This window comes from Lepidothrix coronata, unplaced genomic scaffold (assembly GCF_001604755.1).
Source record: "Lepidothrix coronata isolate B3197 unplaced genomic scaffold, Lepidothrix_coronata-1.0 Scaffold143, whole genome shotgun sequence".
Classification (NCBI taxonomy): domain Eukaryota; kingdom Metazoa; phylum Chordata; class Aves; order Passeriformes; family Pipridae; genus Lepidothrix; species Lepidothrix coronata.
The window spans coordinates 2,311,843-2,434,586 of NW_016690323.1; the positions used below are offsets into that span (position 1 = coordinate 2,311,843).

General features: G+C 38.9%; 1 protein-coding gene and 2 long non-coding RNA genes across 11 annotated transcripts; 2 read left to right on the forward strand and 1 right to left on the reverse strand.

Annotated features, from left to right (window-relative positions):
• The first annotated feature begins 8,028 nt into the window (after nt 1-8,028).
• Nucleotides 8,029-17,472, forward strand: LOC108503661. Its single transcript, XR_001876890.1, has 2 exons — nt 8,029-8,248; nt 17,164-17,472. It is a non-coding gene; the product is annotated as an uncharacterized LOC108503661 (long non-coding RNA).
• LOC108503662 lies at nt 9,210-17,893 on the reverse strand. Of its 2 annotated transcripts, XR_001876892.1 has the most exons (3): nt 17,579-17,888; nt 12,713-13,902; nt 9,210-9,336 (listed from the first exon to the last, which is right to left on the reverse strand). It is a non-coding gene; the product is annotated as an uncharacterized LOC108503662 (long non-coding RNA). The 2 variants fall into 2 exon arrangements; XR_001876891.1 differs by lacking the exon at nt 9,210-9,336 and having other exon boundaries at nt 10,829-13,902; nt 17,579-17,893.
• A 508-nt stretch (nt 17,894-18,401) lies between these two features.
• Nucleotides 18,402-121,397, forward strand: AKAP11 (A-kinase anchoring protein 11). 8 transcript variants are annotated; one of them, XM_017827830.1, is made up of 14 exons: nt 18,854-18,979; nt 25,864-25,943; nt 26,979-27,086; nt 32,640-32,756; nt 36,127-36,174; nt 37,623-37,757; nt 38,651-38,915; nt 39,358-44,017; nt 46,067-46,222; nt 49,373-49,486; nt 50,238-50,284; nt 52,732-52,892; nt 115,609-115,717; nt 121,269-121,397. In XM_017827830.1, exons 3-13 carry the CDS (start codon nt 27,027-27,029, stop codon nt 115,678-115,680), a joined length of 5,835 nt encoding a protein of 1,944 aa, XP_017683319.1. In that variant the 5' UTR covers nt 18,854-18,979; nt 25,864-25,943; nt 26,979-27,026; the 3' UTR covers nt 115,681-115,717; nt 121,269-121,397. The 8 variants fall into 8 exon arrangements, with proteins under 8 accessions (XP_017683314.1, XP_017683319.1, XP_017683313.1 ...); XM_017827825.1 differs by lacking the exons at nt 18,854-18,979; nt 115,609-115,717; nt 121,269-121,397 and adding exons at nt 18,402-18,428; nt 57,524-61,669; XM_017827824.1 differs by lacking the exons at nt 115,609-115,717; nt 121,269-121,397 and adding an exon at nt 57,524-61,669.
• Nucleotides 121,398-122,744: the final 1,347 nt, after the last annotated feature.

Consider the following 122,744-nt stretch of genomic DNA (forward strand, 5'->3'; position numbering starts at 1 on the left):
CTCAGAGAATGTACAGAATTTTTCACTGATCTGGTCCTTGAGTATGTCTAAGAAAACACCTTCTAAAATAACTTTTGTAAGATTTAATACAGATCTAAGAGATGACCTTTCATACCTCTCTCCACAAAGAGGGAATGCAATGTGGCAGGTGAATATGAAGTATTAATTGATGAATAAAAAGTAGTCCTGTCTGATTTGCATAGCTACTGATTTTGTGCAGTTCACCTGGCTCTGCGGAACTGGAATGAGGCACTTGAGGTACCTTATCCGAAAGTACCTTACTGGGAAAAAAATTGTTAAATAGTAAGCATGTGGCTTTAAACGTCTTATCAAGATATGGAGGTATCTTCAGAGCCAGTCTTTTGAATGACTTTTAATATTTCACGGATGAATTAAAATGATGAAAATATAAAGTGGTAAGACAAATCAGACAACTGCTTGACATTAGAGAAATCACTTGTCTAGACACAGAAGGATCAGTTCTTTAATAGCACAAGGGAGGAAAAACACCATAATGCAGTGCTTCCTAAATCCCTTTCCAGGGTATCTTTTAATTGTGTGTGCTCTAAGTATATTCTTCCTGTAAAAAGACATAAGGCTGTGAAACAGCTAAATAGATGCATCCTAATTTCTTCATCTAAGGCTAAAAATATAATTTTCAAACAAGAGCTGTCATGCACTTTGAAATATATGGGTTGGGAACAGGTAAGTTTATATTCATTATAGTCATCCCAGGGATAGTCAGGAGTTGTAAAATGAGGTGGTTATGCCAAGGTTATCGAAAGCTGAAGAAATAGCAAGGCAAACATACTTCTTCATGAGGCTCTTTCTGAAGCATCTGTGCAAATGCTCACCACTTACAGAAATCTTTTCCTATAATTTTGTTTAAGAAAGGATCATATTCAGATTCCCATTCTTCCCCTTTCTACTAAGGAAGGAAGTATGCACCTTGGTTGAACTTCCCAGGAGTTTGTTGGCTTTAGGAACAGACCTCAAAAGAATAAATAGTCAAGGCAAACAGTAGGCTTGTGGAGGATATGCAGGGCTCTGCCTGGGCTCACCAGTCTGCTAATGTGGATCTGATTACAAATTTGTGGGGAAGAAACTTCTATTATGCTCCTACTCCAGTTGGTGGCTAGTGGGAGCAGATGGGCACCGAAGAGAGTAGACACCTTTCCTTCTGCATGTTGGTTATCTTTCTGCAATTCAGGGCTAGAGTTCAGGACACATGTATTTGTCTGAAGGGCCATGTGATACGTGAGGAAATGAGGAAGAAGTGGCTGGAGATCTGGATTCTGCCTTTATTTCCTGCCATGGAGCTGGTGCAAGACTGGGGGCGACTCAGTTAACCTTTGTGTGCCTCACTTTCTCCACTCGTGGGAATAAGGATGCTCTTCACCTCTGTACAGCCCCCTCAAGACCTATAGGAGAGCAGTGTTATATAAGCAGCTAAGTTTTACCGACACTATTATATGTAGTATAAATAAATTACTTTTGTCCGTAACACTCCAAGAATTGCTTTTCCTAGTTCCAGTTCTCTTTGATGACCTACTATGTCCTGGGTAGTCAGTTTTGAAGCTTAGCAATTGCTCTAATACTTAAAACTACACACATAGCAGGCTCTATTTGCTGCAGAAAAGAGTAAAACTTTAAACTCCCTGACAAAACTTGCCAATGAAGTATATCTAACAGAGCAGGGGTGTAACTTATGGCTTTATTTACTTGTAATAATGGTAAGGAACAGTGAATTTTGTTTGTTTACATACTGTTTACAATGGCACAGTTTTATTTTTAATATATAAAAACAACTGAGGTATTTATTGCATATACTATTTTAAAGATGTTTTATGTGTTTTCACCTTTGGAATATATTGTTACATTTCCTTGTACAGATAATTTGGGTGGCTTTGTTAATATAGCTAGTAATTTTTATGACTACTAAGTGACCAGTTTTCCGTGCCTTTTTATTGTTGGATGCATGATTATGTATTTATTACTGTATGGAAGTCACTGAGATGTGTATTTTTGTATTCTGATGGAAGCAATGGTTGATTTTATTGTACATGATAAGAGATGCCTTCCATAATGGGCACTCATATGAGATCTTCCTTCTCAAATAAACAGAATGCATTCAATGTATATAAGTCCTTGAATTTTTTTTCTTTGTGTCTAGAAATCAGTGGAAATCCTTGAACATCATGACACTGAATTTTAGACGTTATCCAGTCAAAATATGGGCTGCTACCAATGCCATCAAATTCAAACCAAAATTACCCAAGAAATCAATACAATGGCAAGTCCTTGGCATGGTGTAAGCCTTTGTAATTTAAAAGAAAACTCTGTATGTTAAAACTAAATAAAATTTGGACGAATGACTATCAAGCAGCATTTCTATTCAGTCTGTCAGAGACTGCCTGAAAATTGTTTTAAATTACAGGCTTTGAATACAGCTTTTATACATACTTTATATGGGTATGTGCAAACCCACATGTAAGTAGGTCACTGTGCATGTGTTTACATTTGCAGAGATCTTCCACTAGATCTTGCTGGCATACAGTGTATTAAGCATAAAAACAGATTTGCATTTGCATCCATAGTAACAACAGTCGTTAAAACAGAATATACAGTAGCTCCATTTTTCCAGGGTAAGTGTCAGTAAAGCAAACACATTTTTCCTAAGTAGTGTAGACTGTACCTCTCTTAACACCAACCCAGATAAACACTCATTTGAGTTGATTCCAGAGGGCAGTTCTGCAGGCAATCATCAGCTACCGTGTAGGTCAGTGAAGTACTAGGCTGGTACTTAGCCATGATGTGAGAGTAACTACAGTCAATGGCACATACAGAAGGGAAAAAAAAATGTGTAGGAACCTAAGTCAGTTCATGAAGGCAATAATCTTGTGATTGATGAAGGCAGTCATCTTGTGGTTGGGATTCTATTGTCCTGAAGTGATCATAAGTTGGAGAGGCATTTTTATGGATAACCCAGAATGCTTAAAGGTCAGTGATGGGGGCTTTAATGCACCATGAATTCCAGGTGCTTACAGTTCTCTTAGGATTGAAGTCTGTAGTTCAGTTTTGAATGTGTTTCGGGAGCATTCCATTTCATGAACTAGGCTGAAATGGTTGGTTGCAATAGTAAAAACTGTGGCATAAATGAGAGACTGTAGTAGGAGAAGTAGCTAATGGGGTAAAGTAGGGGACACCACTGGGGATGGCACTCTGCAGTACATGGGGAGACTGTTGTGTGATGGTTTTTGGACACCATGAACTCTGCAGGATTGCTTCTAGAAGCTAAACTGAACAATAAGGTAGGCTTCCCATAATTTGTCTTGCCCATAAATTAGATTTCTATGAATAAGAAGTCAAAGAATATGAAAAAAGTGGTTGGATTTTAAGTCTCAAATTGGGAGATGCACTGACAGAAATTTTTAATAATTTTAAGAAAAGTTTGGTAAATGGGTGAGCTCATACCATATTTTAGTACTTGTGCCATATAATCAATCTGCTTGTGTCAGTGGCATCAAATAGCTGCTGCTGAATTCTGAAATTGTGCTAACTTTTAACTTCTACAACTAAATTAATAAAAATTTGGAAAAAAAAATAGTGGTAGACAAGAAAGAGTTGAAAAGTCCTGAAGGAAATCTAACAGAGTGATTGCCCAGACGGTTTATCAAAAAGGGCTGCATGGATGTCTTGTCTACACAAAATCTAGTAGCAAATTATTTAAAGAGGTTTAGTTTGATGGTGTGACAAACTACAAGGGCAAAAATGAAACTGATGCAGTATGAGCAGCTCCTTCATTTCATGTCAATATTAGAATATTAGAATATTGGTCAGTAGAGTATGGTAAAAAGTGGGGAATGAAAATTATTTTTAAATTATGCCATTCAGGCCACTAAAAGTTTAGAAAAGTGTTCAGATTAAAATCTGCCCGTTCTGGAAGCAGATGTAGGAGTATGGCATTAGCCTGAGTTGGTTGTGTATTAAACTAGTTGTTTGCCCCATTTCCTTTGGAGTGATTGCAGACTGTTTCCTAATTACATAAATGTGGTTCTGATCATATTTAAAAGCATACTTTGTGAAAATAAAATATATCAATGGACCCATGGCCTTGATCAGCCCCAGCCATCTAATGTCAGGAAGATGTCATGGACTGAATCTGTCTTGTAAGCATGACAAAACACAAGGCAGGTGCAATAACTTCTGTCCTGGCCAAATGCACAATAGATGAGTGAGCAGCAGCTGGCCCGTGTCCTCCTTCAGATGAGAACTAGGGGGATCTACACGGAAGTGCATCTTTCTTTTTATAGAGGGAAAGATGATAGATGTCATGGTGATGAAATGGGACATCCTGGGATATCCTGAGACATGGCAGACTCCTCGTTGAGGCAGCAGGATTTCTGCTCTTAACTTTAGTTTCCATTTCCTTTCCCTGACGGCAGCGCACAGCTGTGCCTGCATTTGCCCCTTTGAATTCATTCCTCCCCTCTGCCCTTTCACTGTTATTTGCCTCTCCCATAGCTCAAAGCTTTCAGCCCTTCTCACCTACCGTCATTTCCCAGTAACACTTTGCCAAGTGCAATTTCCTGTCTTCAATTTCAATCAAAAAAAATCCGTCTGCTGCCTAGCAACATCAGTGGGACAGCAGATACATGTTCTCCTGGCAGTCACGCTATCCTCTAAGTAGATCAATTCATTAATTAAGAATCAGACATGTATCTTTGAATCCCTAACACACTGTCCCTGGTAATAATTGTTAATGGTATAATGATTCAAAGGACGGTGTGTTTTCCCTTGTTCTGAGGGAGCGCCACTTTGCTGAGGCTTCCTGGGCACAGCATCTCTGACCCACTGTTGAAGCCATCAGTACTCTCAACGTCAAGTCAGCAACTGTTCACACAGGAGCCTGCAAGTGGTGTAGGAGTATGTACTTCTGATTTTACCTTGATTACTTATTTTCCAACTAGCTTTGCTTAAAAGCATTAATTCAGTCAATCAGAAATATTAAGGGGCTATTTTCAGATGAATAAAAAGAAAAAAGAGTTCAAGAGGTTGGAGATGCCATGGAACTGCTCCAAAAACATGGTTTGTTTGAAGTGAGGGGAAGCTCCTTTTTTAAGGATTGTAGGTTCACAGGTTACTTCAGAATACCTGCACAAAAAACTTGGTAGGTAATGGTTTCAGGCTATCCTTTCTGCTTCACCAGCTTCTATAAACACTGGGAGGAACAGATGAGTTCTGGGGTAAACTCCTCATCTGAGACACAGTGAAAATTCAGAGGAGAGTGCCTTTATCTGGAATTGTGTGGGCAACCCTCCTCTAAAATTAAAACCAATGCACTTGAATAAAACAGTATGATGTAAAGTGAGTTTTTCTTTTATAAGCGCTACTTTCTAGCAAGGTGAGCTTTATGTGATTCTGCTCTGGCATTCTATTTCTCGCTTCTCTCTTCTGGACCTTCACCTTCCATGCCACTGTGTTTTGAGCATGTTCTCTCAGGTAATCCACAGACTGTAAACCCAAGGAAGTGTTGGTACAGGAGGGACACTCCAGATCAAAAGAAGGGAGAGCATCAGACAGCATTGATTGCCTTATAAAATCCAATTGAATTCTGAAATTATTTTTCCAGGTGCCAGTTAAAGTCACATCTGTAATTTGTTATTTTACTTATCAGAAGAAAACAATTGAATGAGTTTATATATAAATAAAAATCAAATATGTTTCTAAAGAGTTTATAAAGGGTGTAGACAGCTACACAGGGAAAGATGGAGGAGAAAATACCTCCGCCAGCTCTGCTCCACCACAGCATCAAGAAATGAACTGCATAAATTTTACAGACTCAGTGTAAAACCTTCCAAAATTGTCTTAGAAAGGTATATACTGCTTTACAAATCAAATCTCCTCAGAATTAAAATTTTCAATATAATTTTGTCTCCCTGTGACCACTCAGCCATGAAGATTATTACTCTGTAGTTTCCAGAATCTTAAGTCTATTTAAAATATTGATAGAAATATTAATTTAATCTTCTGACAATTGCGAAAAGAGTAGCCTAAGTTATTGAAAAAAAAACCAAACCAATTAATTATGTCAGGACAATCAATCCCCTTGTATTTTTCAGTCAATAAGAATCATAGCTAATGGCTGACTAAGCTCAATTAAGGTTCGATGAAGTACTAGTTTTTAAACAGAAGTTAAATTATTAACCCATATTGTTTGCTAGCAGGATCAACAACACATCATGGCTTATTTTCTCAACATAAATCCCCTCTCAAAATGTATATATTTTGAAAACAAGATTCAATGTCCTGTCTTTTCTTAGATGGCTGCTCAATCTGGATTTTCATTAAAGACTTTTTCCCTTGCTGGATTAAATGGAGAAAAGCTTGGAACATAAACCCCTGTGGTACTTTTACATCTGTTAAGCTAATAACCAGATTGAATCCCTGGGGAAATGGAAAGAAATAATATTTTCCCTTAATTTAGAGAGGACTCCTATCCTCTGCAAACCTCCTTCCTTTGTGACCTGTGGGAGCCTGACCATCAGGTTGCCTTTGGGTTGGTAGAAGGGGTTTGCCTGTTAGGAATCATGGTTCTGGAAAGATGTTACATGACATTTTACCAACCCATTAATGTTCCCGTTCTGGCTGCCAGACTCACTTGTTGCTGCCATCAGTTTCCCTCCTTCCACATTAAACAGAGAAAAATGAGAATTTTAGGGTGCATACCATGTTAAAATTCTGTTGCACCTTAGTTTTGGGCACTGAGTGACTCTGGTGTGTAAGGCATCAGTGCCTATAAGATGTGTATAATTATGCTGTTGCAATTTCTTGTTAGACTCACCAAAGCTTTGTTTTTATTCAATATTAAATGACTGTCTAAATTTATTTAGTGGTTCAAGACCTTTTTGCATTGACTCTTTTTACTGGCCCAGAATAGAAGTCATTCTCTTTCAGAGATACACAAATTATAACTGTTAGGAGAACTTTCCCTGAAGACATTCAATACCTCAGCTAAAATGCAGTTTCTCTTTCTGAATCCCTTCATTTCCTCTTGTCCTCCCCTTTTGATAGTCAAAAATAAAACTGGAGCAAAAAGCTTGTTGATAACACCACATTTTGCAGGGCAGCTGTATCCCTTACCTTCCATTCTCCTTTGGCCCTCAGTGTCTTTCAGGGCATCCAACACCAACACTGGTGGTGTCTCTTGCTTCAGACACATGATTAGCATTTTACAGAGGTGATGAAATTTTAGCATGAATAGCATGACATATAAAATAGATGCATTACTTGTGCAAATTGTACATTTAATCCTCTTTAGCACACAGAAACAGATGTGATTTCCCATTTCCTTTAAAAGCAGGCCACCTAGTGCTTGCAGAGCTTCAGCACAGCAAGAAACCCACTGCCAACACCTTGGTTTACTCCCTCCCTCATTTGCACTCCCTTTAAAACATGGTACTGCTCACCTGCTTTTCAAAACATACTACATCATAGTGCAACTTAAAAGAACAGAAGCTTTGGGCTGTGATTTTACATGCCTGTTCCCTTTCTTGCTCTCTGCTACTTACTTAGCCCCAGCACTGTTTTTTGTCAGATATCTCTGTCAACCAGCACAAACTCCCTAATATGGCCAAGAAGAGCCAACGAGCTTGACCATGTCATAAGGATCTGCTGAATTAATGAACTAAACCAAGTTATGGAAGGATCTAGTACCAGGACTGGCCCAATGAGGGGGCAGTACTGGGAGAAAAGAAGAATTACAAAAGGGAAAGAGAGGACAATATTGCCCTTTCACCACTACCAGCAAGCTCACAGAAACCACATCCTCAGGTTCACCAGAGAAAAAGAGAATGAAGGTAGACACACTGACAACTGACACCAACGCACTGTCAGAGAAAAAAAAAAGCCCCAGTCCTTTACAAGTGCTATTAAAAACTCATGAGGTAAGTAGTATCCATACTGGAATGTGACATCTCCAAAGAAAGCTTAAAAGCACAGCTTGGAATGATGTTACTAATTCTGTAGCTGAATGACTAGACATGTAACCAGTGTGCTGGGAAGATACTTTATCCCAGCATTATGTGGAGATTCCTTTCCTCCTACCAGTGAGACAGAAGGAGAAGACCTAACCAAATGCTGTTACTAATGGTCCTGTGGCACTTTTCATAGTGTGTCTAAATTCTGGTGGAGGTCAATCCTGTAAGAATTTTGCTTTGGATAAATTGGATAAATCTCTTGGTGAGAGGTGAGTTTGGGGTGTTTTGTGCGTATGTTATAACTGTAAGTACTGAGCTATTCAGCCTTGTATAAGATATAGCATAGCTAAATGCAGCCCTGCATGACTGTCAATGTATTTGAGAATATTCTCCTTTTATTGTATGGGGTTAGCTTCTCAGTTAAAGTAAAAAATCAGTGATTTTTCATTCTAGTCTGATTTTAAAGAAGTGCAGAGCTCTTACTTTCATTAAAAAAAGAAAAAAAAAGGGAAATTTAACAGTAGCTGTATCACTAAGAAGTACATTTCTAGAAACCCTGTGTCATAGACTGTAAAACTTGAGAAAATTACTAAATGACAGAAGTTATAAATAAATGTTTTCTATATTTGGTCTGCGCTGGATAATGGGCACCTTCATGTAACAGATCTTTTGTTAACTACTGTCAGAGATGGAATATGGGCCAGACTGTTAGATCTGAATTAGAAATGCTGACACTTCTACGGTACTAGGAACTTTAGTAGAAGAAGTAGTCTAAACAAGCTTCTTTCAAATCGAAAAAACCCTGTAATCGTGTTTCTCAGTGCTTTGTCCTGTTGGCAGAACTTTATGTTTCACTTAGGATTATCTCACATTAGTTCTGTATCACCCTTGGTAAAAGGATGTTGAATGAAAAGAGAGGTGCATATGATCTCTCCAGATGGATGTCAGAGAGGTTTTGGGGTTGTTGGTTTTTTTGTTTATGTATAATGAATGAAGTCCAAGAACCAGCAGCCCTTTATGTACACACAGTACATTAGTACTTTTTAATTGGGTTTTTCTTTTTGACAAAAGAAGACATACTTTACAAAGAGCTTTACAACACCACATCAGGATTGCTCTGGAGATTGCTGTTGGAGGACAATGTATGAAGTGCTTTGAAACAGAAAGGGAAGAGGGTGTAGGGCACAGTAGCTTTAAATTCACTTTCTGTCTTCTTCCAGACGCTTCTGGAACCTGAGGGACCATAATGGTCTTTCTATATGGTACTCTCTTCCTCAGTCCATAATGTGAGCAGCACTCCTAGCTCTGACAAGTCTCCTTCACCTGCAGTGTGCATCATTATCTTTCCTGAAAAGAACTGGAAAACATCCACACTAAAATTTAGAGGCCTCAGCAGAACACTTTATTTTAAAGAATATAATGTATTTTCTGTAGCAGTGTGTGTTTTTCACTCACATATACATATATACACTCCCCTCAAATATACTATATAGCTAAGTTGCAATTTATTATTTATATTAATTATAAATATTAATTTCAATTTTTAAAATAGTATTTTAAAACTCATCACCCATAAAACTGAAATAAAGTTTACTTGGAAACTCAGCCTTAACATCATCCATATATATCAGGTTTCTGCAGTGTCTTCAAGTGCATTTATAGAGAAGATTATCCTCCCCTGCCACACTTAAGCCAGAAGGGGACCAAAAAACCTCTCAAACCCATAAATTAAAACAAGCAAAAAACGAGGAAGCTATAATCTATACAGTGGATTCCTGGCTCATTTCTCAGGTTTAGGCTCTTGCCCCATCACATACTAGCTATCAGGAGTGGCCTTGTGTGTTCTAACACTGTCGCTCATATAAAAAAAATTTGTATTTTTTCAAAAGAGAAAAATCAGCTTTTCAAAGCTGCAAAGCCCAAAGGATTCTCCCAGCCTGGATAATGAAGGAGGCAGGAGGAGAAAGGGTGCTTTCAGGCAAACCTGCCTTGCCACAGCCTGAGGGAACCAGGATGGGAAAACAGAACATCAGACTATTTCCTGAAGGTGCCACATGTGAAGTCCTCAGTGATTGTTCTGAAACCCTGCATTTCTTCCCCACACAAATAATTCATATCAATCAGCTTCCAACCACAAAAAAATCCGTTCGATGCCTTGAAAAATCAACACCATTTTGCCAATTAATAAGCTAAATCAGATCAATTTAACTTTGTTTTCTGGTATAAAATTAGTAGGAGAATGGAAATCTATTTTTATCCTTTGGTATGATGTGTTTTAAAGGGTATATTACTAAAGAATCCATTATCGGTATGTTATTGTAACTTACCCTTCAGTGACATTATTATATTATTAAAGTCACCTCATTAAGAACTAGATGGTTTAACACTTATGACTATCATAGACCTTTTAGCATATAGTAAAGAAATATGGGTATTATCGACACTTCACCCACTAATTTCTTTCCTGTACCCCATCTTCACTACCCCTAAAGAACAGAAAATCATGGTTGGTCAATTCTTACTGAACTTCTTAGTAGCAGGAAAATACCTAAGAAACCTTTTGACTGCAATTTCTTAAGATAACCAACTTGCAGGGACAGGCTTCAACACTTCCATCTATTTAAAGCTGATGAAATTAAAAGCTACTGGTATTTCTGGAAAATTTTTGATAGATAAAGAAAGAAATAAAGTAACACACAGCTTTCAGGATCAAACTCTGATTTATCAATAGCACATCTGTTTTACTATGCAGCATATGACCTGGGCAGTTATCTGAAAGCAAATATTAATTCTTATTTTCCATTTATGTCTTATCAGTTGTAAATGATGACACATTGTTGAAGTTCAAATAATTTGGTTTTAAAACACTTTTATTACTTTTTCAAATATTCCTAATGCAGTTTCTTGCAACTAAGCAAGCAGACAATGGATTATTTCCTTTTTGACTAATAAAAAATGTTTTGATTTTATATATTTATAAATATACAAATATATGTATATTTCCACAGCTTTAAAGCATAAGTGGCCACCTTTCAACAAAGTTAAAAATTAATTTTTCTTCATTAATTAATTTCATGAATAACTAATACCTCTATGGTATGTGGCCTAAAGTATCCAGTAAAACATGGTATTACCAAGATGTATAATTTTAAGCTACATTTCAAGTCTTGAAAAACTCAATTTACTCTCACAATCAAGTGAGCTGTAACAAATGATAACACCATGTCACATTTTTGCAACAAAGAAAGATGAAGGTTTGTTTTTAGAAGTTTAGATCTGTTGTCTTACTGGTCAAAACAAAGTCATGGAGTTGCTTCTGGTGCCAGGCTGTTTTGTTGTTTTTTTTTTCAAGCTGCCCCTTGACTTAATAATAGAACATTATAGACATTATTGTGATCATTATCCACATATCTCTAGATGCCGACTTCTAAAAAAATCATTCCTATTTAGACTCAGACATAGTTTATCATTACCCTGCCCATCCCATTACTGACCCAACAGACTCCATACATCAGGAGTTCATGGGCTAATCATCACTCACAACACTTCAGCTAAACTGGATGCGTTCTGGAAATACATTTTAGATATTGTTCACATTCCACGTTTTTGCTCCGATTGGCTTAAGTTGTTTAGCTTTTAGTTTAAAATTAAATTTGTCTGGTTCTCAGTTGGGCCTGTAGCATTTCTGAGCTGAGAATTTTCCCAGAAAAATTTCACTGGGAAAATGAAATAGCCTTCCATGAAGGTAGCTACTCAGAAATCATATGGTGGTAGGGAAGAACTCACAGGATTTCTTTTCGGTATTTCTGTTCTTTATTTCATTTTGGCCAAGATTTTATGTCTTTGAACAGTGAGTTGAAAAGAAGTCCTTGGGAAGGAGTGTACAGATGATTGTTTCCTTGTCTCCTTGTCACTCATAGTTTTTTGGTTGGTTTTTTTTTTTTTTGAGAGAAAACTGAAAAGGAAGTTTGGGAGAAGCTATTAATACTCAAATTTTGTTGAAAAGTTATCACCAAGATGTATAAGGATTTAGTAGTTTCCAGTAAATATTTTGATGGAAAAAGAAAATAACACTGTAATTAAAGTGTTCTCATGTTTAAGGAGCATTTATGTTATAGACTGAATCAGAGGGAAACTGAAATAATCACTGAGTATGTGGCAATACTGAGAAAATCAAGAATCAGAAAGACTTAAATGACACACGGCAGCAGTTATTTGTGTGTGGAATATAAAACCAGGCAAGCCAAATGATCATATTGAGACTGACTTAAACCTTAAACATATGCTCAAGTTACTACATTTGGGATGAAGAGCACATTTCAAGATATGTTGCAGCAGCGCACAGAAAACTGTGTAGCAAGTCCAGCAGAAATGAAGAAGAAAATGCACCATAAACATTACAATAAATTATTGTCATTGTGGGAAAATACTTACTGTGCAAACGATTTCCAGTTCAAGAATAAACTCTGTAAAAACAGCAATAAACTGTGCCATGCTTAGAGAATATAAAGGTCAATGAAAAGCAAACAAGTGACATAAATTCACTTGGAATCCAGATGCTGTAGCATCTCTGCAGCAGTTGAATTTGAGAGAGAAAATAAGTCAGATTTATTTATATGTGGAAGGAACAAGATCTGAAATGCATCTCAGTAAAGCATCTGTTTTTCCTCTGATTTCACAGCAGGAATATTAGAGACTACTTAAATAGATGAAGTTGTAGAAAATTTAATTACCACTAAACATTTACAAGGAAATTCATTGTTCCCTGGAGTTACCACAGTTGTAGTGATGATGGTGTATGACATCTCTGGGCTTTAAGAAGGAATCACATGCAGCAACTAGTCGGAAACAAACGAGAGAAGTGTATAGGGTGTACAGCATCTGCAGATTTAAGAAATTATAAGATTTATCCTACAATAGAAATTATCTAAACATTTGAAAAAAGCAGCTGATACCTTTTATGATGATACCATAACTGTAAGCTGTGGGAAGACAAAGATGTAATTTTTTTTACAAACTTGTCTGATATCTTTCCAAAAATACACCAAAAGGAAAAAGTAACTGGAGCATTGCCAGAATTCTGCAATAATGTTTAAGGTTACATTCAGCAAACAGCACTTGAGCATAGTTAGTTCTGACAAAAAAGGGAGCTCTCCGTATCGGTGTTGACCTTAACATTACCAACTACCCAGTAAAGATCAGTACTTTTTCCCTAGTTCAGAAGAGGTATTTGCCTCATTATTGCATTTTTGGCAAGTTCATCTTAACCTAAATTCATTCACAAATATGGACTGAAGACAATGAGATAGTGTGTTATTTGATAGCAGACAGAAGTGTTTATTTCAGTCTCTCAGTGTAGCCTGCAGTAACTGTACCTTCTGGTTAGTAGGCAGACATACACAAGCAGATACTATGACGTACTGCTGGCACGCAGTGTTATTTGAATGATCATTACAAAACTAGCACTGAAAACTCCCTCATAGGCTTGGGTGTCATCATTAATCCTTAAGGAAAATTCATTGATTTAATAGTAGCAATAAATGTGTGCATAACTCACAAGGCAAAAGCTGAAGAAATCCATAAGGAACACAAAGTGCAGTACAGTTACATCCTTTCCCAACAGTAGTCAGTTATTAAGAGGGTTTGTTTAACCATCTTCTAATTGAGCAGACTGGCACTGAACATTCTGAATTGTCCTGGTTCTGTCAAAACTTTCTACAGAAGTTTTAGCTGTGATCTGGCTGTGGTTGCTGGCCAAGCTGGCTTCTCACTGTAGCTCAGCTGACTGGCTATCTAGCTCCCTGGCATCAGGCCGACTGCTCAGTTGGTTTCTTGGCTTCCCAGGCTTGTCAGCTGGCAAAGAAATAGATTGTTCCATTTTTTGCCAGAAAGGCTGCAGAGCCAACGTGTTTTGTTCCAGCACCTGATGAAACAAAATATTGACAAGTTGGAATTTCCTGTAGAATAAAAATTTCACTTCCCAGCCAGCTCCAGTTATTATTGTATGCTCTTGTGTAACACAGTGACAACGTTTATTGCATCCTCTAAGCAAACACAATGCACAGAAAGGATGTGAATTCAGAGAACTTTCCAAGGCTTTGGATAATAATCTCATATCATCTGAAACCGCCTCTATGGAGCACAATGCATCTTTTGATAGGGTTAGTTTGTGACGCTTTCCATTTTGCGTTAAAAGGCCTATTTAGTTGGCTCTGAGAACTCATTTGTCAGCAGGACATAAAACTGGCCAGCTGAAGGATGAATTCAGTATATAGTCCGTGGATTACACCCCTTGTGCATATTGTTTTGAAAGATCACTTAACACAGGTCACAGATCAAACTCCAGAGAAAGAGAAGCCAGAAATAGCTGCAATATATACCTTGTATAAAAGTTACTAGGTTTCACTGTTGAAAAAAGGAATTAAGATATCCATAAACACGCAAATAAAAATGACTTCTCAGACATGTCAAAAATGGATTCACAAAACATTCAGTGAAGAGAAACCAAAAAATGCCATCACATTATACTATAATGCCATAAACCCAACATTTGTCAGACACAAACGCCATGGTCCAGCCCAGGCCAAAGATTCATGACAAGATGACTAATAGAATCACCCACTGAGACAAAGAGTTCCATTTTAGGAGGTGGTAAGGGTGTCAAGAGTGTTTTCAAGGAGACACTCATTAGGGCCTAAATGGCAAAGCAAGCCAACACATGGGTATGCCCTCAGGAGCAGAACAAGACAATTTAAGCTGTTCCCGTTCTTGGTTGTTTCTGTGCTATCCCCAGTGCCATGCTGACACATTTATTACGCTGGTGAACTGGATCAGCAAAACGGAAGGAAAGCAGGCTGTTCTCTATTCTTCTCAGTTCAGTCTCATTTATTGCTTGATTTCACAAATGTTTGTGCTGGCACAGTCCAGAAGCAGTGCAGATGCAGGAGCAGGGAGCTGGGCTGGGGAGCTGAAGGGTAGGTTATAAACAGAGAAGCCACTAGAAGTCATTAATAAAACTATTACATTATGACCTTTAGATTTTTAAATTTTTTTTGGTCTTTTTGTTTTTGAAGGGGTCAGGGGAAGAAGGGTGGACTATTATCAAGCACATGGCAGATCCTTCCCAGCTTGCTGCAAGGGGATCAATGGAAAAGGCTTAAACAGGTTTTAAAACAGGAAGAGTATGCTATGCCTCCTGTTGAAGGTAGGAATACATATAAATTACACATCTGCCTTTGAGAAGGCAATCCTTATTATTCTAAGTGTAGCTTATACAATATAATTTCAAGTCTTGCCCAAACTTAATAAAGCTTTAGTTATAGAGACACATTTTTCAGAAGCAGTATCATAAAAAACCCTGACAAAACAACATTGACACAATCATGCAACTGTGTAGTTTTCCTGTACAGAGGAAAAAATGTAAGTAAGGGACTAGGAAGAAAACAGACAGAATACTGCCAGAAAGTCACAGACTAGTTCTTCAACACCTTTCACAGAACTGGCACTCAATACCCGAGAGAGATGACATATTGGTCAGTCTGAGATAATATTTGAATAAGTTGCTCCAAGCCAGTGATCCTAAGATATCAAGCTTAAAAGCCAGATACTGACAGCGAGTCAGGATAGGAACAGTAGTTTTGACAAAAAGATTCTAAAGATGCCTATTTTTCATACCAAATGAGCAAGTAGAAAACACTACAGATGCATGACCAGCTCTGCCTGATGCTGATCCCCTTCATGGGGCCTGATCCTAATCCCCACAAGTGGACTGATGTCACAGCCTGGCTTTTACCTGTCCCCATCCCGACGCCCCAGGCTGGGGCTGTCCCCAGCTTCCCTGCTTCCTGGCTGGGGTCAGCAGAATGGGTTCTGAGTGGCCAGACCCTGCCCTGAAAAATATAAAATTAGCAGGACACAAAATACCAGAGCTCAGAAACCAACACTCTATTTCTTCATAATTAATATAAATTTTAAGAAGTGTTGGCTGGCCAGACAAGTTTCCTGTGCTTTTACATAGAGAGTATTTAAATCAACTGTAAAAAACAACAAAAAAAATTTAAATCACTATTTCAAAACTATCTCCATTTTGATTGCTGTGTAAAAAATAACATTTTCTCTGACAAACAATGGCATGCTGTGGGTCACGTTTCATAGTTTCCTGATGAGGATAAATCTTGATTTTTCTCAAGGTTTTGGCAGAGAGCCATAGGAACTCATTATTCTGAATAGTCTCAGCGGAATTATAAAACAAAGGGAATAAAAGGCTTGAATTTATTTTTAAAGCATGCTTTCTCATGTTTACATTGCTTCCAGAGCTACTTTGTTTTGGAATTTTTTTACTTATTGTTGATACATGAAAAACAACGATACATTAAAAACAACAAAACCCTCTTACAGAATTTTTAGCTTTCATGAAAACTGAAAAGTGTTTTTAGTGATGGAGTTGGTCAAAAGGAGGTATTTTGTTGGTTAGCTAGAGATGTGCAAACTGTTAAAATGTCTTTACTCAAATGATAGTGTATTTCCAAGTGAGGCTGGTCTCAAGGGGCACTGAAATGATGACTAACTTGATTTAAATTTGATGCTTTTATTCATTTACTGTCTCTCCATCTCATAGGGACCTGCAGTTCCTAGGAATATGAGAACCATTTTATTTGTCCCACTTAAGCCACACAGTGTGACATATTTTAGAACCAGTCCTTTGTTTCTTTTATCTATGTAGTGTTTGCATGGTTTGTTGGCTTTGTCCATAGCTTACTAGTTTTTACAGTAAATTAAAATGTAGCTCACCTACCTGTTGGCAAAAATCAGTAAGTGATTATGCACACCCTGACTTCTGAAGTGTCTAAAATGATTGCACAAACGAGAAACAGCCCATGATCAAAGACTAAATAGAAATAAAAGCCACAGCTCAAGTGAAAACAGAAGGTAGGCACAAGTAGGAATTATCTAGAGAAGTAATGGAGATCCAGTAGCAAAAATTCTCACACAGTAGTCTCCCTCTGTTTGTCTTTGTCTCTGTAAAGTGGAGCAGGTTGGACATTGAAACGGTCCAGTATTGAAAAAGCTACAAGGCTAGCATCTTAGGATTCTTTTTCTCTTTCCTAACCCCTTCCCTAGTATATGAAGTTTGGGATTTTTTGCTGAATTTAGCTTTGGGGGCTCTTTCTTTTCTGTCTTTCAGAAGCTGTTGCAAGCACATGCTGCCCCGTCTCCACCTGTAGCCACAGTGGAACTCCAGTTCTGTTGTTCCTCCTCCTGAGCTTCACTCTGACATGCCAAGTCTCAGAAAGACCTGTCCTGATTCCAGGAGTCTCTCTTTCTGGGAGAGACACAGTTGTTAGCGCACATTGCTAAGACGATCCATTGTGCATTGTCCAACGCACTTCCTCATTTGTGTCCTTGTTGTCAGGTTAGTCTCTGAAGGAGCTGCTGCTGCTGCTGAAACCAAGTTATTTTGGGAAGCTACATGAAATTACTGTTTCCATGCAAACAAAATGAAATCCCAGGCCCCAACAGCACCTACACTTAAACATATATCATCCTAACTCATGAGGATGTGGAAATTAATTGCGTATTTGCTGGGCCAAACTATTCACCTAGTGTCCAGGGGAATCTGGTAGCACCGAGTTTAAAAATGGCATGTGGAAAGGAGGAAGGGCGCAAGATTTCCAGGCAGGGTTTGACAGTCTTGTCTGTGCCTCGTCTGACTAAAACCATGCTGTAGCCTCCAACCCGAGGCAGCCAGACGCCTGGGATGCCAGCCTGCCGGGAGAGGCCATCCCGAGCAGCAGGATCGGCCCAGCTCACCTGGCAGGCACACACAGCCCGGGGCTCTGCAAGAGCGGTGCCCGCGCCTGGGCACACCCCGCGGGACAGGACAGGGGCAGGGGCTGGACAGGAGCACGGACGGGGACTCGGACAGGGACGGAGGCTGGGAGAGACGGGTAGGGGGAGAAGGGCAAGGGCAGGGACAGGGAGAGTGACAGGGACATGGACTGGGACAGGAGCAGGGACTGGGGCACGGAGAGTGGCTGGGGCATTGACGGGGGCAGGGACTGGGACCTGGACTGGCACAGGGCGAGCAGAGACCCTCCCCGGGCCCCGGCCGGCGCGGCGGCGCGCGCTCACCCCCACGCGGGAGCGCGCGCGCGCGCACGCACCGGGAAGAGCGGTGCGCGCCCCCGCCCCCGCGCCCTGTCGCGGCTCCTTCCGGGGCGGGCCCGGGTTCCCCGCCAATGGGAGCGCGTAGCGGCAGGCCCGGGGGCGGGGCCGGGCGGGAAGCGTCGCGAGAGCGGCGGCGCGCGCTGGGAGCGGAGCGGGGCGGGGCCGGAGGGGGCGTTGGGTCGGGCCGCGCGCTCCGGTGCCGCTCCGGCGCGGGGACGGGGGCGCGCGGGGCGCGCGCTGAGGAGGCGGCGGCGGCGGCGGCGGCGGCGGCGGCCACCACAGGTACGGAGCGCCCGCTCTGCTTCCCACCCTCGCCGCCGCCCGGGGGCTGGGGGATCGGGGCCCGCCGCCGCCGCCGTCCCCGCACAGGGCGGGGCGCAGCCCGCCAGCCTGTCTGTCAGGCTGGGCTCGCTGCCACAGGTGGCCCCGGAGCTCCCGGGGAGGTGCGGGGCAGAGCATCTTCCGCCGCCCTTCCTTTCCCTTCTCTGAGGAAGGATCCGCTGGGGCAGCTCGGCTCCCGCGGGCACGGCCGGTCACTGGAGGAGGGGCCGGGGGAGGGCCCCGGAGCGCCCCTGAGCCGCAGCGCGGGGGTGACACGGAGCGGGGGTAACGCAGCGCCTCGGCCCCGGCACCCGCGGGGCCGCGGGGGCGCGTTCGCAGCTCCCCCCGCTCCGCCCCGCTGTTCCTCGTGGGCCGGGTCTGTCTGTCTGTCCGCAGCCTCGGCAGGGGACGGACTGGTTCCTGCCTGTGGTGGTGTGGTCGGTGCGCGGAGGCTCCGTGAGTTCGCGTTCTCTCCTGCGTGGACTGGGTTGTGGTCGGTGCGCGCGGGTTAAGTAAGTTCACCCTGTTCTCAATATTTCGCTTTTTAAAAGTGTCTCCTCCCCCTTCTTCCCCACGTCCTCCTCTCAGTTCCTTTCCTCCCTCAAGGGAGGAGAACAGCGAGCGTTCCTCGTTTGCTTTCTTGGCTCTTTAAAGGGGCTTTCCTTAGCTTTCTTTTTTTTTTTTTTTTTTACAACTGAAGTACCTTTCTCTGGTTTTGCCTCCAAAAATCCAATATGCAAAAGGAAAAAAAAAAGCGTGAACTGCGGATCCCAACTGTATATAGATTATAGCCTTCTAATTGAAGCTGTGATGTATTGCCAGAGTGACATAGGGAGAAAAATCCAAACCCTTAGGTTGTATCTGGAAAAGATCAGTGATAATGAAATAAATGGTAGCACAATGCTCTAAGTTTAGCCATGTTACACTTGGGAAGAGTCTTACATTGCTTTGTATTTGTAAGATTATTTCAGAATTGTACGGTTAGACTTCAGTGATAGATACTACCAATATTTAACTAATCCTTGAGAAACTGAGTGTTTTTAAATAATGTTGGTCTCATTTGTCCTGTGGTATTTCTTGGTCTGTAGGCAAAGTGATTTTTTAGGGAGCATAGTAATTGAATGATACCATCTTGGTTGATGCCTCGTAATTCCATATCCTTCAGGGATTCTTTAAAATATGTTGGCTGTTGAAGTGGTGAAAAGACTTATTCAGTGTGAAAAAATAATAAAATAGATTAGATCATTTCTGTTTTCTGTTAATCATTTAGTATGATATAATCTTAAAAAACCCAAACCATACAATATACACCCCAAAAGTACCTCCTAAACAAGGTGTTCTTTGGTGACGTTTTCTTTAAGGGGAAGTAAAATGGCTTGAGAAAAATGCTGTAGCTTAAAAAATAATGCCCTCGACTTACTTGGTATAGTTCTGTTATGTACAAAATACACAACAGAATAAAGTACAGAAATTTAAAATTAATCACACACAAAATCTAGGCTAATGGATCTGTCTGGTACACCAAATAACATTTTTTCCCAGAATGTATTTGAGAATCCATACCCAGAACTGGAGGGAAGCTGTAGGTGATGACTTTAAATGATGATTTAGTCAGAGAATGATGGATTCTTTTGAAATTGTTGAGGCTTTGTCTTCATGTCATGCTTCTATATGTGACAAAAATTGAACATAGAAGAATTAGAACCAAACAAGAGAAAGGGGACCCAACCTGTCATTAATGCTCACTATCAATGATGTATTTTGCTCACCCCTTCTTAGTGTGGGTGTGGCTATGGTCAAGACAACTTGAATTTTATAAATGGAGTTTTTCAAGACTGCCAACCTGATTAGTGAAACATATAAGCCATTAGAAATGAAAAATAGAGAAGGATCCTTGTCAGTGTAGACTTGTTTAATTTGGTTTTCAGTAGCAGTTGTTTTGGTAAGGTTGTATATGGACATGCAGGACAGCCAGGGTATAAGGCCCAGCCAATGTGGATTTACCAAAAGAAGGTCCTGCTTGACCAATCCGATCTCCTATGACAAGGTGACCCGCTTAGAAGATGAGGGCAAGGCTGTGAATGTAGTCTGTTTTGACTTGTGTAAAGTGTTTGACACTGTCTCCCACAGCATCCTCCTGGAAAAACTGGCTGCTTGCAGCTTGGTTGGAGGGACTCCTCAGTGGGTAAAAAACTGGCTGAATGGCCGGGCCCAGAGAGTTGTGGTGAATGGAGCTAAATCCAGTTGCAGGCAGTCACTGGCGGTGTTCCCCGGGGCTCAGTTTTATGGCCAGTCCTGTTTAACATCTTTATTGATGATCTGGATGAGGGCATCAAGTGCACCCTCAGTAAATTTGCAGACGTCACCAAGTGGGGCAGGAGTGTTGATCTGCTGGAGGGCAGGAAGGCTCTGCAGAGAGACTGGGCAGACTTGATCAAGGGGCTGAGGCCAATGGTATGAGGTTTCAATAAGGCAAAGTGCTGGGTCCTGCACTTGGATCACAGCAACACCATGCAGTGCTACAGACTGGGGGAGGAGTAAGTGGCTTGAGAGCTGTTTGGTGCTGGACAACAGCCGTCTGAACATGAGCCTGGGCAGTGTGCCCAGGTGGCCAAGAAGGCCAATGGCATCCTGACCCGAATCAAGAATAGTGTGGCCAGCAGGACTAGGGAAGTGATTGTCCCTCTGTACTCGGCACTGGTGAGGCCAGAGCCTGAATCCTGTGTTCAGTTTTGGGCCCCTCACTTCAAAAAGGACATTGAGGTGCTGGAGCATGTCCAGCAAAGGGCAACAAGGCTCGTGGAAGGACTAGAGAAGATATTCTGTGAGGTACAGCTGAGGGAGCTGGGTTTGTTTAGTTTCGAGAAGAGGAGGCTCAGGAGTGACCTCATTGCTCTCTACAACTCCCTGACAGGAGATTGTAGTGAGGTGGGTTTGATCTCCTCAACTGTGCCTATAGTGAGAGAACCAGAGGAAATGGTTGCTCTGGGAAGTGGTGAAGTCACCATCCCTGGAGGTGTTTAAGAGGTGTCTGGATCTGGCGCTGGGTGACGTGGTTTAGTGTTTACAGTGGTAGTGCTGGATGTACAGTTGGACTGGATCATCTTGCAGGCCTCTTCTGACCTTGATGATTTAGAGTATTGTTTTTAAGGTATTTTTAAATTTCACATTTAGAATGAATCTTTCAAAGTTCAGTCTTAGATTAAGCCTGACTTCTGTAAATCATCAGTAGAGTTCTCTAGGCTGCTTCAGGTCATTTGTGTTGAAGACCAAAAAAAAGTACTTTTCTTTAAAAGAAAAATATCTATTTTTGCTGTAGTACTACTAAAGAAACCCTTTTTTAAAACGTAATTTTAGATATAATATTGTCATTGTCTAGAATGTTTTATTTGAAATTTTATTTAAATGAGAACATATTACATGTATTTCAAATTTATTGCCTGTACAGTTCAAATTTATTTGTTTAACAGAGGTGTGCACATGTCCAAATATGCCCCTATAGCTATTAAAGAGATTTACTCAGCACATTTACACTTTACAAAAAAAAAGATAAATTTTCTTCCTTTCTGCCAGCTAATGATTGTCAGTACATACTGACTTATAATAAATTTAGCCAGGGGTTAAACTTATATAAAGGGTTTAAATCCGGGGCAAATTTCCGTTGGATTCCCTTAAGCTGATTATTTAATTTTGATCCTTACATATATTCTAACAAGGATATATGTATATGGAAAAGCTAGCTAAATGCTTGTTACATGGTCTGATGAAAATGGTATTCTCAGCATATCACTGGAAAAATGGATTTATAAATTCATAAAATGGTTTGGGTTAGAAGGGACCTCTAAAGGCCATCTAGTCCAACCACCATATGATGAGCAGGGACATCTTCAACTAGATCAGGTTGCTCAGAGCCCTGTCCAGCCTGACCTTGAATGTTTCCGGGGATGGGGCATCTGCAGCCTCTGGACAGTCTGTGCCAATGCCTTACCACCCTCATGGTAAAACATTTCTTATATCTAATCTGAATCTATCCTCTTTCAGTTTAAAACCATTTGTCTTTGTCCTACTACAGCAGGCCCTGCTAAGAAGTTTGTCCCTGTTATTTTTATAAGCCCCTTTAAGTGTTGAAAGGCTGCTGTAAGGTCTCCTGAGAGCCTTCTCCAGGCTGAACAACTCCCACTCCCTCAGCCTGTCTTCATAGGAGAGTGCTCCATCTCTCTGATCATTTTTGTGACCTTCCTCTGAACCCAATCCAACAGGTCCACGTCTTTCCTGTGCTGAGGACCTCAGAGCTGGATGCAGTATTCCAGGTGGGGTCTCACCAGAGCAGAGTAGAGGGGCAGAATCCCCTCCCTCGACCTGCTGGCCATGCTGCTTTTGATGCAGCCAAGGATATAGTTGGCTTTCTGGGCTGTGAGCACACATAGCCAGTTCATGTCCACTGTAGTGTCCACCAACACCCCCAACTCCTTCTCAGGGCTGCTCTTAATCTTTTCATCCCGCAGCTTGTATGAATACTTGAAGCTTGCCTAGCCTAGGCATAGGACCTTGCATGTGGCCTTGTTGAACCTCATGAGGTTCACATGGGTCTGCTGCTTGAGCTTATCCAGATCCCTCTGGGTTGCATCCCATCCCTCAGGGACATCAACCACACCACTCAGCTTGGTGTCATCTGCAAGTTTGCGGAGGGTGCACTGTCTATGTCATTGATGAAAATATTACATAACACTGATCCCACTATGAAACCCTGAGGGACACCACTTGTCGCCTGTGTTCATCTGGACATTAAACTGTTGACTGCTCTCCTCTGGATTGGCCCATCCAATCAACCCTAAACATTCCACCCATCAAATCCATGTCTCTCCAATTTGGAGAGAAGGATATTGGAGGGGACTGTGTCAAAGGCTTTACAGAAGTCCAGATAGATGACATCTGTAGCTCTTCCCTTGTCTCCATTATAGAAGACCACTAAGTTGGTCAGGCAGGACCTTGGTGAAGCTATACTGGCTTCATTAAATCACCTCCCTGTCCTCCATGTGCTTTAGCAACGTTTCTAGAAGGATTTGTGCCCTGGCACAGAGGTGGGGCTGACAGGTCAGTAGTCTCAAGGATCCTCCTTTCTAACCTTTTTTAAGATGGGTACAATGTTTCCCATTTTCCAGTCACCTAACTGCCATGACTTTTCAGATATGATGGAGAGTGACTTAATAACTGCATCAACCAATTCTCTCAGGACTCTGGAAAGCATCTTGACAGATCCCATAGACTTACATACATTCAGGTTCCTCAGGTGGTCACGAACCTGATCTTCTCATGCAGTGGGAGGGACTTTGCTCTTCCTGTCCATCCACTGGAGAGGTGTAGGAAGAGAAATTGCCAGTGAAGACTAAAGCAAAGAAAGTATTGAGTACGTCCTCCTGTTGTTACCGGTTTGCCACTTGTGTTCATCAGTGGGGACACGCTTCCTTTGACCTTTCTTTTCTGGCTTCATACCTGTAGAAGCCCTTCTTATTCTTTGCATCCCTTGCCAAGTTCAGCTCTAGCTTTGCCTTGACCTTCTGACCCCCATCCCTGCAAAACTGTGCAGCATCTTTGTACTCTTCCCAGAATACCTGTCCCGGCTTCCACTGCCTGTGCATTTCCTTCTTGCTCTTTAGGTTGACCTCAGCTGGTGTTACCTTGCTCTCAACTCAGCAATGCCAGTCTCATGCCTTCCTTTCCTGATTTCTTACACTCAGGGATTGGTAGCTCTTGTGCTCTGTGGAAAGTCTCCTTCCGCCATGTGTCTGAGGACAGTTTCCATGGGGCCCTATTGACTAACTCCTTGAGCAGCTGGAATTATGCTTTTCCAAAATTTACAGTCCTGAACTTAGTCTTTGCTTGTCCCATATCAGGGCAGCAACTCCACCAGTGCATGTTTGCTGTGGCCCAGGGCATCTCCAATCTTAGATTCATCTCTAATCACTGATTAGCTCACTTAGGTTGGACCAACAGGTCTGGTGTTGTGTCCCCTCTGGTAGGGCTGTCTGTTACCTACCTTAAGAAGTTATCCTCCATGCATTCCAGTAGTCTCCCCCTGGAATAGCTTGCTGTGCTGCTTTTGGAGTAGATGTTGGGATGAAGTCCCCCCTCAGGACAATAGCCTGTGAGCATGATGCCTCCTGTAGCTGGAGCAGGAAGGCTTTGTCAGCAGGCTCCCCTGGATCAGGCAGCCTGTAGTAGACCTCAACCACAAGGTTGCCTTGTTACCTCAGTTTCTTAATTCTTGCCCATAAGTTTTCAGCCTGCTCATGACTGTTCTTCAGAGACAGATCTTCATGTTCTATCCATTTCTTGTTGTAGAGGACAACAATTCAGCCCTTCCTTCCTAGCCTGTCCCTTCTTAACAGCCTGTAGCCATCCATAGCCACACTCCAGCCATGGGATTTGTCCCTCCAGGTTTCAGTACTGGCAACTAAGTTTAAGCCTTCTAGCGGCACAGTGGGTTCCAGCTCCTCCTGTGTGTTGCACATGCTGCGTGCACTTCCGGAGATCCAACTTGCTAAAAAGGTAGAGATGGTTAAACTTTATGTGGATATTCATCAGTTATTTGTGTGATCAATTTTTTCCTGTCCGGTATCTTTCTGAGTCTGTGATTTACAAGTCTGTTGGTTTCATGAGTAGGTGACACTGCAGGTTCTGTTGATTCTTGGGTCTCTAGAGTTTAGTAGCAGATGACATAGAATACTTAACGTACTGCCTGAAGGCAGTGTAACTGTAAACTACTGTACCTGAGTAAATGCTGCACCCAACATGGTTATAAAGTCATCTCCATGGTGTACTATGCTGGGCTTTGTTAAAATAGCTGCAAGGAGTGATCAGTCCAAAATTGTAGAACACAGGTACTTGATCCTATGTGGAAAACCAGCTTTTCCCATAGGTGACTTTTTTTAGGACAAGGAGTGTCTAAGAGTATTACCCCAATATGGTTAGATTTATAGCGGATTAGCCATTTAAGATAGAGTAGTAGGGACAATTGGATTTCTTTTTCTTGCTTGATACTGTTCTGTGGCTTTTTTTCTTTTAAACACATTGAGTTTCAGCAGAAGAATTGTTGTGTTTTTTAATCTTTCATCCTTAGTTTACTGTGAAATGAGTTTCTTACTTGTATTTATTATATTTATATATAGTATATAATCTACTGTGTGCCTAGTTGCTTCATGTCATTGGCTTAATTTTCCAAACCAGACATCCAGTTAAGAGAGATGCTGTGCTCCAGAGATTAAAATATTGCAGTTAATTTGCATAAATGTAACTTTTTTCCTAAGATTCTGTCAAGTTCATTTTTGTGAAGGAAAGCAGAAATCAAGGTGAAATGTCAATAGATGTGCCTAATAATAATCTCTTGCTATTGTAGAGAATAGCCTCTTGAGGAAGTTTTACTGAAGAGGTGCTGCGGTGGAGGAAGGCGAAGAATACAGTTACTTGATGACACTGGTAATCTTATTTAAGTTACTTATACCAAAGAACAAACCCATATAAAGGGTAAATATGTGCTTGAAGTAAGATCAAGAAAACTTGTCTGGTCAGTTGTGCGAAGAAGACCCATACTCAGATTATCTTGGTGTTTTTTATTTTTAGCCTTCATTTTTACATGCATTTGCTCCTTGCCTGGTTTATTTTGGGCAGTCTAGGAGTTCTTTTTCCCAGTTAAATTGTGTGACTATGAGAAAAGCTGAATTATTAAAACTTCCACAGAACTTAAAAGCCCAGCACATACTTTCTGTCTTTAATAACTCCCTGTATTTATTGCCTGTTTTGGGGGATGTAGAGATGAATGAAACAAATTAGACTCATTGTTACTGCTTGAAGAGGGAAACTTGAAAAAAATGTTTTCATTTCGTAGCTTTTTTTTATGTTCTTGTTGTTAGAACTAGACTTAAGATCAATAAGGGCAGCTGACTCGAGCAGAAACTCTTGTGACGTACTTCATTGAAGTGCTGGTAAATTCAGCTTTAGTCTGCTGTGTTTTGCCAGCAAAGACAACTGCCCAGAGCAGGGCCAGAGAACTGAGTGTTGATCCGTGTTAGCCTGTAGTACCTTCAGTTGACAGAAATGACTAGGCCAGGTGGTTGAGTGGGTGAGTTGTACATTTGCCTCTCAAGATTGTTGAAGGGTAGTTCCAGCACATAGTAGGTACAGGAATCTGCTGATAGACTTTCAAGAGTATCAGTGATGGTGAAACATTATTTAATGTAATGCTCCTCCCCACCCCCACGCAGCCTTGAAATCTAGTTGAACTATGTAACTTACTGCAAGGTGTGTGTTCTGTATTTCCTGTCTGGTCGTTAAGGCAGTACTTTTTAAAGGAAACTGTCAGTATGGATGGTGTACTGTTTAATCTTTCTCAGTTTTAAAATGCTTTTTAATTGGTTTTTATTATTGGTTCTTGTTTTGTCTACTTGCATTTTCAAAGTGGATACAAACTAAATGAATAAATATAAAATAATAGAATGTAATTGTTTTTTGTAGGTGTTTGTGAGCTGACTTCTTTCATCAAATACTAAGACTGGTAAGATCATGGACATGTATGCCAGAGCTCAGGGCAATCGAATGAAACCAAGAATATCTGTGAAAAAGGTAATTATCTGTATTTAAATAAAAAAATATTTTAGAGCTTTTCGGCCTATTAATGAAGCAAATGAACTGGTTTGGTTGAGGTATTTTGAGTATGAGGTTTTTCGTTAGTATGTTTTAATTGTGGTTGTCTGACATTTCAAGGAGGCAAAGAAATTGCCTTTGCTTTGGCATATTTAGTGTAATTAAACTGGGAGAGAGCATAATTTAAGGAAGAGGTGCATGCTTTTGTCTTTCAAGGTGACATGATGAAATCATGATGCATTAGTTTCCTAGACATTGCCCTGTTTATTGAAAGATAGCTTTTATTTTAGAACAGATTTTTTGATTTTATATGTAATAAATTAAAATACAAACATATAGTCTTCATTGAGTTCTGTGAAGTCTTTGTTAGGGCTTCCTGGTAATATCTGTATCTTTAGATCTTGGTTTCTTGTCTGGTTTACCCTTCTGTTTACAGAAACATTTAGAAACTGCCTAGGTGAAAAAGAAAATATATCTAGCACTTACAAAAGATATGAGTGGTTTTTTTTTTTTTATTTCAATAATATTTATTTATTTATTCTTTTAAATTTTGTCACTTTAGCTTGGGGAACATAAATACTCTTCCTCAAATTTTTTTGCAATTTATGTAAGTGCTTATTTAAATAAAAGTTGCAGTTTATCCTAAAGGAAAAAATTTATTTATCCAATTGTATTTCTCAAGGTAGGTGAACAGAGGTGAGTTCATAGGTCTTTCCTGGTTACTAATAACTTTTTTATTTGCAAATTGCTGCAATGGTAGGAGGAGAAACTGAGCAAGGAGGCATCTTGTCACATGAAAATTGCATTATTCTATTTCATAAGCAGATTTTGGTTTTTTAAGGAAACAGTGTCTGTGGTATGTGTCCTGTAGAAATTATTTGAACGCAAAGGAAAGTATTATGAGACAGTCAGTTGTTCCAGGTCCTGACACAGAATGTTAACAGACATATTAAGCAGTTCGTAATTATGGGTGATATTCTTTTCACTTAAAGACACACAGTATAAAACCTTCTATTTTATTGGTTTATGAGAACTTTCCAGCTCAAAGAGTTCTTTAATTACAGTTAAGTAATTTTGCATTCTTAAAGGACTTTTTAAATCTGTTCTTTATTTGTTTTTCTGCTTCAGTTTACAAAACAAAACAAATACCACCCTCCCCATCACCCCCATGTTTTTAAACTTATGGGTTACAGAAACATCTTTCTAATAATGACGGTGACCAGTGATTCCTCACTGATTCTGATAGTTGCCTAAAATATTAGCTCTGTGAACTGCTCTAATTGCCATTAAGCATTCTGGACTGCGTGGTTCTAGGAATGTGAATTTGACACTTCTCAAGTGTCTTGCAGAATTCTACATTTTCACACAACCATGCTCTAATGTTTTCTTCTGTCACTGCCTCTTGATGTTTCCCTGAGAAGTGGCTGTTCAGATTATAGTGTGGAACTTTCTCTCTCGTAGAGCCAGGCAGTAGGGTGGTCAGAATTGCACTGTGTTTCATCTTCTGTTGATTCACAGAACATTGCGGTCTGATTCCTGTCCTCTTTGTAATACTTTGTCATAGTTAATAGGAATTGTTGCAGTAATAGGTCTTGAAAGTCAGTGCAAAGTTGTGGTGTGCACATTTAAAGCCCAAGTTTCTATTTTTAAAAAATTGCCTCAAAATATTCAGTCCATTAAAATCTTACAGCCTCAAAATATTCAGTCCATTAAAATCTTACAGCACATGATGAAATCAGGAAGAACTTTGTTGCTCTAAGAGAAGAGTAAGCATGACTCTCCAGCACCCAACTTAATTTCTTTAGAGATTGTGGCATCTTACAGGTTGTTTGAAATGTTAGAGAGCAGTTGTTTAAAACACTTAATGAGACCAAACACTGTAGAATTTGCTCTAGTGTACTGTGAAGGATCTGTAGATAATGACTTCTTGATTTGCGAAGAGGACAATGCAAATCTTTGAATTGCTCAGTTGAGCTAGAGGTGTGACAAGGATTTTCACTGTTCAGGTCTCAGCACGTTGATGATATTTGCGTTTTTCCCCTGACATAACTTAGTAACTTTGAATCTGTGCTCAAGACTTCTTGCAAGATATGACTTTAGAATTTCTGTGAGAAAGGAGTACACAGGCTTAGCAAGTAGAGCCTTATATATTGCTTGGGTGGTTTTTGCCCATATGTCAATGTACATTGGAAGTAGTTGTACTATTTATTAAAACAAATTACCTACTTTTGCTGAAGATGACCTCTTGTCCTTAACCTAAACTGAGCTTATAGTCTTGGGAACTTGCTAGTTTTCAGTTTTTAATGTAGATGCATGTCTCCTGGTATGGGATTGTGAGAGAACCTGCTTATATTGTCTGATAGGAGGATTTCCCTGAAATTGAGTCAAGTCCTCTCCTGTCACAAGCACAACTTTGATAGGGATAAGAATATGAATAAGTTATTAAATATAGTCTCTCAGTTAATGAGGGGAGTTTAACCCTCCCACCAAACCTACTGCTGGTTTTAAGTCTTTCTGAACCACACTGCGGTAATAGCTAAGAATCTTACGAATTTCAGGCTGAAGCTACTCAGCCGCAAATTTATACCTGTTTGTTCGTGGATGTCATTATTCTTCCGCTTAAATAATTTATTTTCTTTTGCTGATATTCACCCTTATGATTTTTTTTACAATTATGTCCTCTGTTAGCCTTGGTTTATGGAAACTGTGTAAACTAAGGTTTTAGTCTGCTTTTGTATGAAAGCCTCTGGATTCCAGTGATTATCCTTCATAGTCCTACTTTCTGTGCTTGTTGTGAGTTAATCTTCTTTTTACATGTGGATAATACTGTATGTGCAATTACACAGGATGTCCTTCTCAGTGACTGATGTCAGTTCTTTCACTGAAGGATGCACATTTGCTATTTTCAGTGCTGTATCATATTGATCATTCATTGCTATACCACGATCGAGAAGTCAACTCAGATCTTTTATTTCCCAGCTTGTGAATTTGCAATTCTATTTTAAAGCTTGCTTTTAGTTTTTGAGGACATAACTTTATGCTTCCTATGGTTGCATTTTAAAACACTCTCACGTTGGGCAGGTTGTTCCTGTATGATATTCTTCTTCTTAGCTGATGACACCTGCTTACTTCAATTATCATCAGTTTTCATCTCATATTTACTTTTTTTTCCTCATTAAATGTATTAATGATGATGGTGCTTGACATCAGTCTCAGGATAAATTTTGAGGAAGTTGGTTACTGACCTACATCAGCTATTCTCAAAATCATCACTGTATTGTCTCTATTCAGGCAAAGTCTTCTTTTCCAAAACCAGCTCTTTTAGTAAACTCTGTCTTTATCTGGTTTTGTTAACTCTTCATATACTTTAATCTAAATAATCTACGAAAGTCACAGATAAGTGAGATTTTTTCTATGTGTATGTGTTTTGCATGTTAATTTCCATATCTTTACTATTTCCACATTCTGAACTTTTTTATATTTGTTAATATGATCTGAAAAGCATGCATCACTTGCTCCTCATTTTAAATATGATATTTTATTTCTTTGGTTACATACTGCTACCATGGGCCACCAGACCTGCATATAGTCTTGTATGCTGGTTCTTCCAGACCTTAGGGAAATTTTTACATTTGTTTCATCTTTCTTCTTCTCCCACTTCAAATTAATATTCTCCAAAATGTTGAATTTTGCTTCACCTCAGTAGTTCCTCATACCATTCTCTGGTTCATAGTTACCTATTCTGCCTTTCAGATGTAAAACTAGGGAACAGTACTTGCTTATAAATAAGATGTATGTAATAGTTTGTAGCTTTAGAAAACCCAACTAGAGAATAACAATGAGCCCTTCTCAAACTGGAGCACTGTTGGCTTGCAGAAAATTAGCAGGTCACGACATACGACTTTTTTTTCCCCCCTAATTATGCAAATTACTTTTGTACAAGATGAATGAAGGAATTGCTGGGGAGCAGTCTTTGAGTAATATTGTAGCCACCTGTAAATTTGGAAGATCCAGAGAATCAGAGAAAGACACTGGCAGCATACTTTGGAAAGTACAAAGATACATTACTGAACCGTGGAAGTAAATTACAACTAAACATGTAGGGGCAAGAGAATAGATAAAAATGGAAATTTGGCGAATACTTCATTAATTTATTTCAAATGAACCAATAAAGTGCTTTTTAAAATAGTTCAGCTGTAGCTTTTCTATAACAGTTACTGCTTTGACTTCTTTAGCGTCACTTGGCCTTGACTGTCAGGTTGGTAGTCTGAGCCTTGTTTGCTAACATTCTGAAATATATTTTGGTAATTTCAAGGATCCTGATGTTCTGATTTGCTTTTTTCTGTTCATTCTAGAAATGCTTTCCTAATTTTGTGTTGCCATGAGCACAAGAATGGTGACACTGGCCCTGCTCTAATACTTTGACTTCCTATGTAGTAGTACTTGATACTGCTTTTTATACAGGGAAAAAATAAAATCTTTCTTGAGGTTTAACTGCAATATGTAAGATCACCTTTTATATAAAGGGATTGCTTTTGTTTCGGGAGTATCAGAAGGGCGTAACGTTCTCTGACTAAATTTGCTTATCTAGCACTTCTGCTATTGTTTGAGAAGCTGTGCAGATTTGACATACCTTGTCATAAGTTGGACACAGTGATTTCTCACGTCATTTTTCAACAGGGTAATCTTTTAGAGAATAATTAAATGGATTAACAATTTTTAACCATATGATGATCTTATTTGTCTTCTTAACCTTACAACTTGCTAGAGAAGATGACAGTTTTAAATTTAAAAAAAAAATTACTGACTTCCTAAAACAATTGCGAGGATATTGCCTCTTTTATTAGCTGAGCGAAGCAGTTTTGTTGTTATTCTGTCGTCCTATTTGCCTTCTGCACTTTGTTACGCTAGGAGAAAGTCTTGGATTCTTTAGCCTTTTTTAGCCCTCTGTGGATGCTTGCATGTCACCATAAGTGTTATTATAAGAAATATTACAAGAAGTGTTTACATGGAATTAAGTTACAGTTGTTTCGTATCTTTCACAGAATGGGGAAGAATGTGTGTGGATTTTCTTGGGTTTTTTTGTTTGCTTGTTTGTTTTCTTCCCCTGTGACTTTTGAAGCCACCTGCATGACTTTTCTTGGCTAAAATTGCTTTTCGTCTTATTTAAGGAAAAGCTGTTGAAGAAATTCCATATATAGGCTTCAATGCAAGGAGTAGATGGTGTTTGGGTTTCTTCTTGGATTCATCTGTTTTTTTTTTCCAAGTCTGTGTGTTCTTATCTTTTTTCTTTTTTTTTTTTTAAATGCAGAACCTATTTTGGAATAAAAATATTGCTTGAAGAAAACAACTTACCTGTTTCAGTTCCATATCCTAAAGTGAATTTAAACTTCAAACCTGATGATTTATATACAAAGTAATTTGAAATACTAATTAGAGTAGGGAAGCCTATGGGGGACAGGGGAGAGACCATGTTTCCGAAACTGAAAATGTATTTTTTTTTTTTAAATTTTCCTTGTAATTATTTTTCAGAGTTTTGGTGAAGGTATACTGCACTCTATGAAGTCACTGCTACACAGCAGGAAAGAGTTATGCAAGGTATCAGCAGAGGAATGCCTAAATCGGGAAGAAGAAGATAATTTTATTGAGGTTTGGCATAATGTTACCATTTATATATATTTTTGTGGCTATGATAGAAAACAGTTTCACTTGAAACAGTATGGGAAGTTGCAGGATAGTAAACAGGAACAATGATTCAAGTTACTGGCTGTAAAATCTGTACCCTGTATTGTCATTCTTGAATTCAATCACTGTAGTCTTAAGCTGTGACATTTCAAGATGACATTTCTCTGCTTTGGAGCATTTGTGAAACTAGAAAACCAAAATGTGTAAATAGATGACTTGGGTGGTACTGCATTTGCGAGCATTGCTGTGATCAAAGTTGTGTGGATGGTATCCTAACAAAGTGGCAGAACATTTTGATCCAGGTCTGAAGATAAAATTTAAAGTGATTTCTCGTTTGCCCTGTGCTTAGCAGTAAAAGCTGAAGCTTAAAATTGCGGATCTAGACTTGTCTTACGTGAATACAGGTGGACTGAAAGCTGGACAAGGTCTGGGGAGAAGTAGACCTGAACAGAATGCAGGACTGTCTAGGTAAATCTCAAGTTGTAAAGAGGAATTACTAGAACTGTTTGAGTTACAAGACTAACAGCAACTTTTCCAAAGGGAAAAGAAAAAAGGTAAGAAGCAATGTGTACTGTGTAACTTGTATAAGTGTTTTTCAAGACTTCTAATTAGTAGTTGACAGGCTTGACAAGGAGCTTAGAGAAGGAGAGGATGACTTAAACTTGCCATGCAGAGGAGCTGAGACAGGGAGAAATGAAGGAAAGACAACTCAGGAAGTGGTTAGGGAGACTGTTAGGTAATAGCATAAGGAGTAGCAGGAGGAAGGCAAGAGGCAGATTGTGTGTCTGGCAGAGAGGAATTAGGATTGCCTGGATAACACCAGGGATTTTGTGATTGGATACAGTCAGGGGTTGTGACTCTATGAATGTTTGGGGAGCAGGCAGGAAGCTAAATTTGTGAAAGATGAAAAGCTGTGTCAGATTAAGGTAAAGAAGAAGAGCTGTGCAGAAAAACCTTGGCAAAAAAACCCAAAAAACCTATGGCAAAACCTTGTCTGTATCTGACTAGATGGACCATGCTTTAGAAACCTATGAAGCATTTTTTTGTCTTGTGTTGCCAGCTATATGTCAGTTATGTTTTATATGCCTGCACTGATGGTCCCTATAGAGAAAAATAGCTGACTATATTAACCACCTTATTAGAGCAAGCAATTAAGAGCCCACTGGTTGAAGTGTAAGACGGTCAACAACCTGCCACAGAACAGGTATTTTTTCCTTATGGAAATATAGGAAGGATGTGGAGAATGATGTTAATGGAATATTATTAGGACTGCAAAGATAATTATTCAGACTTCAGCAAACCAGTATTTAGGTTTTCCTGTACCATTTTAATCCATTTCCTCTGTACTCATGGCTTATGATGACCTTCAAATATGGCATCTCATACACTATTTTTGGTTTAAAAAAATGTCTTGTGTTACTAATGACCTTTTTATTTCTCTGACCTACTCCCCAACAGCTTTTGAATTGGTGTACTAACTTCAGACATGTTCAAGGTATTAAAAGGTGATTATTTTTCTGTGAAAATTGGCACAATAAAGAAATCTAAATTAGTATCATCATTGAGGCAAAAATAGGCAAACTCAGTAGGGGTGTGGTCTTTTTGACAGCAGTCTGCTGACCACTCAGTGTACATACTGTTCTTCATTTGTGTGAAGCTGTTACTCCTGCATACTGCCCTGTCTTGCACAGTGAATTATCCCATGAGAGCAGGGAAGGGTTGGAATCATTATCTTGAGGAAGAGGAAGGGGCATGTAAGAAGACATCTGTTAAAAGTACCAAACAAAACTGCCAAAAAACCCCCAAAAGCAATAAACTCTAAAGCCTCTCAAAATGTTCTTCAGAGAACTAAGTTTTTTTCCCCAAGTCCTTTAAATTGTTTGATATTTTGCTGCTTCTGTGGAGGAATTCAATTCACATTGTAGGTACTGCTGTAGAGATAAAAAGACTTAGAAGCTGAAAAGTGTCTTGAAGATACTGTGCAGATGAATTATTTAGCAGTTGAAGAGAAGATGTAGGAGTTGAAAGGTAATATTGCTCAAACAGGATTGTTTCACAGTTAACGCAGTGAATACAGTGGTGGAGATGTGTAATTTGTCTGGAGCGATTTGGAATGCTGCTGTGAAGCATTGTTTCGTTTATGATGTTGTCATAGCTGACATGAGTGGATGTATGTGGGAAGATGTTTTCTGGGGGCATGAGATCTTTTTCCCAGCATGAGACTCTCTGAAATAAAGACATCAGAATTTTTCATAGTATGATTCCAGTTTAAAAGAAAGTTTGAGGTTTTTTTTTTTGTCACACTTCGAAAGAACATATTCAAAACACAAATACAGTTCAAATAGAATTGTTTTTCAGCTATTTCTTTTTCTAGCTCTGTAATTCTCAGAGATTCTGTGTATATACAGGCAGGTAGCTGAACCAGTTAATAATAAATTAACGTAAACATAGTGATGTTCTTTGGAGTAACGGGAGTAGTTGCTACATATTTATGAGCTGTGGCTTTAATACATAAAATTCAGTCTGTTTCGTAGTGCTCTGAAATAATGGAACCTAAACCATATGAAACTAATTTCAAACATCAGTGAAAGTATTTAGTCTTTGTGCTTTATTCCATATCTACAAAATGGAAACAACGTTTGTTTTCTGACAGCCGTGTTTTGAAAATAAATGCCTTGGGATTTTTTGGAGCATGCAGATACCCTATTGATTTGTTGTTAGGGAAATACTAAGTGAGAACTGAGGAAATCTGATGTTTGAAATGAAGTTAAAGGTTTGTCTACTTGGATATGGCGTGCAAACATGTGGCTTCAGTAATCCTGTTGTGTTTTGGCCTTAGGCTAATCAATTTACATGGCAAATTGTATAATGTGTTGGCTTTACACTTTCTTTAGTATATGCAAATGTGTAACAGTTTATTTTAGTATGGACAGATTTCAGACTGGAACTGTTTTACATGTGCCCAGCCTGAAGCAAGGACAGATGAGCACTGATTTTTGCAAAATTGTGTTTATTTTAACAGATGTAATGAGGTTGGTATGTGTTGCTCTGTATGTACCAGTCACTAGAAAAATTTCTGTATAGTGGGTTTTAAACGTTGTGTATGCTCTTCAGCCTGGCCTGACCTTTCACAAGTCAAATAGTATAGGATTACTAGTCTTTATGAAAAACTGTGTGCTACTGTTTGAGCAAACTATGCTGCCCTAAGTTATGGTTATTGTGGCAGTGGAATGAAACTTTGTTACAGTCTGCTGAATTTTTAGCTCTTAAATATCTGCAGAAAACACAAAAGTTCTTTTCTGTACTTAACTATACTAATGTATTTATTTTACAGATTACATTTATAGGTTTTGCTGAAGAGATGGGTACTGCTCGCTTGCAGGTACAATATATATCTGTCTATATTGGAAAATAGTAGCTGGTGCTTTCTTCTAAGTAGTACCTAGTTTTTTAAATTGAGGAATTTTGGTGTTTGAGAAATGAAACAGATGTATCTTGAGTATGTAAAAGCCTAAGTTTCAAATGTCATTGAAAGCTTGGAAATAATTATTTTAATATTATAATTGGTGTTTTGTATGTATTTACAATATTACCTGGGTCAGTCTTTGTGTTAGGATGGTCTGGAACAACTTATTTAAATGCGGCAGAAGGGGATGATTGACTGGGGGAGGTATTTAAGTGGGAAGGGTCTCGTTTGGTTTTGGGTTTTTGTGGGTGCTTTTTTGGTTTGGGTTTTGTTGTTGTTGTTACAAACTTGTGTGTATCAGTATTTTGGTTTGTAATCTTCTCCTTAGTTGAGTTGTGCTTATTCATATGGTAGGGTTGCATGTGTGAAGCTAAAACTTTATTGAACTGACTGCTAGCTGTGAATTGCTGGTGGGGGGCTCAGGAGTCTGTATTATGGCTATGCCTTAAGATAATGTTCTGGAGAATTAGATCCGGAAATATTATTTTAAAAGGTGGAGTGTAGCAAACGGGGAGGATTATAATGTGTGATTTTCATAAGCTAAGGATTTAGTCTTCCTTACAACTTACACATCAGTATAATTCATAACATGCATCTTCACAGTGCAATTCCACACTTCTACTCTGTCTAGATCCTAGTAGATAGAGGTTGCTGTAATAGTTTACTGATGTTTAAAAATGAATAAAGAAACTCTGAATCCGTTTGTCTTCCAACTTATATCAGTATTCCTGTTAATCAGATCATAATAACACTAGACATTCTTTCAAGGATGAATAAGAACTGTTTGATTGTCTATAATTGGATGGAATTTAAAGAAAATTGGGCAGAGTACGTTTATGGAGATTTGCTTTGAACCATAGGGATCAGCAGTGTTTGGGCTGTTGAAAAAAACCCTATAAATCTTTCACAGGCTTCTTCTATATTAGGTAAATCTAAAGGTTATCCAAGGTCTTGCTTTAAGAAATGCCTTGTCCTTGTTTTTGTAATAGGGACTTAGAACACTGTTCCAATAAAGCACACCAAGAGCTTGTAGAGATCCACTGAGAACCATTATTAGCTGAAGTCAGTGTTTGTAGTTGTGTAGTTTGTAGGATGTGCAGCTGCTTTTCAGCACTTACAGGATTCTCCTCTATGACTTCTAAGCATCTTCCAAGTATGGACTGCATTAAAGCTTGTTTACACGAGCTTTACACCACAGTTAGAGCGAATAAGTGGGGGATGGAGCAAGAAATAGGGAATCAAAAAAAACGTTACCAAAATTAGTAGCTGTTACTATTTAGGGGGGATATGAGATCAAACCCATTGTTATTTACAAGTTATTTTTTTTACTTGATATTCTCAATGTGTTTGTATATTTAAATCAGGAGTTGTCAGCTGTTTCTGTAGAGCTTCCAGATGTTCTGAAATCGCTCCAGTTGCGCAAACTAAAAGAAAACGAGGCTATATTTCTAAAAGATGTAAAGAAAACCTTGGCAAAACCTTTTGTCATGAAACATCAGGTAAAATTTTTCTGTCTTCTTGCATGTCAGAAGCATTGTATTTCACCTCCTAAAGAGTTCAGTCATATCACACCTTGTCTTGCTTTTGATTTCAGGCCATCTTAGCCACAGTAGTATTAATGTTATATTTCTGTGATTCCATGAAAATGGATGTCAGAAAATAACAGAATAAATGGTGCTGTATTGTTTACAGAAAATATTCAACAAATATTTAATTATGGTGTTGATCCCATGTTTCTGCTAGGCTGTAGTCCCTTTCACTGCCAATTTGGAAAGAATATGAAATTTGGCAAGTTACCCATCTCTGCTCTGCTCTGCTCAGATACAGCTTTCATCTTCAGCAGACTTTTCTTTTTGAAACAGAGATGCCAAAAATTACGTGAATGTCCAGTGGACTCCTGTCTTACAAAAAAAAAAATTACAATTGTAAATGCTGTTAATGATGTAATTTCCATTATTTTTATTTTGATACTGTTCCCATTATTGCCAAGGTAATTATATTCTTTCCAATTACAAATGTTGCATATAAGATAAAAAATACCTTGAAGAAACAAATATCCTATAAACTGAAGTACTATTCAGCATAAACGTGCAGAAGAAATACTGTCTTCCTCTACGAATTTTCACATGCGTTCTTTAATAGATTCTTGGAAACCTATTATCAGAGTTGTGTTACATTGTTGCAGTGAAATATTGAGAATGCAGAAGTTATGAAAATGGGTGATTCTAACTGTCACTCTACACAAACGGTTTAATTAATTTTCTTATATTTAAAGTATTTCTGAATTATTTACTCTTCATAAAAAATGCATTGAAGAAATCCCTTGCTACTCCTGACAATTGAATTGTTCTAAGATTGCTATATTTGTTTTCTTGTTGCTCTCTTTTTCAAGAATCAACTTGCTGAAGTGTTTTGTGTGGTGAGACTCTCTCCTTCATTCCCAAGGATCAAAGTTGATTATATATTTACCTTGCTGAGCAAGTATACCACAGGCATAAGATATGCAGTAGAAATAAACTCTTCACAAAAACATCAATCAGAGACATCCCATGGAGAAGATGATGACACTAATCACTCAGTTTCTTCAATTGAGGATGATTTTGTTACTGCTTTTGAACACTTAGATGAAGATGAACCTTCAAAGATACAAAGTGCTGGTAAGTTCTTGCACGCTGTATCCTTGTAGAAATTGGTATTTGAAATTTAGGCTGTTGGGATTTAATGTGAAAGTAAATGTAAATGAATAGTGTAACGTAAATGAAATTAATGATGTTTTGTAAAAGGGTATTGGGCAATTGAAAAATTAATTTTTTGCTCTTTTCCCACAGTTTACCAACTCATAAACGAAAGATTCTAATATCAGTGTCATATGTATATCAAATAGAATCTTATTCTACTTTGTATGCTAAAAATACATTAATTTGCGTAATAGGATTTGAAGAAAATGAAAGGTTGCTTTAATCATGAAAGATAAGCTAGCATTTTGCAACAATAATGAACCCAACAGTTGCCATTAAAATCTACCCTGTTTTCTGCAGTTTTGTGGAAGTTCTTGATTTTGAAGCAATCTTTTTTTACCTTTTTTTTTCTTTTGTTCAGATGCATACAGCTTTGCTTCTCAAAACCATCGAGATGCTGCTTCACAGACCATCCCTGCTCAATGTTTAGAAGCTGTTGACTCAAAGATCCCTGTAGGTTCTGCGCATCGAAAGTCATCTGCCAGATCTTCTACTTTGATTGATATTTTGGGACTTAAGGAACTGTCCTCAGTAAAGAATTCAGTAACAACCTCAATTGCTGATCCTTGGATACAGAGGAGTTTCTATAAGCCATATAATCCTTCTGATCAAGGTGTTAATTTTTTACGTAAAACATTGTTTTCTTCCTCTCCAGCTGAATCCTCTGAGTCAGACTGCTCCAGCCCAAGTCCCATCATCTTCTTAGATGAAGAAGGGTATCAAAAAAGCTTAAAGGCAAAACTTCAGCTGCCAAAAATTCCAGTAGTGAAAGATGGTATAGAGGATTCAGACTCAGAAGTAAGTGAATTTTTTGATAGTTTTGATCAATTTGATGAGCTGGAGCAAGCCTTGGAAAACTCTTGTAAAATTATTAGGGATCCCATCCTAGGGAGTCCCTCCCAGAAAAGGAGGACTGCACATGAAAAATTGTCTTCTGCAAGCATTACAATGAATCCTCAGAAATTCAATTTTGATCGTCCGACTCTCCCAGCCAATGTAAAGAAACCAACTCCTCGTAAGCCAGAATCACCGTACAGCAGCATCTTTGAGGTCCCGGATTCCCCTCGCCCAGTTAAAACATCAGGGGAAGAGAATGGAGGCTTCTTCAGCCCTATTAGAACGTCAGCTTTCAGTCCACTAGGGAGCTGTGGTTCTTCCGAATGTTTGTGTCGAAGTAATCTTGGTGGAGATAGGACAGGTCAAAATCACCATGATGCAGTTTATAATAGTTACTCAGCATATGCTGATAGTGTTTCATTTGATATACTTGGTTCTGTTTTTTCTTCTGAGCCCTCATCAGAAAAAGTATGTGCAGGAAATGATTCGAAGCACAAAAGGATTGCTTTGAAAGAGAAAAAAAGGCAAGCTGCAGATCTCAAAATGAAAACTAGTAAGGAACCAGATAAACAAGCAAAATCTAAACATAAGTCACTTATGATTAGAGATAGCATTCAGAAATTTGCAGCTGAATTGGTTGAAAAAAGTTTTGGCAGTGCATTTAAAGACCTTCAAAAAGGTGTTTCTTCATGCACCAATGCACTCTGTCATTTGGCTGCTAGGTTGACTTCTTCAGTCTTTCAGATGGCTTTTTATGAGATTGGAAGACGTAGAGCAATCTCCCTGAAGCAGCGTGCCATTAATGGGATAGCAAACTTTTTGGTGAGTGAAGCTATAACTGCTGCTTTGAAAGAACTGTGTCACGTAAAGAAACAAATATTTACCAACACCGTTGCACGGTTTGCAGCAGACCTTGCTGAAGAACTTGTTTTTGAAGGAATCATGGAAGTATGCCAGTTCTCATATCCATCAACACCTACAGCTTCACAGCCTTCATCATTTGATTACGAAAACAAAGTGGTAAGATCCTATGCCCGAGATTTGTCTGAATCTGTCATTCAGGAGGCATTTATTGAACTATCTCAGGTTGATGTGACCTTCACAACACAAGCAGCCATTAGTGTTTCCATGGACAATATTAAATATGTAAGTGCAGAAAGTATGTTAGAGTCAACACAGACTTCCACAGTTTTTCCTAATTTTAATGATAGGATAGGACTAAAGCCAATCCAAGATTCCAAGAAGGAATATACAGTACAGCAAGCTCTGTTTTGCACCTCTGGTTTTGTAAGTTCAATACCTGTGCCCTTAGCTGGAAGAGCTCTTTGTCAACAACAGGTTTCCTCTGATGCTTACAAAGCAAAAGTATCCAGTATTCCAAATGCTGATGACAATATGAAGGTATTCAAAGACTCCACTCATCCATTTTTCACAAGCAGAAAGAGAGAGGAGGAAGTCTCTTCTTTCAGAAATATATATCTAACTTCAGATCACAGTCCAAGTACTGAAGGTGCTCCATCAATCTTTTGTAACCAAAATGATACCAAACTAACAAATAACAGATCTGGAATAAACAGTAGTTCAGAATTAACAAGTGGGTCAAAAGGCATTAATACTTTCTCTGGAACTATGGTAGATATGATAGTGAATGAAGCTTATGAAGCCATAACCTCATCTAGAGTAACAAAAGCAGTAGAAGAGTATACAGATTTTTTAACAAGAAAAATAATAGATAAAAAACCTTATGTGCAAGGTATTGGTGAAGACTTCCCCAAGAATATGTTTGCGGATCATTTGGCCAAGTATGTCGTAAAACAATCTGTGGATGAAAGTAAAACTGTGTTATGTAACACTAGTGAGAATTTAACATGTAATATGAGCTCACAGACCTACGGAGATACCAATCGAAAAGAACAGTGTGTGATAAAGAAGCAAGAGGCTGAGAAGCAAAGTAATGTTTCTATAATCGTGGAACAACAACAGTTGCCTTTGAATAATCCATGTAAATTTCTTACTCCAACTCATTCTGTTCAGTGTTTTTCAGAATCTAAAGATTGTTGGCAGGAACAAAAAGGACATAGGTTTTCCTCAAAATCACCACCTCCTTGTTCCACTGTGACTTTTGCGAAGCATGTTCTAGAGGACTGTACTGACATGGGAAGCTGTTCAATAACGTGCTTAAACAAGCCTTCAAAAAAAAAAGATACCCAGAAACTATCAGCAGGAGCTTTGAATTACAGGCAGGCTGATTGTTTTCTGCATGCAAATAGCTTTTCTTCAGTGATGTTTGGCAGTGAAGGTGTTTTGCAGATGGAAGAAAAATCAAGTTTCAAACATGGAAATACCTGTTTAATGCCCAATACACCCCCACCAACTCCTTTAGTGCCATGTGAAGGTACTTCGGAAAGGAACCTAAGAAAACTGTCAAAGAAACTCAAGGGAGAATTAGCAAAGGAATTTGCACCTGCAACACCACCTTCTACACCCTACAATCCATCCATTACTGATTTTTCTGAAACGGAACATGACTCTTTGGAAAATGAGGAATTTATGCTGAAACTCATGCGGTCCCTTTCTGAAGAAGTGGAAAGTAGTGAAGATGAAGATCATTCTCTAATACCTGTTGAGAAAGGGGAGCATTTGGAAAAAACAATTCAGTATGCCGATTGTTTAGCTAGCCATATAGTTTCGATAGCGACTGAAATGGCTGCTTCCCGTTTAGATGGTAAAACAAATGAAAGAGATGCTGGTAGGCAGTTTCAGTTAGGTATGCAAAAGAAAATATGTGGATATACTGCATTTATAAATATCCCAGAAGAGACATGCAATTCTTTATGGAATTATGCAGGTGATATGGCAGGAAAAGTCATCAACGAGGCCAAGAAAGTAGTGAAATCAAAGCATTGTAAACTGTTGAGATTGAAGCGGGTTAACTGTCAAGTGGATTGCTTTTATCTGAGAAAAGGCGATAAAGATGGTAGTTCAAAAGAAGGGTTTGGTCCAGTGCAGGACCAGTGGCTTGGGGAGAGAGGTTCATCTGTACTTTCTTTACCACAAGGTTCGGGCATGACAGGTTTGACTTCCAAGTACCCGAGCTGTGAAAGTGTGACTGACGAATATGCAGATCACGTCATTCGAGTTTTGAAAAGAGAAGGTGGTAGTGCTGAGCTGTTAATGGATCAGTATGCTAGCAGACTTGCTTACAGGTCTATAAAATCGGGCTTGCAGCAAGCTGCTAGAAAAACCAAATTGCGATATAACAGAAAGACATGTCCTGGGCAAAATGCACAGGTAAATGGTAAGCTGGAGCTGATCAAAGCAGTGAATAAAGATGCAGTACAGCCAGTGAAAAGCAGCATTCATCACTGTGAAGGCCAAATGTATGAAAGGAGTTTTGGCACACAGAGAACAGAATGTACCGAGTTGTTGCATTTTTCAGGATCCCTTGCTCACAGTATCACTTCTGATGTCAGGAAGAAACTGAAAATGTCGGGAACGTCTTTGCCGAAGTCTCTAACAGATTCCTGTCTATATAAAAAGACTGAATTTGATGAACTCACGGGGGATCTCATTAAAACAAGACTTTCTAGGACATTTCTTCCTTTCTCCCGAGATCATAAACTGTATCATAGTACAGGTAGTATAAATGAAAATGGCTACACTGAAGGCATAATTCAAGCTATAGAACAATATGCTAGAAAAGTAGCAGATGATACTCTAGAAATGAGTTTAGAGTCGGCTATTCTCCGTGTGGCTGAAAACAGAAAAAGTGGCGATAAGCTCTCATATACTGAGAAACTGTCTCCTTTTTCTGGAACTGTCTGTAGATGCTGCAGTATGAAAGAACATCGGTACTGTACAGAAAGTATGTCTCATCGTCTGCCTGCACAAGAATCCTTCATTCCAGTGAGGCATTTACTTCATTCTGGATTGGGTGGTGCCTGTCAGAATTCAAGAGCGTTTCAGCTTGATATTCCCAAAATTCACGTTGATGTAGAACAGAGGACAGTGTTTTCGGACAAGGGGGCTACTGCGGCCATAGAGAAAGCAGAAAGAGAGCTGAGTTACACAAGTCTGACAGCTGACAGTGGTATTGGACAAGACGGAGTCAGTTTTGCTGAAAGCCTTACTACTGAAATAATGACATCAGCTATGACTAATATTGGTCAGGCAGTTACCATAAGGTAATATTAATTTTTTCTTTTTTGTTGCATTTTGTACCAGAAAAAGGATCGTTAATACAAATATGTGCTCAGAAGGAATTTTAATACATATTTTCTTAGAAATGCACACTTTATTTTCTGAATGTTTTCTTTTTTTCTTCTGGTGATATTTAAATAATTCAGAACTAGGAAAAAAAAGCTTTTTTCCACCTATGTGAGCTTGAAACCAAAGTTTCTATGTATATCAGCATGGTTATGTTCCAGTAGGTGACTAATAAGTGGAATTTATCATTTCAACTTGAAAATACTACCTGCAGTAAACAATGCTAGCCCTTACAGGTTTTGTTGATCTGTGAGCTGTGACAAAATCCAGGTTTGCTCCCTATTTGTATTTCCTCTTCAACTTCTGGTGCTGGCTGAACGAGCCACTGCTTTGTAGTATGAAGGCTTAATTTTTATAATGGCCGTGTTGTAGTAGTTTCCTTTTTATTGGGGGGAAAAAAAAAGCCCAGCCTGTTACTTTAAGAAAAAACAACTTATTAACCACACTTTATGTTATAGAATAGTAATACAGTAATTAAGGAATTGACTTTGAAATTCATGTGTATTTCCTATAAATAGGAAATACATGCCACAGTGAATTTGTGACAAACCACAGCTGTTTCTTAAAACAGACTGTGCAGTGATCAGAGTGAAATCTCCTCTTCAGGTCCAAGAGCTATCCTTACCATGTTGTATTTTTAAATTTGAAGTAATATTTATATTTCTGCTGTGTGCTTTTTTGAGGGCCATCATGATGGACAATAAAATTGATTATTTTGTTTTCAGTGGGTGAAGGCCACAGTGGGACTGAACTAAATTTTTCAAGGTTTGATATGAAACACATACATACTAACAGCATAAAAGTGCTCATGCGCAGCACGGTTGAGTCCTTACTCAGTGTGTGACAAAAGAGAAAGTAGTCAAGTGGTGATGTTTTTCTATACCTACAGTATCAAGGATGACACTTCATTTAAAAATTCTAGTTAGAATATGTCAACAACAAAACACAGAGTTCAAAGAAATATTGTTTATTAGTAAATTTGTGACAAGGAGGCGATATGAGAGTTTTACTCTGACAAAATTTATAAATGTTTTTACATTGTCGTCTAATGTGTGCTAGGTAATTCATATGTTTCTTGAGAAGCTGCCTTGTGTGGTGTAGAGAACTGCTGCTAGTGCTGATATAATTGTAAATAAAAATGGGGGAAAAATGACCTTTGTACTACCCTGGTGGGTTCCAGTTCAAGCTGCATATTTGCTTCATATGTATATAGATAATCACAGTTTGGCCATGAAAGTTAGTTCATAACTGCATGTTCTCATTTTGTAAATTTTTTTGTGTAAGGAGTTCAAACTTCTTCAAATCAGTTTTTTGAAGTATCTTCTAGAGACTACCTTTTATGGGCTATGCTTGATTGATTGTTTTTTGGATAAAAAAATGAAACTTATTTCCTGGGGGAAAAATTCTGTACAAACCATGCATTGCTACACTTTCTTGAAGGAGGAAGACAAATCTTTTTCTACAGAAAACCCTTTTTAAAAAATAGAATCCTAACATTTTAGACACCAGCTCATACTTAAGCATTTTGCCTACAATAGCAGACCACCTAGCTGCTTGTACCAAAAGCAGACCGGGGAAAATAGCCAAACTTGTCCTATGGTGAACAAGTTCAGAAACTGTAAGTCTTCTGCTTGAAAAGTGTGCCTTGATACACAGTCTGCAAGGCTACAATGCCTTCTATGCTTTACAGTAATAATCTTCCAAAAGAGAGAATTATTTGTGCCACTCCTTTTGAATTTTAGTGAAAGAATTCCAAATAGCAATCCCTGACCTAAGCCTGTTGATGTTTCAGATTAATTTGGTTGCTCCATTTCTTGTGTTGAGGATAGGGTACAAATTAAGAGATTCCTCTCCTTTTCTTTTTCCTTGGAATTTAACGGCTCTGAAATGGTGTTAAATTGCTTTGAACGAACTAACACAGATCAGCATGAAATGCAGTGATGTTTTTGTCTTAAACTTTTGTTTAGCTCTGTTGGAAGAGAAGGATTTCACTCTGTTGAATCTGTTGTTAGCCAGCAGATGAGTCTTAGTATTGGTGATGATAGCACTGGGAGTTGGTCCAATCTAAGTTTTGAAGATGAACATCCTGATGAGAGCAGCAGTTTTCTTCACCTCAGTGACAGGTAACTATAAACATGTTAGTGTAGTGAAACAGTTATCTTGACATCAAATAACTTGTCATCAAATGGTTTTCTTATGGAGCTTGGGGGAGAAGAGGTTTTGTCTTCAGCACACAATGATTTTTTATTAAAAATGGCTCTAATATTACGGTTTTGTTTTCTTACGAAATGTTGTTGGCCATGAATCTTCACATTTTAAAATATGTGGAGTGTGTATTGTCATTGATGTCAGGGAGTCACATCAAGTAAAACTGTACCTATAAAACTTAAGTATTAGCAAAAGATGGAAGCATTTTAAAAACAACTACCCTGTGTAAAATACAACCTGACAGTACCATTTGTAAGTTGTGCTCTAAAATACTAAAACTTAATCATAGAGAATGCATTTTATATAAATTCATTTTTTCTTGAAAATAAGTAATATTACCTTAATTTGCATGAGGAGCTTTTACAGCTGTTTTTGTCTTTTTTGGTACTGGTATTTATAAACTGCTCTAATTGATATTGGTGGAATATGTATATGCTGCTAACCATGGGCTTGCAGGTGTGTGATGTTGGAACTTACCTGTTCAGGGTAGTAGCTTCTCACTACACTTTCCCTGGCTGATTGATAGCTAACAAATATTAAAATGGGAATTCTAAAATCTGCAATGTCTGCCTGTTGCCAGGGAGAATTATATTGCGATTTGTGGCCCGAGCTTCTATATAAGGAATATATGAGGAATGAGTAAACTTAGTTTTTTATGATTGATGTAACACTTGTATTACTGTAGAAAGTCCAGCATTTCTGTTGAAGAATAGCAGAAGTGGGGGAGAGGTTTTTTCTTTAGTCAGTACTTCCAGCATCTCTGAGGTTAAAGGAAGTATGGGAGATGTGGTTTCTTATGTAACATACAAGTAGGTTGTTTGGTACCAAAGTGAAACTGCTCAGTTAATTATTTTTTTGCAATATTTTTCATGTTTTGCTTAACTAAATAATTTAAGACAACGACTACGATAATTTATCATTCATAGAAGTTAATTATTTTGTAGAGGAATACATTAACTTAGAGTTACTTTAATAAAACATAATCTGTTGAATGATTGAAAACGAGTTAGACTTACATGATGAAATTCAAAATATGAGGAAGAATATTCAGCATATTTGCAGTTAAAAATAGAGAATAAAATATAGGTTAGTGGATACTGAGAAAAAAAGGATAAAAAAATTGCTGGACCTGCCATATCTATGTTGTATATGTTATTTGTTTATCATCCCCAAAATAGTTATAAATGAAAAGAAGGTAATTTATATAACTTGGAAGAAAATCTGTGGCTCTTTAGAGGAGGAATGACCTAAATTAGCTCACAGAAGGGGAGGCATAACCAGATAGTGAGGTGTTGGCAGGAGAAACTAACATACACAAATTGATCAGCTGATTTTACAGAACTGACTATGTGTTCATTTGTGTTGCTGAGGTTTAGCGGGTGGAAGTGACAGGATCTGGGGTTATTACCCTGAGTAAAAAAGGTACCGGGGGAGACCTGTAATAAGAAAGGATTCAGTAATAACACCATTGTTATGGTTTAACCCCAGCTGGCTACTAGTGCCCACATAGCCAGTCACTTGCTCCTCCCAAGGTGGGATGGGGGACAGAATTGGAACAGTAAAAGTGAGAAAACTCGTGGGTTGAGACAAAGATGGTTTAATAAGTAAAGCAAAAGCCAGGCACAAGCAAAGAAAAACAAGGAATTAATTCACCTCTTCCCATGGGCAGTTCCATTTGAATGAATGTTCTTTAGAGAACTTGTTAAAGTTACTTATGCAGGGGAGTGCTTGTATCTTCTGCTTTTTGTTAAGCATATAAGTGTAGGCATGGACATTGCTTTTCCAGGGGATGCATCAGAGCATCCAGGTTAAGTTATAATTCAGAGCAGAAGCCTCTTGCTTTTCTTTTTGCTCTTCTGCTGGCTAATGTCGAGTAGCTGCATGAACCATTATAGAAGCATTATAATGCCTTTTTCTGTTTATTACTTGTTCTGTGGTTACAGGACTTTATTTTAAAGACTTTTAATTTGTCATCCTTAAACAAAATTTTGAAATTAGGATCCAAGCAGGCATACTGGAAAGCAGTGTAGGTGATACTGTTAGGTGATACTGTTAACGGCAAACTGTTAAAAAGAAATTAGTCTCTTGAAGTGTTCCTTTCCACTATTTTGCTATTTGCATTGAGTGGTATGAGTGGAAAAGAGCTTCAACAGTCACATAAAACTTAGGTGAAGAAAGCATCTTCTTGCAGCAGTTGTTCTCTGGAGTTACTTCATATATACTTCTCATACCATCTATAGTAGATAATCTAGCTTTCTCAAAGAATGCTGGATATCTGGTAGTCCTGTTCTTGGAAGGCTTCCAGACGTGCTCTGGGGGAGGTATGAAGTTAGGGAACAGAGATTTAATCATATGAGTAGCTCAATCTTGTACATAATCACAGGCCTAACAAACTCAGCTATTTATAATGACTAAAATTAACGAGTGTGATGACATGCTCCATTTTTTCAGTTCTTTGCATCAGGTTGAATGTAGTCATGGGATAAATGAGTATTTTTATGAACTGGGAGTGAAGTAATCTTTATAGTATTGTTTTCACAGATTTGTAACCCCTTCCCCCATTTTTAAAAGTTCCACTTGCAGAACAATGTTCAGAATTGAAAAAAACAAGAAATTATTTACTCTAGGAATTCCTTCTCATCAGGCTGCTGGAGATTATTACTGGATTTGATTGTGCAGTTGTCTTCACAATGCATAATTTTATTAACTCTTAGCTAGTCCTTAAGCAAATATTACAGTTGTAATCCATATTTCTATGAGTAATCATTTTGAAATTGTTGAGCCTGTATAAATGATGAGCAATATGGCTAGATCTGAGGACAGAATTCCTGCTAGCATTGATCTGGAAAATTAATGAGTACAAATTAATACTTTCACCTGTGTACTGAAACTTACTAGTTCTGTGGTATTGTGCACATTGCTGCTCTGAGTAGCACTGACAGTCAGGTTTGTACTCTGTTCCAGCAAACCTGTTTAGGAAGTTTAGGTGCTCTTGCATTTAATGTCTTGACAAAACAGTTGTAAGGAAAATGAAGGTTCTAGTTTGAGCTATTGTTCTTTTCTAGTTCAGCCATGTTCTCTTCTTCTCCTGGCAGTAATGGTAACAGCAGTAGCTGGAGCAGTCTTGGTTTAGAAGGGGATATGTATGAGGAGAATTTATCCTTTCCAACATCAGACAGGTTGGTTGAGTTGAGAAATATAAACCAGCTGGGTTCCTCATAATTAATGCATGAAATAATCATTTTGGAAAGTAAAAATACAGTGCATTTTTTATGCTGATACATTATTCACACTCTTGTCGCTTAATCACAATATGATTTTTTCATTAATTAATCCATCCTGAATGATTAAATTTTGCTGTGCTAAACTGATGAATGTGTTCTGCTTGCAAAATGAAAGGTCCCTTTCCTGCATGTTCCTGCCTGCAGTTTTACAGGTCTTTAGATATACTTTTCTTTCATGCAAACTAGAGCTTGCTTCCTACAGGATTTCTTTTTTTTTTTTATTATTTAGTTTGTGTTAACTTTCAAAATTGCTTGGTAATTGATTTTTAATAGAACACTTACGACTTACAGCTTTAAGTAACCTATAACTATTTATAACTGTGACATGAGATGGTTCAACTTTTTCACATATGAAGCAAAACTATTAAAATCAATGTTTAGTTCTTATTTTTAAATATCTTCATGTTACAATCCTTTTTAACACCCTTCTCTTGTTTCTCTTCTCATTTTTTTAAGTGTGAAGTGGATGATAAATCTGTTTCCATCATGGAATGGTTTGAGAAGCAAAGCTTCTTTTCATGATCATTCCTTATTTCTTTTATGATCTTCCTGTCCTTTAACCTTCATTACAGTCTTAGGATTTACTACATTTATTGTGCATATATTGGATTGTATTTGTATTTTTGTTTTTTTTTTTTAAATACAGTGATGGAACAGAAGATAAAGATGAAGATTCCAAGGATGCTGTAGAAGGTAATGTCAGTTCCAGCATATAGTACTGTTCTTGTCCTGTGCACTTTACATTAATTATTTTATTCTTTGCTTTTGTAGTCTGCAAAACAAGGTGACAACCCTATTATCCCTATTCATCATAATGGATGTCAGCCAAGTGTCAGAGTGTATTCGTAGATTAATACCCTACATACACCTCTTAATGCATTGAAATTTACAGCCTTTGGGAAATCCTAGTTTCTGGTGTTCACACGAGCTTAATAACATAAGGTAGGGAACTCTGATCAGCTTGTTGAAAGCATAAATTTATACGCGTAGAATAACTTCTCTTTAAAAAACTTCTTAAAAGAAGTGTAACTAGTTTTTAAAATAAAGGAGCCATGGGAATCGTCTGCATGGCTGTGTTCGAGATGCTGAAGAAGTTATTCAAACTGGACACATTAACCTTGGAAGAGAGTCATGGGAAACAATGAAAAAACTTGAATTCGATGCCTTTGCTATATTCTCTTTCTTCTTAGTGAAGTATAAAATGGAGTTTGTCCAGAATCTTGTTACAGCTTTGTGGCTTGAAGATCTCTGTGCTCTTGTTCCAGTCTGATTGCCAAAGGTTGTTAACTCACATGAAAACAGCCTGCATGAATACACGAATACACAGTGTATGAGTGGGGTTTTAAAATGAGCTGATATTAGAGCAAGTTATAATAGAGCTCTTCTTTGTGTTGGGTATTTTCTGAAGATGAAATAAGCATTTCAAGAAACCTCTCCTACTTGCTTACAAGAGGATATTTGGCCATGTTGCACATATTCAAATAGTCTTGATGTAAGCAGAAAGATGTGTGGGGTTTTGTGGGGTTGTTTGTTTGTTTTTATTTTTTGTTGTGTTTTTTCCCCTCCTTTAAAGCTCCTGGAAAAATGTATATAAATGAACAGCATATCTTAATTTTATTAAATTGGATGTGACTGTAGGGTTGTAATAAAATAAAATTAAATTATTGAGTGTTTTACCTCAGAATAATTATAATTACAATCTTTTCTGTTCTGTAGGTTTCATCTAGTTTATCAATATACCATTGCTTTCTTTTGGTCTCAACTTTAAAGAGTTTCAGCATCTCAAATATTCAAATTGCTCCATTAGAATAGTACTTGGTTTTTTTCATTTACACAGTTTAGGTGTCACCTACTCTCTATAGTGCAACAGACTGCTCTATATTCTAGTGAAATTTTTCCAGCTTAATCTCTTCACCATCTCACTACTGTTTTGAAAAAGCTCTTTCTGTTGCTGTCATTGTAGGACTATTTAAATAGTGTGCTAGGTTGAAAACCTTTGTTTTCTTGTACATTTGGAAGTTCTGTTTGTGTCATACCTGAAAATGTCTGGCTTTTTCTAAGGTGACTGTACCTTGTTCACCAAAGAATTTGAAACAAAGCCTTGTTATTACCAAATGCACATCTATTTTATAAAACTAAAAAACATACCAAAATTTCCCAGCAATACATTACTACAATACTTTCCATCCACTAAGTGTCATAATTATTTTTTTTTAATGATTGGTTCTTTCCTTTATCCACTACAAACACACTTCGGTTTGACAGTTCCACTAGTTAATTTTCTCTCTCTTTTGCTTTCCGAGGGAATCTGTTTCAACTTGCTTGACTTTGCCATTTGGGAATTGAACCTTACGTACCGCAATTTTCATAACCTTGATTGGAAGAGTAGTGAGATAGCAGTAAACTGAACATGAATGTGTGTTTCTGTTGCAAATATATCCCATTCTTCTAGAGAGTCAAGTTCAGTAGTCTGAAAGTAGAGACTTCAAGAATAACTTGGAGAGCGCTACGTACGTGCTTAGTTGTTTCTGAGAGTGTGACAAAGGATCACTCTCTGGTAGCTGGATACAGCAACTCAGTGTGGGAACAGAAGATAACAATGCTGTAGTTCATAAGTGTTCCTAGCACAGCTGCTCTTCCTGTGTTAGTACTGTGTTAATTTTTGGAACTTAAGATATATAAAGGTGTTGAAAAATTGAACGTGCCTCAGTAAAACCATCAGTATATTTGGAAAAACTGAGAGGCAGTCTGACCAGTACAGGAAAGAATTCTGAAATATACGCTTTTTAGGCATGACAAAAAATAGCAGCTGGAAATGTAAGTAACTGATGGACCATGTGAGAGCCATTGCTGTTCAGTTTATGAAAGGCTGTGTTAAATTCATTGTCATTTGGAATATACATTATAGTTTAGATATCTTGTAATACTCAGCTATGTTTGCACACAGCTGTAAATGGGATAAACAGTACTTCGTTATGTGAAAGTACTGGAACACTTCAGACCAGCGTGATTTTTTTTTCTTCCGTATTATCTGTGTGTACTAAATTGAGATTTTTAAGATAGTAGAGTCTATAAACAGTGAACTACAGAGATTTTTTGAAACAAAGCTACAGATTTGATGATTTTATTTTTAATGTTAGGTTTGGAGCAAATCCGAAAGACTTTATCAATAGCGAATATTGATCTGGAAGGAAATCTAGTGGACCCACAGCTCAGAGCAGTGCTCCAGTGGCTGGCAGCTTCTGAAACAGAGGTTTCTGATCTTCACTTCCGTGACACTGCCTCAAGGGAATTTGTCTTTGTGAGTATTCAGGTTTGATGGGTGGTGGGAAAGGGAAAGGATTATCTGGACTTCCATTGAGTGGTACACCAGCCACTACTACTTCATTTGCTATTCACCGTTGAGGAAAATCGTTATTTAAATCCTGAGAGATCAAAATGGAACAGCCTGGTTAGGCTGTGTATATACCATACATAAACCAGTATTATCAAAGCCGAATTAACTTGTTTCACCAGTGGTTTGCTCCAAAAAGGATACAATTACAGCATTTTTATTTGAAAAAAAAATAAATTTGGTGAAAATTGTATTTTTTCAAGCATTTTTTAACTTAGTGTTTACTTGTCTGTAAATTGAATCTTTGTGACAACTTGGTCATGCAAATTAATTTCTAACTTAATATGTTCTGCCTGGGGGTTTTTTTGCTAGCAAAGACATGTTTTCTTGTTAGAAAAAAATTTAGTTTCTGAGTTGATATTAAGTATGTCTTTATTCTGTAAGCAACTGAAACCAAAGCTATTGAGAAAGAAGGCTCAATAAGATTGCTTTAGTCTTGGGTACCTTTATTTTGGTTTTATAGATCAAATTTAATGTGACCCAAGAGAAAGCGTAACTTAGGCTTTAGCAATTTGTGTCTCTTTGGGAAGGCTCAGTATTTTGGTATGCATATTGTCCTGAGTATTTCCATCACAAACATATAAGAGGAACTTATTCCTATAAAATCATCGAAGTTATTCTTTGGTGGCTGCACACCAAACTGCATGTGATAATCTGGAATTTATTACATTCAGCATATATTTTTAATTTTCTACCGAGGAATTACTGTAATATTACCTGGCTATTGAAAGGCTAACTTAATATATATAGAGGCATTGTCTCTAATGATGAGGTTCATAGGAACAATAAATTATTAAAGATTTATGTTTTATGATCTGGTAATATGAAAAAGCATTAATGTGATGCCATTAGTATGGTTTTAATAATTAAGATCTTGGCAAAACCAACTTAACGTGCATATCAGTATATTAAGGGAGGAAAAGCTTGTTCTCACTTCTGAAATTTAGTATTGAGTCTTCAGCTTGATGCTTTCCAAAGCTCACATCATTTCAGGAGAAAAGGGGAGTGACTGGGAAGTAGAAGTCAGTATGACAAAACAGACTCCCAAACTTAGATGGATATGTGCACCTATGGTGCTTAGTTACTGTAGACTTAAGAGTGTGAAAGGTAGCTAGTGGCCAGTCAAGATCATACCTGGTCTGAAATTTCCTGAGACTGGCATCTCCCTTTCTGGCCCACAGAGACAGTGATGATTTGGGGATGGTTTTTTGCCTGTGTAACTGTGTGGTACATACAAAAACTGTGTGTTTGATTTGAGATTAGGAAGTTTTTATTTGAGATAACCCAGAAAATTAGGAAATGTTTTTTGGGCATGTAGAAATATATCCCCTATACTCCTTTCTCTGGAGCTTGGTATGTTTTAGATTTAGAACTACTTCAGGAATATGCTTTGTTCTACGGTAGTTCTGACACTTAGAGTGGACTTCATGCTTTCATAAACTAGAAGGCAGTTTGAGAATACTTTTCTCCATTTTTATGTTATTTGAAATTGTTTATTTTAATCCTTACATTTATATGTTCTTCTCTGTTATGGTTTATAAGTGCCTTAACACAAAAAAAGGAAATTCTTCACTTTTTCTGTTCTGACGTGCCTGGCCCAGCGTTCCCTGAAGTTTTTTTGATGGGACTGAGTTGGGGTTACGATCTTTCTTACCTCATGAGTTTTTTTGCCATCTTTTGAAGATCAGTTTATCTGTTTCATGCCTGTTGTATGCAGTGTTGCAAATATTCAGGTAGGATAGTAGTAGGACCCACAAGTGTTAATTTTATTTTGTGTGTGTGTGAGAGACCTGTATCTTACACTGGAACATAATACATAAGCCACAAAGTAGATGGTAGGTGCCTATTTTTTTAATTTTCCCTCAAGTGTTTCATTCTTCTGCCAGCTCTGAGTTAATAGGTTTCAAAGTTGTGATGGTACGATTTGAGCCAATGCTGAAAGACACACAGGAAATGTATTATTAGCTGGCTCTGTGTCTGAGCATCACTCCAGCTGCCCTGATATGAGAATATAGTGAGAAGAGCACTCTGGAAAGTAGTAGTGTCTGTTATGTATGCACTTCTAGAAAATGATAGTATTTTCCTACTTGACACTTCAGTCATAAATTGATACTGAGTTGACACCTGAAGATAAGGCGTAAGACCTTCAGGCAGGCGGTAGTCATGCAGTCCTGAAAATGCTACGGTAGTTAATTGTTTCACTTAATTTTATAGACTATTTTTAGTTCTCCAGATTCAGTTATGTTAAAAGAAATTGAAATCCTGTTTCCCTCTCCGGGGACAGGGAAGGATTACCTGTTTTTTATTCCATCCCATTTCCCAATTGGAATGATCTCTGACCCAGACTGAGGGGTTTTAAGTTAGAAACAGTCTTTCCGAGTTCTGTCTCTTGTAAAGCAGAGCAAGCACCTGCAGAGGGCGCTGCAGCCCAGCAGGAAACGAAACCAACCCCCGATGTGCTGGTCCCTGGCCAGCTGTGGGCTTTGGGGCAGCTCATGGGTACCTTGGGAAGTTACCTCAGTTATGTGGGGAATGAACCCGGGCTTTAGATTACACTGAAAACAGTAATTTTCAGTATAAGCAGTTGGTGAGTTCTGGAAGGGAGGAAAGGCTTATGTTAGCTGGTCACAGCAGGGTAACGAACCACTGGCGTGATGTGACTGTATAAAAGGCAAAAATACTCCTGGCATGTATCAGGCAAGGTATTACTTGCTGCATCTTGGTATGAACTCTTACTTAAGGGTACATGTTATGCTCAGCAAAGCAGAAAGAAGTTAAATACCTATGTATGAAACAAAATATATTTGTTATGAACGATAACAAGAAACCAGTAAATTAGAGTAGATAGTTCTTGACTTCTTTGAGAAGCCTGGCAGTGTGGATATGCAAGTGCCTGGATTGAAAAAAACCACATATATTCAGTTTTTATTCAGACCTTACCTAGCTGTTTTAAGATTCCTGTTTTGAGTAAACTTTAATATTTCACTTGTCCAACGGTAAGAAACAGATTATTCATCTAAAGAAACAGTGAGATTAAATTCTGAACTCTAAATTAAAATTTAGGTACCACTTCTTTAGTTTTACCATGGTGGAATCTTCTTTGGACAAAAGTTTTATACTGTATTTGCTGAAGTAGATATTTGGACATTAGCCAAATTTTCCTCTGGCAGAGGAAAGAAAAATGACCATTATTTTATAAACCAACAAACATAATTTACAAAATTGCATGTTTTATACTATAAAACTCTTATTTCCTGTGCTCTCCTTTAAAATTCACAGAAACAGCTACAGATTTCAGTCTCTTTTTTTGTAGAGATGTCTTTTTTTTTTCCACTGAGAAAAGTTTCAAGGTTTCAGAATAAATTGTGCTCAGTATTAGAGAGGATCTTTTTTTACTTGTTCAAGTCAATTGTTTGCTCAAGAAGTTAATTGTTTTATACATGTCTTTATGCCCACATTCTTTCCATCAGTTCCATCACCTGCCTTCTTGCAGGTGGAACATCATCTAGATGAAGAAACAGGGAAAGATTGTCTTCCTTTTCATTTTTAATAGAATTTTATATTGCAATCTGACAGGTCTCATAGTAGAAACTTTACGATTTTTTAATTTCGTAGCTGTGAAAGATAATTCTCTAAACACTGTTTATAACTTTCTTTAAACTTAATATATAGAATATCATGGTAGGGACTATAAAAGGCCATAAAAATCTACAGTTCCAAAGAGTAAGTAGAGTGTTTAAACTGTGTTTACTAAATGCAGCATTGACAGGTGTCCAGAAAGCTACAGAGAATCAAGTTTGTTTGTGTGGGTGTTAGGTGTTTTGATTTTTTGATTTTTTTTTGTTTTGTTTTTTGTTTTAACTAGAAGTTGTTTGGTTTTTTTACTCCTAGGCAAACTGGCAAATTCATTCTTCCCTTAGAGTAGGCTTTCTTATATACATAGCTGAGCTTGTCACATACGCAATGGAAGATTTTTTTGCTTGGACCCTGGGCAAAAAAAAAATGTTTTCAGTTACACTGATCTCTCCTCCTGAATGGTAGTTTAACTTAATTGTCACCTTTCCTCTTCCCCAAGATGTTATAATTTCCCAACTCTGAAGACACTGTTTTCATTTAGGGTAGCGTCTGTACCACCCGAACCACACTATATGTTGTGAAAGGAAAATCCACATCCTTCTATTAAGACTGAGTTTTGTCTTTTTATACGTGCATTATTGGCATGGGAGGGGTGGCAGCGTCTTAATCTTGTGTTCAGAATTTCCTGTTTTCTGCAGTCTTGATGAACCACAGCCCTCATACCTGTGGCACCACATAATTTGAAAATGTTGCTCCCTCCAGAAGAAAGTTTTGTGAAAACTACCCTAAAGAAAAGTGCCTGGTTCTTGTGGAAGTTTTTGTTTTTATAGATGCGGGGATAAAGATTAACTCATTACAACTGATCTCTTATGACCTAATGTTTCAAGAATAACTTCTGTAACTGTTCATCAGGATGTCCCAGTCAAAATATTTTGTTTTGTATTGCTCTGTCTCCCCTTCAGCTTTCCAGAAGACTGCAAGAAAGAGATTGGAAAGTTGGAGATCTCTTGCAAGCAGTGCTGAAATATTGTGAAATGATAGAGAAGGCATCTGATGGAGAGCAAGCTCTAAATAAGTCTTTTGTTGGTTGGCTTCTGGAAAATGTCTGAAAAATCCAAAGATGCAACATCCTTCATTCCTCTTTTGAAAGGAGATAGAAAGAGCACAGATATGTAAACTAAAATTCAACTAGTGAATGTTTAAGTAATAGTCAGCAATTAAAAGACTTTGAGGTGAAAGTCAAAATAGCCGTGCTGTGCTTTGTGATACTGTGCACATGGTATGTTTATTCAGTCTGTAATCGGTATTGTCCACTCACGCATAACTTGTATTTACTGCTGTGTTCAGACCATCGAAATATTTATGAAAATATCCCTTGTCTATGATAGTAGTTCAGAGGAGGCAGTCTCAGGCATGATATTTAGGATTCCCACTGTGCCAGGATAGCTCTTTTTTCCACTCCTGTGTGTGCTATATTCACAGTGTGACTAAGAGCACTGATTTCTGCAAGGATCTGTTCTGGAATACTGTGCTGTAGACAATGGAAAAAATTACCAATCTTGGCCAGGCCTTATGTGCCCAAGAGCACCATAGAGCTGATAAATTCTAGTAGAAGGGCAGAGTGAGTAGTTGAACATAATTTCATGTATAATTCTTCAGCAAGATTTCCTGCAGCTTTCCAATCAAATTTAAAATGCTAAATTTTTTACTGATGCTTTTTGTATGCAGATACTTCTATGACACTAATTCTGTGTCAAAGAATTTGTACTTTAGTCTCTCACACAGATGTGTTAAAAGTAGCAGATAGAAATTTATGAGGATTTTGGCTGTCTTTTTGACTAGTTTTAATTCTTTATTTCTTAGCAGTCACATATGAATTTTCTTTTCAGTAATAAAGAGAGTTTTGTTACTCAGTGAGCACATAAGCATTTAGCAAAGAAAGCTAATTAAAACGTAAAGGGGAAATTTCTTGCAAATGGATTTTTCATTTTTGTTAACTACCTTCACTGAATTTTTTTTAAAGGGACTTTTAATCAAATGTTTTTAGCAGTCTCATCAGGTTTCTCACCAGTGCTGCTGACTTGCCTTTCTGTCTGAAGGGAAATCTGGACCTTTGCATACCCTGTAGTTTGAAAATGTTTTTTGGGTTTTGTTTTTTTATATATCCTTTGAGAGAAAAAGACACGTGCTGGTAATTACAAGGTTGCCACCTGAAACCTACAAAAGAATCATAGAGCCTTACTTATTTTGGATGAACAAAAAAAATCTTTAAGACTTTTTCACAGGAAAGTAGACTGTTGATATGGTGCACAAGTTTGTTATCCCAAACAAGGAGAGAGAGATGGTCTCTAAATCTATTCCTGAATTTGAATGGTGTATGTACAATTCTGATTTCTCCTACCCCATGAATTACTATGAGGTGTCACACTGGTAAACTCAAGAGCACGCTCCTTGTAATGTCTTTGTGTTTCAGGAGGGCATTACACTGCCCTTTTTGTAGAGATCTGGTTTGTTTTTGTCCTCATTTGTCATCTGGAATTCTGCCTTTCTCACAGAGCTAAAGATTTTGAATGTTTTTGTATGTGCACATATGTGTGTACACACGTGTGCATACACAGGTATGTATGTATATCTGTTTGTGTATGAGATCTCACCCATACGAATTTTAAATGCAAACTTTTGCCACTAAATTAAAATTCTGTTACGCTCATAGTTTTATTACCTCACTTAGCATATCATTTCACTGATAGAAAGATCTACGTATGCCATGTGACAAAAAGACCAACAACTACTTCAGGGTCTTTTGTTACAGGTAATGTAATGCCAGGTGTCAGGAATGATTTTTCTTTAGAGCCCAAAGTAGGGTAGGTAAAGTTATCTTAATTCCTGTGTTTGGAGGATGGGCCTAGTAGCAAATATTTTTTAAGAATTGTGCAAAAGTTATCTGGATTTTTTTTCCTCCTCCATCCCCATACTCCTTTCTTTTTTTTTAAGGTTGACTTTCAGTGTCGTTTTAGACAAAAATTTGAAACCATTTTTTGGCTGCAACATCTTCCCTAGTACAAATTTACTTACAAAATTGAAATACCAAGAAAATAAAATACTAAAAGCAGTGCCTCAGGAGTAAGTTTTGCTCACCAAGTGGAATTTCAGGATATGAGGATACAGTAGTAATAGTAAAGTGTTTCTGTACATGTCCAAATTGAGAAAGATATTGAAGGTATTGTGGATGTACAAAGCTGTACTCTTGAAACAAAAAAAACACTCAACAAAACACAACCAGCTAAACAACACCACAGGAACAGCCATTTTTTAACTGATTTATTCAGTATGTTGGATTTTATAAAGTTGGTGTTTTTTCTTTCTAGTTACTTCTGTGGAGAAAGGCAGAAAATTGTGTGATTCCCAAAGCTTACAGCTATTCAGAAAGTGTAACAGACAATAGTTGCACTAAAAATTATTTTTATAAATGGAATCTTGTTTTCAGACTGCATCAAATATTTATGTTTCCAAATTTACATGAGAAAAATGTTGTAAAATACTTCATTTTTACTGGAAACAAGCAAATTGTTTTTTGTAACCATTTTCTGTACAAATTGTTTTAAATTTGTTCTGAGTGACTTGACTTTTCTCCTTGAGTATGAAATTAGGAAAGCATTAAACTAACCTGGCAAAATAATTATAATTTAATAATTTTAATAATCTTTGGAAAACCTTACTCTGACTATATCTAACTGATGCTGTCTGCCATATTAGTGAGAAAGCTGTTCTTTGCTAATGAGAGTCTTAAATGATACTTGCTAAGTTTATCTAAAACTCCTGACCACAGGTACAGAAGTGTAAGTGAAAACTGTAAAAACATGAAAGGCCACATTCTGGTCCATTTAAAGCAGACAACTCTGCTTTATAAACAAACATAAAAAGGTAGAGTTTATTTCATCTTGCATTTTTTCTGTGTGGGAAGCTCTGGTAATTTAATTTTTAAGTTGAGGAAAGTATATCCAATGATGTTACTGTTTCAGAAATCACCCAAACACTTCCATTTCTCAGAACACCAAATGTATTTATGAAGTGTTGGGATGGTTTGTAAGATTCTGTGGAAAAAAGCACTTTGAAAATAGTCCCTCTATAAATTAACAATTAAAAGTTGTCCATATTTAAAACAAGTTTAAACATTCAGAATGGGGTGCATAAATAAAAAAGAAGTATGCATAAAGCCTTAAAATCAAAAAACACTCAAACTCATATGCTAAAATTAGAGAGGATTTGCTGTCACATAATAAGGATGTGAAAATGTAGCTCAGACGGTGTACTTGAATGCAGTTTCTGTAGTCTCTTTGTTCTTGAGTTTTAAAAGATTGTGTGAGCTTTTTAGAAAAAAGCCGACCAAAACCCAAAAACCCAGCAATCCACATTCCGAGACTAGTTAGGTCTCTCAAGAATGGTATCAGATTTTAAATGTTACATTTTCCAGTGTAACTTTGTCTGGGACCTTTTCGATGAACAGCCACATATTGTTGGAGATGGGAACACAATAAATAGTGAACATGGTCACCAGCGTAAACCCCTGTAGTTTTAGACAGTTGATTAGCAAATGAAAATACGAGATTCAGGAATGATTTTTAGTGTAAGAATTTTGGCTTTTCAGCAAGAGCCTCTGCTGTCAAGCATTTACTGTACTTGAGCTCTGAAGTGGCAAGTACAGAGCCCAGCCACTGTAGTCACTTTATTTTGCACCATCTTTGTACATTCCTGTTGTATAGCTGGAGTTGTAGTTTTAGAGGGCCTTTGTTCTGTTTTAATGTCTGAATAGTATTTAATACTAAAGTTTATTATAATTTGCTGGAACTGCTGCTTATATGTGCAGTGTTACAGTAATTCACAGCCCAGTTAGTGATGCAATTGTATACCAAAAGCAGTTTGTATAACTATTAATGTTTATGTAACTGTACTCAATGAATATGAAGGTCTTGTTCTGTATAATGCTGACAAGTTTTGCCATTTCAGTAATTTAACTATATTCAGTTTTCAGATTATGAACTCCAGGTTGCACTAAATTTGTCCTTGTTTTAGCAGTGGCTTAAAATAAAACACATTTCACTGGCTTAGAGAGTGCTGTCGTTTCTTGTAAGTTCATGGAATATTATTTTTCTTTTCAACTAGCACAGCTAAGACTGGTCTTGGTCAGTGGTTGTGTGAAGTCGCTTGAAGAATGGTATAGTAATAATGTATCAGTAGATGGCATACTTCTTAAAGAAATAAATTGGTGTCTGGCAGGAAGCAAGAATGCTGTTCTCCTGTCTTTGGATTGAAAGGTAAACCCATCATTCTTCTTACATGCAGTAAAGTGTCACATGGACTCTAATCTCAACACACGTAGGATATAATAACTGGTCTACCTCAGCCTCATCTTGCCTGGAAGCTACGTTAAGAAGGTTGCCTTGATATTTCTGTGTAGACTGAGGTTGGACTTTGTCACCTTGTACAGTATTTGGGGAATTGGTTTAGAACCCAGCTTTAGATGGGCAAATGAAAGAATACACTGCTAATGAAAATGTATGAAATGAAGTTTCATAGGCTTCTTCAAAATCCTCAAATGTTTGGTATCTGTTGAAATGTACCAAACAGCATATTGTCAAGCACCCCAAAATAGTAATGCTGAGCAGACATGATGGTACGCACAGGTACCAGTTCTAAGGTTTAGAAGTACTGATGTTGCAAATAGCTATTGATGTGTAAGTGTAATAGCTTTTGATGTGTAAGTTGTGAATCTACTAATCTCAGCTGGGTTTCATGTCAAGAACTAGGAAATTTTTGCTGAAGTTATTTAAAAAACAGTAAGCATGGGCAACTGTCCGTGACTGTTTTTTGCAATGCTTCTTTAAAGGAGGTTTCTGTAGTATTTGGAGATTGCTTCCCAAAGGAGCATTGTTTTGTTTCATTACCGTGTCTGTTCCAAAGATTTTTTTGTTTGGGTAATGCCTCATGGTTAATCACATAGAAAATATATGTTAATTGAAGCAAGTAAATAATTAACTTACTCTTCAAATATTGCACTGCCAAAAAAAGGCAAGTAGCAAGTTTGGGAACAAAGAAAATAAACATTTTTGTAAAGGGAAAGAAGAGGATATTCATGTGGAAGATAAATCTGAGCTTTTCTCTTCCTGCCTGGACTTTATTTTTCTTTCATTCAGCAGTCTGGTTCTGGCTGACTTTATTCAACCACAGAACAGTATCCATGCACTTTGTTTAACCTTGGTGTATTAAATTGAGAGTTAAGTCTCCAGCTAGTCCATAGTCTTTGCCCAACATGTGTGCTCCTCCATCTCCTGCTGCTGTTGCTCGGACCTTCCTCTTGCTCCCTAGCCTGAGCTTCTGGTGTGACTGAATTCCATGTTGGCTACTGCTCTGAGCCTCCGATTGGAAGGTGGCTATGGAAAGTGAGTCATGCCAAGGCTGAAGAAATGTACCCAGAGCACTGACCTTACTGGTTATAGAGCACCATATGAATCAAATGCTGTCTCTTTCCCCTGCTGTTAAGGCAAACCACAAAGCATGTGACTGCTTGAGACAAGGGAACTAACAGTGATGAACATGAGACCGTGTCTGTGGTCAAGGTACTGGATATCTACTCCATGCCTGCACAACACCTTTCCACAGAAATTGCAAAGACTGGAATTGGGGCCTTCATGTAGTCAAAACATACAGTCTGCATTGCCTTTATCCCTCCAAAAGTTGCTGCTGCTTCTAGGACTGTGAGGGAGCTTTCTGTCCATTTATTTGAGTTTGTTTGTTTTTAATTCAGAATGGGCAAAAGGAAACTCTTGTACAACTCCTTTGACTTGGTTTCTTGAAAATCCAGTGCTTCAACCAGGAATAAGATGAATATAGAGAAAAGAAAGGGTGTAGTAGTGTGATACTTTTTTCTACCATCTGCCCTGTAGTCCACTTATTGCCAATGTTCTATTTTGTACAGCCTCCACCTCATTTAACTTCTGAGTTTCTTCCTATACTTTCCTTGTGGCTATTTCTTATTTCTAATTTTTTTCTGACCCTTGTCCAGTCTTGTAGTACAGCTATTGTCTCTGGCTTCTTTTTTGACCCTACACTGTTGTCCTGATGTGACTTCTGGCCTTCTCATTCTTGGCTCGTGGAAGTGGTTAAAAACCAGCACGGGGAGTCTTCTTAGCTGTGAGGCTATGGAATAAGGCTTGCCTACCAGAGATCATCAAGCAGTGAAGAAGAGCTAAGCTTGCTTTTGGCTGAGTTCTTCACTCCTGTAGGAAAGTAATCTGTGGTTGCTTTGGTTTGGAACCCAACTTATTGCTTGCAAAACCCTTGGATTTTATGCTGATCTGAAAGTAACTTTTAAGCTGATACTGAAGTATAATGTAACTCCAACATACTACGTAATTTGTGCAGATGTATGTGCAGTGTGCTGTGTTAACAGCAGCTTCTGGACACAGGGCACAGCTCAAAGCTCTATTTCCTTTTGAAAGCTGGCAAAATCCCACTTGTTTCACCCACTTGCATCAGGTCACAATTTAAATAGATAGTAACCTTTAATAACAGTCTGTGTTTCTGAGAAGGTTGTGTTTGCTTAATTATTGCCCCATAGTATTGTGCTCTGAACAGATGCTGCAGCAGATTAACAACACAAAATCAGACATAGTATTCAGGATGCTACAAAAATGCCAAGAATATGGACAGATATACAATGAAGAACCATCTCTTCATGCTGGAAGTTGTAGATTTAGAGGAGATGCAGAATGTTTGTCTAGGAGATTAGAATATGGCTCTGTGGAAACCAAACTGTAAAAGCAGCTCATCAGAATGTAGTTGTTTAGAGAAATTATGTCAAGAGAAATGGTAGTACTCAGCTGTCCTGTTGAACTCATTACAGTATGTTATGCACTGTGTATCAGATAAGAGTTCACAGCTAAATCCATCAGATTTAAAAAGCACTGGGCATAGGAGAACATCCAAGTTAACTGTTACAGGACTGTGAGATGCTTAGCTAATATTTCTGTGGTAACAGATCATACACATTTTTCATTCTTTTAGCTAAGGAGGTTCAGAACTTGTCGTAGTTTATTGCTGTAAACCATGATATGAAGATTATATCCTAAGGAGTCAGAGTCATTGCAGGGTTAAGCCTGAGATCCTGACAAGCCTAGTACATGCTGGCATCTTCAACAAAACCTCTTTCCCTGTGACTGCCTGAGAAAATAAAGAGGTGAGTGTTGCAAATTCTGCAAGGAGTCTGGAGGACCCTCATCAGTATGATCAAAGTGCTTCTGAGAGGCTCCTAAAGACATGGTTTTGGAGAATTTGGTAAATTTTGTTTAAAATTATTTTGTGAGATTTTTTTTCTCCTTATGCAAGTGTTGGAATGCCACTGCTTATGGTATATGCCCAGCTTGCAGTCAACATGTTTAAAATTTGACTTTATTTTTCTCCATATATTAGCTAGCCACAACTGTTAAGAGAAAATTTAAGTACATAAAAAAGTCAACCTTGCTGCAGTCATCCAAATTACACTGGATGAGCGATTTAGATTAATTAGGGAAATAACCATTAATCTGTTTATATGGCAGCAGTGGGAGCGTTGGTTGTTTCCAACGTTCATTTTCAATTCCCTTTTTTAAAATGTGAACCTTTTTTCAATAACTAACCTAAAAGTGCAGTAAAGCTAAAGCTCATGTAATTGTATCCCATTAACAAGAAGAAAAAGAAAGAGAATGCACTGTGGTAATAACACAGTCTTGACCCTGGCAGCTCACTTAATTTGAACAGAAATTAATTTCTTACCAGTTGTCTTCTGTTTGCAAGTCCAATGTTCAAGCACAGTCATGTCCTAAATTCAATATCTGTTTTTAAATTTGCGGTTTCTACAGTCTTGGAATGTTGAGAAGAGTAAAGGTTGCAAAGCCTTTCTTTCTTTTTGATTGTAGTGTCCTTATTGGGTGGGACTTTTTAACTAGTCCACCCTCTCATTCTAGTAACTTTCAGCAAGGGTCGTGGATTGCACTGACTTCACATGGTATCCCTTGGCACCTATTCCCTGGAATTCCTGTGTTTTGCTTTCCTGATTTGGCTTTGATACTACTCTCTGTTCCTAAAAGGTCTCCCAGTCTCAGGTCCTATGCTCCAGACCTTTCATTAACCCTGAAGAAGGTTTGATACCATCAAAAAAAGTGAAATCTCTGTTAGAAAGAGTCAGTCTGGACAGGAGCATAGCAGCCAAGAGAGGGTAAACAGTCAGCCCTCTGCTGCTCAGCCTCTTTCTTTCTGTTGAAATGTGTACAGTGAACAGGACTAGTCATATGGCTGATAAAAATAAGTCTAACAGATTGTGTCAGAGGACACAATATACATGAGACTTGAGGGGCTTTATTTTCAGTTTGCCTGTGAACCTGGTTTTGATACCTACCTCTGCTGAAGCCTTGCTTTACCTGAGGCAAGACCTGTGCCCTTCAAGCACTCGTGTGCTCCTGGGCTTTTCTGGAGAGTTTGAAGGATTAACAAAGAGGAATGCTTCTTGTAGTTGCCGGATCCCACAATAGTTATCATTTTTCTTACTCTCCCAAATAAATCAAACAAATATTTTACAATTTCAGATACTTTCCTTTAATAAGGCTCAAAAATTGTGAACCTTTTCAGGCAAATCCAGAAATCATTCAAAGACTGTCCCAAACTGCTTGCGTGTAGAAAAGCCTTCACAGTTTGGAAGTTAATCACATTGTAAGTTTAGCTCTGGGGCTTCCAACACAAGAAGGATGTGGACCTGCTGGAGCAGGTGCAGAGGAGGCCACAAAGATGGTCAGAGGGCTGGAGCACCTCTTCTATAAAGACAAGCTGAGAGAGCTGGGGCTGTTCAATCTGGAAAAGAGAAGGCTTCAGGGAGACCTTACAACAACCTCCCAGTACCTAAAGGGAGCTACAAGAGAGCTGGAAGTGGCACTTTTTAGCAGGGCATGTAGTGATAGGACAGTAAGGAATGGCATTTGACTGAAAGAGAGATTTAGATTAGATATTCAGAAGAAATTCTTTACTGTGAGGGTGCTAAGGCACTTGAACAGGTTGCCCAAAGAATTTGTGGTTGCTCCATCCCTGGAGTTGTCCAAGGCTGGATTGGACAGGGCCCTGAGCAACCTGGTCTAGTGCCCTGCCTATGGGGTGGCCTATCTTTCCAAGTACTTGACTGTTTTGGAAACCTTTCTGTGAGGAGTCATAAGGATGAAATGTCTCTCTCCCTGTTGTAGATGATGACTCACCTTCAAGGCAGTAGCAAACCCATGGCTACATGGCCAGAAAGTCTAGGAGTTCCCAAAGATAACACTAGAAGTGCAAGGATCTGAAGTTCCATATGATATTGCCCCTCTTTGTGTTGTTTTCCCAAGGACATGACTTTATCATAAAAACCAGAGCAGTAAAGACCATGCAAAGATGCATGATGTCTGTAACACTGCGATTGCCTGGAATAAGGGAATTCTGTGCTCAGCACTGACATGGGAGCTTCTGTAAGGTCTTTTGAGTAGGAATCCTGTCTTATTCTTCTTTATTTCTCATTTTGTGAAACTGACTGACGCTTCCTGCCCTTTGCACAGGGAGATGGTGGGAACTGTCTCCCTCTCTCTTCTGTGTGAACAAGTAGTCTCCTGGCAAGCTGAATTTGATTGATGAGGCTTTAGGGAAAGAGGTCAGGAGCAGAGGATGATGTGCAGCAGATGGATGTTAACAGGCGTGTTAAGTTGTCATGTGTTAATTGAAGTGCAGAGAGATAATTCAACTGCTAATTAACCACTCCTTGAGAAGACCTGAAGTAACCATTTTGGAATTGCAGTCCTCTCCCATTGAGCAAGTATTGGTTATGGACTGATGCAAAATTGCAGCTTAAAAGGTAAAAATGTTCTTTAAGTTACACTGGAAAGAAATAGAAAACACTTTAGGTACAGTTATATAAATAACTGGATGCTATTTCCTACTTGGTGTATGGGAGTTCAGACTGAAAATGCTCCTTGTTAGCCATAAAATATGTTCCGATGCCTGCAGCCCCTCCAGAGAATGGTTCTTCATACACTCTATTTACAGCTGAGCAGAAGGGAGGCCTCTGGGGTGGTACTGAAGCACAGTGGCAACAAGGAGATAAAACCATCCTGGCTGTGCTACTCACCTGATAAATACTGTGTTCTCAAGAAAGCCACAAAAATGTTTTGAAGAAAGCAGCATAACCACTCTACAGCTGGTGGTTTGGTGAACCTCACGGGGCGGCCCGCAATCGGATGTCAGCCATACTTTCCAAACGGCAATAGGGCTGGTCAGTGGTTTGACATAAAATGCAGCCAGGCTTGTGCTTTGGCTCCAGGTAACGCCACCACAACCTGGTTAGAATGTTTGCTCTGTCTATGGTTAGCAATGGATGTCTTGGCCTCACTGGACCATCAGAAGCACCTTCACAATGAACTACTTTACACAAATTGCTCTGATAGTGGTCTTTCCGGCTGAATCTCATCTAAATGCTAAATGCTTGAAGTTTTACCCTCATTGAAATACAGAATTTTGATGCTATGGGCTTGCATGGTAGCAAACTTTGCCAGCTTTTAAGGGAAGGCCAGTATGTTAAATTATAGTAAATGGAGTGCATGCTTCTTTCTGAAGCTTGATAGCCGTAATTTGTTAGCTAGAAATGCACTATTACATACATACTGAGGTTTTGTGGATTTCCTGGCCTCGTTGTTACAATGAGGACAAGCGATTAATCATGTAACATGTCTAGCAATGAGTGAGTACATCCGGTCCAGTTTTTATTGCTGTTTTATATTACTCCATTTTTCTGTACCTCTCTAGCTTGTACATAGCTTTATATAAGTACTTCTGCTCAGCTTTACTCTTTGTACTAATTACTGACAATTCCAGCAGCCTTTTAAGGAAAAGAATGACACAGAAATAAGACTTTTAAATGTTATAGAAATCTTGTCTATACTGAGACTTTTTTGTCTTTGAGACACAGTCTCTTAGTAGGTAAGAAGTTTCAAATGTACATGTGTCTTACATTAAGGATGAACATGCAACCCTGTTGAAGATAAAGTTGTGGGTTTTGACATCGTATGAAGCAAACCTTTCCTATCAAATCCTTACACACGAACCACATCTGTGACATAGATAGATGCATCTTTATTTTCAGCAGCCTTAAGTGACCTTCCACATCTTCCACCTGTGTCCCACTCTCACTTGACCAAAAACACTGTCGTAGAGACTCAGAAGCAGTAATATCCCATAAATAATGTTATGGGGCTGTTTAGAGGATAGTGACCCATTTTTCCATCTTTTCATTTTTCTGCATCCCCTTTTGATTACTTTGCTCTAGAAATTACAGTAAAACCTGGCTCATAACTGAGTTTACTTTCAAAAACCCTTGTCACCTTTTTCTTCATCACAGTAAGAGTGGCAATTCCAGATTATAGGAAATATGTTATGATTAATTTTGTGATTTCAATACTAGATTTAAAGAAAATGCACATTTACCCAGCTGTGAAGATGACAGAGGTGGGTTTCTGCAGAGGGGATTTTCCCATTTGATTGCTGTTGCAAGAGAGTGAGAAGAGCAGTTGGCCAAGAGGTGAATGAGGTTACCCACAGGCACCAGTGGTGCACCCAATACAGCTCAGTTGCTGAATTGTGGGTATATGGGTCAGCGAAAAGGCAGAGATTACTGGAAAAACAAAGAGGTGTTGGAGCTGGGGAAATCTAAGTAGCAGCAAAAAAATAGTCGACGTAACATATCGGAGTTGTAATGCAAAAAATGAAACCAGACAACTTTGCTGTAAGGTGAGTGCTCAACAATAAAGCTTTGGAGAAAGGCATAGATCTTTTAGCTTGTACATGTGCACTTCCAGCCAGTGTAGAACTAGAGAAGAAAATGTCAGACTTTGCAGAACCAGAAATAGAAGCCCAGATAGAGGTGTTAAGTTAGAACTACAGGCCTAGTAAAGCACAATAGTAGTAGAGGATTTTCAAAGATTAACATATTTATGTCATTAAATTTGACATTGTCTACCTTATGCCTCTCTGCTTGTTCTTCAAATTGTCTACAAGCATAAGCTTGTGTTTAGCTGAACACCTGAGGTGCTATGAATGTGCAAATACCCAGGTTTAAGCCCAGCTTAAGATGTGTAGATGGTATAAACACTGTTCTGCATATCTAACTCTGGGATATAGACTCCAGCTGGAAGCCTTTCAGTCCATAGTTTTTAGCTCTTTAGAGAACATTTGCAGTGTCATCAGTTCCAGATTTTGTCAGGATTTTTTAGATTGAGAGACAAGGAAGATAAACAGTGTTCTCACATTTACAGTTTCACAAAGCTTTTGAGTTGCTTGAAGAGATGAATTTGTGTAGACATCACAGATGATTGCAGTTTAAGGATTTTAAAGGTAAAATTGGATGCAGAAAATCTTGGTCCTGGTTTCAAATTAGGCAATTATTTATACTGTTACTCCTAGTTATTGGAAAATATTTTAAGACTGATGGCATTATGCAAATAAAGGAAGATCTTTGGAAGTACAAGAATCATATGGAAAGATAACAGCTTTGTTATTGTCTGTTGCTAGGAACATACCAGAAAGAAGCTGACAAGGCTTATTATTCCCATGGCTATTCTTACCTTGAGTTTTTATGAAAGCCAATGCATTTGACAAATCAAAATGACTTACAGGTGGCTGAGATGGAGACATCCAGTGTCCTTACTACTTAACAGTGAGGTAATTTTCTACAGAAACTTCTACATATCCTCCAATGTCTGGCCTCTGTAAAAGGGGTCTATAAAATGCATTTGTCAAAATGAATGCCTGTTTGGAAAACTGCCACTTTGATATACTAATGGGTAAGAATCAAGAGGAAAATAAATAGCTAGGACTCCTTACTGGCTTATTGGCTTTTTTGAGGTTCAGAGTTCAAAAATAAACATACAGAGGGGTCATCAGATTTATGAGTCTGAAAATGTTTCTTCTGCTAGAGACTAATTTTACAGCATTTCAGTTTTACTTTCCAGAAGCATGCAGGACAATGTCCTTGGCCTATGTATAAATATTAGTATTTGACAATACAATAGCAAATACTACTTCATGCTGAAGATGGCATTATCAGCCTATTGCCTAAAAGTGGCACTTAAATAAAACCTCTAAGACTCAACATGTGAGTTTCAGAAATCAGGCATTCTTTAATTGGTGCCGGGTGCTTTGGTCATCATTTCACCAAAATGCACACCCAGGTTTCTTATATGTCAGCATTTTGTGATTACTCATTTTTTGTTCCCCACATTCCTGTTACATGATCATGGCATTTCCCAACACCTATTAGCATGTATACATATCCTTAAAAGGTCCTGGAGGGCTTCATCAGGGGTCTTTGGTGATCTCAGTCTGGAGCCCCAAAGTTCTAAGTGACTGCCTTATGAGCTTTGAGGCAATTCACTTGATTATACGGTAACTGCGTGGTGCTTGGTTGGCTGCCTCAGTTCCCCTCCTCATTGTTTCTTTACTGTGCTTGGTTAGTCCTTATAAATCACTTGGCTCACCTATATGCAATTTCTGTAGTACATTCTGTTTGGTTAGTCCCTTTATATCACTTGGCTCAGCTATTTGTGGTTTTGGTGGTACATTCCTTTGCAAATACTATCAGTCCTTGTTACATCTCTAAACCCAGACATCAAATCCACTAGAGGAATACAGATATCTCTCAGCCAAAGGCCCACTACTGACTATCTCCATTGGTTTGTTTGTCCTCAGGTAGGATCTGCCCTGAGTACAGTTGAAACATGTGTCCCCACTGCAGACTTCTGTAGAGAACTTCTGAAGGGCTGAGAGGATGAAATACCTGATCTGCTGCTGGATATCTTGATTTTCTAATATCTCCTCTTCATTCTTTCTTGGCATGGGTGACAAACATAAAGCTTCAGCCAATGAACAGTCAGAGCAAGATCTTTATGCTAGGGTGGACAGGGAAAGACATTTTCCAAAGCATTTAAGGCCTATTTTCAGAAATGGACCAGAGACTGCCTTTTGGCAGCTTTAATATAACTGTTTATGCATTTTCTCCAAAGCAGCTTAAACAGAAGTGTAAAATGCATAAGCAGGGCTAGAAGGGAGACCAAGACATTCCATGTCTTTGGGGAACATGCCAGTGTATAGGGCTACAGTCAGAATGCTCCTCTACTTGCTTGTTCTATGACATCCGTAGGATATTTTGCAGCAAGTCTTGCTTAAAACTGTTAAGTCAAATTTTGCTATAGAGTCTAGCAGTGAGGACCAGCTTTTGGAGTGCAAGACCTTGACGGTTTAAACTCCCCTTAGATTAGACGGGCATAGTAGCAAGTGTATCCTTTCTGGGAACAATGTTCCTGCCAAGAAGCAAGTATGTGAACAGTAAGAGGTATCTTAGTTGTGTGAGGGTCTCTGTGAGTCCAGTTCCTTTAGACGTTGCTTGAGCAGAATAGTACTGGCCTTCCTAATGAATTTAGTAAGGTTTTGAAACCCTTCCCTCTCCAATTTGAATTTGCTGCAGAGATTTGGGGTATAGCTGAGATCCCAATGGTAAAACCTGCAATGTGATAAAAGACTCCTACTTCATAAGCATAGTCCTATCAGAGCTGGAATGTCATTTATGAGAAATGTAGGCACACAAGGGATGATTCACCTTGTTGGAGGGCTCCTGCATACAACGGAATCAGCTGCCATAAATTCCCTGTAGGACTCAGGAAAAACAAAACAGATAGAAAACTCTCCTTCTAGGGCATGATTTAATTTCATGTAGACATTTGAAAACAGACCAAATGAGTTTGTGTCTATTTCTTTAAACAATCATAGAAACATAGAATCCTTAAGGTTGAAAAAGACCTCTAAGATCACAGAGTCCAGCTGTTAACCCAGCACTGCCAAGTCCATTACTAAACTATATTCCTAAGTGCCAGATCCACATGCTTTTTGAACACTTCAGGAATGGTGATTTCATCACTTCCCTGAGCAGCCTGTTCCAATGCTTTACCACCCTTTCAGTGAAGAAATTTATCCTCATATCCAATCTAAACCTTCCCTGGTGCAACTTGAGGCTTATTCTGTTGCTTGTTCCCAGGGAGAAGAGGTTGACTCCCACTTCGCTACAACCTCCTTTCAGGTAGTTGTAGAGAGCAATAAGGTTTCCCAGAAGCTTCCTTTTCTCCAGGATAAACAACCCTAGCTCCCTCAACCACTCCTCATAAGACTTGGTTTTTAGTCCTTTCACCAGCTTAAAACCAAATGTGAGTCCGGATTACTAGTTAGTGTGTTGATAAATATCATAGAATCATGGAATAGTCCAGGTTGAAACGGAACTCGAAAGATCATCTGGTCCAACCTTTTGGGGGAAAGGGAGCCTTAATGAGTTTATCTATCACCCTGTCTAGTCATGCCTGAAAAACCTCCAGTGATAGGAACACTTCCATGCCCCTGTGGAGATTGTTCCAGTGAATGACTATACTCACTGTAAAACTTTATATCTTGTATTGGGATGATTATATAGTAATTAGGATTATGTAACAGTATTTGATGTTAGTAGATATTAATCCCTCTTTAGGCATCTGGCCCTCTGGCTTAACTGCTTGGTCTCATAAGATATTTGCACTGAATATGTGTCTATATGACTGGCTTGTAGGACTATTTTTGGAGTAGTTCTGAGATTTCCATATTCCTCAAAGAAACTGGGAGGAGAAAATGGACATTGGTTGTAGTCAATAGTTGAAGTGGACTTGCTTCTTAGCACAGAGATATTACCAAGTAGAAAATGGACTGGAGTCTCTTCTTATGGGATCTTCTTTCTAGAATGGCTGCAATAGAAGGACTCTGCATTTCCTTCTCTGGGGCAGGTGGTATTTATGGACAGCCTGAATCTGTCTGTAAGAGGCAATATAAAAAACCAAGTGACTAGTCTTGGGACTGTTCTATCAAGGAGAAGGTAGAGAATGAAAACACATTAGAAAATGCAACTTATCTGGGCACTTCTGAAGAATGTACCCTTGCTTACCAGACAACTGAATACAACTGTCAGCTCATCCTGTGTTACTTTTTCCCCAACCCTTATGACTTAGCTAAGTATTTTCATAGAAGAGCCTAACTGCTTAACTTTATTTCCACCAAGAGGATAATTCCAGAAGTCTCTGGCCATAGCAGAGAAAGTAATTAAAACCAAAGAAACAGTAGGCTGGATGTAGTTGTGTTCTTTTCCATGCTGCTCAGTTATCAGTGGTCTTGAAACATTGCAAAAGTTCTGTGGCTAACAAAATTAGTCTTAAAAAAAAATCATAATGTCTATCAAGGGAAAGATCTATTTATTTTACAGTTGATGCTTAAAAAAATAAAATATTCCGATAATGCGGAAGAACGTGTCTTGGAGCTGGGAGAGGCTGTCTCACCAAGGAACCTCAGCCCCTAAGATTGGAGGCCTGGCATGAGACAGTAAACCACATGTTCCTTGGGATGAGTGATTATTAGTGACAAACAAAAGCAGTGCTGGCAACCCCAGACTTTCGACACTCATGAGTCAGGACCCTAACCAGTCAAAACTGAGAGACGTGCAAAGAATGTGTTTTGTGTTGTTTTTATTTGCTTGCCGGTGGTTGCACATTCAGGCCTCACATTTTTGTTTTCTTTGTAAGATTTGAAACATTGAACAAAGTCTTGCTGTTGGGTATTAGGGGAAAAAAAGGCTAGTTATCATGATACCTAAGATGAAACCGTGAAAGGTTGCAAACCCACATTGTTTGTTTTGAACCTGAGCTTTCTTTCCATTTGCTAACCAATGATTCCTGATGGTTATGGATATATTTGTTAGCCATAGTTAAGAGTTGCTTGGAAATTCTATCTTAAAAATGGAAAATGCGGTTCTCATAAAAATCAAAATTTACCACTGTAAGATGGTTTAATTTTTTTTTCTGAAATGTTTCCATCAACACATAACATTTGTTGCCTCAACCTGTGATGATCCAGGATGCTTGGTGAGTTGCTTCATAGAACCCAAATGAAAAAAATTAATTTATTAATTTAGTATTAATGGTAATCCATGTCCCCTGAAAGTGCTAAAGGGATTCTTTTCTGAGTTCTAGAGTATCATTTTTTTCAAAGGGTAGAGCTGAGCTCTTCGCTTGCCATTCAAGGCTTAAGACATACTACTATTTGTCTTCTCTATGAGATGCATCACAGATGTCTGTGGCTGAGTTATGATCTGAGATATGATAGCCTAGATGGTTGCCTGAGCTATAACTTCCCTAAAATACAGAATTCATGCTTCTTCCCCTATTTGAAAGTGTGAAGGGATTTGGACATATCCAGTTTTCTCACTAGACAGAAATTCCTCTCTTGGTCAGCTATGTTCGTAAGTACTGTTGAAGCTGTTTGCATAAAGACAATTCTGCTTATGGATTGTTGAAAAACCAATAATTTTGCCTACTTGTGATATTTTGTTTGGTTATGCAATATGCTGCTTTTTTCTGATTATAAACAGAACCAGATAGTAATGAAAACAAATAATATATTTCTGGTTGAAATGTCAGATAAGCTAATATGTTCTAAACTGCTTGAAGTGACATCTTCGTAAATATATGATGGCTTTTTGTTAAGGAAATTTTGCTATCGGATCATTCAGGAGGCACTCTGGCAGACACACACCCACCCTCCGAGACTGTCACTGCTGGGATCAATGCCCTTCACAGAATGTGGCTCCAGGGATCCCACGGGTACCCCACCCGACTCTCCACACACCTCACTCACACACAGTCAGAGCAGGTTTCCTTGCCAGCTCGACCATAAGTTTCCCATAGCAGAGTCTCAAATCTCTGTTCCTTTAAGTAATTTTATCATGGTGCAGCAACAGCTTGAGCTGGTGCCTCCGAGGAAGGACCCTGAACAAAAGAAACACTGGGTTTTTATACCCTTACAGTCTATGTGCATAAAAGTCTGAGTTCTTTCAGCTGAGTCCTCTGCTTCTACCATGTCTCTGAGTGTCCATTCACCTGGCTGTGCCACAGGTCCCCACGCCTTTTCTTGTTCAAAAGGTCAGTGGTGGATCATAACCTCTTGCTTTGGGCTCTTGCTGTCCAAAGCTCAATCTGCAGCTGGCACTGCAGCAGCACCATATGTATTCCTCAACACTTCAAATATTTGGGAAAACCAAAATTAAAATCTCACAAGAATCTCGGTTTGTTCCTTTCTTTCATAAATGGCTAGATTTAGGAGAGGATTTAGTCACCAAATTACCTTGGCTTCCACTATACCCAATGGAGGGACAGAGGCATATCCAAAAGGAGATAAGGCAGCTTTGCCAAAGTTTGAATTGGCTTTACATTTGAAAAGACAGTGGAAGGATTCTAAGGGTATGTCTGCATTGCCAAATGAAAAAAACCTTGGAAGTGAGCTTGGGCACTGAACCCAAGTCATCCACAGTGCTGAAGAGTTGGCTTGCTCTCCAGTGCTGTTTCAGACATCCCTCAGAGGCTGTCTCTCGGGCAAACTTGCTATAAACTGGGGCTTTGATTTGTGCAGTAAGGACAAAGGACCTCAGATCCCAGTTCAGCCACTTGGCCTTCCTTCATTTATCTCTTCAGATGCAAAATTGTACAGAACACATAGGAATCTAACTGTTAAATGTTGCAAAACTCAATCCTTTTTTGAAAATCCAACCCCACGTAAAATAAATCCCTACTTGTGCTGTATCTACAACTCACCTTTTGTCTTCTAACCAAATTTTTCTGAGTATTTGTCTAATTTGTCATGTTGTGCAGACCTAGGCTATTCATGAAAAACTAAACTGATAACAGTGTCCTTTAATTTTCAGTGCCTCAAATTTTTGGAGGACTGGCTAGAGACCAAGAATTTAAAAGAATCTGCAAAGTCAAGGAGAATTGCAAATAGTTATGACCTTTAAAAGCTTTTCTTGGGAAGTAACATGTTAAATGGGCATGAGAGGAAGGCACATATGTTTAAAATGCCCAAATTTTTAAAATCTTGGAAGACTTTGGCTACAAAAGCCCACAAACAAAGGAGGATGAGAATGGTGATTCAGAAATCCATCTCCAGCTCAGTGAGACAAAGTGACAATGATCCTAATCTTTTAGGTTTTCTGTTGCCTGCCCATCCCTTGAGAAGCGAGTGGTGTTTGACAGTATTTGAGATCAGACTCTCCTTTCATTCTTAAGTCAATTAAATTAGTTGCAGTTCTGCTTCAACATAACAAAATTGCTTTGTGGTTTCAACTGAAATTGTTTTGAATTCGGTTTTGCTGTTCCTTGGACTGGTCCCCTGAACCCTTCCCTTTATCAGTTCTTCTTATGTTTCCTTCTCTCTTGTTGTCATGTGCAATCATGTTACAGCAATTAGTAGGCACTGGCCTGGCAGTCATTATAAATTGCAAATGCTTCTTATGCTTGACAATTACATGCTGGTTAAGGCAAACCATGCAGGACTGTGTGACAAACCCGTAACATCTTCGTCCTGCCCCATCATATCATTAGAATGTATATATTCACAGAATATGGTGTGCTGTTGGCTGGAAGTCTGAACAACAAACCATAAATAGGATAATGGCTTTCCTCAGTACATTATCATTATTCAAAAAACAAAACCTCACTTGTTTTTGAGGACCTTTTTGGTTTCTCTAAATTTCTCCATGGATATGGCTTTCTACTAGGCATTGATGACAGAGGTGCGTATTTGTTGTCATCTTAACCACTAAAAACCCTGTGCCCTGTCTGCGGTACATGACATCCTCCCTGTGTCTCCTGTTACGTTTTCCGCCCTGCAGTGCAGTCCTGGCACTGTGTCAGCAGGACAGGCAGTCGCTGGCAGGTCATCTTCTCTCTGCTGGGGCAAGTTGTTTAAGCTATATAAGGATGCTTTGTAAATAAAAACAAACCCTGTTACCTTGAGGCATGAAGAATGAATATCTGTTACTTGTTAGTGTATTTTGACTCCAACAAATTAAACCTATGATGCAACCAGGCATCTGCTAATTCCAGGGCTAAATGTAGGATGATTTTTAAACTCACTTAATAGGAAGATAATGAAGAGGTTACTCAGCTTATTGAGATGGAAGACGCAGGCCACGGAAGTCTTGGTGCAGATGCATTTCCATACTTTCATTGGTACGAAGTATTTTAGACTTTGTATATACAGGAACAGGTGGGTACATTGATCTCAACCAGGTAAGAAGAATTAAAACAAAAACTTTTCCGCTAATTTCCTAGTTTTTAATGATATTCAGCTTCTTTCAATATTCATTTTATAGAAGGTTACTCAGTATATTATGGGGCTCCTCCCTTCCTCATCAGCAGTGGAAGACCTCGCTTCAGCCTCAAGCTTCAACCTTTGACTTCATGGCCTGTGACTGAGTTCATGCACTTACTTGAGCCTCGATGCACTTGCTCTCCTTTCTCAGTGCATGCTTGGGAACCAAATAGTTTTTTCTTTGAGTATCACACCTTTACTGAACAGAAGAGTAATGGTATTACATAGAATATTGCCTGTGATTCCCATGTGCAGTTAGTTGCTTGAATTAAAAAAAAAAAATAGGGAAAGATGCATCTCTTTTGGGTGGAGCTTTGTAGTAGTTCTCGAGCCTTGTTTTCATCACTAGCTATTGGCAATTTAGAAATCAAAAGAAAAAGCTAAAAAAAACCCACCTGGACTCTCCCTTCTAGCAACACTGGTACCAGTTAGCACATACTGTGCATACACTGGAGGGTGATGTGGGCAAGGGACTGTTCCTAACAGACGGTATGAAAGAAGTGGTGCCATTGTGGGATGGAAGAGTTAATATGTGCAGAGATGAGTTATGCTGTACCTCTTGTCTTAGGACTGACAGAACTAGTAGAGATGTACCTGGGCATACAGTCATTTAGAGAAATGTTAAGGAGAAAAGGTGTCTTTACTATCATGGGCTGTAAATGTTTCCTATCATAGCCCTTACACAGCATTCAGATTTCGAAGGAATATCCCTTTTGGTTTTACCTTCATCAGGACATTTTAGAGAGTTCTTTAATCAGATGCTATGTTGGAAATGCTCTTGCCTGTAAGGAAAAAATATTCAGGAACATTTTACACTACCGTATTCTAAGGATGATGTTTGGAGGAGAATGACACAGTTCTGACCTGCAGATTATCCAAGTGCTTCTGGGGGAATTAAATGTTTATATGCCTTGCTTTTATCATTGTGTTTCAGTAACAACAGTTAAACTTAGCTCATCATTAAAAACCCTGATCCTCACTCTTTTCTGCCACTAGCATTGCTGGTTCCTGATGGTGGGCAGACATCCTGTTTGCTTGCTGACAAATACTGTGAGAAAAGATGAACCTACTGTGCCAGATTGAAGAGCACATGCATTTACTCATCTGCAGAGATGAAAGAAGTAAACTCTTGACACAGGCAAAATGAATCATGCATGAGAATGATTTTTTTTTTTTTTAATCTGCATTCTTCCACAGTGCTTAGTCCCACAGAAGAGAATTAAAAAACACTTGGATTATATGCAGAAAACACCATTCACTTACCTATAGACTCAGGCAGCAACTGGAGTCAAAAACTGGCTGGGGCACAGGAGAAAGATGTTCTCAGCCCCAAAAATGATTGATCACATGTGGCTGTGGGGGCAGCTGACATCAAAGGCAACAAATGCAGAAGCAAAGACAATTGCACGGCTCAGAGGAAAGTCAATGAGCTAATTGGTCAAAACCTCATGCATCCCAGAAGGCAGTGAGAGCATCAGAGGGAATTGCAATGAGGTGTGAGAACCCTGAGAGAAGCAAATGGATGGGGAGGCCTTTGTCCTGTCTTGGTCTTCTGTAAGGAGAAGATATTTTCACAAGCCTCGGCAAAGCCAGCAGTATTATTGGCTCTGCATGTGAAGAGATGACTGAGAGCCTCAAGGGCTTGCACAGTGGGTGCATTCAAATCAGATGTGCTATTTGAACCCAGGGAAGCTGTAAAGTTGAGGTTTCATGGTCAGTGTTTGCTCCTGGCACACTGCACCTGCCAGAGCTACCTTGGCCTCCCCTGAACCCCCTCTTATGTTGGTGTTGGGTTTTGTGGCCCCATGGCCTCACCCATCTGCAGCTTGAAAATTAGTTTAGCAAAATAGTTTGAAAGAACCCAATTTGCCGTGGCAGAGCATGCTTACAGACTGGTTTGAACTAGATGTGCAGCATTTAGTGCTGGCCTGGTGCTCTCACAGAGATGGGCTGGAGGTTGCTACCATGAAGGTGGAAGGCTATCAGTTGCTGGGGAGGGAGTGAAGTTTCCAAAGAGAAACTTTTGGCTAATCAGTATAGGCCTTCAGTAATACAGCAAAGGCAGACTTGTAAACTTTTTTTCTGAAAACTTTCAAGTTGGTATTTTTAAGGCCAGGCATACACTCTTAGCCCTTGTGTATCAGAGTGAGCTGCCAATAAAACACAGTTCTCGACAGATAGCCCATTTGGGACACTGAGGTCCATTTGGAGCATAAAGTGAAAAAGTACTGGACAGGGTGCTAGGTTATTGTTTTCCTTGAGGCTTTGAATGGCAAACTGGGGATTTAGAGTTCTGTATATTCAGTCAGCATTTTTCTTGGAGGCAGCTATCAATAAACCAGACTGATGGAAGACACGCTTTTCTTATATTGTGACAAATCCTGCCTGTGCCAGGATAACTCACGCCAAAGCAGCTGTAGGCAGGCTCTAGCAGTTCTGAGGATGAACTCTGCATCATCTCTGAACTCTGCATCATCTCTGAACTCTGCAATGCTGCATCCAGAAGGTGGGATGCACAAGAGTTCTTTGACACGAACAAACACTAGCCACCTCATGCTCAATTTCTAGGTATCTTAATTCCTACCCTAGCTGCCCACCCCATCCCACCCTGCCTTTGCTTGAAACCAGCCTAGTCACAGTATCAGCCAGATTTACTCAGACTGACAGCAAGCAGCGGGGTAAGGTGGAAATCTGGAAAATGCCATGTACCAAGCACCCAAAGGCAATAGCAGCAGGAAACCTGGAAACTTTCCATCCTCGATGTGCTACTTCTCTCAGTGCATGAGGTTTGCTTGTAGCAATTCACACTGATGTGCAAGAAGAGACTATGGGTCAGCAAAAGAATCATTCTGGGTAAACAATTTCTAAACTGGTCTCAATGAAATTAATCTTTTAGACTATTCATGGACATTAATTTTAAAGAAAAGTTGGCTATTATGGAAGAAAATGTTTCTCAGGTGCACACCTTCATTTTTGGAGGCCTGACAGAGGGCTGGGGACTACAAAAATCCTCAGGACTTGAAGAACCAGTTGAATTAATGGTGACAAGCAATAGCTCCATTTGCTCAAAGCCTGAGTCAGACTACAATAAATCAAGACATTTCCTTAAAAATCATCAGGCTCTCAAAGTCACTCCTTCTGGACTACGTTTTTTTCCCCCCCTTATACTCATATGCTTTTCCCTTCATTCCCTCACAGTTTTGCTTTCCTTGTGATTGCAAGGGTTTTCAGATGAAAGTAGGTTAAATTTGCAGGTAATAACCTGATTCTAGGGAATAGGCCTTTAAGAAAACAACCAAATATGCTCAGTCTGAACTATTAAACCACAAATATTGGCAATTCTTCAAGAGTAATGTAGGAGTTTGTTTTATTGCTTCCAAGTTGTCAGAGAGTGATGTTGGAGCCCTCTGGGACAGATGATCAATGGAGCACTTTCTTCCGATCCTACCACTGGGTCCATAATTTCTTAAATCTGTGTTTGGATACAACATGGATTGGTTTTTTTGTTTGTTTAATTTAATTTTTGAGCACCTGTGCCCCTACAATCTCTCTGTCCCCTTTTAATGCAGATTGCACATGAAGACCCAGCTATGACACTTTTACTGGGCAACTGTAAGAGTTGCTAAGTTCACTCTTGTGGGTAAAATGGGAAGTGCCTGCTGTGTGTGTTTTAAGAGGTAAGTAGCCATAAGGTTACTGTTATTACTAGGCAGTATTGCATTCTGAAGACAAGTCCAGAGGTCAAAGCAATCATAACCTTGAGGAACATTAGTGATCATTCCCTAACAGTGTTGTCCTACAAATCTTCCTTGTTATTCCGCAACAGATGTAGGTTGGGTCTATCCACACCTTTCTGCTCCCTATCCTGCATTGTTTCTGTCACTCACTCATTCTGGCTGACGCTACCACTAAGAGGCTCGGACATTTGGCAGGGAGATGGCAAGCCCTGACAACAAGGTAGTGTTTCTTCATGACTTTTACAACCAAGATGAGAGATGGATGCTTTTCTTGCAAGTAGGTATGCTCTTGGGTTCATTCCTTTCTTGACTGGAAGATCGAGATGGAGAGCAAACATCTCTTCTGTGCTTTCTCTGCCCTTTCCCAAGTAGTGACATTGCACTACCTGACAATTTTCCCATCCCAGGTGGTTATCACAAGCTTGGCAACTCTCTTCACCAGTGTGCTTGCCATCTACCACCATAGTTTGCAATTGCCATGAGTTTGCCCTCCTCAGCCACTGTGTGTGGCCTGAGTGGGTTTGCATCAGAATCGTCTGAGTTTAACCCTATTACATCATTTCTCAATAACACGCTAGAAGGACAGTTTTTGAGCATTTTCAGACAATATACCAGAGCCTTGGGGATCATGTTGACCTGAGTTATTTGAAGAATGATGGGGGTAAAGAACTTTGCTCACAGAACAAACTATGCACATTTCCTTTTAATGTGTTTGTCCACATCCCACAGGTGTTGTTTCACAGCCTTTTCCTCTGGAGTCTGACAGACTTCAGCCAACCACTGAGATATCCCAAGCTGGGAAATGGTGACTTTTGACCAAATAAATAAATAAACCAAGTCAGTGTATGCAAGGCACATGAGACCAGGTTGAGGTGGGTTTTTTTTGATGTGAGCTAAATGGTCACAAATCGATGATGTTTTAGTGGCAGCTCAGTATTAATCTGCATTGGCTTGAACAGTTGCTGTCCCGGGAAGGAGCTGTAGCTTCAGTTTCTTACCTTTTCCCACCTCCCACTCCCTGTCTGTTCTCAATAGGTGGCCACTCTATCTGGATCACAATGGATATAAAGCAGTGATTGCTTCTCTTAAGAAAGTCACTGAGCTCCACTACACAGTACTGTGAATGGGGAACTCCACTGGAAGTATAGCTTTGCCAGGAATCGCTGCTGAGAGAGAAGAGTGCAAGCTTGAGCTTTGCCTCCCCATGAGCTTATTTGGATTACAGTGGTGTTTATCCATCAAATTTTAAGCCATTGGAGGTTTTCTAACTTGACCTTTTCTCTCTCCCTGGACATGAAAATCAATGTAGCTATCAACGTTTTCCCTAAGTAAGTTTTTAAAACCACCTTCACGCATAAATAGTCATGAAGACTCTGCATATGACATTTCAGTTTGATATTGTTTCTTTTTACTTGCTTACCACATGTTCTTGTAGTCAGATTTTTCTCAGTAAAGGTATTTAAAGCAAGGTGGTGCCAAATAATAAGAATTGCAACAACAACACATCAATCAAACAAACAAACAAACTAAAGACCTTCTGATTAAATTCCCAAAAGTTTAATGGGGAAAAAGGGCTATTTGGTGACAAGCACTGAAGAGCTGCCAAGGGCTTAATGGATTTGTGGTGGTTGTTGCAACCTAGCAGACAGTTGTCACCCCAACTCTAGCATACTGCTACATGTCCAGATCTATTCCTAATTTGCCTGTAATATTGTATTCACAGTGCTGTGTCCTTTGATGCATGGTATAATCCTCACCTAGTCATGTAACTATACATCTGTGAAAGGAATCACTCAGTTTTAAAAGATCTGATTGCTTCATTTAAGACCCCTTGTCCAAATGAATCCTCAGAAGCTGCCATAAAAAGCCATTGGGAAAGACAGGACATGGGCACATCTGCACTTTCTCCGATTTTACCTTCCCAAAGTTGGATAACCGAGAACTGATGCCATCAAACTTCTATACAGTTAGTCTTCACCTCTCTGCACAGATTTCATGTTAGCAGATCTCAGTCATCTTCTTCACCATTGATTTTCTTTATGGTCAATGAATATCTATGGAGATATTAATCTCCGTGACATGAAAAGGAGGTCAGAAGAATAGGGTGGATTATGGTAATAGGAGGAGCAGTCAAATGCTTACTGCTACATGGATCTGATGTAAAGCTAGGTGAGATGCCGGGCACAGCCAGTGTCAATATTTCCATTACTGAAAGCAAGTGAGAAAGCAGAGGGTATTTTGTGGGGTGTTATAAACACTGACTTGTTTCTTGGGTTTATTTCTCTTGTAAACACTAACGTGTTTCTTGGGTTTATTTCTGTTGTGCAGACATGATGAGCTTGCAAAATGCCACTTTTCTTCTGAATGGCAATATCTGGTTGATAAATGTTGATACGATTTGTGAATCTTGTTTCAACAGCCCTGCAGATACTACCTTGCAGATGTGAAAACATAGGTTCACCTGGCTAAATGAAACACACTAAGTATCCTAACATTTTTTAGCTGTTGTTCTCTTAAATTTCAGTTCTTGTTTCTTGGAACAGGTTTGTAAAGCCTACTTTGGACTGTCTTACAGAATTAAACCACTGAAAGTTAGCTTGTGTTGACCCGGTTTAATTAAAAAAGTTCTAACTGATTTTGTGTACTTGGTGAGTACACCCTAGTCAAACCAAACTATACAGGACTGTATGACAAACCCACAAAGATGGCCCAACCTGTTACAGCATTACAACCTGTATTTCACAATAAATAGTACTATGTCTGCTCTGACCCTGAAAAACAAACCATAAATAAGATAATGGATTTCCTCAGTGCAATGTGATTACAGAAACAAACCCTCTGTTATTTTGAGGACCTTTTAGTTTCTCTAAATTAGCTCATAGGTACTTTGGTCTTTTGGCTGTCATTTTCTGCTAGGAACTGATGACAGAGGTGTGTATTTTAACCATCAAAAACTCCCTCTTTGTGGTATATCACATCCTCCCTAAGTTTCCTCTTAGTAGATCTGCCCCACGATGCACACACAGCTCGTCTTTCTGTGTACAGACAGGAAGAGGCATGACAAATTACTTTCTTTGGCTTCCTGATGCATTTTGGAAATGGGGTACAAAACCATACCCCATAGGGAAAGAAGAACCTCATCCTTTCTTATCTATTTCACCAAGGGGGAAGCAGCCGTCGCCTCTTTAGTTTCCTCCTCCTCCCCATCCATGGTTCACCAGCAGAAACCTCTGATTTCACCTTATCTGGGGATTAAGTCTTAGAAAAAAGGAGACCTCCACACTGGGAAGATATTAAAAAACAGAAGTGGAAAGGCACATAGATGTCTGTAAGCTTTTGATCCTTAGGAGAGGAGTCCAGACTCTGAGACGATCATCCTGGACACCCTCTATAATGGAGTTATAGGCCTGCTCCTAGCATCAAAGAACAAACATGCTGTTGAGAAGCCACTTCCACCTAGTCAGGAGGAAGGGCTGAGGATGCAGGAGTGCCTTAGAATCTCCACTCATAGTAATTTTATTCTATTTTTTTTATAAAACTATGCTATGTCCCATAACACAGACATAAGGTGGTGGGATGAAGGGCTGAGCCAACAGATCTTCAGTCGGGGGGGCAGGGAGCTACACACAGTAATAATCATTGAACCCTGGGTTGGGGAAATCACTGGTATCAGTATAATATAAGCTATGGGATGAAGAGATTGAGAGCAGCCCTGAGGAGAAGGACGTGGGGATATTGCTGGATGAAAAATTGATCATGAACTGGCAACATGTGCTAGCAGCCCACAGAGCAACCATATCCTGGACTGCGTCAAAAGCTGAGTGGCCAGCAGGTTGAGGGAGGTGATTTTGGCCCTCTGCTTTGCTTTCATGAGACCCACCTTGAGTACTGCATCTAGCTCTAGACTTCCCAGCACAATAAAGACAGAGATCTGTTAGAGTGAGTCCAGAGGAGGGTCACAAAGATGGTCTGAGGGATGGAACACCTTGCTTATAAAGAAAGGCTGAAAGAATTGGGTTTGTTCAGTCTGGAGAAGACTTCAGGGAGACCTTAAAGTGGCCTTTCAGCACCTAAGGTGGGCTTATAGGAAAGATAAGAACAATCATTTTAGCAGAGCCTGTTGAGATAGGACAAGGGTTAATGGTTTTAATGAAAAAGAGGGTCAATTTAGACTAGATATAAGGAAGAAATGTTTTATGATGAGGGTGGTGAGACATTGAAACTTGTTGCTCACACGTTCTATCATTGGGAATGATAGAAACAGAAATAAAAATTGAATAGAATAGAATAGAGCAGAGTAGAGTAGAGTAGAATAGAATAGATTGTTCAATTGGAAGGGACCTACAACAATCATCTAGTTCAACCGCCTGACCAATTCAGGGCTGACCAAAAGTCAAAGCATATTATTAAGGGCATTGTCAAAATGCTTCTTAAACAAAGACAGTCTTGGCTTATCGACCACCTTGTTAGGAAGCCTGTTCCAGTGTTTGATTACTCTCTTGGTAAAGAAATGCTTCCTAATGTCCAGTCTAAACCCCCCCTAATGCAGCTTTCAAACATTACCACATATTTTATTACTGAATCCCAGGCAGAAGAGTTCAGCATCTCCCTCTCCCCTTCCCCTCCTTAGGAAGCTGTAGAGAGCAATGAGGTTGCACCTCAGCATCCTTCCAAACCAGACAAGCCCAAATAATCATAGTGGTTCCTCACAGGACATACCTTCAAGCCCTTTCATCAGCTTTGTTGCCCTCCTCTGAATGCATTCAAGTGCCTTCATGTACTTCTTAAGTTGTGGGGCCTAGAACTAAACACAGTACTCCAGGTGAGGCTGCACCAATGCTGAATACAATGGAATAATCACCTTCCTTGACCCCCTGGTGATGCCATGTTTGGTGCACCCAAGGAAATGGTTTGCTGTCTTGGCTGCCAAGGCACACTGCTGACTCACACTGCACCTGATGGCAACCAGCACCCCCAGATCCCTTTCTGCAGGGCTGCTCTCTGGCAAAGTGTTCAAGGCCAGGTTGGACAGGATTTTGAGCAACTTCACTGAGTGAAAGGTGGCCATGTCCATAGTGGGGGCATTGGAATTAGATGATCTTTAAAGGTTCCTACTGACCCCAAACATTCTGTGATTCTATAGTTCTATGAACCCTGATCACCTCAACAAATGTGTAGCAGTTGGTTGCATTGATTTCTCCACCTGCATGGTGTCCAGAGCCTTAAATCCTTTCCAAAGGGCCAGCTTCTCTCCTGGCAGGCATGTTGGGCAGGCACTTTTCTTTCATCTCACATTCTTCATCCTACTTTCTTTCATCTTGGTGTTAGAGGTAGGACTGGCAAGTCAGAACATGGGCCCCTGCTTTCACTCCTGCTCTGCTGTGTCAAAGCCATGAGCCTGCCTGCAGTGCTGCTCTCCTAGCACCCTAGTGTAGGAGAGAGTAGAGAGGACAAAGATCTAATTCTATAGCTTCCTAAGCTATTGATTTGTGTAAGCGTCCTCTGAATACACACAGGGTGGTATCCTGCAGTCCTTGGTACCTGTGACCAAGGGATGACCTTTGCTGTGCTGGTGGAACAGCACCTCTTGTCGTGTCCCAGGTGGCTCCTGGTGCCTGTGGGCTGTTCAGAACTTCTCTGTTATAGCCTTGTCTCTCTGAGAGGTGAAAACCCCTCACTTTGCCTTTTAAGACACAAGGCTAAGAGAGAGCAGTGCCTCTCTGGCTCAGCCTCCTCAGTCTGGGAAGAGGCATTCAGTCAGCCAGCCATTCAGGTCATGGAGTAAAGCTCTGGCAAAGTTTTTTAATGAGCGAAAACTTGATGAATTGCTGTTGCAAAAAGTTGAATTGGCTCTATTGTAGGCTGGAGTCATCTGCTGAAGGCAGAAAGAAGGGAAACATTTTTCTTTTTTTATCATCAAGCTACTGCCAGCAGAACGTGAGACTTCTAACTAGTGTGCTGACTCTGGCAAAAAGTCAGCCCCAGTGTCTGCATAGCTGTTGGCAGAGAGCAACTGGGCTCACAAGTTTTCAAAATATTTTCTTTTTCTCTCCTCATCATGATTTTCCTTTTTTACCCAGGAGAAAGAGATTTGTTGGTAACCTCTAAAGATATAATAGTGTCACATTTCATTTGAGATCAGGGCATACAAGCCATTTACTCCATTTAAAGCTATTGTATTCCAAGATCCATGAAGTACTGTATATATTATAATTGCCTTCAACAAATATGTTAGTGAAATTGCAGTGTTTCAGGATGAACCATATAATCAGCCTTCTTGGAAGTTTTGGAGACAGGAGTTAATAATGGGTTATCTTCTCAATTATGCTATGATAGACCATTTCCTATCTGGAAATAGGTCATGTCAAATAGTAGGAGGAGTAATATTTTTGCTATTATTTGTAACATTCAGTACTGCTATCAAAACAGGACCTCATTTTGCTGTGTGTATCGTACACGTGAGAAGCAAAAGCAGGACCAAATAGTTTGTAGTGGATTAGACATCACAGAAATAATAGCAAGAAAAGTATTGCTATGAATGCTGACTACATGTGCAGAGCAGTTTTACAGCTGCTTATCCGCTTGCCAACAGCTAAGTGATCTGGTGGTACCAGAGCAGACATATGGTTGCAGAACACACACGTGTCCCAACGATTGGCTGTGATTGGCAGAAAGCTCCACCACCCTTTGAAAACTTTGTCTGATGCACTTTGTTTTTCTGCATGTACGAAGGACTGGCTTGAAGTGACTCTTGCACTTCTAGGCCTTGAAGGGGCAACAATATATTGAAATGCTTTTAAGATTGAGATAGTGTCCTTGAGTGGGGTTTCTGCAAATATCCTTGTTGACCAGAGGGCAAGTCAAGAGCTGTAGGACTCAACACTGCTTTTACAAGTCCAAACCTACACTTATGACGCCGAGGCAGGATACGCTCAATCAGGATCTGTGACAATTCTTCCACATTTCTCAGAAATGTGACTCCCATGACCAGACAGCCTACAGCTTTCCTGATAAATTTGAACTTGGCTGCTAGGAGATGAGCTCAGGCTACCTAAAGGTGTTAGGAATATTTTTTTTGGCATGTGAAGATGAAAGTGCGCTGCTCACAGTGGTAGAACAGGGTATTGTTTTTACTTCTCCTCCTTCCATTTCATTTTTTTTTAATATTCTTTAAAAAAATAATTTCAAGGGACTCAGAATTCCCAAATTAATGTGAAGTCATTGTGCTTAAATTGTGCTTCAGCTTTGACAAATGATGCTATAAAACCAGCAATGTGCAGTCCCTTGTTAAAAGAGTCTTTCTGACTCAATGTCATACACGCTCCCTCAGAAACACTTTTATATGTAATGCAGACAAGGGCAAGCATGGACTCTCACAAAGTCATCCACACAGACATAAGAAGCAGAAATGCTGTTTTAAGAAAAGTTTGCCACCTCATCTCACTGTAACTACCTTCTAATACAGGACACACTGGTACAGATGGCATATTCCCTTGAACATCCTTGCATTGCTTAGGTAATTTCTAATGTTAGAAATACAGAAGTATAAATCAAATTGGAATATAAAACCAAATGCTGATATATTAAGAGAGAAGTCCCCCACCACCTACTAATGAGTCAGATTTCTTTGTTTCTAAAAGCTTTGAGCACACCATCAGTTAACCACAGCCAACCACCTTTAATAAGAGCATTTCCTATTGTCTTCCTGTACCAATTTAGGTTAAACTGAATCCTCAGACGTCGACAAATGCAACAAAGAGCTGATATCACCATAGAAATGGAGGTACAATTCCACACTGAGGACCTCCTTGCTTTAAGTGCAGCCCAATGAAAGAAGTAGAGCTGCTAGAGAAGTACACTGCTGCTAGACTTCATAATCTGTGCTATCATTGCCCTTCATATTCTGTTGAGGGTAATCATTCCCTCTGGTAATGTAAGCAAACAAGTGAGCATTTTTTTAAAGACAATACTGAACAGGAAACAAATAGAGAAAACCACTACATATTAATTCATCGTAGTAAAAATATAACGCACAGTAGGCTACTTGTGGCTTTGTGCAATTCAGGGTTTTCTGATGAGCTCTGACATCTTGGTATGTGAGTGAGGTTTTCTGATGCAAGTAAGTGTAATTTCCTATCTTGATGTTAATCTCTTTTAACAGAAGGTGGAGAATATTAAAAAATCATTCACAAGCATCAGAGGTCACTCTTTTTAGGAAATTCCAGTGTGGAATACAATTGATTTTTCCTGTACACATTGATATTTTATCAAAAGTCAATGTTTACTTATGAAGAAAGGTTTTTTTAATTCAACAAACTATGATCCTTGCCATTTCATTGTATCAGATATCCTCGATTTATCTTTTATAATGGATCTTTTCTAGACCACGGGATCCCACAAAATCGAAAGTGCCAACTCATGGTTCTAAAAGTTGGAAATACATTTTTTGCCTATTAAGAGAACTTCACTTTTCCTGAAGCACCTCTGTCTTTCCTGGTTCAGAAACATTTCAAGCTGGAACACTTGAGGGCTTGTCTGAACAGCAGCTGGCACGCAGGTGTTTTAGTAATGTAAAATGAAATTGTCATTTAGGCATCCTCAACCTTGTCTGTTGCTGTTACTGCCTTCAGATATTCAGAGATCAGCCTTAAAATCTAGAATATGAGAAGTCAACGAGCAAATGCATCCTGCTGTTGTTCTGCCTGCCTAGGGATTGCTAGGCAAACATATCCACGCAGGTCCAGCCATTCCACTCGCTCTCTAGGAAAGATCTTTTTCATGGCTAGTAATTAAGACCGTAAATCTGTCATTTCTTCCTGCATTGCTCTTTCACTCATCTGTCACTATTCAGCTGCTGTGGCAGTCTGGTTCTGCCCTCTCAAAATCATTCTACTTGCTTCTTGCCAGAGCTCCATCCATTTTTCCTGTTCTTTCTTCACACATCCCTTTGTCCCTAAGCCCTGCTCTCTCTTGCCTAGCTATTTCTCTGTCGCCTTTTTGTTCCTCTTTCCTTCCACCCAGTCAACACTTCTGAATCAAGCTAGCATCCAGCTGTGGTTTTCTGCTGACTTTTTCATTCTTGTTGGGAATGGACACAGAAAAGAGGGAAATGTTGTCCTAACCAAGACAGCAGGATAGGATTTCCTCTCATTGGAAAAAAGCAGAGACAGAAACCCTCCTCAAAGGCGACTCTCAGTTATTCCTTCAAAGGCTTGGGAAAGCAGGCAGTGATCTTCCCCTGGACAGACTTACTCCTACACTGGAATTCATGGAAACTGTTGACCATTGTGGATGAAAGTCACATATTCATAGGAATATTTTTGGATTTAAGACTATTAAAGGCTCTTTGAAAATTCCCATGTGAAGAGAGCTGCCAGAAAAATTTGCTGTGTGGCAACTTCTGAGGTTCCAATTGTTGTTTCCATTCTGGTCTTCATTAAAAATGGGAGGTGGTGGAATGCACTCTAGAGACTGGTAGCTGATAGACAGCTTGGAATAAGGTGAACACAAGCTCAAGTGACTCCTCTGTTTTAGTAATATCAGAACTGCACGGAGAAGGAACTAGACTGTGCCTCCCACAACAAGCTGGCAGTCAGTCACCTCCCCTCTCCTTCCACAGATGCAGGAAACTCCTAGGAAATCAGTTCTGCAGTGAGTCTTGTAAACGCGAGTCTTGTAAACAGAGTAAAGTGCCAAGTCTATGGCAGCAATCATTAAAGTCAGTCCTTGTATCTGCCAGAAGGGCAGGGCAGTATTTCTTGATAAATCCAGATATATTGGGGAAAATGCAGGAAAGGGGTAAGATACTGCCAAAACTTGTAAATATTTTGCAAATCGTAAAAATTCATACCTTTTTAGCTTTATAACTCTAATCTTTCTATTGAGTAAATGCACTAAATCAAAGCTTTCACTTAAAAACACATTAAAACATCTAAGCCCTTACAACTGCATAAAAAAAATTTTAAACTGTGAGCCCTAGGAGCCTGAAGGGTTGAATAAAGAGAACTCTAATGGATAACCTTTAAAAATTTTGGGTTTCTTTTAAGGCTATTGTAATTTTGGAGTCACACCTTATGATTCTTGAATGTCTGAGGTTAACAGTAGTTATGGGTGCCTAGGCTACAGCCACATGTCACTGGATGGGTGGAAGATTGGCAAAGGAGGGAATAACTCAAGCTTGTGCATGAGGCGTATACAAGGGATCGAAACAGTGAGAGAAAATGCCATTGGTAGCTGGTAAGGGAAACTTCCTGGCAGTAAGAACTGTCATTTTGTTGTTATTTTGTCTGACATTAGCAGTGAACTGAGTGATCTAGGAGCATTTTGTTATCTCTTACTTCTAGGAACCCTGAGCCACAATGCCACTTGGACAGAATTTATGGACAGCTTTTCAAAACAAGCAGGCAAAACATGAATGTGCATCCAAAGGAAGCTTGGGCAAAGATGGCTTTGTTTTTTTTTTTTTTTTCTTTTTGCTTACTGGTCAAAAGAAAAATATTTGAATAAATGAATAATTAGACTTCAATTTAAATATTTCATACACTACAATATTAACGTTTCATATGCTACACACCCTTTTTGGTTACTTAAAAACCCCACAAATTTCTCTGTACCTTTTCAAAAAAAACATGTCATTTAAAAATAGAAAAAACCCAAAACAATATGATGTTTTGAAAGTGGTAGAGTTTCTGTCCACTCTTCATCATTTTTCCCAGAGGTCACTGCTTTTTCAACTGTAGCTTAAACTGATGAAGAGATTTGATTCCTCTGCAGTTGTATATTTGAAAGGAGAAGAGGTTTAAGTGTGCATGTGCCCTAACTGAACATTTTCTTTGGTCTTACATATTTGTGTGTGCCCTTATGAAGGGGATGCAATTATTTTGAGAGTTTTTGCAAACCCTCCTTAGTCACTTTTTTTTGCTACTATAACTGTTCTCTTGTTATGGTAAAACTTTATGTTTTACAACCTGAGCCTCAGAAATTTAAACAATTAATGAAAAAATAATCTCATTGAGATAACATAGATGTATTTAACATCCATGATAAAACTTTACTCCCATTTTCCATTGCTAGTAATGCAAACATGTACCTTTAAATTACTCACTGCCTTAATTTTTCATTAAGCTAAAATTTGACATGAGGATAAGTAGGAGTGCTTGAATGTAATTCACCCATTTAGGCAACACAGTCCCACTAAGACTCCATATTTAATTCCACATATTACATATCAACAGACCTATTCCATGTTGCCCAATTTAAGCATGATGGACTTTTTTTTTAGCCATATATTTCTTCATTTTGAAAGCTATAGTGATGTGGCATTTATCAAAATAAACACATTATCGCCGTACAGTATTTTCCCTACACTTGAAAATATTTACACTTTTGGGACTGGAAATCTTGCTAGCTTAGTTAGAGAGTTCAGACTTATGGGATTTTTGGGGCAGACTTTCCTGTGTTTGATAGTAATTTCTTAAATAGTCGTTTTCTTTCAAGCTCAGCAGTAAATATTTTCATGGGCTTGTTTACGTCCCTTGACTTCATACAATAGCTGTAGTTTGTTGCCTTTGTCTATATTTTCTTTGACTTAGGAAAGGGCGACTATTGAGCGCTTCTTTTCCTTTCTTATGATCATTGCCATTAAATGTTTGGAGCTCACCATGTTTTGCCATTAAATGTTTGGAGCTCACCATATTTTGTCAAAGCAATTTTTGTTTCAATTACAGATTTGATTCTCCTAAACATTTACCTGTAGTCTTGTGGGGCTATACTTTAGTTCCTTTTTAATGCATTAATACATCTACCTTTTAATACTATTCTAACTGAATGTGTGGCTTATGTGGTGTTCTTGCACCTAGCAAACATAAATGAGTAATTTTATATGTGCATGCAGGAATAGCTTAGATTTTCTTCTTATAGTGTTTATGTAAGCTTCATAGTAAATATGTCTAGAAAATTCAAAGCATGCAAATTATCCAGATAAATTGCTTTCCTTTTGCGTTGACCAGTCATATTCCTATCGTATTCAGAATGAGCTTTACAGCATGTGGAGTATCCTACTAGGAAACTGCTGCATGGAAAAGACATCTGTCATTTGGCAGAGGAAAGCACATGTCGCATCATGTGGGTTGGTGTAATTATAGTGTCTCTGGAGCTGTAGGCGTTCAAGATGGCCACAAGCAAAACTTATATGAGATGCTGCAAAGTGTAACACCCTTTTACCATTTACAAATTTAGAATTGTCTTTTCTTCTTTTCTTTTTCAATTTAAAACTAGAACAGAAGTTTCCTGCTTTTGGGGCCCAATCCCCCAAACCCTTCTGTGAGTCATTCCATGGGCTTGGAAAACTTCTGTTTTCTGATTTTTATTTTTTTTTCATTTCTTTTAAAGTATTCACATAGTATATACCAAAGAACAAAATACAGCTTGTGCAGAATGTGTGTGTGTTGTTAAACTACTTAGAGGCATAGGCTGACTGCCTTTGTGGCCTCTTGGCTACTTTAGGGCTTCTGCACACACAGTCACCTGGTTCACACATTGCAAAAGCAATTTTGTTAAATTAGCCATGCAATTTCACTTGGTATTTTAACACACTGCTGGAAAAGCTGTGGTGATTTGTGAAAGAACATTGATTCTAAAAGGATCAGTATGACAATTTAGTGTAATTAATACTTACCAGTCTCAAAGTTTGCCTTTTTTCTTCTTTCTAGAAGAAAGGGCTCCAATAGTACTTCACCTATACACTTGTCATATAATGGAGCAAGTCCCTAAGTCACTAGAAATTATGTGCCTGCTGTGGTCCTGCACCTCTGTCCATAGTCTGGATCACACTTAATTCTGTAGCTTTTGGCATGTGAATTATTCCTGTTTTGGAGTTACATGATTGTATCACCAATCTGAACGCCACAAATACATGGTTTGCTGCCTCTTCTCTTTGGAGTAACCTCATGCTTCCTACCAAAATTAGGCAGTTGATGTTGGACTCAAAAATCTCCTATTTTTTTAAAGAATTCAAACTCTGTGGATAGCTCTGCATTATTTATTTTTCTGCCACTGATTAATCCCTTCATTTGGTGTAATCTGGCAGAAGAAGCTATCCAAGACAGGAACCAAAGGATTGTCATTAAAAAAGTCAAGCCAAGAGAGCTGAGGCTCTTACCTTAAAAGAAACTGTCTCTTCAGAGCTGTTCATCTGAATTCTGGAATAGAAACTGGAAATGGCTGCATTTGTTCTGGCATCTGGAAAGGGACCAATACAAAATACAACAGTGAATTATATTTCAAAGTGTTTCAAGATAAGTGGTAGTCAAGGTAATAGAAAAAGCAAAATTGAAGCTTCACAGTTGTTACTAAGAGTTTTTTTCTCAGTAGAATGAGTTCTTTCAGTACTGATATAAGGCTTCTTGTTTTGAAGACATCCCTTCATCATTTCTCTGGTCTTTTTGCAATGCATGTTCCTGTATTCGGTTTGCGATGGGAATACAGGAGTTGTTTCTTTGAGGAGCTGCTGGCACCTTCTGCTACATCTGACAGAGTCAACACCAGGTGGGTCCAAGATGGACCTACTGCTGACTAGGTTCGAGCCCATCAGCAGCAGTGGCAGGGCCTCTGGGCCAACAGTTATAAAGAGGAAAAATTGCTGCACAGCAGCAGCTGGAGACAGCAGTGAGAATATGAGAGAAACAGCTCTGCAGACATACAGGTCGGTGAGGAAGGAGTTGTAGGAGATGCTCCAGATGTTGGAGCAGCCTGTGGTGCAGACCACGGTGAGGCAGCTGAGCCCCTGGAGCACAGGAGGTCCACAGGGGAGCAGAGATCCACCTGCAGTCTGTGGAGGACCCCATGCCGGAGCAGGTGGATGCCCAAGGGAAGCTGTGACCCCATGGGAAGAACACGCTGGAGCAGAATGCTTGAAGGACCTGTGGCCCTATGGAGAGAAGAGCCCATGATGGAGCAGGTTTGCTGTCAGCATTTGAGACCCCATGGAGGACCTGGGCTGGAATAGTCTGTTCCTGAGGTACTGTGCCCCATGGAAGGAACTTATGCTGCAGCAGTTTGTGCAGAACTGCAGCCCATGGGAAGGATGCTCAGTGGGGAAGATTTTGGAGGACTGTCTCCTGTAGGAGGGACTCACACTAGAGGAGAGGCAGAGTGTGAGGAATCCTCCCCCTGAGGAGGGAGGACCAGCAGAGACAATGTGTGATGAAATGACCACAACCCCATTCCCCTCCCCACTGCACTATGGGGCAAGAGAAGGGAGAAAATTCAGACATGAAGTTGAGCCTGTGGAAAAGGGCAGGGTGGGGGAGGTGTTTTAGTATTTGCTTTTATTTCTCATTACCCTACTCTGATTCAGTTGGTAATAAATTGAATTAATGTCCCCATGTCAATTTTGTTTTGCCTGTGATGGTAATTGGTGAATGATCTCTCCCTGCCCTTATCATGACCCATGAGCATTATATTTGTTATGTTTTTTCTCCCATGTCCAGCTGAAGAGGGGAGTGATGGAGTGGCTTTGGTGGCCACCTGGCATCCTGCCAGGGTCAACCCACCGCAGTCCATCAGCTGTGGAGATGACCCATCTTCTCTTGCCTTTGAAAAACCTGAGTTTACTTGACAAAGGCATTTGGAGTAGCTGCAGGTGAGAAAGTTGTATCCTGCACAGCTACATTGCTGCATTTTAGTAAATGGAGAATACTTGTATGTGTGGATGGCCTTACTCCATACTCACTTGTGGTTGTGTGGATTTATGTGTCTATGTATGTAGACACTGAATCTTGAACAAAGACTCTAGGAGCACTTTGTAGTTCTCAGATCCAGGTGTGCATCCAGCTACATCCTGACTACAGTTTTGGGTGAGATACTTCCTTTCCTGTTTCTCTTCCACTTTCTCAGTTCCCAGATTGTTGTTTTCCCCTTGGGAAAAGGAAATTTAGTGAGGTGAAGCCATTGAGGACTAACGGCATTTTTCATTTGGTCCCGGGTCTGGAGTAATTTGGAATATTTTTGAAAACAATGATTATTCACAGGGGGGTGGGGGACAACATAACACTTATCCTGTCTGGAAGGATAAAGAAAATATGTATTTTCATGGGTTTTTCTTGTTTTATTATTTTAGAAATCTGTGTGTCCCATTCTTGCTTTTATTTTGCCGATAAAAATAATGCCATAGGTATTACAAGTTTATTTTTCTGTGCTGTAGATACTTGCCTATTATATAATAAATGTTATTCTCACTTAGAAATAAATTTTAAATGAAAAAATGGAGAGCAGAACATCAAAGAAGTTTCCAAGGACATGTTTGTGACTTTCTTTAATATCTTAATAAGTTTTCAAGAAAGAATAATATTCCTTAAGTATATAATTTTTTGCCATAAGGATTAAAAACAGGCTAAATGAGATAATTGTTTTATTTTTCTTTTCAAGTAAAAGATTTACAGAATGAGGTTGGAAAATTGTGTGTAGGCTGATGTTTTATGTTGTAGCTGGTTATTACTCAGTGAGTCACTAAATTTCCAGAGCTCGCCACACCTTAAGGTTAAACTGCCTCAAACCAAGCAGCAAACTGTTAGCAGAGGTGTTTTGAATGATTTTTTCTATTTTTTTAAATCTAAAAAGACATAGTTTTAAGTGATGTGTGAGACTTTGCTGAGACTACTCAAATCCTCTTTCCTTAGACAGTCTTTTCTTCTTATTATCTGGTTTCTCTGATACCATTAAGCATGACTGAAGAAATTATTTAATTGTCATAGTTACTGGTATTTCCTAGGAAGAATTAGAGGCTTCTCTATTGACAGGAAAGAATCCTGCATGCAATGGCATAGTATTTCAAACTGTCTTTTTGGATTTTGGAAAGATATGTCAGAAATCCACAGGGAACATTCAGTAAGCATGTGCCAAGACATGAAACAGAAGAAAGGGAATATATGGAGTGGACATTTATCTTTTCAGTTTAATGCTGATGCATCAGTGTCTGGCTGGCTGAACACTGCATGTGGTATTCAGAATGGATACTGAAACAGGCAGTTCTGGAAACCTTATACTAGAGAAAATGGAGTATCAAAATAGCAATTAAATACCTAGGTATTCAGTGTCATATGCTATCATATACTTTTTTCAGTGGGGGTTTCATTCTGAAAATTGATGGATGCTTTGGTAACCAACCAAATGCAGAATATGAGTTAGCTTAAAGTGTGTGAGCCACTCCCCTGGGCTCTGAGCAAGAACTAGAACTATACTTTGTACAATTCAGCCTAGGAAGATAAAAATGGGATTTGCTATTAAAATGTAATTCAGAACTTAGGTTTACACACTCTCAGTGAACGGTGGGAAAAGCTGGTGCCCTGCCTGGAATTCCAGACTGAAAATTAAAGTCAAAGCACTGTCATAGTGTAGGTACTCCTTAAATTTGATGCTTTTTTATGGGCTACCTGAAATTAGGGCATAAAAAAAAAAAATCCTGTGGCCTTTCTGCAGTGACTTACCCTCCACTGTACCTGTGTGCTGCCCAGTGCTGAGACATTCCAGCACTTGCACTGGCATCATACAGACTAGTTCTCCTCTGTGCCTGGGTCACCCCCATTGGCAATACCCTGCTCATAGCAAAAAGGTCATCTTAGTACAGGCATAGTTCAAAAGAATCCTTAAAATAATCCATAATTAAAATAATCTAATAGTCAAGGTCACTTAGGAAATAAAAGCTAAGCCTACTTAGCCAGTGGCTGTGGGACTCACTGTTTGAGGACATAGTTTTGAACAAAGTTTAATGCACAGAAAAAACAAATGTGTCCACAAAAATTTGGCTGAATAATATTCTGAATTCGATTTTGTGGCCATTTGTTCCAGTATACATATTCACTTTTTTTTTTTTTTTAATACGTTACAGAAGAAGTTTCATAGTAAAATTGTTAATCACATTTAGAGCCTACCAAACTGCGATAGTGGCCCTAGTCCAGTCTGTATACTATTTCTTATTGTCTTCTTAAGGCTTTGATTTTAATTATGTTCTCCTGTGGTGGTTGTATTCTCAAATGTGAAGCTTATGGTATTTTCAAATGCAGTAGAAAACCCCCAAAATTTCCTTTCCCCATTATAAAACAATGTTTGCAAACTTTCCGTTTAAAGTTACCTTAATAATAATAATAATAATAAACAAACAAAACAAAAACAAGATTAAGTAAATAGATGTTGGGAATATTAGGTGAAAATTGTATAACTTTATCAAAAGTGGGGAAGGGAATTCACAAGGCAAAAGTCTGTCGCAGTAAAGAGAGGTAAAGCCCACAAGAATGGGTACCTAAGAAATGGCTAATATATACAGGTAGAAAGTGCAACACCTGCTTCCACCCACCCTTGGCCTTTTTTTTCCCTTTGCTTCCTGGATATTGCCGTGTTTTTTGCTTGGACTGGTGGAATAATGGAATTTCAGAGGATTTTCAGAAGCTTTTCCTCAATTATTTAATTTATTTTCTTGTCTGTATACAGGTGTTGATTGTTAGTAATCACACTAGTTTCAAGTAGCTGCACAGACATATACATAATACGGACTAGTAAGTAGAACAATGAAAAAAAACATTGTTCCAAGCTACTTACCACGTTTCTTCTTTTTGCACAGTTAATGGTAGGCACTGACCAACTTTTAGCACCCAATACCACACACCTTTGCACCATACAGCTGAAGATGCAGTTGAAAATGTTTTCTTTTTCTACCCCACTTTTTGTCCTTTTCAGTTGCTGCCAATGTCACTTGCTACTCCTTGAAGAACTCGTTCTGCAAATGGGAGCATGGGTGATTGTTTGTAATTATAAGCTAGTACTTAATTTTTTGTTTGTTTGTTTTTTAATACATCTCAGATATTTTTAAAATTATCTTCTTGGGCATAGAGCAGCAGGAGGTTACTGAAGAGAAAGCTTATCCGGTCTTATGGAAAGGTACTATATGCAGGCATGCAGTAACAACTTGCTTTGTAACTTGTTACATCTCACCCAAGCGTTTCCTTGATGGTGTTAACAGAGCTAATACAGCTTTTCACAGGGACCTTGCAGATATAATGCATTGCACTAGATTAGTGGAATGCCAAGGAAAACAGTGATGTCTTTGAAGAACTCTGGAGAATGGATTCATTGAGTGGAAACATGTTTTAGCAGCTCTTCTCTCTGTATGGATTTAAAGAATACTTTTAATAGCCCCTGCCAGGTCTGTGATCCTCTGTTAATGGCAGCTGATGCAAAGACCCTCAGGGCTGTTCACCATGTTGTACAGGGTGCTTCCTCTCTATTGGCCTTGCCATGTTTGACTTGAGGATCTTTCAACAGAGGATGTATTAATGGGCAACTCATGCTATTATAGCCCCTCTACCTCTGTCAGGTAACAGTTGCAGAGACCTGTTGAATGGCTCAACTCATCACAACCAATGCCACTGAACTTCAGAAGAGTCTGAGACTGTTGGAATGAAGTTTTCACCCTGGAACCTTCCTTCTCGTTAACAGCTACTTGCAAAAAACGATTGAGTTTTTAGGTTAGGATTTAGTTCTTGGCTGTAAACACTTCCTGGGTCTAAGAATTGACCTTCCAGACATGAGCAAGCTGCTGGTAGGATAAAGCAAGCTAGTCAGCCCCATCCACACAGTCAGGAGGGCTGCTCAACTAGCCAGATGCAGATGTCTGTTTTAGGGAGATCAGAATAACCCTCCAGACTGCTCTGCCCCTATTGACTAGTCTCCACATACTATAATGGGAGCTGGATCACATGAAAACACTCACGTTTAGAAAGCATATTTATGTGTCTAGAGTCTGGACCTGAATATCAAACACTTGTGGCTTTAGGGATTATCCTGCCTAAACATAGATGCCCTGTGGTGTCTGAGACATCCAAGGTGGACTGAGCAGTAGGACAAAAAGCCTACGGGAAAGCTGTGGGCCAGGAAATGGAGTCCAGGCAGGACTTTGCAGGCAACATCAAGTGCCTCTAAATATCCCTCTGTGGACAACAGATCTGAGCCTTTAGTGATAATTCACATTTACAGATACCTTCTAATCCTGTTTCTTCTCCTCAGTCTTCTGTTGGCTTATTTTTTTTTTTCAAATTTCCCATTGTCCTTGTGAAGTGGCTATGTATTCATCAGTAAACCCAGGAATTTAGTGTGACCAATTACGAAGAGGAAGCTAAAACTTCATTTTACCTGATGTAAATTTATTAGAGGCTCCATGAATGGCTAATTCATGCCCCTCAAAATAGAAGAAGCTTTGCTTCACCTTTACTGCCTCCACAAGCCTTTCCCTCCCATACCAATCCAGAGAGAAAAAGACAACAGGGGAATGATAAGGCTTCAAAGGCAGGTTGCTCTGTAATACATACTGAGCTATAACTATTTACTCAGTTTGTTGTTTGAAAATAATTTTCTGATACACGTCTGATCAATACTGGCCATGGAACTGGTTCTGAGAAACAGGTTGACTGTTGCTTAAGTAGTTTAAGAAACCTCTCAGAACAACAGACATAAGTGAACACATTGAACAAATAAACAGCTGTGGAGTATCCCCCCTCAACCTTTCATCTGGGACACTGCAGCTGGGGATGCAAAAAAATGTTTAATGGCAATGTGGCAACTCCTCATATGTTTCCTGCTCTGCCATATGTCCCAGTTGCGTCCTATATGATTTTCCACATGGTGGGACCAGCAGAGCAAATTATTTGATAATTTGTGGTCATTTCTGACACACCAGGGGTGCCAGAAGAGGGTGGTGGGGAAAGGATGATGATGTGTTATGGCACGGGAACACCTGTAAACATCTTGCTTTGCCCTGAAAAGTTGGAGTTGTTCTTTCCATGCTTTAAAAACTGTCCTTTAAAGGTACATCTACAGCAAGGTGCTGTAAAAAGAATCAGAACACAAAATTTAACAGTTTGCTACCGGGATTAATATGTCTTCTGTTTTGGTGGTGGACAGAGTGCCAGGGCTTTGTGAAAGACTGAGATATGATTAGAAACATGACAGACCATCAATGACCACTCAAAAAGGTGGGCTAAGTTTGCTGCTGTATGACTGTTACCAATAGAAAGACTAAAAGCATGTTGATTTTTTTTTCATTCTCACAGTGCTTTTCCTTTTTTTCTGGTACCCTTACTCTCTCACAGTTTAATATTCTGTTCACATAGAAAGCAGTAGGCACAATCTGAAATTTTCTTTCTATAGCTGCTTTGCAGAAAGCATTAGGGCTGAAAGAAGGACATGATTTCAACATTCACAATAGATTTTAGAATGGAAACATGAAAAGCTCACATCTGTAATAGGAGACTCTACAGGCAATTTCTGAGACAAGATAACTGATTTTTCAAAAGCTATATTTTCTGTGTTGGTCCTCTCACCATGGGGTCCAGGGCTTCAGAACACTTGTCTCCAGGCCAGGAGAGGCTGAAGCTCAATGCCATAAATACGTGTTGCCTCACTGCTGACTGTATCTCTTTGAATAAAAATGCAGTCCTTGTTTGAGCAAGAGTGAAGCTGAGTATACAAGTAATACCTTAGTCCTTGATTTGAAGCCATGCAGGCAGATTGCAGTAGGACCAGGATTGGAGGTATTGGTTTGGTGCATTGACATTACTTAGTTTACATGCAAGTTTACTCTTATGATTAAATATAGCAAACAGATAAGGAAGATAAATATATAGATGAACGTTATTTTGCAGCTCAAAAATGAAATCTCTTTTGCAATGTGTGTGCCAGTTCTAAAGTTAAAGATTGGTTACCAGGAAACGGAAGCTACTTGTTTTCAAGCTTGTAAAAAACCCCAACACAACATGGGCCAGCTAATTAAGATGATAAAGGTAAAACCTCCTATGTCTCTACAATTTGAGACGTTTGACAACAAGTGGGTCTAAAAACATCTTGTTCCATGACGCATGCCTGTTCCACATTCTGTTGCAGTTTGGAGAAGCAATTATGTAAATATAGATTTGCAAACAATTTAACAAAGTGACAAAAACAGTGTTAATTACCAAAAATGTTAGTGATCTGTCTAGCCAACCACAGAGTGATGAAATCATGGTCATGTTAAAAATGAAAGCCTGATGTAACACCCTGGGTTTGTTTGGGTTTTGGGTTTTTTTCAGGAACATTATTTTTTCTTGTATCTTTGACTTCTAACTCTCAAGAGCATCCGGATTTACTTTTTTTTTTTTTAAACTAGGACGAGAAAATGACACACATGCACAGTCAAAATAACGTCTACTCCTATTAACAGATGGGAATGCCATGAGTATTGCAACCACAAATCCTCATAGACCTAAAAATCAGTTAATTTGTGTTCAGATTCTCATCCTGAACTAAATAAGATTTTTACTTTGGTTTTGATAAAATGAAAATTCAGTCTGTCTTCTTTCAACAAGTAAAACAGCAACATTGATACTGACTTTTTCATGGTTTTGACTTGCACAGGGTTTCTTACATCACATTGTAATCTCAATATAATAAAGCTCTTCTTTAATCTTCATTTGATTCTTTATCTGTCTGCCTGTAAGCTCAGCAGTTCAGCATTACAATTTAAAAGGCTCATTTCTCAAGAATGCAATCAGTGTCTTTGTTGCACTCACTGGTTACTTGGACATTATAAACATAATGGATAAATAGTGAGCAACGAAGTACATCCTACTGGTACTAAATACTGGCATCCAGTTACTCTACTTTCCCCAGATTATGGCTATAGATGTCATAAGAGATTGACTAAAAACATTCTTTGGAAGCACTGTAGAAGTTCACATCAAGTTTAGAAAAGGTTCTGGATGCAGTTAACCATAAATAATGGTTATTTTGTAATATTCAAAAACATCTTATTTCCATGGATAAATTACTACTTTCTCTTTCTCTGGTGAAAATTTAAATAGTAGCTTCAAACAAAAGCTGCTTCTATTCCTGCCACAAGCTTATACAACACAGTGTTGATACAATTTAAAGCAACTGACTTAATGCCTAAAATATGGATGCTGCATATGACTTAAATAGTATGAATTATATGCTGTAGTCATTACTGAGTTGTTACCCAGGGAAAACATAGTGTTGCTTCAATAAATATTTCAGGATTCAACACTATAATTCTTAGGAGACATTTTACAGAAATAAGATGGATAGTAACTTAAAAATTGTTGTTGAATTAATAACTACTGTTTAAATATTTAGCTAGAACTTTACTAAAAAAGGATTGTTTCTCCATATATTTGTTAACTAAATAGTAAATTTACAAGGGGCAAGATCATGTCTCCTATCTTCTTCCTCCCCAATGTTCTGTGCCTCCTGCTCAAATATGAGATGCAAAAAAATGAAGGGAAACAGTTTTTATTCCTCTACTGCCTAGTGTTTGTGATGACTCAGACACAGCAGACTGCTAGGAAATTGTACTGATACCACAAGGACAACACTTATTTCAACTCCTTAGTCATCAGAGAGAGAGAGAGGCTAAATTCAGTTGAAAAGTTTGATACAGGGTCTCAGTCTGCAGCTTTTGGATATTTAATTTACTTATTTAGCATATGGATTTTTAAGATTAGGTTTATCTAGGAGTTGAAAATTAGGGTGTTTCTAAGATTTATTTAATCCTGAATTTTGTGGACTAGGAGTTACATCCGTTTCAGTAACATCTATTGATTCCAAAAGCTGATGAAACGAATCATGCCAATGAATCTGGCATTACACTGTTACAAAACATCACCACATGAATAGCTAGCAAGCATCAGGGATAAGAAACTGCCTCTTAAAATTGACTAACTCAGAAACTATCCTCTAATTTAATCTTGATATTCCAGTCTGTTTGGGTCCTGTTGCTCAAAAAGAAAAGCTACTACATTTTAATTGTCCTTAGCCCTTGTACAGCTGCCTATCACTTTGGTACCACATTCACATCTTCCCAAGTGGATGCACTATAAATCCTTGCACATCTGAAACCTTTCATTTAGTGGATTGAGCTCAGCTTTTGGGCTGTGTGCAGTCTAGAGAATTTCTTAAAAAAACCCTCTGATTTTAATACTTATATGATATTCATAAAGAGCATTTTGTCTGTGTCATACTGTGCTAATAGGCTGAAAGATTTCTTGGTCAGTTTGACATTCTGCTGCCCCTAGGTAGCAAAACGCTGCGGTCTCTGAGGACAACCCTCAAAACTCAAAAGAGCTGGGTACTGGCTCCCAGCGGGGCTTCCTTTATGTGAACTCAGCCAGCCAACTCCATGACTCCAGCAGATGTTTTTGGCCTTTCAGACCGATGGACGAATTTATCCATCTTCCCTCATTCCCTCGGTAATCTATTTGGCTGAAGCCAGCATGGTGAAACCTGGATCTGTGCCGAGGACAATCAGGAATGAAGTGCTGGCCCAGTGAGGTTTTCCAGGATGTATCAGGCAGATTGTATTCAGGGGCAAAGGGTCCATGCTATATAAATGCCATAGAGACTGTACCAGTGTTCTTTGCTCCCTGTTGGGCTCTTTTTGATTGCAGATTTTAAATATGTCATGTATTTCCAGATGCATTATTTATGTTTTCTTGTGTTGTTGTGCAATTTGTGGCAGAGTGAGGGGTCTACTGGAAAGCAGCCCTTGGTTTAGTGGCCAGCCCTGTAGCAAAATATTAGTAATACAGAAATCTGCTGCTCTAAGTGAAATTTGATTTAAACATAGATGACAGAAAGTATTAAAATAATTTTTTTTTAAAAAAAAGTTGGCGACATTCAAAAGGGATTACCTACAAGGATAGCTATTTTTAGTTTTTCTCTTTTACTTCTTCTCTTACCTCTTCTCTTCTTTCTCCCCTTCCCCTTTCCCTTTCCCTTTCCCTTTCCCTTTCCCTTTCCCTTTCCCTTTCCCTTTCCCTTTCCTTTTCCCTTTCCTTTCTCTTTCCTTATGCCTCATGATAGGAACGAGGACACAAGCTCTGGCTTGATCTGGCAATGTCCTAGCACTATCAGATGGATGGAAGCTGGTGGTGGCTGGTCACCCTTGTGGCAGTGGCTCAAATAACTTATTTTAGCCAGTGTGGGTAGAAGGCCATGTCTGCTTTTGAGTCAGATACCAAGAACCGGAGTTTAGGCAGCACTCCTGCCATAAAACTGTATCTTCAGCCCTTCCAGAAACTGAAGCTAGCACAGTCAACACGTGGTGTAATTCACTGGCAACTTGTGACACTGGTGTTTCACGGTCATCCCAGAGTTTATGGTTTCCAGCATAGTTTAGCTCTATTTGCATTCTGGTTTGATTTGCTCTGTTAAAAAAAATGGATTCTTGCTTCATGCCATACTGTCTTGCAATCAGTGGAAGCATTTAACCAGGACTCTCCTGACTTTAAAGAAATGTAGCTTCCAGAGGGACATCCTTCATATTGTATTCTAAATTAGAGCTTTTCCTTCCCTAGCCCAAATAGTTTTAGGGTAAATGCTTATTTATATATTTGTGTGTAAATTCCAGGAGATCTAAATCCATTTAGATACAAATGTGTACTTAAAGCCAGGTGCAGTGGTGGTGCATGGTATCTAGCCTTGAACTTTATACGTGCTTGGCTATTTTCAAGGATAATTTGATTCTTTGTGCAATTTAATTTTTGGGGTAGCCTAAAATGATTTGTTTAGGAATTGGATCAATCTGTGAAGTAACAGGAGTGATAAGTGATCACTGCGTGAGTATGACTACCTTTTTTTACTTGGATGACCATTAATTTGCATTAACTACTAACTTTGTGATCATCTTGTTGTGAACATTGTGTATTGTAAATTGAAATTTACACTATTCCTCTGTGTGACCACAAAACAAATCTCCAGGGCCATATTTAATTCCACAGTCAAATGCACTACTTGACTAGCAGCCTTGAAACTGGTGTGTTTGGATCTCCTCTGGGAAGAGTACTAAGCAGTTAATTTAGCTATTTTGCTTTGGACACGAATCTCAGCAGGAAGACTTTGGGGGAGGTGTTGTGGGAGGAAGGACAGAGATTGGGAAAAAATACGTGTGCAAGTTGAAAAAAAAAAAAAGAAGACAGAGCAGAAACCTTAATGTTTTTTTGAACAAGATGTAATCAGTTGCCATAATACTGTACTGTTTGTTTGACTTTTTTTTCAATGTGGTTACTGTTACTTCATCTCTGAAACATTTCCCAGAGAAACAAGGGATTGTCCACAAGATAATCACTGCCGCGTCTGACTCCTCTGCATGTAGTATGGTGTGTCACTAAGACAGAGGTATTATCTACATGCAGCCTGTGAAAAAAAAAAATCAAGAATAGTCACTGGGGATAAAACTTTGAGTGAACATTGTTCTGGAAATGGATGGTTTCTATGAAAAAAGTTTCTTGCTGCTAGGTAAAAGAAGTGCACTGTCTTTTCCAGTATCATTTTTTTCGGTATCTGTTCCGCTGAATGTGATGACACCTTCAATATCTTCAGCGGTAGTTTAGGAGAAGGTCAGTTAATGATTTCTAAACTGACTCATCTGCACATCAGGCACCAAGTCCACTTGTGAGGCTGAGCTGATGTCAGCTCAGTCCAAGGGATGTGGATGGTTATATGTGCTTATGCTCCTGTGTTCCTAGAGGCAGCTAGATACAGCTGTGGTGCCTGCTGGGAGCTGGATTGTCCCCATGGCTTATTTAATTCTTGCTCTGCCTCCAATAACTAGCATGGGCGAATTTTGCATCCTACAAAATAGAAGGCAAAGTTCACCGACACCGTGTTCTCATTCTGACATATAACCATCTTCTCGTCAGGTGTAAATCCACATTATGAAAATGGATGTTATGAAACTGTCAGCTTTGAGATGGGGACAGTCCCTCAGCTGACGGTGTCATCTAGCAGGGGCTTCACTCTAAGAAATACTGAGGATCTCACTCAAGCTATGAAGGTCACTAAGGTCAGCTTTCAGGTGGGCATACTTACTCAGCACAACACCCAGAGTAAATTTACATGTGTAAACAGCTGCTTTTTTTTTTTTAATGTCCATTTTGTGTGTTTACATGGGATCTATTCTACCTAGCTTAGCAGGGGCCTAAGCTTTACATGCTTGGTGAAATATTCCTTCCTAACAGGGAATTCTCCCTACAGTCAGCAAGGAGAGAAAAATGCCTGTGGAGACATTCAGAAGATTGAGCTGTTACCCAGTTTGGTTTCAAAAAGGCAGGCTGGGTCCTAGTGTGTATCAGTACATAAGCATTGGTTTAGGGGATTTTTTTTAATTGTGGTTCTCATTAACTAAAGTTCATGCTTAAAAATCCTTCCGTTCACATCAACAGTTTACTTGACAGTAAAATAAGTATACTTACAAAACCAGATCCATTAGAAATCTTGTGAGGTTTTTTCATAATTTTGCCAAGATTTATTAATGTTTAAGCATCGTGGAGGAGCTTGCTTTTACAGAGCAGAAGTCAGTTCAAAGAGATGAGTAGTTGATGGGTCTGCTAGTAAAATCCACAGCTATTTCATTTTAGAGTGATTGCTTTTCAAAAACCATGATGTTGGTATTAGAAAATAAAGTCCACTTTTTATATTTTTTAATACTTATTGGATGGACAGTATCTGAAGTCCAAGATAGCTTTTATACCCAGCGCCAGGTCTTTATACCCTACTAGTTCGAGTAGTTTTAACTTCACAGTTGATCTCATATGAGCAAATTTCTTCTTGTTGTGCGTCAGCTGGCAAGGTCTGAAAAGTGATGGCTGTTGGTCACTAATGCAAAATCTGACATGAGTTAGTTTTAATCAATTCATAGGTAATCAACTAGGTGTAATAAATCTCTATAAACTATGAAATCCAGTCTTCCACTGTCAGAACACCTTGCAAAAAAGTTTTCTCTCTTCTTGATTTTATTAGATTTTCTATGGACCAGTGAAGAGGGTAATGTGTTTGATGCATTTTATGTATGTCAGCACTTTTTGGCTAGAATTGCAGAATTAAATACCCTCAAAGAGAAAATTTGCTTCTGCATTTTGAAGGTGTCCTCACAAATTGTTATTTCGGAGAAAAATTGAATGATGATAATTAGCAAAACCGAGTAAAAAAATAGTAAAAATCAATTATGCAAATTAGCAAAAAAGCTTGTAAAAATGTTGCGTAGGTGCAGCAGTTTGCAAAGAAAGCCTTGACTTTGTTATTTCTTTTCTGTCTCATGACTTAAAATACAAGTCATTGCTCCTACATTGATGGGAAAAGTCAAAACATATGCTTTTCAGCTAACAAAAAAATAACATACAAAGCATAATGTTATTGCAAGTGTAAAACTAAATGGAACTTTTCCATAAGCCATATTCAGAGCAGTGTTGATGGCCACAAGGCCAGCTTCAGCTTGCTTCTGGGGGTACTGGAGCCCACATGGACCATAATCCAAACACAGTAGAAATACAATACAACAATGTTTTCCCCTCTCGATGCTTTTCATGAAACCACTAGAAGTCCTGCACCAGGATCACAATGTATCAGTCTAGCTCAGAAATTCAGACTTGGGAAAACAGCTGGTAAAACTGCTTCATGCATCATGCTTTACAAAACTTAACTACTTTACATTTGAAGAGGCATAATTATCTGTGCTAAACATCACTGGTTAGAAGCCACACTGAAAAAGAAGTGACATTTGACAGGTTGTTCGGGCAGGGAGAAGTTGAATACTTTTCAGTATTTTGACAAAAAATGATTGTGTAATTCAGTACTTCAAAATGCATTCTTTAGAATGACAGTGTGAAAACAGTATTTCTTACCCAACATACCTATTCTCAATGTGAATTTAGTCAATGTTGCCTTTATTAATTAAAAGAAATGTTTAACAATTTTAACATATGGAGACTCTGCTAAACCACAACCAAATGGGGAGGAGAGCTGAAGGCTTTTGTGCTCCATGTCCATTAGTAGCACTGTGAAATAAGCAATGACTGACAATGTCTCAGTCCTTCATCTACAGGCAGAATACATCCACAAGTGAAATCCCATGGATTAGAATGGAATGCAATGGCAAGGAGCATTCAGTGTGTAACATTGCCGCTGATGGTGTTAATTAACAAGCCAGGCAAAACATGGCTGGGCTTTTGACTCCTCATATGTTGACAGAGCTGACAGTTAAGAGGTTCTCCTTTTTTTTTTTTTAACTTATGAAACGCATATTTTACCTGAAATCACTGAGTCACAACAAATATGGAAAAACCACTCCCATGTAATTTCCCAGAGAAGAGCAGTCATTTAATAATAGCATGTTTATACAATATTTATTTCCACTCTCCATGTTATACCCTTAAAGTACTTTGCAAATGTTAATAAAACTGTTTGTAATTATTTCTAGCTAAGCAATTTATTTCTGCTTCATTGAGCAGAGCCATGAAGACACTCTTAATAGTTTTAAGCTGTTACATGCAGTACTTCTAAGCTGTGGCTTTTTATGCTCTTTGAAAAAAAACAAAACCAAAACATATTATCATTATGTCCATTTTATAGATGGAGAAAAAAATGTTTTAAAAAGCACCAAGACTAACTAATGGACATATAACCACTCTGTTACCATACTAAATTTCACTCCCCTCCATATATCCTGGAGGTAAATTGTTTTCACTGGTCATGGGGGATTTCTGGGGCAGCGGGAAGAACTGGAGGGCCAATGGAGCAGAAGCAGTCCTCCTGTGGTCATGTCAGAGTGTTTTTTTAGGTTGCTTCCAAGAAGTTTTTCCAGGAGCTCCTCCCAAACTGGAGAGATCTGTGTATGTCAACACAGCAGGCAGTTGCACACATTCACATTGCAGTGAAAGCCCACACGCGTTGCACATTTATGCTATAGAACCTCTGGTACTGCCCAAGCCCTGCAGCAATTTCTTCAGGGCTGATTTTCTTGCAGTGTATCTATCTATCTATCTATCTATCTATCTATCTATCTATCTATCTATCTATCTATCTATCTATCTATCTATCTATCAAAAAAATATATGCATATACTTCAATCATATAGCCACATATATCTTCTCTTTCTCCAGAGACTTTGGGAGGAGGATTACTTGGTGGACATAGGGAGCTGCCTCCATCTTTCTCTCTTTTGGCTCAAGGCTGAGTGTCTCAAGGCCCATAGAGCTGGTTTGGGATGTGTAGCATTCACCACAAGCCTAAGCACAGCCCAAAATTTGTGGAAGGCAGGTGTGAGGGCACTGTTCTTGGACTGAGGGATTGTAAGTGGGGGACTTTGGTCACTGAAACTTTTGCCTCAGGCATTGAGTCACAGGAAAAGTCCCTCATCATCAAATGACACGCACTTTATTCCTGGCAGGAGGCAAGAAATGTTGTCTTGGACAACACCATTGCTATTCCAGGCTGTGGGTAATGACCAGGTTTTTGAGCCAATGGCATTGGTGCCTTGTGGTGGTCTAGACATCACCTGAAGCACCAGTAAGAGGTGGCTTTCCCTTCCCATTTTGAATTGCTCTCAGCCCATGTCTCAGTGCTATGGAAATGTGGGCTGCATGGTAGCTTCTTGGCTTGCAGTTATTCAGGGATAAAATTGTCTCTTGAGCCACTAGTGAGGAGGAGTTGGGAGCTGCAAGATACTGGGTAGCACTCTGTTTCTTGCCAGTTCTAAGCCAGGGATGACCCAGGTAGCTTCAAGGTGTGGCTGCAATGGGCTGGGATAGCTCTTAAACTTTCTTCCATGGTATTTCAGCTGGGTAACTCTCACAGTGGATTTTAATATGCTGCGAAGCAAAAATGTTGTGGTAAATAAGAGACTTGTCCTTGATGGCTTTGCTAAAGATTGCACTGCTAATGTCACCAAATCAAAGCCATTTAGGGCAGCTTAAGTTTCCAGTTGTTCTGTACTTTCAGTTTAAAGAGTATTTCGGTGATATGTTACTGAATTATCAATTTTTTTTTAAATTATGGTTTGCAGAAGTGGATTCTTACCAATACTCATTCTTGCCATACTTTTACCTACACTGCTGTAAACATACTTGCATTGTCAATGCCTGTTGGAGAAAAGAAACTCAAATGTGTGGATGATTGGTTTTCTTGACACTCTGTAATGTACTTTGACCACTCTAACAGCACTGATGTGTAGGTATGCCTTGATTTTCTTATACTGACAATTCTCCTTAAAGTGTTTCTCTAAACTCATAGAATCACAGAATGGTTTGGTTTGAAAGGGACCTTAAAGATCACTTAGTTCCAACCTCCCTGATATTGGCAGGAATATCACCCACTAGACCAGGTTGCTCAAAGACCCCATCAAACCTGGCCTTGAACACATCCAGGGATGGAGCATCCACAATGTCTCCAGCCAACCTATGCCAGTGCCTCACCACCCTCTGGGTAAAGAATTTCTTCCTAGTAGCTAATTTGAATCTCTCCCCCTATAATTTAAAACCATTCCCCCTTTTCCTATCTCTGTCTGCCTGTGTAAAAAGTAACTCATTAGACAACAGGAGAAATTATCTCTTTTTAAGTTTATGTTTTACTCAAAGATTTTCATAAAGGGAGACTGTATTAATATCTCTTCCTGTACTGGAGAATCATGCTAAGCAGTCTTGATACTGAAGTATCTTGAGCTCCTGGTTTCACCTTGGAGTGTTTCAAATGATACTGTCTCACAGCTGTTGCCTAAAACTGAGTTCAAAGAACAGCCTTTCAATTAGTACCTCTCAGAAAGAGCTGTTAGGTTTGGATCCAGGATATTTTCACAGAATCACCCCTCCACTATGAGCCTATGAGTCAAAAAATTGTTACTGGATTTTGAGCTCATAGTCTATGAAAGTGGTCTCAAAATTGCGCAGAGAAATGTCAAAGTCCCAGATTGTGAAGTTCACATGACACTATTCAATCTACATCAAAAAAAAACCCAAACCCCAAACCACAAAAAAAACCCCAAAACCATAGGAAGGAAGGTTCAAAGATATACAGGTCAGATTTTAAAATTATATTACACTTCTAATTCAACTTCATTAACTGAATTTTTAGGTTGATACATGCAAAGACCACAGATGTAAAAAGAGGCATTGTAATGGAGGTGGAAAGGAGTGGTTGTCAAGATCTTCATGGGTACCTTTTATTCCTGCCCTTTGAAATATTTAATATTGTATTTATATATTAATATATATATTTAATATTATATATTAAAGAGTAATTTTGCTTGCTAAAAAAACCCCACAAGATGGCAGTGTTCAGTTCATTAACAAGCGAAAGCAGAACTACTTTGCTCTACAGATAAAATGAAATAGAGAAAAAAATTATTATCACACAAAACAGCAGTGGGTTCTTAACCCTTTCTGCCCATCACACAGTAAGACAGTTTCCCCCTAAAGTGTACAAGAATGTGTCAGTAAAATCCACAGTGAATACCCACAACCCTGAAGAACAGCCAAATCTTGCTTTGTTACCCAGAGACACAGAAGTATTTTGCTTAGCCAGCTAATCTTCCAAACAGTGAGAGAAAGTGAAAATGACAACTGAATTTGTCCTAGTTTGTGATTTATATATATATATACATTTCTTGTCTGTGCCTGACGCTTAGAGCTTCTGAGATTAAACATACCCAAATGGGAAGATTTTTTTTCTTTTTCCAAACAATATGTGAGATAACAAATAGATGGGTTTAGCCTCGTCTATACTTCTCTTTCCACTTGTTCAGTAATACAGTAAATGTAAGTATTTCCTGCATTATTGCACTATTGTGTTGCGGTATTTTTAAAGAGATTGTTTTTTTCTTAATTAATTTTCTCTCTGAATGCACAACATCTCTGTTAGAACATCTTCATTATTTAGCTTGGGAGCAGTTTGGAGCATGCCAAGCTAAATATCTAAAAATAGAGAGTATGACTTCTTATTCAGAGCATCCTTTCATAGAAGCAGCTAACTGCTGAGAAAACAAAACCCAGTCCAGGCTCCTAGACACCCAGGTCTCAGTACCAAAAGATCAATGCTTGGCTTTGTTCCCCACTTCTTAGGTTATACTCAGTGGCAGGTAAATGGACAGGGAAGCCAACAAAACTTCTGCCTGTCTTTGTGCTGAAAGGACATGTGTTCACCCCTGCCTAGCTGAAACTGCACTGTCCTATAAACCATGTCACCAAATCCTCCTGCCTATAGTGCACCCAAGACTCAGTAGGGTAGGCTGGTCCCTTTCCTGTTGGCATACCCACAAGTTTAATTGAGCAACTGGCACATCTGATGCCTTCATCAGGGTCACTGCGAAGCCATCAAGGGACCACAGCACTGTCTCCTGGAAAGAGTGGACCAAGGTTTTGGGAAAACAAACAAACAAACAAACAAGGCACAAAGGCAACATACAGTGGTTGCAGTAACTCAGAGATTTCTGCCTCGTGCAGCGGAAAAAAAAGAGGCAGCAAAGCCATACGACAAAGTCCCAAGAGTGACCTGATTTCCCTAAATGACCATGCTCAAGTGTGTGTGGGCATCCTTACCTTCTAGATGAGGAGAAGGCAAGGTATCCCTGGGCCTATAGGATATTTCTGGAGACATGAAACATCTATCTACTTAATGATAACTTCCCTTAGCTGGAAACAAAATACTGGGAAGTGGGAAAATGCTATTCTTCAGTATCATCCATCCCCTCATGAAAGTCCTCACCTGGCAATGGGCTGCAGCCAGCAGGGCATTTTAGTGGTGCTCCTGACCTGACAATGTCCCCAAAGTCATCAACTTTCCCCAGCCTTTTCCTCCTGGCAGCAAGCCTATGCTTTCAATCTTCAGGGAGACATGGTAGCCAGACCTCCTTGTAGGCAGAGCCTGCTGCCCTCAACCCTGTCTTTGCAGGGTGGAAAGAATCCCTCTGACTGTGGCAGTCTCCCCTCAGTGCCAGAGCAGAATTGGGGCTGGTGTTGAACCAGCGTCCTGGCAGAGGACCTCTCCAAATTATTTAACTTCTGTGCTACCTGGCTTTGCAGCAAATCTCAGCTCTTCACAGGTCCAGAAAGAGGACAGAAATGTGCTGCTCCCTTTTGCTGCACAACAGTTTGGAAGCAGTAGACAGATCCATCTGATACCCAGATGCATTGAGATCCAAAACCTTTCATCTTTGAGTGATTAAAATAATTCTTTTTATGCTGGAGCAGGACAAATGGTGCATCAAGAATAACATAAAAATCTTTTGTTTGTCCTTTTATTTTGCTGTGCTAACAAAAATGGAAATGGTTAAAATAAAAATAGCTCCTAGAACAAAATTATATTCTTTAAAAAGCCTACTAGACCTTTAACTTTTTCTAAAGTTTTGTTAAATACATTTTCCTCACAAGATATTTCTTGTTCTATTCATATGCATTCAAAAGTATTATGTTATTTCACTTTATCAAAAAGAAAGAAAAAAAGAAAAAAAAAAGGAAAAAAAGGAGATTGAATCTCCTGGCATACTTACTGAACATTGGCAAAGTAGTAACAGATTTTAAAAATGAAAAGACAACTGTTCCAAAGTCAGCACCTGCTGCTGTGAGTTTGGTATTACTGTTTTTTGCTGGTACTTCCATTTTTCACAGTTTGTCGAAGCAAATGTTGCCATTTGGAAATGTCTCTAGTTGACAAGACCACTCACAATCAATCACAGCATTTTTGCTTATGGTAAGGTATGCACTTGCACAGAATATTCACTACACACAGGAGCAGAGCTGAAAGAATGTAACTTAGTTTCCCAACCCTTCAAGCAATAATACCAAATGACACAGTTAATGCGGTTCCTCATCAAGAAAATGCAATGACTGATAAACACTTCACTCCTTCGCATATGAGGTCATCCACATTCCCACAGGACAGCATAGTATTTTCTTTTATCCTTGTCAAAACTGTGCAGTGGGAAGGTAATATGGCTGTCTTGGCTACCCTGGCAACGTTTTAACACAGGAAGCCCTACTACTCATGACTCATGCTGCAGCACTTGTCTGTTCATACTGTAGGATTACGATGCTCATTTTTGTGTGTTTAGAAACAACACAACAAATCAATGTTGGGACAAAGGGAAGCTGAATTTGAGGGAGCTCACAATGTCAATCTCTGTTGTGAGATTTTAGGTCTGCTTGATTGGGCTGCAAGGAAAGGTGCTGATCTTGCCTGGAAAATCCATGACTACACAGAGGAAATGAAACTCAGAAGAGTCATTTGTGGTTCTTACCACAGTAGGTAAGCATGGCATGCTTAAAAATTACACCTTGCCGTAATAGTGGCTATTCAGGTATGACATTCATCAGAGTAGATTCAGGGCCAGACAATGTACTTGCAGATGGTAATGCAGTGTGTGCCTTGCTATACACCTTCTCCCATAGCCAGAGCTCTTACACTGTTGTTTTGTAATAGCTGAAGCTCACGTAAGCTGAAGATGATATGGTTCAGCTCTCCTTCCTGTGCCCTTGAATGTCCTTTCCCATCCATTTCCAGTGTTGGTATTACTGAGTGTGAACCTGTGGCAAATCAGTTCAGGAAGCTGATATAGCTAAAATCTGACCCATTAAAAAAAACCACCAAATCTACTTGTCTCGGTATATGTTTCATGAACCGGCACACCTTGTGATCACAGAGGTCACAGCCTGGGACACACCTGGTGGGGAGTCAGCCCCACAGTGTAACCCCCAAAACAAGACATAGACACAATTGTCCATGAGTGCATTCAATTGGGACAGCTGGGATACGCTGATTTATTACTGTTCTGATTCCAGCTATTTCCAGTATAGCAGGATGGGCCTTATTTTAAATACAGGCAGAAAAGACAACTGCCTTGGGCAGTTCTTGTTCTTCCTGCTTTTGTCTCTGTCCTGGAAAGGTAGACATGCAGTTGAGGCATGTTGTGTGGCAACTTCTGCTTGTGTGGGGCCCCCCTACAAGTCATTATTTCATAGCTTGTTTCTCCTAAGCAGCAGCACATAGCCATATGGCTATGCAAGACTTTCCTCACCTCTGCCCCTTTCATACCAGTCTTCCATTCCTTTGTGGTGGCCGGACTGCCATGATACCGGCCAGGTCCTAGGCTTAGCCTTACTATCAGCTTTCAACTCACAAAACTCAATTTTTTCCTACTCTGCTGAAGGACTTAAGCTGATGTTGAAGCAAACTTGCAGAAATCCTAAAAAGGGGCATAAACAGAAGAAAATAAAAAGATCTTAGTGAATGCAGAGAGACGTGAGACAGTAGTAAGTTGCTTGTCTAGGGAGGTGCTAATGTTTTATATTAAATGAGTTTCTTTTTACTGAACCTATCCTTTTCAAATTACTGTTCTCTATATGGTGGTAGGAAATCTCCACTTTTCCTATTGATCCTAACTATTCACAGCCACTTCTCTATTCTTTCCTTTTTAAAAATGCCATTTTATTCAAGACAACACTGCTCCTAAACCTAAAATTAAAATCAAATGCTCAGTTTGCTACTTTTGGCCATGTTTCAGCATAAATTAATATGACCCAATTGTGACCCTCACTGAGAGGGTGGTCACTGGAACAGGCTCTCCAAGGAAGTGGTCATGATACAGCCTGTCAGAGTTCAAGTTGTGTATAGATGATGCTCTTAGTCAAATGGTTTAGTTTTAGGTAGTCCTGAGAGGAGCAGTGAGTTGAACTCAATGGTTGCCTTCCAACTTGAGATATTCTGTGATTCTGTTTCCACGAACTCTGGTTCAGACTTTTGTGGACAAATTTGGAAAGTATAAGAAACCATACAAATCCAGTTTTAAATAACTAAGAGATGGCCACATATTATACTAACAGGGAACAAATGACCCTCAAGGCCAGAAATAGACTGAGAAAAAGTACTCTACCAACCTGTATTGACAGAAATGCTGGGCTGGATCAACATTTTTTTCTACTGAAATGATGCATTCCCAAACTATCTTCTTGTTTTGTTACCTGACAACTTAGCAACCCCAGACCTGGATAAAAAAAAAGTCAGACTTTATGCTTTTCTGCCTTATGTATTTCCATCAAGACTGAAGATTGTTTGCCTGGGACTTGGCAATAACTGTATCCAGCAAGAAGAAAAGCCATAAACTTATTATGTGTGTCAATAAAGTCAGCAAGTTAGTCTTGGAACACACACATGGAGGAAAACTGCTGAGTAAGGGAGAGCGACTTTTCCAATTATAACAACACATTAACATGCAGGTCAGAGGTTAAAATATTAAAAAGCAGTTAACAGATCTCTTGAGAAGCTCCGGTAACGCACAGCAGCTCTGCATACTTGCAGACAATGTAAAAAGCCACAACGTTATCCCTTAATACCACACACATGTGCAGAACTCAATTAGTAAAAGCTGTTCAGGAACTGAAATGCTAGTTCTGCTGGGAGATGCCCTGCCCAGGAAAGGAAGTAACAGCACTGTGTACCCTCCAGGATCCAAAGGTGCACTTCATGGCTAGGACCCTACTGAAGGCTGTCAGAAAGCCATCAGCTGCAGAAAAAAATAAATGGTGATGGTGCCTTTTAACATAGAAAAACAACCTTACTCATGACTGGCCTTGGGTTTTTTATTGCCGCTCACCACTGTTTGATGCAGTAACACTTTGGTTTTGATAATATTGAACCCATTTTCAAGCATGTCATGCACCTTCAATTAGAGATAGATTTTTTTTTATAGAGAGCTCTACCCCCAGTTAGTTGTTAAAACTGTATATCTCTTATGGCTCTTATGTAATTCATTACTCTCAACCTTCAGACAGTTGTATCGAGTATCATTTAAAATTCAGCATGTGTCCTTCCCGAACTCTAGCTGAAATTTTCTCATCAAATATATCTTCTGACATGGGGGGCTTGGTGTAAGGGGGTACTAGAGCTGCCAAAAGTACCCCAGGCTCCCAGCATGACCTGCCTAAACTCAGGTGTCCCACCTATTTCACAGTCCCATGTGATGGATGAGCCCATTGCCAGCTTCTCTGCCCTATGTAGTTTTATTATCTTCACATCTGACCAGTGGGACTTGTGTTGATGGACTAAGTAAACCCATGATTGTTTCCAGCTTACCTGATCTACTATACACACAGAGGAAGAGAGAGATCAGGTTTTCTGTGCTGTGCTCTGAAGTTTGAGCTAGAGCTTATTTTCAGTCAGTTTGAAAATAGCTGAATTAGAGATCACTCTTGTATTGCACTGTTGTATTGTGAAGTTTTCCTAGCTATTCACTGGTTTAGGGGAGAAACTAAGTCTTTGCTAAAAAATATTTGTTTGCTAAGTATAATATTATAATTGCATCTCAGTCACTGGAGAAGAGGTTTTAGTTTGTCTGTAAACTCCATGGCTTTTGTCATTTTGTTGCAGTGATTTCATACCATGAATTTAAATAAATTGGGAAATAAGAGTCTGTTCTAGAGCTCAACCAAAAGGTTGGTGGTCTTCCCAGCGCACTGATCAGGCAATATAAAGGGAATGTAACACCTACATCTGACCAAAACAATACAAAAGTTAAGTTTCTGCATGCACCATGTCAAACAAACAAATGCTGAGCCCAGTCATTTTTGCCGTCAATATGCTCCATCATCTACATGATAACTTGCTAGATGCAGTTAGATCAAAGGTTTCCTTTCAGTCCCAAAGCAGAGGATGTTCTACGGTGAAATCATGACAGTTGCTTCTGCTAAGCAGAGTACCGTCTGACTCTGCCTGAGATAAAGCTCTGTCTGATGGAAGGAAAATCTCAGTCACTCTCTGGCGATGTCATCCTCTCTCTGGGTGGAAGATGTTTTGATGGGTAACATCTGTTATTTTCATTGAAATCTGAAAGACCTGTCTACATGTTTTGGTTTTGTTTTTTTCCCTCGGTATAGGATCTGAGGGAGGGAAAAATAACTAAATTGACCTTTCAGTTGACAGAGATGCAGTGTAAAAAGAACTCAAAGAAATGAATATCCTCAGAATTATGCATAGTAAGGCATTCTTACTCAGTTTTTCTCATGTAAAGAAAACCAAGAAAAACAGAGCTATTATGACTTTACCCACCTACAGACAAAGCCTGAGAAGATCCTATTTCTCAGACCTTTGTCAAATTTTCAGTGTGTCTAGTGGGAATTCTTTTTCCTCCCTTAAAAGATAAATATGTTAAGTATTCTCAAAGGAAAATAACTTTTCATCTGAGAAAACAGATGTCATCACTCTCATTCTCAAACCTTGTCTTCCTTCTCCCACTCCATCTTTTATCCCTATCCCTCTGGCCATGGGAATACATATTCTCCTTTGCCATTAATCTATCTTTTCTTGAGATCTGATAACATTTGTGGACAATATATATTGAGACAGAAATTGCACTTTAGGAAAATTGATACCACTATAGCCTATCTTTCTGTTTGGTTTTAAGTAAAATGTAACAGAAAATATTAAAAGAGTAAGGGACTTGCAGCCATTTAAATAAAGAAATTAGCCACTGATAATGAAAACGTATTTTAATTTGTCATTGCAACCTCCTGAATTTGTCATCAAATTCATATGTGACACTGAATAAGGGAAAGGAAGGGAAGGGAAGAGAACAGGGAACAGGACCTCTAGGAGTCACAGCCAGGAGATATTCAGAGATCTGCTATCTCACTATGAAAAGGACTGGGTGCACAGCTGAGTTCCAGAGGACTGAAAAAATTGTGGAGGTACATTTCTGCCCACTTCCATGGGGTCACACAGTATAGTTTCATTGTGGGAGCTGGTCTTGAATTGCTTGAGACTCTAGAGAGAGAGTTTGTCTGGTTCTGTACGATACTCTATCTTTTGAAGCCTTGCCCAAAATAATATCTTCAAATAAGGCTTACCAGAAAATAAACAATAAAAAATACTCTAATGATGAAAATTGCACATGATTCAATACATACAGAAAATACTATAATGTGTATACACAAGTCCCATGTTTCTGAACTTCTTTTGCAATCTTTTATATGCTCTTAACAGGTTTGTGTGTCTCCTTCCTAGATTTTTAAAAAAGTAAAATGAAAGGATAGAGTTCCCAGTGCTCAGCAGCATTGTGCAATGTGAATTTGAAGTACTAGAACATTTCAGTCCAGTACATGGGCTTCTGCCATTTGAACTAAGGGAGAAACTGAGTTTGTGGTAGTGTAACATAATTGCAGGGAAAATCCCTTTAAAGCCAGATACCGAAACATCTGTAGTTCAGAATGACTTCTTGTCTGCCAGCTGCTAATATCTCATTAACCATGTCCAAAATAAATGGTTTTGACTAGTTTTTGTTTTTTTTTTAATTGTCCTTAAGTTTGCGTATCTAATATCAACAATTTCAACCCAGAGAATGAAAGATGTACTGACTGATAAGAAGCTAGATCTGAATATTATAAAAAAAGTGTTGAGCAAGACTAGAGACAGGAAAAACAACCTCTGGCATCTACCTAGGTGAGAAAACAAACCCAAACACACTTTCAAATTTGGGAATAAGTCATAAGGATGCTGCTTTGTGAAAAATCTCAATGACCCTGTTTACTTTTTCTCTCTTGACCTTTCTCACTTCTGTTCTCTTGAATTCTTTGGTAATCATTGCAACACATCTAAAACTGGATTACAAAATTGGTATTGGTGAGTCTGGATCGTATTCAGATTTCTTGGTATAGCTGCCTTATTTTGGCGTTGCAATTACCATAGTTTCTGAGCTCAAGAGAATGAGGTATGATTTAAGCTACCTGTTACCTAAGATGGCCAAACTATGACTTTATATTCAAGAAACAAAAAGGAGATGTTACTGATGCACAGATCCCTATTGTAGGTACCTGACTTGCCAGTGACTTCACACTGAGATCCAGAAAGTTGCAGCCTAGACTTCATGTATTACTCTTTGGACCTTTGTTGTGCTGTAGACAAAGCTGATTTCTCCTTGCTGCCTTATAAATCAGCAAGCTCAAGGTGAGATATAAAAGAAAAGCTACATCTGGGCATTTTAGGTAATCAGTTGTCTTCCCACCATCCCTTCTTTGCCTTCTGGCTTGTGGTTGGAAAATGGGAACTTTCCTTCATACAATTCCTGTCCGCTGTCAGCTGTCTTTAAACTGACTCCTGCAACTGTATTGCAATTCATGGTGGGTTGCAGGCTCATTGATACTATGCAAATTTACCCTGTAAGTAGATGACCTGTCACTGTGGGAACAGACTAACCTGCATCTGCTACATTACTTTCACTTTTACTGCACAAGGTTAGTGATGAAAATAAGCTTAGTCTTGTAAGAGGTTTGGCAGTTTATTACAGAACAGAAAACTGAGTTACAAGGAACTACAACAATAAAACATGGTACTGCTGTCTTTACTTTTGTTCCTTCAGGGTTTCTTTCCAGTAATATTTCCTCATATTGGCAGATGGATATTCTTCATTTTGGCAGATAGATATTATTTGCTAGTAAAAAACAGATTTGGTTAATTTCTATGGTAAATGCCACTAATTTTAAATGTATTAGGGAAAATGAATTGTGCGTTCCATCTTGTTTGTTGGTTTGGGGTTTTTGTTTGTTTGTTTTGTTTTGTTTTGTATGTTAATTTTGTCTTGTAGAACTACTTTCAGGTTAATTCAACCAATAATGACTCCCATATAGACGATGCAGTGCAACCTCTAAAAACCATACCTGAAGCTTAAATTTTAACACAGTTTTAGAGTGAACAACACTTGACCTTTGGGAAACTCTTACCAGAATGGAGAGCTATGCTTGTTTTGTGATAACTAACTCCCCTGGTATTGAGGTCTAATACTGAAAATGGTGTATTGCAAGCAAATGAAAAGAGCAAATGGAAACTGCACAAACCAATTTGCACTTTTCACTTGGGCTTCAGAGCTCTGAATGTGATCTCGGGTGGAAAATGTCTTAGCAGTTTTCTCTAGCCATCTGAAACCATTCTAATATACTGAAAAATGGCAGTGACATTTCCCCAAGATATTTTTATGTGCAACACTTGGTCAGTCCTAAGTGAGAAGAGAAAAAAGGGCTCTGATTATAAACAACTGAAACAGTGTCCTCAGTAGAACCTCTCTTTTTTCTCTCTCCACAATATATAGGTGGGTTTTTTTCCTAGAAGAATCCTCATTTTCATAAAAATATTGTATTTTTAATTCAGAAATATAGCTGAAGTAATGAATCCCCTCCTCACCTCTATTCTCTCTCTTTTTTTTTTTTTTTTTTCCTTACTAATGTAGACAAAACAGCAGCAGCTGCAATTATAATCCATTCACTTGCCATTCTCTGATCAGGCTGAGCAC

Bases quoted from the DNA above. Each gene is read 5' to 3' on its own strand.
- AKAP11 (XM_017827825.1), top strand. From the start codon at position 27,027: ATGGACATGTATGCCAGAGCTCAGGGCAATCGAATGAAACCAAGAATA. The intron at 37,758-38,650 runs GTAAAATTTTTC...CTCTTTTTCAAG, and splicing joins CTTTTGTCATGAAACATCAG to AATCAACTTGCTGAAGTGTT. The intron at 52,893-57,523 runs GTGAGTATTCAG...TCTCCCCTTCAG, and splicing joins CCTCAAGGGAATTTGTCTTT to CTTTCCAGAAGACTGCAAGA.